General features: G+C 42.0%; 3 protein-coding genes and 1 long non-coding RNA gene across 6 annotated transcripts; all 4 read left to right on the plus strand.

Annotated features, from left to right (window-relative positions):
- The first annotated feature begins 781 nt into the window (after nt 1–781).
- Nucleotides 782–21304, plus strand: LOC119725331 (aldehyde dehydrogenase, dimeric NADP-preferring-like). Of its 3 annotated transcripts, none has more exons than XM_038196724.1 (15): nt 782–868; nt 2244–2307; nt 3904–4047; nt 4968–5063; nt 6117–6252; nt 7958–8043; nt 9975–10138; nt 12016–12193; nt 12451–12503; nt 13197–13323; nt 14216–14286; nt 16924–17039; nt 17560–17689; nt 18402–18537; nt 21066–21304. In XM_038196724.1, the coding sequence occupies exons 2-15, from the start codon at nt 2293–2295 to the stop codon at nt 21090–21092; spliced, it is 1479 nt and encodes a 492-aa protein (XP_038052652.1). In that variant the 5' UTR covers nt 782–868; nt 2244–2292; the 3' UTR covers nt 21093–21304. The 3 variants fall into 3 exon arrangements, with proteins under 3 accessions (XP_038052652.1, XP_038052653.1, XP_038052651.1); XM_038196725.1 differs by lacking the exon at nt 782–868 and adding an exon at nt 882–950; XM_038196723.1 differs by lacking the exon at nt 782–868 and adding an exon at nt 957–1120 and having other exon boundaries at nt 2242–2307.
- Nucleotides 21305–24912: 3608 nt separating this feature from the next.
- LOC119725334 (sodium-dependent glucose transporter 1-like) lies at nt 24913–40152 on the plus strand. The gene is made up of 5 exons (XM_038196728.1): nt 24913–25069; nt 29159–29360; nt 31278–31563; nt 33216–34187; nt 35782–40152. The coding sequence occupies exons 2-5, from the start codon at nt 29190–29192 to the stop codon at nt 36711–36713; spliced, it is 2361 nt and encodes a 786-aa protein (XP_038052656.1). The 5' UTR covers nt 24913–25069; nt 29159–29189; the 3' UTR covers nt 36714–40152.
- A 13466-nt stretch (nt 40153–53618) lies between these two features.
- LOC119726018 lies at nt 53619–67167 on the plus strand. The gene is made up of 13 exons (XM_038197637.1): nt 53619–53854; nt 59041–59239; nt 59435–59537; nt 59702–59962; nt 60159–60296; nt 60481–60741; nt 61011–61170; nt 61428–61605; nt 61964–62063; nt 62488–63303; nt 63941–64201; nt 66264–66490; nt 67072–67167. The coding sequence occupies exons 1-13, from the start codon at nt 53619–53621 to the stop codon at nt 67165–67167; spliced, it is 3036 nt and encodes a 1011-aa protein (XP_038053565.1).
- Nucleotides 67168–79520: 12353 nt separating this feature from the next.
- On the plus strand, nt 79521–81096 carry LOC119725238. Its single transcript, XR_005270694.1, has 4 exons — nt 79521–79667; nt 79907–80084; nt 80441–80540; nt 80972–81096. It is a non-coding gene; the product is annotated as an uncharacterized LOC119725238 (long non-coding RNA).
- The last annotated feature ends 39140 nt before the right edge of the window (nt 81097–120236 follow it).

Below are 120236 nucleotides of genomic sequence, written 5' to 3' on the forward strand. Positions count from 1 at the left end.
TTGCCAAAAATGCCATCCTTTTTTTCTTAATATAGGGCCAGGCAAAATGCTTTTCAATCTGAATACAGGTTTATTTGGTAAATATGAATTTGGTTGTAAAACAAAATTGTGAACTTGTCAATTTTTTCTGTAATTTTTTTCGGAGCATGCTACTTCAGAGTAATTTTGTGAACCACGATGTCCGGTAATTTGTTCCAAATTGTCTACTGTAATACCTGTCAATAAAAGAATTTTCAAAATCAAAAAATATGTGTAGATCTTGTATCATTTGTCAAATGTTATCTATATTAGAGAGTTCCGAGAGCCATAAAATTGGGGAATTGAAGAGATATGGTAATAATTAACCTCTGGCCTGGCTTTCAATTATGCATTTTTGATGCAATTGGCCTTGAAAGTGGCGCTGTTTTGCCATGTTGTGGAGCGATCATTTTTCAAGATGACTACTTTTCCGCTTTGGGTGAAAATGGGGGTCGTCTTTACAGTGAGAATTCTCGAAAAGTCAATGGTCAACCCACTAAAAAGTGAAATGAAAATGAAAGATGACGTGTTGATCATCATTTTTCTGTGCTGCTTAATAAAATACCTGTGAGATTTCGGAGTATTTTAAAATCAACATAATCAAAGCGAGGCTGGAAGGAAAATAGTCTGGTTCCTTTTTGCACAAAAACACATTATTTTGGTACTGTTATTGGATACAGGGAACATGACTGAAATGGTGGCAACATTGTCCTTATCCAAAACGAGCAATGGTGGCGCTCGTGCGCTGCACCGTAAAACATATTTTAGGTAGGTCAAAGTTGACTCACATGACACGCGTCGACGGCCGGGTAGACTGTCAACATCGGCGAGCTCCACCGCAGATTGCAAGGTAACTTTGTCCTACCTTTTCCTTTGATTGTATTATTAAGTACACAATCAATACACAGTAGACGCACAGTACACATTATCAGGTAGGATCAAGATACAGTGTTGCGTAAATTGACGAAAGAAGCGCAGATCTTGGGAGCGATGAACTTTGTACCCGTTCATTGTTGCGCAAACAACCTCCGCAACATTTTGTAGTGGGTCTTTACTGATCCGGCGTAGTGCACGAACGGTCGACTCGGTCTGCGGTGTGTAAGGTAGCGTTCGTCATTTGAAATGTGTGCATTAATTTTCGGTTGAAGCAACAAAAGAGCTCAAAATCTAGCAAACGGTGCTGAACAGCTAACCTGATGAAGTTTCAGCTCGGCTTCAGCTGTGTACTATTTCAAGAAAAACAGCATTTCTAGTACTACTACTAGGATCTCGATTTCAAATCAAAAGTTGCTGAGTCATGTTTTGAATTGGGCCTGAATTCAGCGTCTGAGACACCAGTCCTTTTGATTTGAAAATCACAGGTGTGTGGAAAAAGGCACACCTGGATTTTTTAGGTGTGTGATTTTTCTAGGCGTGTGATTTTCTAGGCGAGTGATTTTCCTAGGTGTGTGATTCTATGGTCCAAGCTGAGAAATTATTTCATGATATTCAATTTCATCTTGGTTCACAGTAAAGCCATTTTTCTCTTCACTGACGTACTTTATTTTTCACAAATTATGAAGTACAATTATGCTGCAAATGTATGCCTAGGTGTGCTGTACTGAGGGATTCAGGCGTGTGATTTTTCGCACTTCTCGGGAAGCTTTAAGGTGTGTGATGGCGTGGGGGTGTGATCGCACGCCTCAAATCAGAAGGACTGAGACACGTTCTCACTGAGCCGATTGCAGCTATACGATGTGGCGCACTGAACCGACCAATTCATAGCAACCGCGCGCGCGTGTGCATTGTGTAAACGCTTGCACGCGCGCGTGCTTGGCCGAATAAATCAACATGTCAACTTGCAGTGCTTTACTTTAATATTATTGGTTTATTTTAGTTTATTTCTGGTTTTCCAAAATAGCTTAACCGACCCGACGCAAAACCGAAAGTGACCCGACCCGACTAAAATGATGGACAAACCAACCCGACCCAAAGTCGGTTTCGGGTCGAGTCGGTTTCGGGTCAGGTTTGCACAACATTATTAGGTGACACTTTACATCATTGTAAGTCTTGAATTATTGTATACCACTCCTTTTTTTCCCCAATTTTGTCTTTGTTCGGACGTACTAGACCGACCAAAGACAAAATTTGAAGAAAAAAAAATAGTTTTAGCACCTCAGTTACTGGGTCTAGGATCATTGTAAGTCTTGGATGATTGTAATTTGTGAACTGGGTTTTTGTTGCAGATTTTTTGGGTGAACCAGAGGTTGCTTGTACATCGTGGAAGATCTAAAGATGAATGCGTCTGCAGTAAGTGTTGACCTAATACTCGGCATGCGGGTTCATTTACCCAAGCATCTCACTTTTTCACCAGAATTAGGACTTTCCCGTAGTTTAAAAAGTGGGGGGACTTTTCTCTCCCTCCCCCCCACCGTCCCCCACCGATTGATGCCCATGGCCATCCCAAGTTAAGAGACAAATTTCACCAAAAGGAACCTAATTTTGCTCAAAAAGCGGGATGCTTGGGTAAGTGAACCCTCACGCTGAGTTTTCAGGCAGAGTGATTCCCAGAAGAAAAAAATGCCATGATTTCCCTAACGTTTTGAGCTTTATGGGTATGGCCTTGACCACGGAGTTTACTCCAGTGTGTGGCCATATAGAACGGGGCATGAGATTATTGCATGATTAGTAAGATTTGAGGCTTTGCATGGTGGAGATACTAAATAATGAAAGGTTTGCGGAAACACCATGTGCGAATAATTTCTCAACTAAGAGAATGGTTCCGAAAAGAACCAGAGGTATAAACTCGACGTTCCGGTCAGTATGCTCTGACCGTCCTCCTGAAGACGGTCAGAGCATACTGACCGGAACGTCGAGTTTATACCTCTGGTTCTTTTCGGAACCATTCTCTTAGTTGAGAAATTATTCGCACATGGTGTTTCCGCAAACCTTTCATTATTTATTGCATGATTGCAAAGCAAGTATTATCAGTATTGTACATAAAAGAAACACAGTTTTTTGTATACAGTTTAAAACAACATTTGCTAAGGTGATTTAAGTTTACACGAAGAACTTGGAAATTTCTTGTGACATCAGTAAAATATACATGTGTTTCTATACATTCGCTGATTACGGGAGGGGCGAACAGCCCGTGAAAAAAACCTTTTGGGAGAAAAACGGGAAAATTCCCATCCGGCTCATTATTAATGATGGCGGCTAATTAAGTTTGTTTACTCCGTAAGTCAGCGCATATGTGTACATGTATGTGTGATGCGATCAAGCTAAATGAGTCGTTTGTCGACCCTGGTCAATTTTTTGTATTACAGATTTGAAAAGAGCACAATCTCAGCATTGCTGCTGTGAAAACCGCATGCTGGTACCATCTTTAGTTCAAAAATTATGGAAGTGGGAACACCAAGAGATGTGATGAAATGGTCGTATTTTGGCCTGAATCTCCAAATGAAAATTCCCGACAAACGATTTAAAAAAAGAGCACAATCTCAGCATTGCTGCTGTGGAAACCGCATGCTGGTACCATCTTTAGTTCAAAAGTTATGGAAGTCAGAACACCAAGAAATGTGATGAAGTGGTCCTATTTTGGCCTGAATCTCCAAATGAAAATTCCAGACAAACGATTTGAAAAGAGCACAATCTCAGCATTGCTGCTGTGGAAACCGCATGCTGGTACCATCTTTAGTTCAAAAATTATGGAAGTCGGAACACCAAGAGATGTGATGAAGTGGTCCTATTTTGGCCTGAATCTCCAAATGAAAATTCCCGACAAACGACTCCTTTAGCATGATTGCATAATCAGTAAAGGCAGCGATAACAATATACTCACACAATTGCAGAAATATTTACTGGCATCTGACATCAAATTCACTTCCGTGTGGTCCTTAATTTCAGATCGTGAAAAGGGCCCGGGATGCCTTCCGAGCCGACAAGACCAGGCCCGTCCCCCGACGCAGGAAGATGCTGCAGGATTTACTCCGCATGGTCACTGAGAGGGAACAGGACTTTGTGGATGCTTTACACAAAGATCTACGCAAGGTTTGTCCTCGTCACTCGGTGGTAAAAGGGTATTTTAGGTCCCCTTCCATGAAGACAAATCCGAATACGAGTACGAGTACTAGTCATATTGGAATTGACGATCATTTGCAAAATATAATTTTTGAACGGACTCGAGGCGTCCAAAACTACACTGTTACTCACTCTGTCTTGGGGCCACTACCATGGCCTGCTGAACCCTAACCATTCTAAATGCAACAGAAAGCAACAGTGGTAAACAGTTGTTGCATACCATTGCCATTTAGCAGTCAACTCAAATCCCATGCTTTGTTGCATCTTGTTGCATTTAGCAGGGTAACTGCTCATAGTGCCAATGATCCCGTGTAACGAGTTCACTGCACCATGCAACATAATCCACTGTTGCATTTGGTTGCATTTAGCATGGTTCTCATTCAGCTGTGTTCTGGACTTTGTTGCATTTAGCAGGGTAACTGCTCAAAGTGCCAAGGATCGACAGAATCCACTTTTGCACTTGGTTGCATTAAGCATGGCTCTTATTCAACTGGGCTGGATTTTGTTGCATTTAGCAGGGTAACTGCTCATAGTGCCAAGGATCTTGTGTGATGAGTTCACTACACAATGTGACATAATCCACTGTTGCATTTGGTTGCACTTGGTTGCATTTAGCATGGCAGTCATTCAGCTGTGTTCTGGATTTTGTTGCATTTACATGTAGCAGGGTAACTGCTCGTCCCAAAAAGCTTAAGGTATTGAAAACATGCAATACAGGAAAAAGACTGGCACTTGAAACAACCAGTCCAACACCGCTTCAGTACTGCTTCAATCAACTGTGCCAAAAGAAACGTGTGGCATGAACTGGGAACTAGTCTCTGTTTACTACACATTTCTCCATAGTCAGCCACCAGACTAATGACACCGAATGATGTATTCTGTTTTTGCAGCATAAATTTGAGGCTATCACCAGCGAGGTTGACTTTTCCAAGAATGAAATCATCAATGTGCTCAACCATTTGGACGATTGGACCAAGCCACAGGCTGTAAGTATAGGAACGGGTTCTTTGCCGAAGTACCCTCTCACAAAAGTCACAAAGAGAGAGTTAAAGGTCTCTCTCAAATGATGTCATTTCCTACAGACCAGCCACGTGCATTGGCATTTTGAGCGTCAACTTGCATAACGCGCATCGGCTGCGTCGGATTTCGAACACATTTTGAGCAACAAGCGCGCGTTTTTGGAACTTTTCAACACTGCGCAATGCGTGCTTGACTGCGTAAAATACGCAGTTGCAGTCCACCTACAGAGTTTGCCGTCTTTAGCTAGACCCGTGAACCCATTGTCTCCGTACGCCTAGCGTCCACAGAACTTGAACAGAACAGAAGATTGAAACGAATCGTCGCGGACACCACAAACTGAACCCAAAATGCCGCTGCAAGTGACAATCTATAGGAAGTGACGTCGTTTGAGAGGGGTGTAATGGTATACAAATATTGAATGCTTCGAGTGGTGTAGTAAAACTAGCCTCCCGAGGTGATCCATGGACATTCGCCTCGGGAAAATAGAATGCTCCATGGATCACCGAGGGAGGCTAGTTTTACTTCACCACAAGATAAAACATTCAATATTTGTTTTATAACACTTCACCCACAGATTCTGCTTGATTTTAATATTTTAAATTATTTAATTTAAACACAGTTGAAATAAACTCCAATTTCAATACAAAATTGGTGGAAAATGTATTTCTCTCTTTGAAACTACCCCTTCACGAAATGTTTGAACCCAACTCTGCTGCGCGCTCTCTTTGGAACAATACGCGCTACGCACAACGCGCAACCCGAACACCAGCATCCATTTGCACACAAATACCGCGCCGTGGAAATAGTACTTTGGTTGCTAATGGTATAGTACTTTGGTTGCTATGGGTATAGTACATTTGGCCGTTCACAGAAAGATAGCAAAATTAGAAAGTAACATGTGACTCGCTCTCGGCCAATCAAGACACAGAATCTGTTGGTGCGGTGTTATAATACCCAGTTAACGAACTTCATTGATATTAATGGCTCTAAAAGTAAACAATTTTGTGCCCTTTGTTCAGGTTGAAAAGGGCTTGGCCATGACTGGGGTTCCGGCATACATTCAGTATCAGCCGTTTGGAACCGTGCTGATCATTGGGGCGTGGAACTACCCCATGCAATTGACCGTACATCCACTTATAGGTGCCATAGCAGCAGGTGAGTAGCCTTTCCAGGTGACAGTACATCCACTGATATGCAGGTGCCATAGTTGGCCATGCATTCACAAATAGGTGCTCTAGCGGCAGGTGTGAACCCCTTCCAGTAGACCATGCAGGTGCCATAGGTTACATGTACCATGCATTCACAAATAGGTGCCATAGCAGCTGAGTAGCCTTTCCAGGTGACAGTACATCCACTGATATGCAGGTGCCATAGGTGACCATACATTCACAAATAAGTGCTCTAGCGGCAGGTGTGAACCCCTTCCAGTAGACCATGCAGGTGCCATAGGTTACATGTACCATGCATTCACAAATAGGTGCCATAGCAGGTGAGAACCCCTTCCAGGTGACAGTACATCCACTGATATGCAGGTGCCATAGTTGGCCATGCATTCACAAATAGGTGCTCTAGCGGCAGGTGAGAACCCCTTCCAGGTGACAGTACATCCACTGATATGCAGGTGCCATAGGTGGCCATGCATTCACAAACAGGTGCTCTAGTGGCAGGTGAGAACCCTTTCCAGGTGACAGTACATCCACTGATATGCAGGTGCCATAGTTGACAATACAGTACATCTAGTCATAATTGCCATAGCATCATTTTAGTAACTTAGTACCCCTTCAAGTTGACCATATATCCACTAATATAGGTGCCATAGCAGCATATTAACATCCCTTCCAGTTGACCAGAACCACTCATAGGTGTTATAGTAGCATATTAGCATCCCTCCAGTTGACCATATATCCACTTTTATAAAGGTAGGTGCCATAGCAGCATATTAACACCCCTCCCAGTTGAACAGATCCACTCATAGGTGCTATAGTAATATATTACCACCCCTCCACTTGACCATACATGTATATCCACTTATAGGTGCTATAGCAGCATGAGCACCCGTCCAGTTGACCTTATATCCACTCATAGGTGCTATAGTTACATATTAGCACCCCTTCCAGTTTACCACCCCGTATCTACTGCCAGGCATGCCAGGGGCCAATTTCACAGCGCTGCTAAGCAAAATAATTTGCTTGGCACAATAAAAGCCTGTCTTAGAAAAGCAGGTTACCAGCCAAAACACCATGTGAAGTGTATTGCTCGTGATTAGTATTCGGCTGTTAATTGCTTAGCATGAAAACCACATGGAGTTTTGGCTGGTAACCTGCTTTTATAAGCCAGACTTTTTTGTGCTAAGCAAAATTTTGTGCTTAGCAGCGCTGTGAAATTGGGCCCTCGTCTTTACATGTTCATCTTCCAGTTGACCACAGTTGCTTTATGTACATATTTTTTTTATCTAAGCACTGTTGTGCAGTGAGTCCTTAACTCTTTCGCTACGGCGAGTCGCTGACAGCGGCACACACAAATTGTAGAGGTCGTACGGAAAGCCGCTGGCAGCAGCTCGGTGACGCCACTGTGAATAAACAGGGTATCCCCATGACGTGTGCCTTATCTACATAATTTATATCGTATAACCTCTGACCCTAGTTTGAGCCGCTGCCAGCGGCTCTCCGTCTGGCCGGGGTCTGCTGCAGGTTATTGTGAGCAGTTTGTTTACAGAGATACATTTAAAGATGGCGGCGCCCACATCGACGCTCGGCGGAATTTCCAGCGATTTATTACGTCCAGTTGGGACAAAATAGGTAAATTAAATTCCATAGCGAAAGAGTTAATGATGTTTGCTTCCTTCTCCGTGATGCTTCAGGTAATACCGTCATCATCAAGCCCTCGGAGCTTGCCCCTGCATTTGCCGAGGCGCTGGCTAAGATCATACCTCAATACCTGGATGCGGTAAGTCCACTTACATTAATTAGTCATAATCAGTTAGATACATTAGTCATACTGCATACAGTATACTACATTTTATAGCATCTCACTTGGCACAGATTCTGTATCTTGATTGGCCGAGAGCAAGTCACATGGCATTCTCTATTTTCACCATCTTGCTGTGCATGGCCAAAAAACTATACAACGGCTGAAAAACTACTACTTTAGCAACCAATGTAGCAACCGGTATTGTGTGCACATGCATACTGGTAAGGCGAGCCCTCAAATTAGAATCCCTCCCCGGACCGTTCGGGGTTGAGCCCGCCCAGTATGATGAAGGGATTGGGACCTTGCATGGAACCGATCGGCCTGGATTAACTCCACCAGGCTTCTGCACCATGGCTCTGGCTCATCACAAAGGAACCAATTTGCGACGCGCTAATCCTCCGTAGGCAACAATGACTGTAATGAGCTTCATAGAAGTTGCCGCTGGTAATCCCCAGTGGGCTGAATAATCCTCCAACAATGGCCAGACTTCAATTTATGTTGCCTATTGTGAAACCCTGAGTCACCAGTTTGGACCGATTGGGGCGTCACGCTTCAGTGACCGGGTGGCTTCTGGCTTCGTACCGATTGGGGTGAAAGAAATTAGCATACCGGACCCGGTACCCGAACGGTCTGTTATCTGATGGCTCGCCTAACACGTTGCGCGTATTGTTTCCTTGTGCTTAAGAGTTACAGAGCTGGGTTCAAACATTTCGTGAAGGGGTAGTTTGGAAAAGTGCAAGTAAATGTTCAAACTAATTTCATATTAAATTTAAGGAACATTTAAACTGAACTTTAAATTAATCAGTTATCGCTTAATATCAAGCAGAATCTGTGGGTGAGGTGTTCTAAAACAAATATTGACTGCTTCAACTTGTGGTGTAGTAAAACTAGCCTCCCTCGGTGATCCATGAAGCATTCCATTTTAAACTCGCCGTGGATCACCTTGGGAGGCCAATTTTTTTTAAAGGGAATGTACAACATTTGCTTTTGCTGGAAATTTCAGAAACAAATGGATTTGGAGGATTAGTATGTTAGAGAAAATATTGTTAAACTGACCTTGACCTGTTTCACGTTTTGGGCTTGTAGATTGTGGAAAAACCAAGAAAACCTACCATGTTCTTGTAGTCTGGTTCTCTGACCCCACTTAAGATGAAACGGAGCAATTAATTCACTTTGGGGAATTGTAAGGTCAGAGAATCAGTCTAGCAGGCTTGTACCCCTTGATAGGTGTGTATTCAATTGCAAAGAAAAGTCAGAATAACTAAATATGAAAAATTAGGAACAGTTGTTGGAAAAAAGCCAGTTTTCTCCAACACTGGTCGGCCGACCAGCGTTGGACAAATACAGTTTTTCTTCAAAATGTCAGCACACCGGGGGCCACGATTTTAAAATTTTAAAGGATGCTTTAGAATGTCAGTCCCTAACAATTCAGTAAGGTATTTCGTGATAATTTGATCATTTCGTTTTGTGATGTTTGCAAATGTTGTATCTTCCCTTTAAGTAGTCGACATTTGTCCATGTAGAAAAACAAACCAACCCACTTCTTGCCTTGTTTTTTTTAATTCATACATTTCCAACATATATATTGTCAATACTTGTATATTGTCTTTTTATTTGTTTCGAAACAAAGTTGTAGCGTAGTAGAAAGGATCGTGGCTCCTAGTCCATTAGATACAAATTTTATAACGGCAACATAGTCGAGAAAATTGAAGAATCCATCTGCTATCTTGGAAAGTCCACCATCTTCGGGGAAAAAGGGGGAGGGGAGTGTCCCCCCCCCTTCTTTTGAAAAAAAATGGCCATATGAGAAATTACTTTTTGATTTTACTTGGCTTAATACATATTAATTTGGAACAGAGGATTTTGCAGTGAAAATAGCTCCCTGGTAATCGCTTTCGAATGTGCAGGATTGTGTTCAAATCGTCAACGGCGGAGTACCAATCACCACTGCCCTTCTGAAGGAGAAGTTTGATCACATCTTGTACACGGGCAGCGCCAACATCGGCCGGATCGTCATGGAAGCCGCGGCCAAACATCTGACTCCCGTGTCCCTTGAGCTCGGGGGCAAAAGGTGCAGATCATAGAGCTATATTAAATTACTAGAGCGCTAGCTTCTCATTCCCCCACACTTTGATACTTTGAAGCCATCCTTAAAGGGAAAATACAACATTTGCAAACATCAAACAACGAAATGATCAAATTATCACGAAATACCTTTCTGAATTGTTAGGGACTGACAGTCTAAAGCATCCTTTAAATCGTGGCTCCTGGTGTGCTGACATTTTCAAGAAAACCTGTATTTTTCCAACGCTGGTCGGCCGACCAGCGTTGGAGAAAACTGGCTTTTTTTTCAAAAGTTGTTCTTAATTTTTCATATTTAGTTATTCTGACTTTTCTTTGCAATTGATTACACACCTCTGAAGGGGTACAAGCCTGCTAGACTGATTATCTGACCTTACAATTCCCCAAAGTGTATTAATTTCTCCGTTTCATCTTAAGTGGGGTCAGGGAACCAGACTACAAGAACATGATAGGTTTTCTTGGTTTTTCCAGCATCTACAAGCCCAAAACGTGAAACAAGTCAGCTTACCAATATTTTTTATTACATATTAATCCTCCAAATCCATTTATTTCTGAAAATTGCAGCAAAAGCAAATGTTGTACATTCCCTCCCTAATCGAACTCAACCCATCAGCGTCCAACAGCAGGTTTTGTTGAAATCTGTTAGAATGGGTCCAGTACCCCTGAACTGATGGTCTTTTACATTTGGTTTGGCATACCTCCAGAAACTAAGTCCAACAGCGTGTGTACGATTTCCCATGTGGGTGTTGGAATTTGCCAGGATGGGTATGGTTCCTAGTAAATTATGCTAGGGAGTTGGGGTTAACGCAGGCATTTCGAAGTCGTGTGCGTGTTTGTACAGGTTGTCCCACAAAAACCCTAACAGTCGTATCAGGCATGTTTTCAGAAAAGTACGGGTAGTATTCAAAATCGTGTCTAAAGTATTGCCGAGTCGAATAATTGGTCTTCCAAATGCTATATATTTGGTTTCATGAGAATGTTTTGTTCAAAAGATACAGTAAGACTTGAAAAATTACTTGGGCCACTTTTTTATTTATCAAGTTTACAGATTGAAGCCGGTAGAATAAGTCATACGTTACTTTTGAACAGAGGAAATAAGTCTGTTGTGTTTCTCTAACTGCGCTTTCTCACTTTCAAGGAAAGTGGTCCAAGACGATTTTCAATCCTTGATTCGACGAAGCATTGCGTTTGTTCCAATGCATCGATTTGAATGAAATAAAGCTTGTATGGTAGATTGGTTATCTGACTTTAAGAGGTAATTTGAAAATATTCCAAAACCCACATGCAATATACCTTTGTTAATTGGTTTTCGACTGTTTGGTTCTTTGTGGGATAACCTGTAGAACTAAAATGAAATTTGATGGAATATTGACTTCCCACCATGAGCATTAATCTTGTAGAGTCCATGTACAGTGGAACGTCGCTATACCAAACACTGCTATACCGAACATTCTGCTATACCAAACATCATCCTTGGCTTCCGGTTTTAATGTACAAAATGTACCGAACATCGTTGTTAAAAAAAGTCAACAGATTAACAAAAAACCTACCGGTTGTACGCGTTTTAAACACTGTTTGGGCCACTTTTAATTCCCGTACATCAAACCACCCGTGGTTACATCGTGCTTGAATGTTGAGAGATAGATGGCTTTTATTTCCCCAAGGAGTAAAAAAGAATAAAACCGCGGGATGTGAGAGATGCCAGTTCAGTGACTTCAATATTTGTCAAAAGAGGGTACCAACGGTTCAAAATCGCTATACCGAACGATCGTTATTACGAACACTTTCTTTGGATCCCACGATGTTCGTTATAGCGGCGTTCCACTGTGCATGATATGTGTCTCATCTATTTTTTTCTGTAATCAGCCCGTGCTTTGTCGATGAGGGTGTGGACATGGAGATCACTGCCAATCGCATCATGTGGGCCAAACTCATGAACAGTGGACAGACTTGCATTGCACCTGACTATGTCATCTGCAAACCCTCCCTCAACGATAAGCTCGTCGCTGCTATGTCCAAGACGATCAAAAAGTTCTACGGCGAGGTGAAACCTTTTTCCTTCCTTCTTGGTCATTTGAACTACTTTTCCTTCTGTACGATATTTTGGTTTAATATTGTGGTTTGTGGCTCATGATCAGAGGGTCAGGGGCTTGAATCGTGCCGCTGGCCATTTTTATTGTGTCCTTGGGCAAGCCACTTTACTGTAAGACCACTGTGCAAGGTAGTGACAAGCCTAGTTGAGGTCAGTTTAAGTCAGTGACGCAACGTAAACAAAATTTCTTTCTTGCAATCCATTCTCAGAATCCAAAGAATTCTCCAGACTACGCACGCATCATTAACGACAGGCATTACCAGTAAGTGTGTCAATTTTTAAAATTTTATTTGGCCTGTGTCAGTGATTTCATCAATTTGTTAAAGGGACACTAGGTCCTGGAACAGCCCAATTGGGCTACAAAATGCGCTTTGAACGAGATGATGTTAATCGGAAAGAACATTTAAAAGTAGGATATAAACATCCACACAACTATCCTTTCAAAACTGGGCGTTTTTGTGCTATTCCTGTATTATGCGTGCGAGAACGATTTTCGGGGTCCACTTTTGCGACCCCATAAATTTGAGCTGTTTGGATGCTAGTTGTGATTTCATTTGTAAGAGGTTCGCCTTTTGCGGACGTTGAAGAAACCATATTTTTTTTGCATTGGTGATTGGTCACCGCTGTTCCCGCGACACACAATGTGTATATCGTACACTGAGAACGACACGAAAAACGTATTCGTACTCCGTCGTGTCCAATGTAAACAATTGTGGTTTTTTTTTCGTCTTTTCTCGGGAACGGTAAGACATTAGGTTGGTTTCCTTTCAACCAGATGTTTGAAATAGGCTAAGTAAACAATCCAAAACATGGAATTTTGGGGGATTTCAGGACCTAGTGCCCCTTTAACAATGCTGATTACTTCACTCCAGGGCACCCTGTATGATGAGATGACTCTAAGATTCATGAGTCACTCAACAATTGTGAATGCTGCTTCTTGTTCTTTTTCTCCCAGGCGCGTGATGAGTCTGACCAAGTCTGGCAAGGTTGCCGTCGGGGGTGACGGTGATGCATCCCAGCTCTACGTGGCTCCCACCATTCTGGTCGACGTCAAGGAAGATGAGCCGGCCATGCAGGAGGAGGTCAGTACTGTAACCATAGCAACGTGGCGTCAACATCAGAGATCTAAGATTTGAGGCTTTGCATGGTGGGGTATCGGTATCGTTTCGGTTTTGCGGTAACACCATGTGGTAATAACTAATGCTTAGAAGATATTAGTTCTGAAAAGAACTTGTCCTGCTTATTATCAACTTTGCTAAGTAGTTTTTAGTTCTGATAAGAACAGTCCTGCTGTAAGTTCAAAGACAAGTTCGTTTAGAACTTACAGCAGGACTGTTCTTATCAGAACAAAAAACTACTTAGCAAAGTTGATAATAAGCAGGACAAGTTCTTTTCAGAACTAATATCTTCTAAGCAGTAGTTATTACCACATGGTGTTACCACAAACCGAAACGATATCAGAGATCTAAATAGCCCATTATGTACTTCATCTACATGAATTGTACTAAAAAGAGATACGTTTTAACAATTGGTTTAACCGTGAAGAAGTATTTTTTGTGTGCTTATTTTTTTCTCAGAGATGAAACTTTTCAGATTTTAATCTGAAATCAGATTTTTTTTTACTTTTCCAATGAAATTTCAGATTGTTTAACGCTCCCACAAAAATGATTATTTAGCGATTTTTCCACAAAATGTTTTTTTTTTTTCATTTTAATTTCCAAAAAAGTCAATGAAAAGTCTATGAAAACGGCACGTAAAAAAATGCACAAGTGTAAAACACCTAGACCAACGCTGATCAGATCCTTTTCCGGCTGGAGAAAAGGTTTAATACTGACTTATGACATGGAAAAATTCACTGGGTCCCACGTTGATGTGCTGCACTGCACTGCACGACGCTGTGGCAGCTCAGACCCAAGGTCCAATTTTTTTGCCAAGGCCAGTTTCATCTCTGTTTTCTTTTTGCACTTTTGACAGATCTTCGGCCCCGTCATGCCAATTTTCAACGTGGAGAGTGTGGACAAAGCCATAGACTTCATCAATAGCAGGTGAGATGCCTGTTCCTTGTACACTATCTGTCACATTTTCAAGTTTCATCCCCCCCCCCTTAAAGCTATAGTCCATCATTTGCAGCCATCCGAAAAGTAACTGGCGTAATTACTGTTGAAAAACAAACTTGGTTGAAAGACAGTAAGGGAACTAAACTCCCTGTGAAATTATTCTTTCTGGGAAGCTGTCATTTTGAAGTAATCAACGAAAGAAGGCATTTCCAACGTGATTCTTAAGAAGCACCGTAGGAAAATTTAAATTAGTAGTTCGTTTTGTTATTCAGTGCAGCGCGCACAAGTATTGGAACAACGCACACACGTGCGAAGTTGTTATAATTCGTCGGATCAGTGCGCGACGTCGCGTATAGTTGCAATTCAAAACAATTCAAAACATGATTCAGTAACTTTTGATTTGAAATTGAGATCTAAGAATGCTGCTTTTCTCGGAATGTACAGCTGAAGCTTAGCTGAAACTTCATCAGGTTAGTTGCTCAGTATCCTTCATTAGATTTTGAACACTTTTGTTGCTTCAAACAAACAAAATGCACTAATTACAAATGATAGACTATAGCTTTAAAGGGAATATACATCATCTGCTTTTGCTGTAATTTTCAGAAATGGGTGGAATTGAGGGGTTGGAAATATATAGCAAATATAGTTACACTGACTTTTTTGAGGTTTTGGGTTCGAAAATGCTATAAAAACCAAGAAAAACAATCGTTTTCCTGTAGTCTGGTTCCCTGACTCCATATAAGAAGAAACAGAGCAGTTTACATACATTGGGGAATTGTAAGGTCAGGGAACCAGTCTAGCTGGCTTGTACCCGTTCATAGGTGTGTAATCGATTGCAAACAAGTGCGATGGTCAATTGGGGCCAGTATTTGAAAAAAAGCCAGTTTTTTTCCAACGCTGGTCGGCCAACCAGCGTTGGAAATTAATACAAAAATACCACTTTTCTTGAAAATGACAGTATACCAGGTGCCATGATTTTACAGGATGCTTTACACTGTCATTCACTAACAGTCCAGCAAGGTATTTCAAAATGATTTGGTAGTTTTATTTTTTGATGTTTGCAAATGTTGTATTTTTCCTTTAACAAAAATTGTCTTCAAATTGTTATTTTCCTAGCAATACAAAATATATTCACTGTTAAATTGAGACGTTGTATGCTTTGAAGGCTTGGCTACTACCTACTGTGCTTTGCACTGTACGATCGTTGTAATACTATTGTATAAAGCACACGTATTCACTAGTATAGACCTTTATCATGCTACCGCCATTTCAGTCATGTACCCTGTATCCAATTACAGTACCGAATGCTTATCTTTTTGTGCAAAAAGGAACCAGAATATTTTTCCTTCCAGCCTCACTTTGGTAACATTGATTTGAATGGGAAAAATCCAAGTGGCCGCAACATGATAATGGTTTATTGGTGCTCAAGTCGCTACATCATTATTACCCGGCTCACTGGACCAATGATCTGAAACATTCCATAGACCATCTCACATGTCTCAGCTCCCTGGGGAGTATACAGCTGGATGCTGCCATTTCGGGGCAAAGCAGCTAAAATCAACCACAATAACCATCTCTGCCCTCACAGGTACCCAATTTGCTCCTGGGTGGGGAGAAGCAATGAGTGCCAAAGTGCCTTGCCCAAGGGCACACGCACCATGACCCCAGGCTGGACTCGAACCCACAACCTGCAGAATTGACCTATCGCCGTTTGCGAGCTAGCCACGCCCCTTAGACTACCCTATTGAGTTTTTGTACACTATAAGTTTTGTTTGTCTCAGATTTTGCGCGTTCCGCGTCCATTTGTATATCATGTAATTGGACAATATTACACAACCTGCGTTGACGTGATTCTCATGAGGTGAACTCTCCTCTTAAGACCAACCCGACCAACCATATAGGCCACTCGGGTTGGGACACACCATTTGGAGAGTTTGCCCTGGGGGATTAAGACTCTTAGCCGCACTTATCCTATAATTGGTTCCATAAAGGAGCGAAGGTCACTCTGCCTGAGAGATTTCATGCATATTATTTCGTTGCTAAATTCAATCTAAAAGTATTATCATGATGATGTACCTGAAATGTCGACATGTTTTATATGTTGAACTGTGAAAATCGGTGAATAAACGGCCGAGAAGGATCTTTTACTGCTATGCTAGCATAAAACACAATCACCAGAAAGTATAGTTGCAGAAAGCAGTGTGGCCAACAGGTGGTAGTTCATTTAACCACAAGTGATTATCTCGCTGGGACTGTGGAGCAGGGAGGGGAGTTTTGTTTACTTCAGGGCTCCCCAGGGGCTCTCCACAGAGGTCCAAAATGGTGCGTGAAATGAGCCACTTTCTTAAGAGGGCCGTTTTCGTCATGCTACCGTGATAGGTCAATTACTCAAAGACGCCAAAAATGCTGATGCATGTTACAATCTGTAGGAAGTGACATCATTTATAGGAGACACCTATTTAACGCTGCAGGACACGAGGCTAGGCACTCCAGGCAGGCTTGTTTAGGTCAGTTTGAGAGCTTTGTTTGGTGTACCAGCGGACCTGGGTTCAAATCCCGCTCCTGTGAATTTCTTTGTTGAATCTATTTTTCTATGTTTTTTTTCCCGATTCTCCTGATTCACAGAGACAAGCCGCTCACCATGTACATCATGTCCAACAGCAAGCAGGTCATTAAGCGGTTCAACGAGGAGACATCCAGCGGCAGCTTTGTGGCGAACGACTTCATGATGCAGGCTGCCTGTGAGTTAAAAAAAAATTCTTTTTTTTTTAATTTTTTAAAATTGTTTTTGCGATTGCCATTGGTTTCAACAGTTCGTGCCAGCTGACGTGTATACATGCAAATGTTTTGTGGTATTTGGAACGGATGACAGATAAACATGCAGGGAGCGAGGCCGGAAATATCAGTCAGCGACCCGCTCGCAGCGAGCGAGGCTGGAAATATGAGTGTGTTGTCCGAGTGTTGAACTTGGCCGTTGTACACGGCCTGTCGTTGTAGCAAATATCGCTCCGTGGCGAGGCCTCGGCCTGTTAAAAAAAAAAATTTAAAGAGAGAAGTATTGTACAAATAGTGTTCAAATGACTCTCAAGAGTCAATATGTGTGGTGTTTGACTTGATCATAAAATGAGGCCAATGTGTTTTCCTTTTTCAAAAATGGCGTGTCTTGTGGCTAAAAATAATCCCGGCATCAAGTGATTAAAAATATACATCTTGAAGGTTTCAATTCGCATCATACAAAGTCATTTGTTTTTCTCTTGCTAGGTGAAACGCTACCGTTTGGAGGTGTAGGAAAGAGCGGCATGGGTTGCTACCACGGTCGTTTCTCCTTTGAGATGTTCTCCCACAGACGGGCCTGCGTGCTGGCGCAGCTGGGAATGGAGAAGCTTCTCAGGTTAGTCAGAGATCAGTTAATAGAAGGGTTTCGCAATCGTTTAGCTATCCGTAACCATTCCATCATTTTGCATCAAGTACGCGTACCAAAACAAAAGTACTAATTCAAAATAGCAGCCTCCAATGAAAGCCTCGGATCTGCATGCTTATCCTGCTTTGAAAATTCAGACAAAAAGCACATACATGTTGAGCAATTCTTGGTAGCATCTACTCGATTATTCCATAATATTTGGTGTTAATATCGAAGATAGCAATCGAAATATCCAAATGTTCGATATTAAGGAATGATATCGAAAATATTGAAAATGCGTCAGATTATCATTAACATAAATCTCCCATGTTTACTGTATAATGAAATAAAACTCAGCGGCAACTTGTGCTTGTGACTCAAAATAAAAACATCGCGAAATGCCAAGCGGCGTCGCACAATCCTGTACTACATTGTAATAGGCAGGGCGATTTCGGGTACTGCATTGACTAAAGGTTTAATAAATCAAACATATAGATTGGACGTTCTTTGAGAAAAAAGATCATATATGTTGAAGAGCATAGAACTGCTCTAGTTCAAAAACATTAACTGAATAAATGTAGAAGTTATGAATGAAATATGGTGCAGTGAACCTGTCTGTGCAGTCAACCAGTTCATTGAGCAATTTTTGAAAAAAAAAAAAATTGGCGTTTTGAAAAATTGATGGTCATTCTTTCCCACACAGCATGAGGTACCCGCCGTACACCGATCGAAACCTGGGCATCATGCGCTGGGTGCTGCGCAAAAGCCCCAAGAAGGGCCACTTCCGTTCTCTGTTCTCCCTGGCGCTGCTCGGCATTATTGCCGGCATTCTCTTCATGGTGAGTATAGCAGGTCGTGCTCGACACAAGTTGTTGAGTTTAGCCATATCTTTTGTATTCCTGCAGTGTTTTAGGCAGGGTTCCCACAAATTGAATTTAAAGGGACAATACAACATTTGCAAACATCAAAAAATAAAACTACCAAATCATTTTGAAATACCTTGCTGGACTGTTAGTGAATGACAGTGTAAAGCATCCTGTAAAATCATGGCACCTGGTATACTGTCATTTTCAAGAAAAGTGGTATTTTTGTATCAATTTCCAATGCTGGTCGGCCGACTAGCGTTGGAAAAAACTGGCTTTTTTTTAAATACTGGCCCCAGTTGACCATCGCACTTGTTTGCAATCGATTACACACCTATGAACGGGTACAAGCCAGCTAAACTGGTTCCCTGACCTTACAATTCCCCAATGTATGTAAACTGCTCTGTTTCTTCTTATATCAGTTCCCCAATGTATGTAAACTGCTCTGTTTCTTCTTATATGGAGTCAGGGAACCAGACTACAGGAAAATAATTGTTTTTCTTGGTTTTTATAGCATTTTCGAACCCAAAACCTCAAAAAAGTCAGTGTAACTATATTTGCTATATATTTCCAACCCCCCAATTCCATCCATTTCTGAAAATTACAGCAAAAGCAAATGATGTATATTCCCTTTAACGAGGCATTACGGCCTGAAATCCCCGAAAATTTCATGGTTTGGATTGTTTACTTATCCTATGTCAAAAGTCTGGTAGATAGGAAACTAACCTTACCGTTCTTGAGAAAAGACCAAAAAAAACCTGGTTGTTTACATCGGAGGTGGCAGACATTTTATGGCATGCGCAGACATATTTCTAGCTGTGCCCATTCAATGTATGCTACATGTTGTGTGTATTACATAATATACACAGCGGTAATACACAAATGTGATGCGATCAAGCTACATGAGTCGTTTGTCGACCCTGGTCAAATGTTTTATCATTACAGATTTGAAAAGAGTATCTCAGCATTAGGCCAAAAAAAAAAATAAGTCGGTCTCTGGTCAGCGCGCTCGTCGATTTTAATCATGCGCGGCAATCTTTTTTTTTTTTTCAAAAATGTTCCGCGGTAGCTCCAACAGCGCCCTCTATTGCCGCACCTCCTCAATTTTTTTTACCAAAGAGCACCAAGGAATGGGAAATTGCACCATGGCAAATGATCGAGAGCACCGAGGCAAATTTTGGAGGACACCAATGTACATGAGGACACCAAAAAAGCAAAATAGTACCCACCTTGTCTGTACAATCCAAGCTTGAAGAAAAGAAAAAAAGAAGAAAAAAAAAAAAAAAGACGCGTCCCCACGTCAATTCCGGAACTTTGGTCTGACCAGAGACCAAATTTTTTTTTTTGGGCCTTACTGCTGTGAAAACCGCATGCTGACACCATCTTTAGTTCAAAACTTATGGAAGTTGGAACACCAAGTGATGTGATGAAGTGGCCCTATTTTGGCCTGTATCTCCAAATCCAAATTCCCGACAAACTATTCAAATAGCTTGATCGCATCACAAATATTTCTGGCACGTCCGCAGAATGCAATGCACTCACTGTGTGGCAGGATTTTACAACTAGCACTCACAGTTCGATTTTTGAGTCAAAATTTTGTCCCCCGAAATTCGCTCTCGCATGACTCCTGATGACGGGCAGAGCATGCTGTCCGAAACGTTGAGTTTCCCTTGGTTCTTTTCAGAGCCTCACAAACTCACGAAAGAGATTTGTCACATAGTGCTACCCAGACTGGGACCTTGAGGGCATAAAAACATGCAAAATTACAACTGACGTTTTTTTACTCACCATTTAGCTAATTAATGCCCACACAACACATACATCAAAATGCTATAGTTGCAAGCATGTCACCTGCGAAATTTGAGACCTTAAATCCAATTTTAAGGCAAGTATTTGGCAGTTCAAAAACCATCCACGTCATTCTCCATGCTCTGGAAATATGTGTGTGATTCCCAATGTATTCTGGGTAGGTGTAGGAAGAGCCTTGCAGCTTACTTGTTTTTTAATCGATGGCCAAATGAACATAGCGCCCTCTGTTAAAAAATGAAACATTTTGCATTCACTCAGATCAACAAGAGGGCGCTGTTTTATCTACACGGTGAAAATGTTATAGCTGAGGAGTCTTTTTGCACAATGCATTGCAGTACATATCAACGTGATGTCTCACGTTTGGATTTCGATAACTCTCTGCAAAATTAGAATTAAAAGCTGAATTTTTTGGTGATGCAATGCTCACAACAGCAACTTTGCTAGGCAGAAGTTTCGGGGATTATTGAAGAAACTGTAGTGAGCAAGAAGCTTGCCAATTTGATTCACACTGGTTTTATTATGCAACACAAACTTTTGCACGATATGGATACCTTAAGTTTTGGGACTCTCATACACAGTATTGAGAGTCCCAAATTTTCGGACTAGGTGCTACCATAAACCTTCATCTCATTGCTACCTTCACCACGCACACCTTCAAATCTTTTCTGTTTTCATTTATCTTCATTTTTGTCTAGGTGTTGGATGGCAAGTTTTCCCAGTAACATTTGGAGTCTGGAAGTATAACGACGCATGGTAGCATTTGACGTCGATTGATATCGCCTTTTATTTTCAAATGATTTAGCTGTCACTGAACAAACTTGAATCAAATCTTCTTAATTTTTAGTTTTGTCAATAAAAATCCTGAGATTATTGTTGGCAAGTCTGGGTAGTTTTAGAGTATGAACATGTGTTTTTGTCCTGTTGTAGAGTAAATTTTAAAAAAAAGTGTTTTCAAAACTTTTAAAAGTGGCTCTTGATTGGACAAATCCAGCAGTAACTGTTTTTTAAAATTCCAGTCGTAATCATGTTTCAGGTAGCGCTGAGAAATAGTTAGACTGATCAAATAACGACTGATCAGTACAGAAATTCCTTAGCAATCCAGCCATACTCTTTATTTGGCCTAAAACAGCGATAATGTGTACGAATTCATGCAATTTATGACAAACGATACTGAAAACAGTTGCACTTTTGTATACGTACAAGTTGTGGTTCACACTCACCTTGCACGTATACAAAAGTGCAACTTTTTTTTAGGTACCATTTGTCATAAATTGCATAATTGTGTACACATTATCAGTGTTTTGGGCCAAACGAAGAGTGTGGCTGGATTGCTAAGGAATTTCTGTACTGATCAGTTGTAATTTGAGCAAGATGTGCCCAGTAGTTTTTGAGTTAGACAAAAAGTATTAAGGGGGACTTTCTTTTTTGGTTAAGTGTAGTTCTTAATTATAGCCGTTGATTGGATCACCTCTGCGCGTGCGCAGCATGATTTTTCATTTTTGAAAATAACGTTTACAGCTTTGCGCATGATCGACAGTTGGATATCAAAAAACTCACAAAAACCAGTAGGCAAAATCGCCAGTGTCTCCATGAAGGCAACTTTCAAGCATTTTAACTGCGTAGGTTTCAAATACTGAAAAGTAGTGCCCCTCTGTTTATTTATAGTGCCAGAGACACTTTCGAATTCAGAGAACATCGCAGCTCATCACCACACATACCGGTAACTGCACATTAGTGGTAGCCTTGTTGCCATTTTGCAATAGGCTGGGTTCCATGCTAACATTATCGTTGTGATTTTGTATCTAGGGGCGGGAATCAGACCTAGGTTAGTCCTGCATGTAATTTGCATACATTAGGATGAAATCCTCCTAATGTATTCCTAATCTTTTACCCGCTACCGGTCCCTACATTGGAAGGACCGGGATCCAGTCTAAGAAATAGTACACGTCGTATCAATCAACTGCTAACATGTTCATTTTTAGGTTGTGAAAAAGACATTTTACAATTTTACGGCGTCACCAAAGTAGTGAGAGATCAGATGGCAAACCACGAGTAGAAGGAGTAGCATAAAATACTTGTGAGTATTCAAGTAATCATGTTACTCGCCCAGAAGTACATCTGTGAGCGAGTGTTTATTCCTGTGAAATACGTACACAAGATACCAAAGACTGTTGTTTCATTGTTACTTAATATTATAAAAGTTGTATTGCTGGTCCTATTTTTAAGTTTTATTGTGAAAAATAGATTTCTTTTTTCGCAAGTGCTATTTTTTTTTCGAGCCGTGCAAAATTGTTCACTTTTGAATAAGACATTGACCAAAGCAAAATCACCCCAGGTTTTAGTTTATATTGAATTTTATTTTTTAACTACTTGAATTATATAACTTTATACTTTGGTCGCTCTAAATGAGGGGACTAATGCTCATTGTGATTTTTGGCAAGGTATGCACCCCTGTAGTTGGAAAATTGTAACAATTTCGAAATTACTGGGTGCCAGACAATAAGGTTGTTATTTGTTTTTGTAATAAGTATAAAGAATTGTATATAGAGATGGTGAATTTTATATCATGATTAAAACGGAAAATGAACTTTGCAATTTGTAAGCAATGTGGAAAGAGCTTTAGTAGGAAATAAAATGCCATGGCGATATGGTATCATGCATGAAACTCGCTATGTCTTAAAGATTGTTGGTTCCAGTCCAGCCTGCTGTTTGTGTACCAGAGTTGCTGACTCGAGTTATGTGACTTGGACTCGAGTCGGACTCGAATCGCTAATTTTGTGACTTGTGACTTGACTTGTAAATACCAGCTTTGACTTGTGACTTGACTTGGACTTGCAAACAATGACTTGTGACTTGACTTGGGACTGCAAAAAATGACTTGTTACCAACCCAAGTCAGACGCTTCTCGAGCGACCCAATACACTTTAATTAAGCTATTATACTTTTAATTAGCTTTTTCATTCCAGAAAATAGACCTCAGTGACTGAATCCAGTAAAATGAATAGTTCCCACTAGTTTCAAAAGTTTTCAATAAGACTGTCACAACAAACTACAGTTTTCAATGACCAATTGTCTCTTGCTTAATGTATTGGTTGAACAAACTTTGAAAGGAACCTTTCATGAAAAGAAAGCAGGCCTTTGTCAATTGCATGTAAAATACCGGATAGCCTAACCCATTGGTAGGCTTTTAGTATACATGAAAATTGAACAATAAAGTGTTGGTATACTACATGTAATCGAGTGAGTGGAGTCTTTTTTTCACGGTCATCTCAACATTTATTTCTACAATGTAAAGTAAATTTATTAAAATATACAAAGGGCTAATATCCGACAGATTTGTGATAAACTACAAGAATAGTAATTGCAACACATTGAAAAAGGGGAATTAAGGAGGCATGTTCAAAATAACCCGTAAGTTGACGCCAGGTTAATTCTTTTAGCTTTTACAGCTGGACAAAATAATGTGCAACTTGACGTGTTCTTGGACAAAGATACTTGTGACTTGACTTGTTTTTAGACCAAATGACTTGTGACTTGACTTGTGACTGGACCTAATGACTTCTGACTTGACTTGTGACTTGCAAACAATGACTTGCTGCCACCTCTGTTGTGTACCAATGGGAAGACTATGCAAAATGATATTGAAATTGGAGGATTGAGGACTGTTAGAGATAATCGCTATTTGTTTCTCTCAAAAAGGGCCCAATTTCATAGCGCTGCTATAAGCACACGAGAGTCTCCATGTATTTCATGGAGACCATAAGCAGTCTAAGGCCAAAAAAAAAAATAAGTCGGTCTCTGGTCAGCGCGCGCGTCGATTTTAATCATGCGCGTCGCGCGGCCGCGTCAATTACGGAACATTGGTCTGACCAGAGACCGAATTTTTTTTTTTTTTTGGCCTAATGCCGGTAAGTTAAGCCACGATGGACTTGGCGAAAGGCTAAGGGGGTCAAACCCCCTCCCCCTCAAATTCCCCCCCCCCCCCAGCTCTGTCGATTTTTTTTTGTTTCATATAAATTCATTAAAAATATAATGTGAATCCTTCCCCCCCCCCCCCTCCGCTCTGACACCCCAAAATATAAAATATAAAAATGGTATTAATGCACAAAATCGGGACAGAGGCTGTTTGGTTTAGGGGGTATTTGTATTCTGCAAAAGTGTTAATAATCGTCAGATTTGAACGCCCCCATTGAAAGTATGATATCAGCTTGTATGTGAAAATTTAAAGAATTAATACATATTGTTGTTCCCAAGTTACAAACTTGTAATGTTTGTGTGTGTGATATGCAAAAATGTCCAGTTATTCACTGAGCTATATAGGGCCTCAAATTGAAAAAGTCAACCTATATGAGGTATAATCCTTTGATTTTGTTTTCTCCATTTCCTTTTCAAACTTTTCAAAACAAATTCTAAGCTCTTTCTGTCTTTTTAAAAATTTTTTTTATTAAGTTAGGGTTATTATAGTGCTGGGGGGGGGGGGGGGGGAAACAACGGCTTTTCAGTGCGCTGCATGCCGACTGAAATAGCGCCCTCTTAATCCTATTTGGAGTTTACGTTCGGGGGGGTCAAAGGGGATTCCCCTTATCTGACCCGCGATCGCTCGACCATCGACGTGTCACGTTACATACTGCGCATTGCATCAGTACCGTGAAACTTTTCAAACGAGGCCTGTGAATTTTGGTAATTTCGTCCTTCGGTCGTAAGTATAACCGACTTGTTTCACATTTTAGATCCTTTTTATCCTTTGGTTTTTTAGTGTGCAACAGGTAGTACCGATCTGTACTTTGATCACCACTGGATCGTGTGCAATGTTTCCGGACATGCTGGATCATAATGAGGGCTTCCGGAATTCGCGGAAAGCAGTTTTTGTTCAAACTGAGGAAAGATTTCCATATATACGAAGTTCACTCAACACCCTGTGTACAAACCCTATGAGATTGGACTGACAAATTCTAAGTGTTTTCTAAGAAAATGCTTGTATTTTCTCACTGCATGCTCAAATTGACTTTGATGACATGAAATTGCTATCTGGGGGCTAGCCCCACTAGTGTGTGGCCGTCGGTTAGCCCCATAATGTGGCCAGTTTACTGGACTGCCTCCGTAAACATAGGCCACACATCCACATGTACAAAAATCGTGTCGACGGAGACAAATTTTGATTTTCACATTTAGGATTAGTTTGTAGGTTTTTTTTGCTTTAGAAGCATACTCGCCCTCTTTATAGGCTAATCAGAAAGTGCTGCCTTTTTCAGATGTATATTTATCGTGAAATTTCCAGATTCATTTTTACACGTTTGCGTATCAAAATTTCAACATGAAATTTCACAAAAATTAGACATCTGAAAAAGGCAGCACTTTCTGATTAGCCTATAAAGAGGGTGAGTATGCTTCTAAAGCAAAAAAATCCTACAAACTAAGCCTAAATGTGAAAATCAAAATTTGGCTCCGTCGACACGATTTGTGTACATGTGGATGTGTGGCCTATGTTTACGGAGGCAGTCCAGTAAATAGGCCACATTTATGGGGCTAGCCGTCGGTATGCTGCGCTGACCTTGGGTTCAGCGCAGCATATTGACGGCCACACTATCTGGGGGCTTGTTAGTCAATACAGAGGAAAATCAGTGAACTTCGTATATGGAAATCTTTCCAAAACGGAGTATGATATGGACTTCATCCCATAACTTTCTTGAATTAGAAGCCTTCTAATTCTAGAAGTATCATCCCCTGTAGCCCTATAAATGTTGCCAATTTAATGGACTACATCCGTAAATAAAGGCCACACTTGACTTGGATGATGTAACCGAACATTGAGTTTGGGAGTAATTGCAGAATACCCCGCCACTCGGAAATACACCCCTAAAATCACTGGCTACACGGTTGGAGTCACTGGAAAAGAAACAATTCAAGTCCATTGCCAGCTACGCGGCCGCGGATACTAAGTGGGGGTCCATTTATTTGAGAGGGGGTCAGACAAGTCGACCGTTGAGACAACTCGACTCGGGACAAGTCGACCGTTGAGACAACTCGACCGTTGAGACAACTCGACCGTATGTGCGATAAATGGAAAGACAAGTCGACTCGCATGTTTTTGGGCCTAGTTTTTGGGATAGAACCAGGGATTTTGACGGCGGCTGATCGCCGTTTTGGGAGCTATGAACGATCGTTTTTGCCGGGCTTGTGCGCCCACTTATCCCATCCCCGGTCGGTCAACGTGGCCGTACCGTGCACGGTGACATCGTTTGTGCCAGGCCTGTGCGCCCACTTGCCGCGCCATTCAACGTGCCCGCGTGCCGGACCGGGCCGGGCCCGGTCCTCGCGGGCGGTGTGCGCCGGCCCGATGCGACGGCCACCGGACCGGTCTTGCCACAGATTTATGCAACTTTTTCCGCTCCACGTGTATCATTTCCATTAAGTTGAGCTGTCTCAACGGTCGAGTTATCCCGAGTCGAGTTGTCTCAACGGTCGACTTGTCTGACATTCATTTGAGAACGAAGCAACACAAAAGGAATGGGAGTTGCTGACAAAATTCTAAGTCCAAACCAACCACCCTGTTGCCGGCTACGCGGATACGGAGTGGGAGTCCCCTTGAATATGCTTGAGAACGAAGCAACACAAAAGGAATGGGAGTTAATGAAAAAAGTCCAAACCAACTGCGGCTACGCGGGTACGGAGTGGGAGTGCAGTGGAGCATGACGCATAGTACAAAGTAGCGCTGAGAAGGCTTATTGAGGGCAATCAACCGTGACTCCGTAGCCGGCTACGAGGTGGATAGATTGAGTGGCTGGGTATTCTGCAATTGTGCCGAACTTTGTACATTTGTAGAACATGTCAAGTTTTTATTTTCACATTCAGGGAAAGATTTCCATATACGAAGTTCACTCAACACCCTGTGTACAAACCCTATGAGATTGGACTGAAAAATTCTAGGTGTTTTCTAAGAAAATGCTTGTATTTTCTCACTGCTCAAATTGACTTTGATGACATGAAATTGCTATCTGGGGGCTTGTTAGTCAATACAGAGGAAAATTAGTGAACTTCGTATGTGAAAATCTTTTCCACATTCAGATTAGTTTATTTACGCTTTCATGGCTGTAGAAGCACACTCACCCTCTTTAAAGCGATTGCAAATTAATCCCATTTTAAATTTATAGGCCACTATAAAGTTATTTTGTGGCTGTTTTTAGGGGGAAATCTGATATTTTTGTTGTGTCATGCGATGGCGGATAATTGGGCGATCGTGAAGTGTAGGGCCCGGTTCCTGTAACTTATAAGGGAACGAAATCCATTTTAAAATTATTGGACCTACCAAACCAGTTGGCGACATTCTCTATAAACAGGTATGTCATAGAAAGGCACAAACCGCGCACGAAAATCGTGATCTCTACCCCAAGAATCTGTTCAAAATTGCAAAAAGGGTGTCATTTGAATTGAGAAAAGTCTGCTTTTGATTGTAAAGGTGATTTTCGAGCAATAAAAAAACATTTTTGACTCTAATTTGATCAAAACAAAACAGGGGCCCTACATGTACACTTCACGATCGCCGATAATTGAGTAACTTGGACCCAACTTATCACCTTTTTACATTCGGACATGGTCTGGCAATAGTAGGGTCCAAGCTAATCCGTATATGCCGAGCAACACAATTCTGTCATTGAGCCAAAAACCCAACATTGCCCAACAAAAACATCAGATTTCACCCTCAAAACGGCCTTCAAATTACTAGATACGCCACCTGAGGTACAAGTACAAATGTAGACATCGATAATTAAGATGGTTGTACTGAAGTTTACTTACAATCCGGATGAAAAGAGAAATTTCCCGTTCAATTCCGAGAGCTCCCCTCGCGATCGTGAACTCGTTAAATTTCTGACTCACGTTTGAATTGTGATGTGGTCATCATGCCCAGCGTACATTCGATGGTCCCCGTATCCCGAGTGCGATTCCGTTACCGAGCGCCCGCGATACATTGATTATTGTTTATGAGTAGACTGGATCACGTTTGTAAACACAAGTGCATTTACAATTTTAAAGCCACTCAATATTTGTCTTATTTTATACATAGGCCTGACTGACATACATCCTTGTAATTTGATATATTTGAACTTTTATATCAATGCACAATTAGTGGACAATGTCTCTTCCAAACCACCCCTTTCTGAAAATGTTTGAACCCAACTCTGTAATGCTGGCTCTCTGGAACAATATGCGCTATGCGCACACCAGCATGCATTTGCACACCAATACCGTGTCATGGAACAAGAATGATCCTAACTGTTGAAGAGTGTTTCCCATTCCCCATAGGCGAATGGGACTTTTTGAGCCCCGGCGTGAATGGGAGCAATAACGAATGTCACATGATGTGAGTTCCACCAATCGAATGACAAGGATCTGTATGTCGCTAAATAAACCCTACTATCGTCAGACAAGAAACCGGTTGATTTTTGTTCACTCAGCCTTAGGCCAAATAATAAAAAAAAAGTTTGGCCGTCCTGCCTTTCGAAAAAAAGGAAGGAGGAGGCTTTTTTTTTTTCAATTTGGCCGCCAGCTTTTGTTTAAAAAGTGGCCGCCACTTGGACTCAGGAAATGACACGCCAGCTTTATATGGGCTAGATGCAACAGACAAAGAGGGTAAAATAATGTCACTGTTTAAAATTTATCAAATTTTTTTTCAATGAAAAAAAAAAGGAGGCGGCCTCCAAAAAGGAAGCGGGCGGGGACACTAAACCCTTTTTTTTTTACTCGGCCTAGGCAATAAAAAGAAATGAAAATTCATTTATCATTTTGACAGGTTCTAATAGGGAAAAATCAGAGAGTAAACCATGGCTGAATCTGATGAAGACGATGTTCTGTTCTCGACGTCCCGGTCCGGCCAGCAAACCAGGGGGCTTCTGGGTAATGGCGTCAAGAACATAGACGACATCATGAATGGTCCCAAGGAAGACAGACGACTGAAGAAGACCCTGGCACTCTGCGCTGCGTTCCTAGGAGCGGTAGGTTGAGACTAATATAGTTGGGCTACGCCACATGTTATTGCATAAAGCCAGACGCAAACCTTTCAGGGGCCATCGTTCAGAGGTGTGTGCTGAAAATTCGGACCGATCTGACCGTTTGGGTCCGTGCACAAGTACCCCTTCAACGGCTTGAAAAGGAGACTAGGGGGAGACCCAGACTGGTTTCCCGGTTCATCCACTGCGTATTTCAAATGATTCAAAGTTATTGGGGGCGGGGATTAGTCTTGGAGACCATCGGAAGTTTTCGCGCCGACTATGCCTGTCATGACGGTCACGCGGAGACGCTGTTGCTATAGCTTTTGCACATTCAGGAAGTCATCCGTACTGTACAGTAAGTACGTGCACGCTGTGTGTCCCATTTAAGGAGCTCTCAAAAGTGGTTAAAATACGCCCTCTTTTGTTGGCGCACGGAGCCCATACAGGGCGACTGGTTAAAATCAATCATGTTTGGTTTTTTTTGCGTCTGATTTTTACCAGATCTGATTTCACCGGACGCAGTGTTATGTTAATAATCAGATTCACGAAGGAAGTCACATGGTTGTCATCACGTGACTGATCATCATGTGACCGATTAAAGGACGGAATCGGGCATGCATGGCATGTCTGTGGGTAACGTAAGGTAGTTTTTATGCAAATGAGAAGTGTGCCAAAGGTTAACCAATCACAACGCAGATTTTGCCTAGTCGCTTCCATTTTTAAAGAAGGGTGAGTAAGGAAAACGTAAGAGCAAATAACTGTAAGTTCAGATGAAAAATAAGTTCATACCCTCAAATAATTTCTTGAAATACCTTTATAAGTAAAGTTAAAACAAGATAATGTACCGTAAGAACAATAACGTGGTCATGATCTCTTTGAAAAGTAGACTCGCATTTTTTTTTTTAAAATTTGTGCAAGCATCCTGGCGCGTCGACGCATCCGGGTAGCAGCCACGCACGCACTAAAAGGCTGATTGGTTGGAATTTTGCTACCCTTTTGGGGTAGCAAAAATCAAGATTATCAAGAAAAACATAAGAATTTCTCGACAAGTTAGCAAAGGCCCTCGGGGCTTCGCCACTCGCATGTGTGGTCTCCATCTCCAGTCGCTTTGCGTTTTCACCGCTTTGAATGCGGGCAAGTTAAACCACGATGGCCTTGGTGAAAGGCTAGATGGAATAGGGTTAAAGGGATCGCACCATACTTTCAATGGGCACTGTTCAAATCCAAAGATTGTTAACAATATATCACAGAATAATGTCCATATACATGTACCCCCTAACCAAGCTGGCTCTGTCCGTACATGTATTTTGTGCACGGCGGACATTATTACCAACAAAAAAGTTTGGTTGTGGAATTTTTCAAAATTTTGGACAGAGTTGGGTTTTTTTTTTTTTTTTAACCCCCAAACCCACCCCACCCCCCTCTGGATCCACGCCTGCCGTGGAATAAGAGAGCCCATTTGGTTTTCCATTTTGTGGCATACAATATTCTTTTAAAATCACACATACTGAAATTTGTATCCTTGTTGAGACAATTCTTTGTTCTCGTGTACATGTAGTAAAGTTTTCGAGTTTGAAAGTGAAGTTTCAAAATGCTCTTATTTTAACCAGAATTAATTTCCTTGGCTGAAATTTGGGCTTAATATCCCTTTTCTAAAACTCTTCCATTTGTGACGGATCAACATAGCTTGGAAATTCCCAGTTTTTGAGTAAAATCCATATATCTATTTCGTGAAAATCTTGTGGAGACGTATTCATCTATAGAAATTGCCCTGTGTGGAGACGTATACAATCTTTTGTTCCCTATTGTGTGCACGTCTCCAGAGGACACGGTGTATCGGATCACACCTACACGTATTGGCCATGGTATCCACTTCCCGCATCTTGATTTCCCTTCACTTGTTTTCCACCATGCCTGCAGGGCCTGGCCATTGCCGTTCTGGGGCCTACACTGACATCGCTCAAGGAACAGCTGGCCGTCACCTACCCCAAGATCTCCTACGTCTTCGTGGGCCGCAGCGTTGGCTACCTAGCGGGGTCTGTAGTGGGAGGGGTCATGTTTGAGTGGTTCCACCCCTCCCTGCTGATGGCCGTCGCGCTGCTGGCGTCCGGGATCGGGCTGATCGCGGCGCCGTTCTGCAGCGCCCTCTGGAGTCTGGCCACTCTCCTCTCGATGGTGGGGCTGGCCATGGGAGCTCTCGACACAGGTGCGTGCCGTAGACTTAATTTTGTGACATCACATTTATAGTAGCATTTCGTGCCAGTACACTTTTTGTATGAAGAGTAGTCCAACAAACAAAAAAATTTACACTTTTTCAGAGGCCGATTTCTCAAAATTGGGGAGACACGTTGAAATTGCTTTAACCCTAACCTAGCCAGATGCAAGACAGTGCATCAGGTGGAAAAGTCTGGTGCACTTTGATGCACTCAGCTACCAACACCAGTACATAAACGGCCAGTACTGAAACAATGAGAGCTAGTCCCATGGAAACAATGCCACAGTTGTATCCTGCAGCATTCAGTGACCACAGACTCTGAGGCAGTTTGGCTATGAGATTTTTTGACCTGATGGATCTTGCTGCACTGGGCAGGCTTGTCACTTAGACAAATGTTGCATGTTGCTGCGTTAGGCAGGGTTTCTAGCCCAAATACCCTGGAGAGTTAGGGTAAAAATAGTCCTAAACTACAATATCCTGGTGGTACAATGTATCTGGGTGAAAACGGCGTTGAAATTAAAGCTCAAGTTAAGAAATGGCGGCCTTTTGAAGAAAAGTGGTCAAAGACTATTTTGTCCACACATAAGTCTACAAATGTATGGCAGTCATGCATGCTTTATTGATCGGTATGTCCACACAGTCTTTGGGATATAATGCAGTTCTTTGTGCACACAGTGCTATTGTGTTGACCATTTTTCATGCGTGGACAAACTGATTTTTGACCGTCATTCTTTAAATCATCCCCATTTCTTAATTTAGGCTTAATTTTTTTGCGACGTTTTCACCATGTACCACGAAGATGCTGTAGTTTATGAATGTCTTCCAAAACAATTTCAACATGTCTTGCCAATTTCTGAGAAATCTACATTTGAAAAAGTGTAAACCTTTTATTGGACCACTCTGTATTAACCCTAACAATCCCCATCCAGTCAACCTCCAGATGTTTTGTTGGAATCTGTTGGAGTGAGTACTGCACTAGTAAACTGATTATGCTTTACATGGGGTTAGGCAGACCACCAATAATCAGAATTAGATTTGGTGTACAGTTTACCATATGGAGTTGGAATTTGCACTGAGGGTTGTTGTGCGGACCTGACCTGAAACCAATACCGACCAAACCCGAAACCGACTTCGGATACAGTCGGGTCGGTTTTTTCATCATTTCAGTCGGGTCAGGTCGGTTTCGGTTTTAGATACGGAATGTAGGCATGCATTTAAAGCCTAACTTCCTCGCTAACCTGTGAAATAAGCTAACTGTAGTGTAAACACATAATTTTTCGTTAGCCGTAACAGTATTCAACTTTCAGAACATCAAAGTTTTATTGTCATTGGTGTCACTATGGGCTCCGTGCACAAGTACCCCCTCAGTGGTCAGGAAGGGAGAATTGGGGCAGACCACTGAGAGAGACATTCGAACGCATTTCCAACGTTGCCTTATGCCCATGCGAAGACAACAATGAGTGGTGCGTATTTCGCCCCATATGCACGTGAACCAGTACGCTCTCGCGGTGTGTCCAGTTCATGGGGAACTCAAAAGAAGTCAAAAGACATTCTCTTGTTCGCACACAGAGCCAATAAACATACAGTCCTCTTCCAGTTACCAGGAACACATCCTAGAATTTATTTTTCATTATTTCATGCAGGTGCCAATGTGGTTTGTCTGCGGCTCTGGGGTAAGCGGTCGTCCCCCTTCCTTCAAGCCCTACATTTCTGCTTTGCAGTGGGTGCATTTTTGGCCCCCCTCCTCGCTGCCCCATTCATTGCGACGGCAGCCGGTACCACAGCAATGCTGCCCGCATCCAATACAACGCTTGCTACAACCCAAGCTCAATTTCTGACATCCTATACCACAACAGTGGCGCCCACATCCAATACAATGCTTGTTACAACCCACACTAAATTTACAACACAGCTGGAACCCAAAGCGGAACCCGAAGCAGAACCCGAAGCAGAACCCGAAGCAAAACCCGAAGCAGAACCCAAAACGGAACCCGAAGCAGAACCCGAAGCGGAACCCGAAGCGGAACCCGAAGCGGAACCCGATGCGGAACCCGAAGCGGAACCCGAAGCGGAACCGGAAGGGGAACCCGCAGCGGAACCCGCAGCGGAACCGGAAGCGGAACCCGCAGCGGAACCCGCAGCGGAACCCGCAGCGGAACCCGCAGCGGAACCCGCAGCGGAACCCGCAGCGGAACCCGCAGCGGAACCAAAAGCGGAACCAAAAGCGGAACCAAAAGCGGAACCAAAAGCGGAACCAAAAGCGGAACCAAAAGCGGAACCAAAAGCGGAACCAAAAGCGGAACCAAAAGCGGAACCAAAAGCGGAACCAAAAGCGGAACCAAAAGCGGAACCAAAAGCGGAACCAAAAGCGGAACCAAAAGCGGAACCAAAAGCGGAACCAAAAGCGGAACCAAAAGCGGAACCAAAAGCGGAACCAAAAGCGGAACCAAAAGCGGAACCAAAAGCGGAACCAAAAGCGGAACCAAATGGCAATAGGAGGAGAAAACGAGAGCAACAAACTAATCCAGAGGGGAAGGCAGAGTCGACACCAGAAGCAGAATACACACCGGATACTACACCAGAACCAGAACCAGACGCGATTGTAGTTTCTAAAGGTGAGTGATGTGCCTACAATTGACCATCAGACCTCCAAATGGGCAGATCGAGTTATCCCCTCATCCCATTGGTGCAAGGTACACAGTGCAGTTGTTCATGTATGATCATGTATGAAAGAATCGATACCCTTACACAAATTAGGGCTATCTTCTTGATGCTTCCAAATTATGCTTACATGTTGTATTTCCGTTGAACTTTCATTAAAGGGAATATACAACATTTGCAAACATCGAAAAACAAAACTACCAAGTTTTTGCGAAATACCTTAATAGGATGTTGGTAAATGACAGTCTAAAGCATCCTGTAAAATTATGGCACCTGGTATACTGTCATTTTCAAGAAAAGTGGTATTTTTGTATCAATTTCCAACGCTGATCGGCCGATCAGCGTTGGAAACAACTGGCTTTTTTTCAAATACCGGCCCCAATTGACCATTGCACTTGTTTGCAATCGATTACAAACCTATGAACGGGTACGAGCCAGCTAGACTGGTTCCCTGACCTTACAATTCCCCAATGTATGTAAACTGCTCTGTTTCTTCTTATATGGAGTCAGGGAACCAGACTACAGGAAAATGATCGTTTTTCTTGGTTTTTATAGCATTTTCGAACCCAAAACCTTCAAAAAGTCAGTGCATCTATATTTGCTTTATATTTCCAACCCCCCCAATTCCATCCATTTCTGAAAATTACAGCAAAAGCAAATGATGTATATTCCCTTTAATACTTTAATGATGACTCGGCAAAGAGCTCTAGAGGTACCGGTAGTACATGTATGATTAAAATGCACAATGTGGCATTACCTTGCTTGAACTGCCAAATGTATACACACCAAGAAGGAAAATCTTTCTTTGTACCACAATTGATGATTATGATAAAAAAGTTAGTAATGCCGTGCATTTTTCGAATAATTTAGTATCGGATTATTGGAACTTGGAATATTTGTCTGTTGACATCGAGGTAAAAACTTTTCATGAACATAATATAAATCGATCTTTGTTTTTGAGAAAGCCGACTACCATTTTTTGACAGACAACTCAACCGTTGAGACAACTTGACTCGGGACAGCTCGATCATTGAGACAACTCGACTTTGTGGAAAAGTATATACGGTACATATAAACACATGGCGCAAAAACGATATCACCGTGCTGGTCCTTGCACGGTACGGCCACGTCGACCGGGGATTTAAAAGTGCGTGTACGCACAGGCCCGGCAAAAACGATGTCACTGTGCACGGTACGGCCATGTCGACTGGCACGTGGGGGCACAGGCCTGGCAACTCATGTAACTTGCAAGCGGCGATCAATTGTATCCCGTTAAGCAGCACCAACCCAATGATCAAAGCCGAACACGGCAAAAAATCCCCGGTACTATCCAAGGCCCAAAAACATGCGAGTTGACTTGTCTCAAAGGGCGACTTGTCTCAACGGACAACTTGTCTTTCATTTAATGCACATACGAGTTGTCTCAACGGTTGAGTTGTCTCAACAGTCGAATTGTCCCGAGTGGAGTTGTCTCAACGGTCGACTTGTCTGATCCCCTTGTGACTGATCCCCTCACAAGGTAGTCTCTGCATTGCACATTTCTTGCAGGTGAACCTGTGCCTTCAGGCCAGTTTCGAAATGTTTACATCATCATCGGCGTCGTCAACATGCTGGTGTCCGGGACTTTCTTCTACTTCTTCTGCACGTCTCCGGTCAAGCCCCCACCGCCGACTTCCGGACAGGCCAGTGACGGGCAGACTAAGAACAAGGACTTCAAGGTCACCGTTCTGGTCCTGATGTTCTTTTTCTACTTCCTGTACGTCGGGGCGGAGGTCAGCTTCGGTGGCTACATCTTCACCTTCGCCACGCAGTGCAGTCTGGAATTCGACGAGGCTGCCGCGTCCTTGTTGAACGCTGCCTTCTGGGGAGCCTTCGCCACGGGCCGGGGGCTGTCCATCTGCCTTGCCAGCGTGGTTTCACCGCTGGTCATGCTGATCCTTGACATGGCGGGATGCCTGCTGTCTTCAGCCGTCTTGTCCTGGTACGGGGACACCAGCGGCACAGTGCTGTGGATCGGAACGATGGTGCTAGGCCTGTCCATGGCGTCCCTGTTCCCAGCCGGCATCTCCTGGTTGGAGTCCTACTACAAGGTGACCGGGAGCATGGCCACTATCCTCGTCGTGGGCTCGGCCTTCGGCGAGATGGTCTTCCCCATGCTGATCGGGCTGATGCTGCGTCAACCGGACGGCGATGGCGAGATCCTGAACTCTGGCTTCCTGCAGACGGGCCCCATCGGCCTGATGTACTTCATGCTCGCAACATCGGGCCTGACTGGGATCATCTTCGCCGTCATGCAGTACCTGGCTATGCAGCACGGGGTGAAGCAGACGTCGCCGGGGATGTCCAACCCGGCCCAAGACATCAAGGAAGGAGTGCATGAAGCCATCGATATGAAGGATCTCTTCCCTAAGGGAAATGCCAAGCAGAGCACCAAGATCATGGTCCCCAAACCTCTACGCGCCAAGAAACATAACGAGTGAACGTGACGCAATTATTAGTTACAAGTTGGGGTGTATCGGCTCAAGGGTCAATTTCGTCACCGTTTTCACGAACTGACACGCGGGCACTTTGCGCGCGCGCACCTCGTGAAGTTGCGAGTTGTGCGTATGATTGTTTACACGAACTGACACGCAAGCACTGTGGTGGAAATAAAAATCACAGAAAATGCTTCCGCGCGATTTTACTCAATCCAAGTACTTGTGCGGTTATAGAAATCATTCAACTTATGAATCTGTTAACCGGTGAAACGCAATCTCGACTTTAATACAGATGCTTAGCTAATTAGAAATTTGCAATAGATAAGTCCGGTTTCAGTTCGTGAAAACAAAAATAACGACTCTAGATAGACTTTAAGTGTCAGTTCACAAAAAGCAATATTGCACAGTACTAACGGTGCACGCGTAACCAAAAAAAACGCGGGAACATTCGGGTGTCAGTTCGTGGAGTCGGTGACAAATTTAAGGGGGCGGTTTGGTTGGCTTGTCCCTCCCCTCCCACCGGAGAATCCAGGGGAATGAGGGGGGAGGTGACGGGGTCATGGCCCCCTCAACATCTGTCACTTTTTTAATAAAATCAGAAGAGGAGGGACGATCCCTTCTTTTTTTTTAAATTGATGCTTCTCAACCCTTTTCCTTCTACGGATTTGTGAAATTTTAATTGAAAAAAAACCAAAGAAATGGGGGAAAAAGAGCAAAAAAGCACCCGTCGTGTGTCAAATGAAATCAACTCCCACCTCCTCCCCACTTTCCCTGTCTGAAATATTTTCATACAATGTTGTCAATCGTTTTATCGCTTGAGGGCCTCACACATAGTTTGAACGCAAGAGGTAGTTATGGCAGCATCATGTGTCCATTTGTTGTATTCATATTGTTTTTCACATGATGTGCAGAGAGCAATTTTAAGGCTCTGCTAACCACAGAATTCCGTTTTTCATTGTAAGCTTTTTTGTACAGGAGCACGCAAAATCTGAGTTTAGCAAAATTTAGTGTACAAAAATTCCATAGGGTTGTCTAAGGGGCGTGGCTAACTCGCAAGCGGCAAGGCCAACTCGCAAGCGGCAATACGTCAGTGGACCAATCCGGTAAGCTCCGCCCAGTGCGCACATGGGCAAATTAACACGTGCGCATTAAATTCCGCGCACATCATACGCGCGTGCACGTATGTCGGACTTTAGTGCACGCACGTTGGTCATAAATCACGGCTGTGATTGGTCAGAACACCATGGGGCGATGCCTACTGGATCGGTCCATTCGGCCCTGAGCTGATGAGCTTGTCATTGCATAAAATAAAATGTGCTAACAAAAATCAAGAACAGAGAAAAATTCTAACATGTCTAAGGCAGCTTATTATTCAGACTACATGTATTATAGCAAATTGATCTGCAATGTATTATGTTTTACTCAGAAATTTTTTTTTCCCAGTTATCTGATCTTTGATTTATCTATATCTAGGTTTAACAGAGAAAAGTGAAAGCCAAGTTAGTATTCTCGATTTTTGTGTAAATATCTATGATATGGCCTTTGTATATATCAGTGATTTTGCCCATATGGTGTGATTTGGCATGGGTCAATGATTGTGGCTCCTGGCAGTGATTTATTGGCCCGTGGATCAGTGATTTGATGATCTGAGCAAGTGATTTGGCTGAAGTCGGTGATTTTGCCCACATGTCATTCATGTTGCCTGTTTGTGATCTGGCATAGATCAGTGATTTGATTCAGTCAGTGATTTGAAAGTGATTTTGCCCATTTATGTAATTGATGCAGCCTATATATAGTTGGCTTAATATGCCATTGAGTTTACCCATAACATTCGTTATTTTGGCCTTGGCATTAGCCAGTGGTTTGGCCTGTAATGGCCATTTGGCATAAGTCGGTGATTTGGCCTGTGTCAGCCATTCGGCATAAACCAGTCAGTGACTTAATTGGCCTGTGCCAGCTAATTTGTTCAAGTTGAAGATTTATGACCTGTGTCGGCCATTTGGCCCATACCAATGATTTCGCCTATGCCATTGAGTTTTACCCATGACACAGTCATTTGGCCTTAGCATTAGCTAGTAATTTGGCCTGTGTCGGCCATTTGTCCTATATCGGTGATTTGGCCTGCGTCAGCCATTTGGCCCATATCAGTGATTTGGCCGGCGTTGGCCATTTTGCCCATAACAGTGATTTGGCCTGCGTCAGCCATTTTGCCCCTATCCGTGATTTGGCCTGTGTCAGCCATTTTGCCCATATCAGTGATTTGGCCTGTGTCTGTCAATGACAAAAAAAGCGAATACATGTACATGTACATTATATATCTGTTGCAACGGCCATTTTCTAACATAAACAAAAACCACACAGCATAGTTTGTACATAACCAGTACCATTACTTCTTTTAAAAAAAAATATTATGAAAGAAAAAGCAAAGAGTTAATTAAGCAGACTAATACGGTAGTCACAATTAGTGCTTGTTATGATGCTGGGAAATTATTTTGGTGCTCATCTTTATATGTAACAATTACGCCACTCAATTCAGTACGCACACATGTGAAATTTGATGTCGCATGAAATCTGGTGTCATATGAAATTTGGTGTCATATGAAATTTGGTGTCATATGAAATCTTGACTCTTATGAAATCTGGACTCTCATGAAATCTGGTCTCTGTTACCTCATGTGGATGCTCACCCTCACAAGTGGGCTATCACTGTTATTATGTTCACGCAAAGACATGTATGCGTAATACAACCAACAAGGCCATATTTCATAGATTCCAAATTTCACATTACACCGGGTCGTGTGTTAAGATATATCCAATGGAAACTCAAAAGAAATTGAATCATGCCAGCTATAAATAGTGCTAGGATTTAAATCTGGGTTTTTAAAAAAATTTAAATCTGGTTTGAATTGGGGTCTACCCGATGTTCCCCAACCCTAACCCTAATCCTAAAGATTTCGGGGAACATTGGTATTGGGGAACACAGGTATTGGGGAACATCGGGTAGACCCCTTGAATAATTTCCTAATAAAAGTCTACTAATTGTTTGTCACAGGCTGGAGAAACAACTGGAACATTCAACAATTTGCTCCATGGTCTCTGATTGTAACTGCATTCACTTGCTAGTGGTCTTCTTGGTATATGAATAGCCTGTCCAATCAACTTATCATAGAATTCCCATCTATTTTTTTTTTACATTTGTACAGCTCTGGAGTGTTTTTGTAAAGGCCCAGTGGGCATTGAATCCTGCAAACTATACCCAGTCATTGGGAGGACATTGCATGTGGCACCTCACTCGTCACTTTTTGTTGACATGACTGTGAGCTGGATGAGAACTTCCAGTGAAATCAGATAACCGTTATTCAGTTTGAAAAAAGTTAGGATAACCGGATTTTGAAATCTCTGATTTCTCTCACCACTACCAACTCATGGCAGAGGGGATAAGTGAAAATCTAAATTACTTGATGAATATTTTCAATAAATGTTAGAATTTTATGATGACACCGTGGCACAATATCACGTGAATGCGAATGGATGCGATCTTTGTTACCGACTTTCAATAATTGAAGTCTTTATTTCCAAAATGCCATAACCGCCATTTTGTTACCTTTCAGAATCCTGCTCTCTCGTGGTAGTCTGAGTATCACCCGTTACCCACAGAGCCAAGTCTCCTGTATAACGTCTGATATGACAAAGCATGCAGATTTATGCGATCTCGCGCCTCAGCCAATCGGAGTCGACTTTACTAAATCCTAATGTCATTTCATTCCCAAATCAGGACTAATGGTTTGATTGGTCAATTCAAATGCAGTATTTTGTAATAACAGCCAGGCGCTTATCACGTAACATGATACAGAGCCCGTGACACAGGGTTTTTTTATCGGGTGAATGACATAGAAAGCGCCCGCTGATTGGTCACAATCCAGAGGTCAAGATGCGGTTGTTTTGCCTAATTAATCGACGAATCTGTTCATATGTACCGTGGTTTTCGCCACGGTCTTTTACATAGACTACTCTCATGGCTGCCCGAAGTAAGTCTCAATGGCTATTGAGGTAAACACAATTTGAGAATACAATATTGCGAAATGTAAAGTTTTTCGCGAAGAAAAAATTAAGACACCGCTGCGACATTGCTGTTATTCTTTAAAGTTTTATAACTCTGCAAATTGTGCACTTTTTTTCAAATGGATATATCGCTGTTTGGAAATAAACTCTTCAATTTTTGGAATATTTTATTGTTTCGATTTGCCCACCCGAACAAGTTTAATGATTTGTATCATGTTTGATAATGGAAAGACGGAACAACTGTTTCTTCACACATCATGTTTCAATGATGTGCGGGCAATTCATTTTGAGATTTTGAGTGTTCTTTTGAAGATTGAAAGAACTATGTATTTGTAGTTGTGTACTGTAGAAAGGATTTAAAAACGCAGTCTAACTGCAGATGCTTGTGATTTATGTAAATTTTTATATTTGGGAGTTGAAGTTTTCTTATAAACAGAGAATATTAAAATGAAAAGCGTGTTATTGTTTCTCTAAAAACGTTGACGTTATAAGTTGGAGCGGTTTCTTTTCCGAGTGTAACAGCAGACATTTTATTTACAAGATTGTGTGAAAATTTCCATTTCTCAAGTACACAGGCTATATATCATTTTGTGTTGTGGCCATCTTTATTTTTTTCCCATTTAAATCAACGTTACCAAAGCGAGGCTGGAGAAAAAATAGTCTGTTTCCTTTTTGCACAAAAAAAAATATTATTCAGTATTGTTATTAGATACAGGGAACATGACTGAAATGGTGGCAGCCTGATAGAGGTCTATTCCCTTACGGAAAAGCAAGCTTGTATTAAGCTGGTAACTAGATTTGAAGCTTGCCGCAAGCTTGCATCACATTGCGCATTTGCAAGCTAGAAATGCTTGCACAGATGTGAGGCAAGCTTGCACAAAATTATATAATGTACGCTTGCAGCAAGCTTGCGCATGTACTTGCAAGCTTGTGCATGTACTTGCAAGCTTGCGCATGTACCTGCAAGCTTGCGCATGTACCTGCAAGCATGCGCATGTACTTGCAAGCTTGAGCATGTACTTGCAAGCTTGAGCATGTACTTGCAAGCTTGAGCATGTACTTGCAAGCTTGAGCATGTACTTGCAAGCTTGAGCATGTACTTGCAAGCTTGAGCATGTACTTGCAAGCTTGAGCATGTACTTGCAAGCATGTTGCATGTACTTGCAAGCTTGAGCATGTACTTGCAAGCATGTGCATGTACTTGCAAGCTTGAGCATGTACTTGCAAGCTTGAGCATATACTTGCAAGCTTGAGCATGTACTTGCAAGCTGCGTTGCGGCAAAATTGTGCATGTACATGTATTTGCAAGCTTGTACATGCTTGTTGCTATTACTTTGAAATATCTGCGTGACAAAAAGAAACATTCAGTTGAACTCGCTCTGCCAGGTACTGTTGTTTGCTTCACTTAGTCTTAAAAGCATGTCTGCTGCGCCTTGGTCCTGTGTATGTGGCGACGGCGCAGCACACCATGGTAACCATGGGCATTGACGGAGGCGGAAACTTTGGTAAATAAAAATCAATTTATAGCGTGCCATGAACTTGATCCTTCATAGCCTTAATTCTTCATAGGCCTAAGGCTTGCGTTACTAATCTTGACCAGTCACTAGGCGGAATTTCAATCGTGTACGACAGATATCGAATAAGTTATTGATCAAGCAACGTTTATGTTCTGCGTGTTCAATAATCATGAAGACTATTATGTAGATTGGGACTTCATTTAGGCTGGTTTTTCTCCGTGATGACAAAAATAATTGACGGTGATGACAACACTTGTCTTAATACGTCATAAGTTGTGCTAATCCTGACCACTAGGCAGAAATTTCAATACTAATACAGCAGGTATTTTTGGAAATTAAGACTCATAATTTGACCTTTTTAAAAAATAAAAAATATAAGGGGTAAGCCGTGCATTTTCATCAAAAAATCGTCCTATTTTGGAAATCAAAAATAGAAGGGGTTAGCCTTGCATTTTCATCAAAATTGGGCAAAATTTGTCCCTTTTTGGAAATCAAAAAATATCAGGAGTTAGCCTTGCATTTTCATCAAAAAATCGTCCTATTTTGGAAATCAAAAATAGAAGGGGTTAGCCTTGCATTTTCATCAAAATTGGGCAAAATTTCTCCTTTTTTGGAAATAAAGAATATAAGGGGTTAGCCTTGCATTTTCATCAAAATTGGGCAAATTTGACCTTTTTCGAAAATAATGAGTATAAGGGGTAAGCCTTGCTATTTTCATCAAAATTGGGCAATTTTATTCAAACTTCAAGTACTTTTCAATTCAAACCCCTAGCTTAAAATGTGACGAATACTAATATTAAAGTTTAAACAACTATATAATAGGCAGAATATAAATGTTTGAGCAAAGAAAAACAAGTTAGCAATTAGCAAAAAGAAATTGTATTTTCCGCTTTATCGCAACTCCAAGAAATTGGGCGCAGGTGGTCATAATAATGCAAGTGCATCGATCTGAGCACAATTAACAATGTATAGAGAATGATACAACATGTGAACGTATTGCAGTCAATTAATTTTACACTTAAACTTAAACCAATCTTTACAATGCTCATGAAACGGCATGAGTTACTTTTAGGACCCTCTATATTTTGGCCATTGGTATTTGTTAACCGAGAATGGTTCTCTGTATGTACTTCAATTTGAAAATGTCCTTCAGAGCCATGGATCAGAAAGAAAAAAAATTAACCCGGTCTTCGCCAGATTTTTAATCGCAAGTAAACGAGGCGTCAATTTCGTGCGTCAAACTTGGCTGCTATAATCAACACACGACCCCTCCCCCTTCAAGTCTTGGAATCGTCCGAGCAATAATGTGTAGTGACCCCCCTCTCCCAACACACACACAGACCAAAAATCAACAAAGATTCTATGAGAGAGCAAATGTTCAAGGCTTGCATAAAATGTCAATTACATGGGCCTTTTAATAATTAACTCGCAATAATGATAGGTTTGATATAAGCATAAACAACAGCCAATATCATACGCGTAACCTATTTCAATGAAGGAACCTACTAAAGGAGACAAAAACTGAGGAAAAAAATATTTTAAAAAAATGCTGAAGTTTGTTTTTTATTTGTTCAACAATTTTACATCTCTGAAGCTGTCCCCTTAAGTTTACCTATTAATAATAAATTAATAATGATAGGTTTGGTAAGCATGACAACAGCCAAACCTCATTTATGCAATACGCAGTAGGATTTGCGAACTATTGGAGATCTAGATTAGGCCCTATGTAGTCCTAGAGAAGTGCGAATATACTTAAATTCCTTCTGCAATAAACCAAAGGCAAGAAAACACTTAAACGGTAGCGTATGTATTTAAATCTCCTGTGTGAATTGTATTTAGTGCACTGTTCACGAATTGGATTTGTGGACGGCTTTATAATTTACCCATTGAAATTATATATTAACTAGACACACCCAATCGGGGGAAAATAGTTCCATCAGACATCTGGTGATTTTTCTAGTATCGCGCGATCATTTCACAATTCGCACAGTAGAGCCAGAGTCTTAACTACCCGTACTGGCACCTATCGACAACGTAGCCATTTGTGAAACTGGACCTTTTTTTGATGAGCATTGGAGGATTTGTGTCTCAATTTGAACGCAGAACTGAAGGAACTGGCCTGTCAATGCAAGACTGTGAAAAGAGGTGCTTTGTAGCTGTTTGTAACAAGCCCGGGGTGATCATAATCAATTCATACAATATCAAGCAAAGGTGGGTACACAGTTGCTTTGGTTTGAACGAAAGTAAATGAAATAACCTGCTTAGTTCCAAAAGAATAGAAGCTTTCAGTGCACGGTATATGAAATTATAGACCATATTTTGGCTTCATAGTCATATTTTCTCCCTTTTTTAGTATAATAAAGTAATTTATTTTGGTTTTCAAATGTCATTATTGTGCTTTTATATAGGAAACATTTAATATTAAACTTCACTCATGAACTTTTAATTTAACAACTAATGTGGCAGTATCTGACCTTGTTAACACCTTTAACACCGGCAATCGTGGACCTATAGGACAAAAGTACGTCAACGATTGACCGATCGTGCACGATTGAAATTCGTATAATGGCTTGATTGCATAAAGTCACGCCATTTGCGTTCTATACAAATTGGTGACGTCAGACATACGGCCTCATTATACGATTTTGAAATAGGCCTTATGCGTTGCGGGGTTGAGGCGAAGTAACGGGGCCGTATCATAAGTCCGACGCCTCATAGGTCCGACGCCTCATAAGTCCGAAATTTCGGACTTATGAGGCATAAAATTTATTTATTCCGCCTCATTGGTCCGACGCCTCAGAAGTCCGACAACGGAAAAACGAGGCATTTAAATTAATAATGATAGGTTTGGTAAGCATGACAACAGCCAAACCTCATTTTCCATCTATACTACAATTCAAGGAATCTCTGTCTGTCTGTCTGTCCGTCTGTCTGTCTGTCTGTCTGTCCGCCGATTATCTCCAGAACCGGGCACCGTATGGAGTTGAAAATCGGCGGGTGTACTGCTCGGGACAACAGAATGTGCAGTGTCGAGTTTGAAGTGGTTTGGACGAGCGGTTCTCGAAAAAGCTGCAAAAAAGCAGTATTTTCTGAAGCCTAGCGCGCCAGAATATAGCCTAGAACCCGGCGCGCACTGCTGTTCTTTTCAATTGTTTACGTCATGTTTGAGCAAGAGCGCGCGTGCTTAATATGACGCAACAATGAAAAAAAGGACGGGCACATTGTAGGGCGATAGCACTGCACACCATGTCTTCGTACGTGAGTGGCATGCACGGGCACGGGCACATGCATTTTGTAGTCAACTGAGCAACCATCACTGCACTGTATGTAGGCGGTCGACTGAGCAACTCTAATACAATATGGTATCGCCCTACAACTACGCCAGGGCTACAGTTGTAGGACGATACTATATTGTCCAGTAGGGGAAAATATCAGTCCCAGGGGGGGGGGGTGACGACATTTTGTGCGTTTAACTTGCGAGTGTGCGTTCACACCATTGAATAATTTGCGTTGTTGCACGAGCTGCAGTTCTCAACTGCCCCTTCCGAACACGCACATTTTCGACTGGCCCTGCACTAGTCTTACTATAATTCCAGGAATCTCTGTCTGTCTGTCTGTCCGTCGATTATCTCCAGAACCGGGCACCGTATGAAGTTGAAAATTGGCGGGTATATTTTTCGGGACAACAGAATGTGCAGTGCAAAGTTTGAAGTTGTTTGGACCAGCGGTTCTCGAAAAAGCTGCAAAAAGCAGTATTTTCTGAGGCAAACGTGGCAGTATATAGCTTAGAACATAACACCCGCACGCCCTGCCGTTCTTTTCAATTGTTTACGTCATGTTTAAGCTAAAGCGCGCGTGCTCAATATGACGCAAACAATGCAAAAAGGACGGGCACGCGCACGTGCATTGCAGGGCGATACATTGTCCAGTATGGGTGAATACTTGGGTGAATAGCACTGCGTACCATGTTTTCGTATGTACACGGGCACATTATTTTTGCCGTCGACTAAGCGACCATTGTAGGTGGTCGAACTCCAAACTTGGCAAAAATGTTGACGTAAGTGTGCGTTCAACCTGTGAAACCAACACCATTGAATCGCGTGCGTTGTTTGCACGAGCAGTTCTCCAAAACTCTGCAATGATGCAACCTATACCAGCGGCAAAGCTATTTGCGTTTCCCGAACATGCGCATTTTAGACGGGCACTGCACTAGTAATATGCAATACGCAGTAGGATTTGCGAACTATTGGAGATCTAGATGATTATGTAGTCCTAGAGAAGTGCGAATATACTTAAATTCCTTCTGCAAACCAAAGGCAAGAAAACACTTAAACGGTAGCGTATGTATTTAAATCTCCTGTATGAATTGTATTTAGTGCACTGTTCACAAATTGGATTTGTGGACGGCTTTATAATTTACCCATTGAAATTATATATTAACTAGTCACACACAATCGGGGAAAAATAGTTCCGTCAGACATCTGGTGATTTTTCTAGTATCGCGCGATCATTTCACAATTCGCACAGTAGAGCCAGAGTCTTAACTGCCCGTACTGGCACCTATCGACAACGTAGCCATTTGTGAAGCTGGACCTTTTTTTGATGAGCATTGGAGGATTTGTGTCTCAATTTGAACGCAGAACTGAAGGAACTGGCCTGTCAATGCAAGACTGTGAAAAGAGGTGCTTTGTAGCTGTTTGTAACAAGCCCGGGGTGATCATAATCAAGTCATACAATCTTACTATAATTCCAGGAATCTCTGTCTGTCTGTCTGTCCGTCGATTATCTCCAGAACCGGGCACCGTATGAAGTTGAAAATCGGCGGGTATATTTTTCGGGACAACAGAATGTGCAGTGCAAAGTTTGAAGTTGTTTGGACCAGCGGTTCTCGAAAAAGCTGCAAAAAGCAGTATTTTCTGAGGCAAACGTGGCAGTATATAGCTTAGAACACCCGCACGCCCTGCTGTTCTTTTCAATTGTTTACGTCATGTTTAAGCTAAAGCGCGCGTGCTCAATATGACGCAAACAATGCAAAAAGGACGGGCACGCGCACGTGCATTGCAGGGCGATACATTGTCCAGTATGGGTGAATACTAATGGATCAATGGGTGAATAGCACTGCGTACCATGTTTTCGTATGTGCACGGGCACATTATTTTTGCCGTCGACTAAGCGACCATTGTAGGTGGTCGAACTTCAAACTTGGCAAAAATGTTGACGTAAGTGTGCGTTCAACCTGTGAAACCAACACCATTGAATCGCGTGCGTTGTTTGCACGAGCAGTTCTCCAAAACTCTGCAATGATGCAACCTATACCAGCGGCAAAGCTATTTGCGTTTCCCGAACATGCGCATTTTAGACGGGCACTGCACTAGTATCAAGCAAAGGTGGGTACACACTACTTCAGGCGCGGTTCTAGAACCAATTTTTTTTTTGGGGGGGGGGGCTAGCACGGTGGATCCAGAATTTTTTCAGGGAGGCGTACTGAAATGTTGACAGGTTATTTTTTCCAGACACTTAGGCCTCCGAAAATCAATAGGTGGTGGTGGGGGGGGGGGGGGGGGGGGGGGGGGGGGCTTACGCCATATTTTCAATGGGGAGCGCCAATAAAATCCTAAAATCATTCACAATATATTAACTAATGCACCCTTGTCACGGCTATTTCTTCTTTAGGGGGAGACCGATCGCATGTACATCACAATCCTTTTTGCTAATGCAATTTTTTTTTCGGAATTTATTTTGGGGGGGGGGGCTAGACAAAATTTGGGGGGGCTACAGCCCCCCCCCCCCAGCCCCCCCCCCCGTAGAACCGCGCCTGAGTTACTTTGGTTTGAACGAAAGTAAATGAAATAACCTGTTAGTTCCAAAAGAATAGAAGCTCTCAGTGTACGGTATATGAAATTATAAACCATATTTAGGCTTCGTAGTCATATTTTCTCCCTTTTTTAATATAATTAAGTAATTTATTTTGGTTTTCAAGTATTGTGCTTTTATATAGGAAACATTTAATATTAAACTTTACTCATGAACTTTTAATCTAACAACTAATGAGGCAGTATCTGACCTTGTTAACACCTTTAACACCGGCAATCGTGGACCTATAGGACAAAAGTACGTCAACGATTGACCGAACGTCCACGATTGCAATTCGTGTACAAAACCAATGAGAGCTGTTGCTAAAAAGTTAGTGTACAAACGGGGTCCACCATTGGCGGTGTTTACGAACATGTACTTTGTGTGTTACTTTTTTGCAAAGATGTCATTTATTTGACATCAAGATTCTTCGCCATTTGATTGCATAAAGTCACGCCATTTGCGTCCTATACAAATCGGTGACGTCAGGCATACGGCCTTATTATACGATTTCGAAATAGGCCTTATGCGTTGCGGGGTTGAGGCGAAGTAACATGGCAATGGTTTTGCATTGGCAGGTTAGGCATGAGAAAAGCTTTAATTGTGCATTCATTGTTACATACATTAAACAGCATCTGCCTCTGAGACACTTGCAAGGAGGATCGGAAGCTTGGTCTATTTCAATGATTTTTTTTCTCTTTGACTCATTTTTACATAAAGGAAATGCATACACTACGTATTGTCTTTATGAAGGGATGGGAATATCTAGAAACCCTTGGGAGCATTTATTGGTCCTTCTATCAATATCATCCATCTGCCTGTTCGTTTGGAAGTTTAAAACTATTTTACTATCGCCCGAACAGCTAAACAGTGGTTTGTTTTAATGAACGATACACGTCTAAATAATACATGTGTAATAGCGATTATATGTGTCCTTTTTCGTAATACACTGCATACTGCATATCTACTTGATCAAAGCACCATATGGCAGGACTCCTTTGCATATTGCGTTCCAAACGTCCATACCAGCGTCAACAACAGTAATAACAGCTAGACAAATAAACCTTTGATCCAACGCATTAACATAGTAGTAGCGATCCAAGACCTGCTTAATGCTAACCTAAAAAAAATTGACGTCAGGTTGCAACATTCACACCCCTGGAAAAACAAAAACAAAAAAAGGAAGGGGAAAAAAAGAGAAAAAAAGAAGAAAAGAAAAGAGACGAGAAGTCATATTGGTGTAAATTTAATGGGGGGGGGGCAAATATCATTACCCCCCTCTCAAACTGAGAAATCGAGAATATGTTGAGAAATACAGGACTTTTTTGGAAAAGTATGTTTTGCCCCCTCTAGAAAAAAATCCTGGCGACGCCCATGTTTCCAGCTCTTGCACGAAACTTTACCCAAAACCGTTCGTTTATTTAACTCCACTGCGCATGTCTGTCATTACGCGAGGAGCCAGGCGCGAGTAAGCCGGGGAAGTAATCGAACGCACTGTTTGCGTTTCATAGTTGCACGACAGATGCATCAGCATCGTGCTATACATACAAATGCTGTTACGTAACTCTTTTCTACAATCATTTTTATGTACCGAGCAGTTGTCTATTCAGAGTCACTACGAGCAATTAACCTTACCAAGCTCGTCCTTATTCTATCTCATCAATTGTTCCGTGTCGCGCTTCTTACGGCCGGCACTAATATGTCGCGCTGACTGAGAGAAATTCTAGCAAGTTTCCCCTACCTCATTATATTTATATCAGACTACTGACCCGTTTATACGAGGGAATTTTGTTTGTCAGATTCTCATTCAGCTCCCTTAGCTAGTTTGCGAAATTCATCTTTTCTTGCACTTACGCTAAGTCTAGGGAATGATGCCATTATAATACAATGTCACATTAACGTCAGCCGGTGGCATGATTAGAATCACTAGTGCAGTGCCCGTCTAAAATGTGCATGTTCGGGAAGCGCAAATTGCTTTGCCGCTGGTATAGGTTGCATACTTGCAGAGTTTTGGAGAACTGCTCGTGCAAACAACGCACGCGATTCAATGGTGTTGTTTTCACAGGTTGAACGCACACTTACGTCAAAGTTTGTGCCAAGTTTGAAGTTCGACCACCTACAATGGTCGCTCAGTCGACTGCAAAAATAATGTGCCCGTGTATATACGAAAACATGGTATGCAGTGCTATTCACCAGTACTGGACAATGTGTCGGCCTACACCACTGCACGTGCGCGTGTCCGTGCATTGTTTGCGTCATATTGAGCGCGCGCGCTTTAGCCTATACATGACGTAAACAATTGAAAAGAACGGCAGTGCGTGGTGTTATGTTCTAAGCTGCCACGTTTGCCTCCGAAAATACTGCTTTTTTGCAGCTTTTTCGAGAACCGAGAACCGCTGTTCCAAACAACTTCAAACTTGGCACTGCACATTCTGTGGCCCCGAGAAATACACCCGCCGATTCTCAACTTCATACGGTGCCCGGTTCTGGAGATAATCGGCGGACAGACAGACAGACAGAGATTCCTTGAATTATAGTAAGATGACCACGCGAGTGCAATATGACGTCCAGTGGGGGAAATCTGAGAGTTTGCCGTGGAGAGTCAGTTTTTCAAAATACGGTCACAAAACAAGGCCCATTTGAATGAGTGTCATTAAACAACTTTAGCTAATTGGCTTTAAATTTGGGTATAGCGTTCTGCCGCCTTACTAAAACACAATATTGATACAAAGAAAAGAAAAAGGCAACTTTATAGGCCTACTCGAATCATACACTTACAAAACTACTTACAGGAAAAAAAACTAACAATTTCAAATGTCCCGCGCTGCGAATTTGTCGACCATCTCCCACAACGCACTAGGAAAATGAACTCTCCGTGGCAAACTCTTAGTGGCACATGAAACGCCTGATTTGCCCGGCCGTGGACATTTGAAAGGGGGGGGGGCGTTGGACACCACATTATACTGGGGGCGTTCTTTATCAATTATGTATACTCGCACTTACATTTTTAAAAGCCTTTGTACTTTGTTTCTCCACTTTCCAGTGCTATTGAATACATTAGTTGCTGGGACGTTCGGAAAATTCCTCAAAATCCTCATTTTTTTTCTCATCACAAAAAATGGGGAATCATTCAAAAGCCCATCCCCGGTCAAAAAGTATGGTGGGTATATACCCCCATCCCAACCCCATTCCGGGAATTACGCCCCTGATGACGGCGCACGCAGCCATCGAGCCCGCCACTCGCATGGTCTTTTTTCGTGTCCGGGTTGCCATACGCCCTTGACTCAAGTCTACGGTCATGAAAAGGCCTTTGAGATGAAACAAAGGAAATCCATGAACCTTATGCGACTGAACGATCTAAACTGGGGTCGTATTGTGTACTTAACAAGCGAGTATAATTTTTACTAACACCTGCACATGTAATACGCCAAAAAGAGGCATTTGCTAAGAAAAAAAGACACCTAGCTTTCGTCGGTGTGAATGAGGAGAACATTTTGGAACTGTTTTCGTTCACGTTGCAAGGAATACATGTTACCCAGAGCAAAATTTACTTCCAACATTGATATACACTTTTTAAAATGTTTGCATTAATTACATTTTAAAAGCATGAGGAGCACTATTATTTCTTTACGGGCCAGTTTTCCATTTTGAGAGGGGCACAATTTTTTGTATTGCGAGAGGGGTCATTCGTGTTTTCGAGGGATAGTTTTCCATCTCGAGGAGGTTCACAATCTTGTTAATGCGCGAGGGGTATTTGTGTTTTTGAGGGGCACTTTTGCATTACAAGAGTGGAGATCATTTTTTTTAACGCGATCATAATGCTTTCATGTGCGTTTGAGGGCAGTTTTATTTTCATATTTTGTGATCTAATGTGACAACATGGAGAATGTCCCCTAAAACCATGTGAGTAATCACCGCCTGAAGTTGGATTCACTAGGAATCATGTAATAGGATCCAGAAATGTCCCTGTCTAAAAAAAACACACACAATAAAAACCTGTGGTTATAGATCAGGGCTATTGGGAGTAGGGGTACAAGGACGGATCCAGATCACACTTTGTTGGGGGGGGGGGGCTGTACAAATCAAGCCAGGCCAAACTGGTTTAGGTCCTAGCCCTAACAGCCTGTTGGCACCAATTCTTGAGGGCGTCATTCGCTTCTTAAAAGTGGGGGTGGTACAAACATGTGTATCTTGATCAGTACTAATTGTGCGAGTGCGAAGTTTAAACGGCGCGGGGTTCGGGGGCACTGTGCTTCAGAACGACAGACTTAACACGTACATTATATACGTAGGGCCAATGCATACATGCTGTACAGCGTCAGTTGGTGAAATCGAAAATTCCGAGAGAGACCCTAAAACTTTTTTAAAAACATTTCTCTGCGCGTATGGGTGTGTGTACAACCACTGCCTTCTGGGGTACCGGAACAATGGGAGGTACCCCACAAGGAATGCCCACCGACTTAAGGGGTACCGTTTTAGTACCCCACAAGTTTTTCACGAAATAGATATATGGATTTTACTCAAAAACTAGGAATTTCCAAGGTGGGTTGATACGTCGCAAATGGAAGAGTTTTAGAAAAGGGATATGAAGTCCGAATTTCAGCCCAGGAAATTAAGTATGGTTAAAATAAGAGCATTTTGACATGAGTGTGCGACGTTGCAAAATTAGTACACGAACAAAGGAAGTACCCCACTTCTATGTCTATGTAAGCGTGGGTGTGTGTGGGTAGGCCTATGTGTTTTATGGCACACTGCGGTATTTTCGTAGGCCCTCCCCCAAGTTTTCGTAGGCCCCCCACATTTTTCGTAGGCCCTAGGCACAGTGTCGTCCATGTTTAATACAACATGTATACGTGCGTTCTGACAATGCCAATACTTTTCATGGCCGCTTATCATTCATGTTCCAAAAGTCCAAAACTGAAGTGTTTACGGCACTTATGTTTACTAATGCACCTTTCTAGATAAAGTCAAATAATCATGGGTTTCCAGTGCACGGCTTCAGTTCTGCTTTGGTTTCGGGAGAGGTTGAGGTCCCTGACTTAGGGGAATCAGCCTCAGTCCGGGCCCTTGTTCTGCTTCAGTAAAATCATAAAATATTATAATGCGAAGCCAAACTTTGAAGAATATCCATTTGCTGTTGACATTAAAAAAAAACCTCCAAAAATGATTCTCAGAGACGAAGCTGGAGCATGAGACGAATTCGTGGTTTGGAAAATCCCCAAAGATAAAGGGCAGGTGTAGTCTGCTTCACCTTTCAATGGTTTATTACCGAAACGAGAAGTAGGCGCATCTTAATAGTTACGGTGAAGTGTGTTTGCTTATGAGGCGTAGGTCCTATAGCTTATTTACATACAATTCGTTGCAGTAGAGCACTGAATGCCAGTACACGGACGGCTTCTGACAACGTCTGGTTGATTTTCATTTCTGTGAGTGAATCTTCACACCTAACTTCATCACCAACACGGTAATTACCAAGATGCCGCAAAAGACCATTCAGGATTTGGATGCCTACATTAAGGCGACAGCCGCCGTGTACGACCACTCCAACACCAAACTCGTCAGCAGGAAGACTAAAGTCAGCAGGCGTAGGAAGGAAGCGTTTCTTTCTGTGCTTCCATACAGGAAACCGTCGTCACATTACCACTCCCAAGAGAGAAAGAAATCATCATCATCGATTACCCGCAAACCAAGAAGTAGACCTGCATCAGAAAGGTAAGAGATTTGGAAAAAAAAGTTGCAACCTGACGCCACTTTCTTCTTCATAATCATATCATGAAGGTCAATCATTGCAAAAATTATGATAAAACATTAATCTTGGACTGAGAGACATTTCCAAATTGTGCAGGTTCAGGTTGCAACATTTTTTCCAGAGATTTCTTTAAAGAAAATTCAAGCTGTCTATACAAATTTGTTCTGTAATCAATTTCCAATGCAGATTCAAGTCGGGTGACTTTTTAAAGAGACCCTAACTTAATGTCTCCGGGACTGGCCCACAGCTAGAGATATCGTTCTTATTTCTTTCCTTATTGTATTTTATATTTTGGGCTCTGTCAGCTTAAAATCCAGTTGTGAGTGAGGGTGAGCATGTATCATCGTCAGTTGTGCACTTAGTGTGTGAAAGTGTAATTGACAAACAAAGAATTGGCCATATAAAGTGTGGCTGACAAATACAAAGAATCGGCCATTTAAAGTGTAGCTGACAAATACAAAGAATCGGCTATTTAAAGTGTAGCTGACAAATACAAAGAATCGGCCAGATAAAGTGTAGTTGACAAATACAAAGAATCGGCCATATAAAGTGTAGCTGACAAATACAAAGAATCAACCATTTAATGTGTAGCTGACAAATACAAAGAATCGGCCAGATAAAGTGTAGTTGACAAATACAAAGAATCGGCCATATAAGGTGTAGCTGACAAATACAAAGAATCGGCCATTTAATGTGTAGCTGACAAATACAAAGAATCGGCCATATAAAGTGTGGCTGACAAATACAAAGAATCGGCCATTTAAAGTGTAGCTGACAAATACCAAGAATCGGCCATATAAGGTGTAGTTGACAAATACAAAAAATCGACCATATAAAGTGTAGCTGACAAATACAAAGAATCAACCATTTAATGTGTAGCTGACAAATACAAAGAATCGGCCATTTAAAGTGTAGCTGACAAATACAAAGAATCGGCCATATAAAGTGTAGTTGACAAATACAAAGAATCGGCCATATAAAGTGTAGCTGACAAATACAAAGAATCGGCCATTTAATGTGTAGCTGACAAATACAAAGAATCGGCCATATAAAGTGTGGCTGACAAATACAAAGAATTGGCCATTTAAAGTGTAGCTGACAAATACAAAGAATCGGCTATATAAAGTGAAGTTGACAAATACAAAGAATCGGCCATTAAAAGTGAAGCTGACAAATACAAAGAATCGACCATTTAATGTGTAGCTGACAAACACAAAGAATCGGCCATATAAAGTGTGGCTGACAAATACAAAGAATCGGCTATTTAAAGTGTAGCTGACAAATACAAAGAATCGGCCATATAAAGTGTGGCTGACAAAATAATACAAAGAATCGGCTATTTAAAGTGTAGCTGACAAATACAAAGAATCGGCCATATAAAGTGTAGTTGACAAATATGAAGATTCGGCCAGATAAAGTGTAGTTCACTAATATAAAAAACGGACATAGAGTGTAGTTGATAAATATAAAGAACGGGTCATATCAAGTATAGATGACAACGAATAGGCCATATTGAGCGAGGGAGGGCGATGCCATGTTCTATGTAAAATAACTTTTACAATACCATTCATTAAAGATGTTGAGTATCGTTACTTATTTTGTAAGGGGGTCCCTGCTCTTGTGTGTTTAAGAGGAACCTTATTTTCTCTTTTGAACGTCTCCAAGCCACTGGAACAAAAATCACAAAACCCGGCTAAATTGTCAAAGTTCGGTAATTATTCCATAACAAAATATCACCTTTTTCTTTCGATGCGCTATATGCAATGCCTCCAACTTGAAACTTCTGTATTGCTCAAACAAAAAAGCAACGAAAACAAAGTACGGGATGGAATACCAAAATAGCAGGGCAGAAGCAACTTTGTTAAAAGGCGTTGAAAGGGTTTTGGAGTTGCTTTATATTGGAATGATTTTCTGCTCTGTTGGCGTTCTACCGTAACCTGAGAGTCTCAAAGATTGTCTCAAAGATTGTACCCAAAAAAGAATATCTGTCCCCAAGAGCTTACTGACTGTTATCTAAAATATCACGCCATGTATCAAAGGTCCAAAAACTGAAGTGTTTACGGCGTTTATGCGAATGTTTACAAAGTCAAATATAAGTGGGTTTCAAGTGCACGGCTTCCGTTCCGTTTTGGCTTTGGGAGAATTTGAGGTCCCTTACTAAGGGGAATCCAGCTCAATCCAAGCACCTTGTTCTGGTTCAATACAACACAATAAAATCAAACTTTATTATCCCATTGTGGGAAAGTTAATGACCTTTTTATAAAACACATGAAAAGCATGAATGTAAAAACTACACAAATACAGACATACATAGTATATCCTACATCAATAAATTAAAACTCATACAAAATTAACTCATACAATATTTAAGCAAGTAAAATATATCTATTTACGGAGTACTTTTTTGTTATTTCTATTTGTTTTGCCAACGTTTGAAGAATATCCACTTGGTTGTGACATTAAAAACGTCAAGAATCATTCTGAAGTCAGAGACGAAGCCGTACCCGGGAATGAATCCGTGGTTTGGTAAATCACTAAAGATAAACTCATGATCTGGTGTCCTGCCTCATAATGTGATAAAAACCAGTTCAAACAAGACCAGGTCAGTTGTACTGTGCTACCTTGCTAGGGTTCATTATCAAAACGAAAATAGTCATGCGCTTCTCGAGTTAATGTCATCTATTGTGTTTACTTGGCCTCCCCGTATAGCTGATTTACATACAATCTATCGCAGTAGAACATTGAACGCCGATACATAAACAACCTCTACCTGATTTTCCTCTCTGTAAGTGAACCTTCACATCTTTATTTAACTCGGCAAATACCACAATGCTGCAAAAGACCTTTCAGGATTTGAATGCATACATTAAGGCAACAGCCGTCGTGTCAACCTCGTACCCAGGGTATTGGATCATTTGCATGTGCAAGATTTTTGAACGCGTATGCAAATGAGGAAAAGTCTGGTGCCTGCGTGTGCGTTACATTAGCGCTTGTTTTTGTATGTGGTATCCGGGGTAAAAACAGCAATTCGTCACAACGCGAGCATGGCGTGAGTTACGAAAACACGATTTATTTAATTAAACTGTTACGATTTTATCGAGACAACATGCAGTATCACATTTCATATTAATACGAACAAATTGGAAAAAAAGAGCATTTTCGAGAAGGCGTGGACGAATGATGAGCGAAAACATGTACTGCACGTTGTGAATATATAGCACCGAGTACACGATAAAAACCCATTTCTAGCCAATTGCGGTATCGAATCAGGATACAGGAAGAAAGTTTCCTATCCAGGGCTTACTATTGAAAACGCGGTTGGAAATAAAGTAAGCACTGGGGACGAGGTTGACGTCGTGTGCAACCACGCCAACTCTTAGCTCGTCAGCAGGGTGACCGTAAGGTCATGGCCAAATTCTGCTAAATACACTACAAAAATCTGTCCGATTGATAAAAAAATATGCCGAATTCCCCAGAATTACCCGAAATACACTATAAACGCTTAAAATCACATGCATATGTTGAACTATTGCCTTAATTAAGGTTCAAATTACATTATAAACAACGTATAGTCAAATAAAGATATTGCGTAAATTTGAGACAAAACGTGGTTGTGTCACGACGAAGTCCGGTTCCCAGTGAACCTCGGCACCCATACCAGGCAACCTGTCCCATTATGCAAGGGTTTGTTTGAAAAGATTGAAGTATTTTAACAAAACGTACAATTTTTTTTCAAATTTGCCATGTTTTTCCGTCAAATAACCATTTTTCAGAATTCTGCCAGAAATCTGCCCGCAAAAAAATCTATTCTGTACACATTTTCCGTCAAACTCGTTTTTAAACACAACATCTGTCAAAGTTAGCCGAAAACCGGTTAACACGGTCGCCCTGCTCGTCAGCAGGAAGATTAAAGTCAACAGGCGTAGGAAGAGGGTGTTTCTCTCTGGTGTGACTCCGTACAATCTTCTCATTACGCGAAAAACCTTTGTAAACCTAAAGTAAAGTAAACCTTTGAAAGAGGAGTTTTTTCCTTAAACATCTTCCTGAAAGAAAACTCCAGCCACGCTGTACACAAATGCAATTTATGACCAATCATCGATCCCATACAAGTTTCAATGGTGTCACATCTACATCGGCGATAATCCACTCCAAATCATTCCAAATTCGTGATGCATTTGAACTCAGTACAGATATTCCTGCAGTGCTGAATAATTTTGGCGAGTCTTAGAAGTCAGTAAGTGCATTCAAATTATTAAATATTCATGCAAATTGATTATGCAATTAAAGATCCAAGGAAAACCCGAATGGCGTGTACCACAGCAATCTTAAATGGTTCAGTAGTTTCTAGAAATGGTTGGGCGTGGTGAGCAAAGGAAAACACCTTCTGTTTCTGTCCGTTTTTTACGTTAAAGGGAAAATACAACATTTGCAAACATCAAAAAATAAATCTACCAAATTATTAGGAAATATCTTGCTGGACTGTTAGTGAATAACAGTCTAAAGCATCCTGTAAAATTATGGCACCTGGTGTACTGTCATTTTCAAGAAAAGTGGTATTTTGTATCAATTTCCAACACAAGTCGGCCGACCAGCGTTGGGAAAAACCTGTTTTTTTCTCAAATACTTGCCCCAATTGACCATATTTAGTTCTTAGTCTGCTTTTGTTTGCAATCGATTACACACCTGTGAATGGGTACAAGCCAGCCAGATTGGTTCCCTGACCTTACAATTCCCCAACGTCTATATTTTGCTCAGTTTCATCTTAAATGGAGTCAGGGAACCAGACTACAGGAAAATGATTGTTTTTATTGGTTGTTATAGCATCTTCGAACCCAAAACGTCAAAAAAAAGTCAGTGTAACAATATTTGCTATAAAATACTAACCTCCCAAATCCATCCATTTCTGAAAATACAACAAAAACAAATGATGTATATTCACTTTAAACCGACCACACAAACGACGATGTCACATTTAATGAATTTTTGTGTGTATTCATTGAAAAAAAAGTTAAAATAAAATCACGCCGTTGCACTTTCTGATTGTGAAAGAGAAAAAAATACTTTCAGTGTATAATTTCGGTATTGCTGGAACCAAATTCCAAAATGTCCCAAGAGAAAGAAAAATATACTCCGGTCCTTTTAATTGCAGTGCCATCAGCAACCCGAAACAGAAGCTGAATATCTCTGTCCAGACTTCCGAAAATGCCAACGATAATAATGATGCACCACAGACGCTTAGCTTCCAACTGGATCTGGAGACATCCGTCCAATCGCTAAAAGAGCTCATTGAAAAGCAGATTGGTGTCGAGGCGCGGTACCAGTGTTTGTACAACCGGCAAAACTTTCAGGTCGGCATGTTTCAATGTACCACACAATTTAATTGAAAGATGCAAAGCTAAAATTTACGCATAGTACAAATGGGATTATTTATTTATTCATTAAAATATATTATTTGTCAATTATTCAATAATTTGGCCTAAATATAAATCTGCTATATAGTCGTTTAAACAAAGTAGTTTACTTTTAACATTATCTACTATCAGCTCTGTGACTTACTCACACTTGAGGAGAATGATGTCGACAAGAATGAAATCATCTCTCTCCGTCTATCTAAAGACGATCGAAACTGCAACGATGTACCAAAAGGTAAACGATATAGTTCGGGAATAAAATATGTTCAAGTGGATAAACTACCTTCTATGGAGGTTTCGCTCTCTTTAGTTGAGCTGTTAATAAAGAACATGAACTTTTTGTTATTGTTGCTGTTGAAAAAGTTTCACTGAAGGCCCAGTTGAAAATTCTTTTTGCAGACAAAACCGGCATTGATCATGAGTACCTAAAGGACTTGTCCTCAAAAGTTGAATCATCAAGGACGGAATTGGCCAAACACCTAGGATATGAAGAAGCGGAAATTGCAGACTTCCAAACCACTAACGAAGGCAGCACTGAAGAGAGCCGTCACATGCTACTCACTTGGTGGAAAAAGACGACAGATCGCGACGAAGCAGCTCAGAAGCTAAGACGAGCATTGGAGGCCATCGGGTTGACTGAGTTGGCCCAAAATGTACCGGGTGAGCTAAAAGTAAAACTAGACTTAGGCATATGCTATGTATTTTCAGGACACAGAAGAGAATTGATGAGGTACTTTTTTTAAAGCAAATAAGCTATAAAACTGCCTTGTTAATTTTTTTAACAAACTAAAAAAAGCAAAATCAGTTAAAAGCCATTCGTAAACAATTCTATGCACTGTTGTTTCCTTCTTATCAGTAACGAGCGAATCGAGAGATGAAACAGCTGAACCCGAGCCAGAAAGGCGTCAAGATGCAGGAGTAGACGAGGAGAGCAAACAAAACGGGGCGGCATCAACCGAGGAAGAGAAACTGAAAAACGACGAGTTACCTAAAGGTAAATGACCTCGTTCGGGAAACGATTTATGTTCAAATGAACAAAGTACCTTCTATGGAGATTTTGCTATCTTTAGTTGAGCTATTTATAAAGAACAAAAGTCTCTTTCTGTAGCGGTTGTATATACCGGAGGGCGCACTAGAAAATGTTTCACTGAAGGCACGCTTCAAATTTTTTTTGGCAGACAAGGCCGCCATTGACGATGAGTACCTCAAGGGCTTGTCCCCGAAAATTGAATCATCGTGGAAGGAACTTGCCAAACACCTAGGATATGAAGAAGCGGAAATTGCAGACATCCAAACCACCAACGAAGGCAGCACTGAAGAGAGCCATCACATGCTACTCACTTGGTGGGAAAAGACGACAGATCGCAACGAAGCAGCTCAGAAGCTGAGACGAGCATTGGAGGCCATAGGGCTGACTGATTTGGCCCAAAGTTTACCGGGTGAGCTAAAATGGGGAAAAGCAGATTTCTTATGATTATGAGTGATATTTCACTACATTTTACATTAGACGATATAATATTGAATGTACATGTATATGGTACCCAGATTTCATACCAAACACATAAGCAGTTTAACTATAATTGTTAAAAACTTTTTATTGTAAAAAAAAACGGAGACAGAAACAAATTATTACGAAGTACATAAAACGATTACAATTATACATTATTCAATACAATTAAGATGCACTCTGTTTTTCTTCTTACATTAGTAACGAGCACATCGAGAGACGAAGCAGCTGGACCCGAGCCAGAAAGGCGTCAAGATGCAGGAGTTGACAAGGAGTGCAAACAAAAGGGGGCGACATCAACCGAGGAAGAAAAACTGAAAAAGGAACAAGTTTTTGATCAAGACAAACCTCAGCTTATCAGGTAAAACATGTTTGAACGCTGGTATTCGTACTGCACCCCGTGTTTGAAGAGGTAGCCAAGCACCAAATTTCCGGTGGTTTATTATTTTTTTTTGATAACTAAACTCCCTTGGAAAGCAAAATATCTTCATTTTAATAATAGTGTAGTGAATGGTCACAGTATTAGTTGATGGTCTTAACCTTTATTCCTTTACTCATATATGTCAATTAAAACAAACATTAAAAGAGCCTTAACAAGCTAAATCTCTTTTCTGACAGTCGCAGATATTTGCAAGTCTTCATCCGAGGTAACTGCTTACAAAAACCAAAGATAACTAGTTTGCGATTGGATCCAGAGACATCTGTCTTGATCTTAAAAGTGATAATAAGCGAGAAAATTGGTGTGCATCCTCAGCAACAGCGACTGTTCATCCGAAGAAACTGTCGTAACTTTGAGGTAAAGACGGTTCCATATTTTAAAAAGCAACCATGTTGCGAAGTACCAATCAAAATTCCATTGAATTAAAGACCATGCATTATTGGTTGTAAGAACAACCTCTTCTGATTCAAGTGACAGTCGTGTACAGATAGTGCTGCTTTTGATGTCGGCACACTGGAGTTTACGCACTTATGTTCAAGAAAGTTAATAGTTGTTGGCTTTACCCCCACCGATTTAGTTTCAAGATGAAAACGCACCATAAAAAGTTACATTTATATTTAGATATTGAACCAGTGTAATGTAATCTGAAACCCTAAACTATCGTTTAAAATGCTTCGAAAAATGTGTTCATTAAGAATCTTATTTCTTTTGCCAGCTCCACAACTTGCTGACACTTCACGACTGTGGAATTCATCAGGACGAGAACATCTCACTCCGTCTGTGTACCGATGGCCTACTGGGCGGGGGACCAAAAGGTACATGCTTATGAAAACAATAACCTTGCAAGATGGAGAACAAAATGCGTTTAGCCCTCACAATTTAGCTGGGAATGCCACATCCGCTCCTCAAACTAGATTAATGTCACGGGAAAAGAGCGGTATAAGCAAACAGAAAAGGAAATGATTAAACACGATTGATGCTCTAACGTTATATATTACTTAGCATTGGTACAAGTATAAGTATGTAAATTAATGTCACCGCCTCCTTCTCTGATGCAATTCAATAAGGACCACTACAGATATAAGCGATTACTTAAGGAAATCAGATTCATTATTAATTTGTTTGCTATTTCCTTGTGTACATTTCTTTTATGAAATTTCAAACGAAAAGGCATCTATTTCAAACGAAAAGACATGTATTGCTTTTTACCGACAAAGAGGTTTCGTTTTTATTTGGCAGACAAACACCCTGTCGGTGATCAGTTCTTTCGAGACATAGCTTCGAAAACTGAATCATTCTGGGAACAGTTGGCCAAATCCCTGGGATACGGAGAAGACGAAATCAAGCAATTCCAAAAAATCTGCCAAGAAAACAAAGAAAGGAGCCTACAGATGCTGCTTTCTTGGTGGATAAAGCAAACAAATCGCGAGGAAGGATTTCAGAATTTGAAGGATGCATTAAATTCAATCGGGCGTGCTGAGCTGGCTTTAATGGTCCCTTCTGAAGAGCAATGGAGGATGAAACAGGAAGAAGTTGCAGAAAGAGAGAAAAGGAGAGCATCATCTGAAGGACGCGGACCAAGACAGGAGGAAACTGCTCATCGACTACATCAGACTACAGGGACTACATCATCTGAGAATCAGAGAACGTGCCAGGAGGACGTTACACATCGAGACAAACACGAATCATCGGTACAAATGAGAGGGGCTCAAGAACAGAGCAGGAAGAGAGGAGCTACATCATCTAAAGGACAGAGAGCGAGACGAGATGAAGTTGCTCATCGAGACAAACCTACACCAAAGGTACTAATTAGAGGGGCTAAAGAACAGAGCAGGAAGAGAAGAGCTACGTCATCTGAGGACCAGAGACCAGAGGAAGTTACTCACAGAGACAATTCTCAATCAGAGGTACAAATGGGAGGGGCTAAAAAAAAAATCAAGCAGAATGAGACTACATCATCTGAGGACCAGAGAAAGGGACGACAGGAAGCTGCTTATCGAGACAAACCTCAACCACTGGTTCATGTGGGAGTGCCAGGGACAGAAAGCAGACCAGGTAAATAATTACGAGAAATCCAATATATGTTTGATCTTTCTCTCGCTTGCTATTTTCATTCTATTGTTTTTAATTTCTATTAAAATCAAATTGTTAAAGATGCACCGTCGTGCTCTTCAACAAATTTGCAATTTTGCTCCCAACAAGTGTTCAACTTAAATGTTATATATTTAAGATAAAAATACTATACTTCTGGTTTTAGGCAGCAGCGAACCTCCGACTCGGGGTTCCTTTTCAGCGCATAGATATCCGGTTAGCGAGTAGACTTGTTCCCGGTTACCTAAAATGTGGAGGGAATCAATGTTTTCTTCTTCAGGCTAGTCAAATAATTGTTGTTGTTGTTGGGTTTTTTTTTGGGGGGGGGGGGGAGCTTAAATCGGTTAGGGTTCAGATTTGGTTTATATATTTAATGTTTTGGATTAGTTTTGGGGTCGGTTTGGCCAGGTCAACCCCACCCGATATAGTAGTACGCACGTTTCTTATGTTGGAACATAACAACCGGAGTATCTTTAGAGATGACCAGAAATACAAATGTACACGCTCTCGCTCCGAATACATTCTAACAATAGTCATTATGACTTCAAATTAAACTGAATGCACTTTGTTCATGTTGCAATGTATTTGTTTTCATTTACAGATGCGCGACCTGACGACAAATCCATTTGGAATGATTCTAAGAATATCGGAACACACTGGGAAGAATTGGCCTTAAACTTGAATTCCTCAAAAGAAGAGGTTGAAATAATTAAGGCTAATCATTCCAACGATGTTGTAAGGCAGTGCTTTGAGATGTTAAGCGCATGGTGGAGAAAGCAGGACAATTACCCAGAAGCATGGCGGACGTTGGAGAAGGCTCTGGTTGATTCGGGCAGGAACGACTTGGTTCAGGGCACATCAGGTATGCTCAGTAGTTGAAGGAAATTTGGCAAACTGTACGGTTACATTTGACGATGCAAACAAATGGAAGTTGGTCAGACAAGATAAATCAAGCCATTAAAGTAGCCAGCGTGTAATCAAGACTACTCACATTTCTATGTTTTATATTGTCCCAGCCACATGGTAGGATATCACTAGATCATATAGTTTGAATTATAGAATATAGTGATCTCTAACTTGGCAAATCTCAACCTTTCAGGAAATAATAAGTGAGCTGGGTGGCGACGAAGGAACGTGGGCGACTAGTTTGCAGACGATGATTCACCTGAAATCGCTCGATTTATTTTGATGTCACATAAATCAACAAGATATACCACATTATTGTATCATCGGTTGGGGAGATGCCACACTTGGCCAAAATTAACCTTTAACCAAGAAATAAGGGCTTGGGTGGTAACGCGGGAAAGTTGGCGGCTAGTTTGCCGTCGATGATTCACCTAAAGACACTTCAAATGACTGATTGTGACTTAAACAGTCAGGATGCAAGATATATCACAGAATCAGTAGGTCGCATGGAGAGTCTGGTGTACTTTTTTCAGTAGTCACATTTACGTGGCCCGTGTACAGCCATGCGATAATGGCAATCGACTGAGCATTAATAGTTTTTTACTGACCGCTCAGGATTTGTTAGATATTGTGCAGTCATTCAGAAATCGGAGAGACTTAGTCAGTTGATCCTTGATGGTATTCATGGTCTAGGTGGTTCTGCGGATTTATGGACCCTACCCTTACAAAACCTAACACAGCTGAGGTGTTTAAGCTTACTTGATTGTTCACTGCAGAGCCCCGACATTGAACACCTTGCTGCAGCAGTAGGTCCAACTTCTACGATTAAAGGGATGGCAAACTTGGTCAATCTGGATCTTTCAGGCAATATAAGGATTAGGTGATAACGTCGGAATATGGGCGGCTAGTCTGCAGAGGATGATTCATCTCAAGAAGTTTTATATGGGACATTGTAACATTTACAGTGGCGATGTGAAATATATCTGTGAATCAGTAAGTCGCATTTAGTTACTGAATAATCGTATAGCAACCTTGAACTTCCTAAGTCAAAACATCGCAGCCCGCCATCCACGGATGAAGTATTTTTGGTAACGGAGTTTTTCGAGTATTTTGTTTTGGAACTCAAATAAAATGGCTGAATGTAGGAAGGGGCTGGGTGCAGTTCGTGAAGAGAATTGATCGCTCCGAACACAGACATGTTTACGTTACATACGTGCATACATAGTGTGAACATTCCTTGGTTTTTGTGTAGTTAAGAAAAACCTGTAAAAAAAACACCCTTGTTTTACTTTCCATGATTCCCTTTTAGTGTTTCTCTTCATTCCGCCATAGATAAACCTAACCCAAAAATGCCTTTTAACCTGTTTTCCAGAGGGGGGGGGGGGGGAACATTGTGTGGACGTGGGCAAGTCCACACAACGTCGCTGCTACATGTACCTGGTTTATGTGGACATCTTTTGTTCGGAAGTCCACACAGTGAACGTAATGCCTACACCCATACAGACATACATACACACGCACGCACAGAAGTAGAATAGGGCCCCGCAGGTTGAGGTTCGAAAGAAAATAGAAATCATCCGCACTTTCAAATGTTGGCTTTGCCCAACCTCTGCACTGGAAACGGTGACATCCGACTTAATGCTACTTTTAATTCAAACGATGTTATGATGGTAAGATTGTTAGTAGTGCAAGTTTTCTAACGGGAAATCTATAGACGTGAAAATCAACCACAATGACAGTCATGTACGCAAAGTTGCAGAAAAGTAAAAGGCTTTCAGCATCTCATTCACATTTCCACGATTACTGCTAACTACGTGACATCTTATGACATCTTAAATATGGATTATTAACCATAGATGTAACCAACGTTGGAAAGATGGCAAATTCCATTTCCTCCGGCTGCAGTTTATGCGCCAGAAAACAACTTGACAGCAAGGCATTTTGCTAAGATGTTTGTTATAAGGCGGGCAATGTGATTGACGTTATTGATTGGATGTCCTTTGTATTTCTCTTCCCAGTAGAAAAGCGCCAATCAAGTGAGGAGCCAGGTCGCAGTCATACGACATCACACGAGACCCAGCTTGCTGCGGATAGGTGTGAGAAGAAACTAAAATATATCTACACTAATAGGGGTAGCTATGTGCAGATGCTTCCATGGGTCGATGACGACCAAATGCATATCATGGACATCTACACAAAGCTACAACTACAGAAGGATGATGATTATGATGATTTGAAGGGAGAGGTAAAATCGTACTCGGACATCTTCAAACTTCAAACAAGAGAGGGTCATCCAATTATACGGGCGATTTTAAGAGGATTGCCTGGGCTAGGGAAAACGACCCTTTTTGACAAAATTGCTTACGATTGGGCTTGTGACTCTGATTCTGTACTAAGAAAGTACAAGCTTGTTTTTGTTCTGAAAATGCATTCTCTCAAACAAGAGTCAGATGTTATTGACGCACTGTTTGATCAGTTACTACATGAAAATAATGTGAATAGGGACGATTTGAAATCCTTCATTAAAGCCCAATCGGACAAAGTGTTGTTTCTGTTGGATGGTTTTGATGAATTCATGACGACCGAACTTGATGATAAAAAGTTCGGTTCTCTCCTCAAAATGCTTAATCCAAAGGGAGAGTACGGAGACTGCAATGTACTTGTTACCACCCGCCCCTCTCATTATGACAGACTGGCAAAGCGTACCTTGATTCAGAGGCCATTTTGCCTTGTGGATGTTTTGGGGTTTAGCAAACACAATATTAAAGTATATACAAACAAATTTTACTCAAAAGAACCATCCAAAGCTAATGGGCTTCTTAATAGGATTACATCCTCAGAGGTCCTGTCCGATTTGGCAAAAAGTCCCATGCTGTTGTTGTTGATGTGTTTATTGTGGAGAGAGAGTTCTACACTGCCTAACACTCTTTCGCGACTGTACGACGAGGCAGTGAAATACATATTTAGACGAAAGACAAACATGTCAGAAGCAGAAATCTCAAGGCTTGTTATTGCAATTGGAAAGGTTGCTTTGAATGGTATACTTTCGTCTGATCAAAAGCTTTCATTTCAAGAGGATGAATTTGACCAGAATGAGCTTGAAATGGCCATACAAGCTGGCATCCTCACCAGCCAGCGAGTCTTTAAGAGGATGGACGCTTGTAAAAGTGTTTATTTCATTCACAAGACATTTCAGGAATTTTGCGCTGCGATGTACTACCGAAGTTTAGATGAACATGATATACATCAATTCGCAACGTTCTTCAAACACACTACATCGGGTTTTGAATATCTTCTGCGTTTTTGTTGCGCTGACAATGACGGGCCTCGGACAGAGTCAATTTTGGACATTTTATTGGACAAAGAAAATACCAAAGGAATTCTTGGGTGTGACGGTAATGAAAATTCGGATGGTTACAGCTTAGAGTTAGCCCTGAATTGCTACTTCGAGAGCCAGTGCCAGACTTTGCCACCAGAACACTTAATAGATTCTATTCTAAGCGATACACTCACGATTAACACTTTGAGCAGCGATACCTTGACATCGTTGATGTACTTTTTAGATCACATTACCAAGGACAGAGAGGATGCTTACCTTAAGAAAGTACACGTGCTGCAGTTAAATGTCGACTTGAAAAGGTTTGGTGAAGAGTTTGCCAATTGTGCAAGTAGGATGACAAATGTTTCGAAATTTAAAGTATATTGGCGTTGCTCATTAACCGAGAAAAACATTGCAACCAGTGTAAGAAATAAAACACATTTGACAGAGCTGAATATCCAATATATAGATTTGGGCAGATGTACAGGTTTATCCTCAAGTATGAAAGGCTTAACGCAGCTGACGAAAGTGAAATTGCACAGTTGCAATTTAACAATGGAAGGGTTAAAGAATATTGCGGCATCAGTTAGTAATCTACCCAACCTTGTTGAATTGGATCTGTCTAGCAATAAGGGTCTTGCTGGCTCCGGTCACTCATGGTCTCACTTGGCGGGAATCCAAACCATCAGGACACTGAGCTTGAAAGACTGCAACCTGGAGGGTAGTGATATAAGGCACATTGCGGAAGAACTGAGTAACATGCCCAACCTTGTTGTATTGGATCTGTCTGTCACTACGATTTTTGGCAGCGCATGCCATAACTTGGCAAGACTCCAGAACCTTAAAAGGTTGCACTTGTCAAGATTCATTTCCAAGGAAGGTAACATGGAGGACATTGCCGAGGCACTGAGCAACATGCCCAACCTTGTTGAATTGGATCTGTCCGGAAATAACAGCATTGCTAGAAAGCCTACATTCCATCATTTGTCGAAAATCAAAAGCCTCAAAAGGTTGGACTTGTCTGTCTGCAATTTAGATGGTGATGACATGGACCACATCATCGTGGTGGTGGGCAGTATGACCAACCTTACTGAATTGGATCTGTCTCACAATCAGTACCTTATACGCTCTGGTGATTGGTCTCGTGTGACAAGATTTAAACATATCCAGAAGCTGCATTTGCGATACAGCTGGTGGATTAGCTATGACTTTGAAAGCATTGTGCTGGCACTAAGTAATACGCACAACATTGTTGAATTGGATTTGACTGACAACCAATACATTGGCTGTGATCGTACAAGTGAATGGTGGTGTCGCCTGATCACGAAACTCCAACATATGCGTAAGCTTTCTTTACACGACTGCGGCTTGACCTCTGATCATAAGTCACATATCAGGGAGGCACTGGCTCAAATGACGACCAACTTGGAAGTGGAGTATTAATTCCTGTGGCGGTTATGAGCACGTCATGAGAGCACATCCTTGCCTGTTGTGTGTACATATCTTCCAAGAACGATATGGCGTCATAACCAATGGGAGGCATTTGAGACGTTTTGTGGCATGAAAGAAGGTGGTTGCGAAGTAAGTGGTTTATAGATTGCTGCTTCCAGCAACTTCCTGATGATTCTTATTGAAGAATTTTGGCGGTACTTTGAGGATCAGCTCTGGAGTATTGACCTCTTGTGTACTGGTGTAACAGAGGCTGTCTTCCGCAGGTTTCAAAACACCCCCCCCCCCAAAAAAAAAAGTTAAAGAGACTGCACAGAGGATCAGCAAGTTTGGCGCTGCATTCCCTCAAGACCAGGCTGGTTGGAATCTGGTCAGGACCGGATGCTTTGTCTTTCTTCAGTTTCTGCATTATCCTCCGGAGGTCCTTGGGCTTGACGATCACTTTCTCAAGCTTGATAGTTGCAGTAGAAGACTGCCTGACACCTGGAGGTTGGTCATGAGCATTTGATAAGTGACACTTTACTGCGGACGCCTGGCAGAAAATATTAGCCGTGTCCAGCCTAGCTGTTGAGTGTTCAAGTTCGTTGTGTTGGATGACAGGAATATCAGATTGACCTCTTTCAGAAAGAGATCTAAGGTAACGTATACTCAACCACTTCTTGCTGCTGCTGTCATAGCAAGTTAGATCTTTCCTTAATACGACGTTGTAATATCTTTTGCAGTTACTCTCTGCCTGATTGTAGGCCTTCGTCTGTCTTCCCTGTGTAAAGTTCTCCCTCAGTATTTCTAACATCTTTAACTCAGTGACGATGAAGGCGAGGCTTCATTGAACCAAGCTTTGTCACTGGTCTTTTAAGTAATTGTTTGGAGGGAATGTGCATGTCCGTGGCCTCACAGAGGGCTTTTGTAACTTTGGTGCAAACCTCCTCATGGTCTTTGTCCTTGAATATTCGATCCAGACCTTGAAGAAAGATGCCCTCGCATATTCTGGAAGTTGGCTCAGCCGTTCGTAGCACCAAACATTCCTTCCATAATAGCTTTCCTGGAAGACTGGAACACCCACCTGTGCTATAGCATGGGGTTATATGATTCTGTTACCAAGGTGTTCAAAGTCTTTGGGGCAGTGGCAGGTAGACTCTGTCTCCATGTTCCTGTCTTCATGTTGGGCCAGCTACAATCGAAATCGGATCCGACTTATTAACCAAGCTTAAGACGGTCGACTAAGTGGAGTGTGCTGCGGCCTAGCCTGCACTGTCTGTTCTGCTGCCTAGCCAGTCTTGGTGATGCACGGAGTTGAAATCTCCTACAAGCATAACAGATTGTCTTAGGGAGGGCGCTTGCATCCAGATATTCAAGTAGGTGGTCTGAAATGGCACACTGGAGAGTCACGGTGTACCGTACGTTCCAGGTCTTGTGGATCTCTCCCTGGGTCATGATGACTGGCAATGCCCCCCAGGAAGTAAACAACAATGCCATCAAGTTCTCGATCTCTGCGGCAACACATGGAGCTAGATATATAGTAGCCAGGTGTGTACTTTTGTTAATTGGGGATACTTACAAAACACACCACAAAACACATCACAAAGATGGCTGCCGAATGCAATGCATGATGCAATCAATTTGAACAGGCGCACAATTATTAATGTGCGCGCATTGTGGCACCGATGTGCATGGCATGTGCGTTTCATGTGTGCTGTGGTGGCGCTTCTGGAAAGATGTGATTACGTAGAATTCAGGGCTGGTTGTGTTGCCAGCGGGTCATTTTTATGGATATCAAGTCAATGGGGACCCGGAAGTCATGCACTCAAGCCATCGTGCAACAAAAAGGAGAAATACATGTATAAAGAAAATGTCTTCTACAATGTGCAGTTTTGGGGCGAACTAAATCAGTATGCTTCCTGGCAATACATGGCCTAAACCATGGACATGCAAAGCCTTCAAAACAATGTCTTTAAGTATGAAAAAGAAAAGCCCAAACCGAATGAAGTTTGTACACGATAATAAAGTAGTAGGTCCTAATGAATTAAATGCCACAATATCGGATCAATAGCGTATAAGAGTTCACGGTTAGTCTATAATGAGTGAATAGTTTGGTCGGTTCTCTCTTTTACAGAATACCGTGAGCAACAACAGTGCTTGCTTTGTAACATGAGAAAACACATCAACAATGTACACTGGGACTTTGTCAACAAAAAAAAACTAAAATTACCCCCCCCCCAAAAAAAAAAATTCACCTATACGTCCGCTTGTAACTATGCATGTACCGCCCGTACCCAATCCTTAATGGTCCTACTTTTTTTCCAGAAATGTAACGAAGGAAACGCAAAGCATATAGCTCATTAAACTGTACGTATCGTGTGCACGTGTAAGAAAGAAAGAATCAACAATCGAGTGTATGGGTGCATGTACGTACACCGTCCTCACTTTTCGATGCCTGTTCTAGATTCTAATAAATGGATGACCCTCTGTTGTGAACACATAAATTGTATATATCACTGTACAGTGTGAATAAAAGACTCGATGTGTACCATTTACATATAGTGATGTGTATAATACTACGACACCATTGCTTTTGTTTTGTTTATACCTGTATAATTGTTTCAGTTCTTGTATATTAATTTAAATATTTGCTAAACTTGAGAAATTTTGTGTATACTGTAGTAATGAATGTTTTTCTTTAAATTTCAGACGATTTTTAGGATTTTATTTCCAGTTACGGCGCTATTCTTGGTGTTAGAATCGTTGACGTGCAAAATAACTGTTACAGTACCTTTATTTTGTTTACCGAAACTTAACTGGAAGGCTTATTCCGCATAAATCCTGTTTTAAATATTGAAATCGTTTTTGTTTACGTCAAACAGGGGCGGATCCAGAAATTTCCGCGGGGAGGGGGTTCATCAGCAAAAAAATCTGAAAATGTAACAAGTTTTTTCTCCAGACACTTGGCCTCTGTAAAATCATAAACTGGGGGAGGTGGGGGGGGGGGTGTTTTTGGTACCATATTTCAATAGGGGGCGCTGTTCAAATTCGACGATTATTAACAATATATTACAGAATGGTGTACCGTATTTTTAACAGGCGGACATTTTACCAGTACATTTTTTTTGGGGGGGGGGGGTGTCACAGTAGGGGGGGGGGGGGGGTGGTTCACTTAATTTTTAGGAATTTGTACGATAATTTTTTTTGACAGAGCTGGGGGGGGGGGGGAGTTGACTCCCCAAACCCCCCTCTAGATCCGCGCCTGAGGCTATAGCCACAGAGTCAAGTCTCCTCATTTTTTTTTATTAACACACCTATGTACAGATTAGTCCCAGTGTTAAATGGTGTCTTAAGGAGAAACAAAACACTCAGAACTGCAATGTTTCCAAAGGCCCCGTGCCTTAAGACCTTGCGCTGAGTGACCTGCTGGCTGCTGCCCTTTGGGCCCCAGGTAACCGAATTTTTTGAAAAAAATACAATTGAGGGCCAATGACGGTCACCTTCCATCTAATCCTCATTCGACCCTTGCCAAATAAGCTGGTTCAATGAACTTTGCAGCCAGGGCTACACCCAGGCCGTGTCAACAAACTTTCGACCAGGCCTCCTGCCAAGTCTCATTGAAACATCAACAAAGACCTGTAACTTGACACAGTCATCTCCCTTCATAACTGCATACCACAGCCGCCAGTCAATTATCTTTCCAGCGCACTGTCTGGCAACTGTCTGGACACTGTCTGGCACGTGGCTTTTTGTTGTATTGCTATGAATAGGGTCTTGCGTAGTGCGGGAAAGTACCTGCTGCCCTTTGGGCAGCAGTTGACGAGTTGTTGCAAAGTTTTTTTGTAAACGCTGCGCAGGGTTAAGACACTTAATTGGTGATACCGTACTTGATGTTAAGGACCACAACCAATTGTTCAGTCCGGATTTAGTTTTGTGTAGAAACCAAGCCTAATGTCAAGAAAAAAAGATGAGTTTTGGACACTCGCGTATGAAAAATGTCGCCATTTTTCCAATTATTGTTCAAATTTTTCCAAAGAATCCTCCAGTTTACCATCAAATGAACGTATTATATAATAGATTGAAAAGAAAATGAATTTCTGTATGTACTACAATTGCCAGTTTGCAATCTTCATATTTCGAGAAAAGTTCACTTTATGTTTAATGAAGAGTATTGAGATAAAGTTTGGTTTTATCAGGATAGAATTTTTTTATCGTGACAGTTGGGATGTGATACCTTTGTAAATTGATATGTAAAACGAATCATTTGGACTTGTCTGAAATAAGTAATTGACAAATAAATGCTGTAATGGAGAAAAAAAAGAACACATTGAACTCATTTGTAATTCTATTAATGTCAGTAAATAAATTGTCATACTAAATGAGAAAAATCCTCTCTTCGAAAATCGGGACACCACATCCTCACATCAAATAAAAACTTGATTTAACCTCTTCCATTTTTTTTGGGGGGGGGGGGGGGCAGGGGTTTAATAAATTAACGAGGGCAGTGCTTTGTTAAGCATGTTTGATATTTTGTAATGTGACGCTGGATGTCAACACAGAAATAGCTACAAATGCATGGTTTAAAATGACTCAATAATTAACAGAATAAACAAATCAGAATATGAGTAATAAAAACAAATAAATAGTTTGAAGCAAAAATAAATGTACTTTTACCCGAAATACAAGATGACAGAAGATTGTTTTGCAACGTTGAATAAGAAAACTGAATGTGTTTGTGCAGATAGATTATCTTGCAACCTCACAGTCAACACAACACATACAAACAACTAATAACGAAATAGAAGTGCTTTTAACACCTGAGCACATCAGCGTCTGTAAATTCTTCATTTAAATTCGATCTCAAAATGGTATAAGACAAGACATCGAAAAGGACAAGACATCGAAAAATAGTTTCCAACAATAAATACACTATTTTACAAAATTAAAAGGAAGAATTAAAGTTGTGTTATTCTGAATCGATTTGGCGTCAAGTTGAATATATTGTACTTACGATCAGAATGATCTTCTGAAGTCAGAGATGAAGCCGTAGCCGGGAACGAATCCGTGCTTTGGAAATACCCCAAAAGATAAGCTCATAATCTGGTTTCCCGTCTCGTCATGTACAAACCCGTCGAAATAAGCAGGTCAGGTGTAGTCTGTGCTACCGTGCCAGGGTTCATTATCAAAACGAAAATAACTATGAGGATCACGAGGGTTAATATTATAATACAGTTATTATCATAATTGTGTTTACTTAGGGGCGTATAGCAGATTTACATACAATCCATCGCAGTAGTGCGTCGAACGCCAGTTGAGTACATGGACAATTACCAGTTGAGTTTACTTTCTGTAAGTGATCGAATCTTCAACTCTTTCTTCCCACGTCGAACCGGCAAATACCAAGATGCCGCAAAAGACCATTCAGGATTTGGATGCCTACATTAAGGCAACAGCGGTCGTGTACGACCACTCCAACACCAAACTCGTCAGCAGGAAGACTAAAGTCAGCAGGCGTAGGAAGGAGGCGTTTCTTTCTGTGCTTCCATACAGGAAACCGTCGTCTCATTACCACTCCCATGAGAGAAAGACATCATCATCATTAAATATCCGCAAACCAAGAAGTAAACCTTCAACAGAAAGGTAAGAGACTTTGTAAAGGATGTTCCTAAAAGAAAACTCCAGCTCTCTAAACATATGTATTAAGTTTTTAGAGACCTAAAATCGATGTCACGTCTCTGGGCTTAGCCCTCCCAAACTGACTGTCCTTCGGCAGTCCCATCAATGCATGAAATGACCAGCATTCGGAAACACAATAGGAGGTAATGCTTCATTTCCCAATATAGTTACAATAATTTACAAAAATGAAAAGCAAAACTAAATGAAATGTATTAAAATTTAAAATGTCTGCTTGTCGACCTCTCGTCAGTGCTGTACATGTTAAAACACCTCCTTTGAAAAACAGCACAGGTTCAACGATGGATTTTTGTTCACCTATTTTTTATTTATTTTATTGGCTACTTCCATTTTCTATTGTCTGTTTATTTTTTGAACTTGTATAACTTAAACATTCATAAAACTTGGCTTTGTTCTCTTCTAATTTACATTTTATTCCATTTCTTTCTTGAATTCCTACATAAATGTATACATATATAAAACTTGGCTCCTTCTCTTCCGATGTTCTGTTTCATTTTTTTTGAACTTATATAAATGTGCATGCATAAAACTTGGCTTCTTTCTCTTCAGATGTTTTGTTCTATTCCTTTCTTGAACGCATATATAATATATACCTAATAAACACTTCCTGAAGAATCTCATGATTAAAATGGATGTGTGTATGATCAGCTAAAAAAAAATATTTTTTTTTTTATCAGAGGAGGAGGTAATGCCTTTGAATAAACATTAATTAACGGTATCAGCATGAATACCGATATTGGATTCGACCACGTTGAGAAGAAATATGTAAATACCTTTTTGGAACCAGAAATATTGCTACGACGTAGCTAGCTTTCGATGTCATGGCGACATCTTCATTCAGCGTAGTGAATCAAACAACTCCGGTCATATGACCACATGGCGATCACAAAGCAGCAGGTACTAGGTCATCGTAGATTGATGGCAGATCGTATCCGGTAACTTTGTTATGGGATGGCTTTTTCCCCCGATTTGGATTGCTTCGCATATCTTCTTTTTCAAGAGCTGGTCCTCCTTGGTAATGATTTGGAAATTGTCCAAGCTGATGGAGTGTTGGTAATCTTGATGTGTTCACCAACCGCTGTTAAGGGGGCTAGCTTCATGTTGGAATGTTCTTTGAACGCGGTGCCCAGCGATCTGCTCGTAACGCCCCCATAATTATGTTGGTGGGGCGATCAGGACATGGAATCTTGTAGATAACACCGCATTTATTTTGATGAGGCGATGCCATGTTCTATGTAAAATAACTTTTAAAATACCATTCATTAAAGATGTTGAGTATCGTTACATATTTTGTATTAAAGGAATTAATATGGTCCCTGCTCGAGCGCTCTTGTGTATTTTAAGAGGAACCTTATTTTCTCTTTTGAACGTCTCCAAGCCGCTGGAACAAAAATCACAAAACGCGGCTAAATTGTCAAAATTTGGTAATTATTCCATAACAAAGTGTCACCTTTTTCTGTCGATGCATTATGCAAAGCCTCAAACTTGAAACTTCTGTATTGCTAAAACAAAAAAGCAATGAAAATAAAATAAGGGGTGGAATACCAAAATAGCACGGGAAAAGCAACTTTGTTAAAAGGCGTTGAAAGGGTTTCGGAGTTGCTGTATATTGGAATGATTTTCTGCTGTTGGCGTGTACCGTAACCTGAGAGTCTCAAAGATTGTACCCAAAAAAGAATATCTGTCCCCAAGAGCATAATGACTATTATCGAAAATATCACGCCATGTATCAAAGGTCCAAAACTGAAGTGTTTACCGCGTTCATGCGAATGTTTACAAAGTCTGATGCCGCTGGCTAGATAAAGCCAAATAAAAGTGGGTTTCCTGTGCACGGCTCCCGTTCTGTTTTGGCTTCGGGAGAGTTGGAGGGGAATCCGGCTCCGTACAGGCCCTTGTTCTGCTTCAATACAATACAATAAAATCAAACTTTATTATCCCATTGTGGACCAGCTAGTGGCCTTTTTACACAAATTTACGAACACATAAAAAGCATGAATGTAAAAACGGCACACATACAGACATACATAGCACATAAATACATCAAAAAATAACTCAAACAAAACAATCTTTAAGTAGGAAAATATATTATTTACTGTGTACCCGTTTGTTATTTCTATATGTTTTGCATACGAAGCCAACGTTTGTAGAATGTCCATTTGGTTGTGACATTACAATCTCCAAGAATGATTCTGTCATTCAGAGACGAAGCCGTATCGGGGATGAAAACCACCAAAGATAAACCCATGATCTGGTGTCCCGCCTCGTCACGTACATTAAACCAGTTAAAACAAGATCAGGTCAGACGTAGCGTGTGTCACCTTGCAAGGGTTCATTATCAAAACGAAAATAGTTATGCCTATCTCAGTTACAGTAAACATTATCTATTGTGTTTACTTAGAGGGGCGTATATCTGATTTACATACAATCCATTGCAGTAGGGCATTGAACGCCAGCACATAGACAACTTCTACCTAGTTTTCCTCTCTGCGAGTGAACTTCATACCTTCCTTCAACTCGGAAAATACCACAATGCTGCAAAAGACCATGCAGGATTGGGGTTCAGGAAGAGGGCGTTTTTCTCTGTGATTCTGTACAGACAACCCGCTTTCTGATTACATGAAAACCAAAAAACCAACCTTTGAAAGAAGGGCTTTTTTTCTTAACAACATCTCCCTGAAAGGAAACTCCAGCCATCACATATGTAATTTAATGTGACCTCGCAGTTGTTGTGGTCGGTTTAACGTACAAACTTGAGCAAAAAAAGGAGATATTTTTCTTTGCTCGCCACGCCAAACCATTTCTAGAAACTACTAAACTATCGACGATTACTGTGGTAAACGCCAGTCGGGTTTTTCTTGGAAAAAGAGGGTCATCGAAACGATGGATCCGAAGACAATCAAAACAGACACATGAAAGTTAGAGATAAACAGCAATGACATTTGTGACTGGCTCCATAAAAAAAGGGTATTATGTCACAAAAAACTGAAATTGAGTTATATACATGGTTGGAAAGCCCACAACGTAAGCTTTCATTTGGTATATAATAGAGTTCCATAGCCCTTCCCGTTCTGGATCGAGATATGACATATTTGCATATTAAGTACTTCCTTGGAGTTCAAATTACACAACTGAGAAAACAGGCTTTGAAATAGCCGGCTTTGTTGTAGAACAACAGAACGATGCACACAAAATGGCTGTTTTTCCACTTTGTTCATCAAAATCAACATTTCTGTGAATGACACCTGAAACTGTAGGTATTAAAGATGTCATTTGTGATAAAAAATTAAAATAACATTTTGACGAAATGTTCACCCTCTCAATGTTGAGCGGGCCATTACACAATGATGCTCAGCACGACTTAATACCCTTTTTTGTGGAGCCGGTCACATTTATTCATTTCAAATGAGGGTTATAATTGTAAGTTAATATCGAAGGATTTTATGAATCATTGACTCTTTCCAGCTACTTGTGTAAAAGCTGAGTGAACTTGTGCAATACTTTTACGAGACTCGTGACAGTGGACGTTACTTTGACTAAAACTATACATAATTTTCCCCTATTTTCACAGTAATGCCAAAGACGTCAAACAGAAACTGCAGGTCTTTGTCCGCACTCCCTCCTCACATAAACCCAAGACACTTTATTTCGAACTCCATCCCGAGACATCCGTCTCATCTCTGAAAGAGATAATCCAGAAAAAGATCGGTGTGGAGGCACGATATCAGCGTCTGTACATCAGGGAAATCTTCCAGGTAGGTATGTTTTCATTAATAATACCGGTACGGATAAGTTGTTCAATTTGAAATATCAAAACCTAGATTTTCGCATTGCGGTATTTTAGAAAAGGTAATGTAGAATGCAAGATCTCATATTATTTTCACGTTTTAAACAGTATTTTCAAAAAAATCACAGTCCCTCCTTTTACACTATGAAAGGCTTCAACGAACGTTAATTGCTGGAAGTTTGAATGATTAACCTTTTATATCCTCCCTGTTTCTCTTGATTATGTAATTTACTTTCATACATTATTCACTTTGTTAGCTCTGTGACTTGCTCACACTTGAGGAGAATGGTGTCGACAAAAAGGAAATCATCTCTCTCCGTCTGTCAGTAGAAGACCCAAAAGGTAAATGATAGAGGTTAATAAGGAATAAATGTTCAAATAAATAAACAATCTGAATGTTATTAATAAAGAACAAGAGTCGCTTTTTGTTGTAGCTGATGTTAATAAGTATTTAAGTTGCAAGTTATAAGTAAAAATGTTTCACAGAAGTTAAAAGATAATGTTTTCGGCAGATAAAGCTAACATTGATGATGAGTACCTCAAGGACTTGTCATCGAAAATTGAATCGTCGTGGAAAGAACTTGCCAAACACCTAGGATTTGAAGACGCGGAAATTGCAGACATCCAAACCACCAACAAAGGCAGCACTAAAGAGAGCCGTCACATGCTACTCACTTGGTGGGAAAAGACGACAAATCGCGACGAAGCAGCTCAGAAGCTGAGACGAGCATTGGAGGCCATGGGGATGACTGACTTGGCCCAAAATGTACCGGGTGAGCTAAAATGGGGAAAAGCGGATTTCTTATGATTATGAGTGATATTTCACTACATTTTACATTAGACGATATAATTTTGAATGTATATGGTACCCAGATTTCATACCAAACACATAAGCAGTTTAACTGAAATTGTTAAAAACGTTTTATTGTTAAAAAAAAAACGGAGACAGCAACAAATTATTAAGAAGTACATAAAACGTTACAATTATACATTATTCAATACAATTATGATACACTCTGTTTTCCTTCTTACATCAGTAACGAGCAAATCTAGAGACGAAGCAGGTGGACCCGAGCCAGAAAGGCGTCAAGATGCAGGAGTTGACGAGGAGAGCAAACAAAACGGGGCGGCATCAACCGAGGAAGAGAAACTGAACGAGGAACAAGTTGGTGATCAAGACAAACCTCGGCTTATCAGGTAAAACATGTTTGAACGCTGGTATTCGTACTGCACCTCGTGTTTGAAGAATTAGCAAATATCCGGTGTTTTTTTTTTAGATAACTAAACTCCATTGGAAAGCAAAATATCTTCACTTTAATAATTAGTGTAGTGAATGGTCACATATAAGTTGATGGTCTTAACCTTTATTCCTTTACTTATATATGTCAATTCAAACATTAAAAGAGCCTTAACAAGCTAAATCTCTTTTCTGACAGTCGCAGATATTTGCAAGTCTTCATCCGAGGTCACTGCTTACAAAAACCAAAGATAATTTGTTTGCGATTGGATCCAGAGACATCTGTCTTGATCTTAAAAGTGATAATAAGCGAGAAAATCGGTGTGCATCCTCAGCAACAACGACTGTTCATCCGAAGAAACTTTCGTAACTTTGAGGTAAAGAAGGCTCCATATTTTAAAAAGCAACCATGTTGCGAAGTACCAATAAAAATTCCAATGAATTAAAGACCATGCATTATTGGTCGTTATGACAACCTTCTGATTCAAGTGACAGTCGTGTACAGATAGTGCTGCTTTTGATGTCGGCACACTGGAGTTTACGCACTTATGTTCAAGAAATTTAATAGTGGTTGGCTTTACCCCCACCGATTTAGTTTCAAGATGAAAACGCACCACAAAAAGTTACATTTATATTTAGATATTGAACCAGTGTAATGTAATCTGAAACCCCAAACTATCGTTTAAAATGCTTCGAAAAATGTGTTCATTAAGAATCTTATTTCTTTTGCCAGCTCCACAACTTGCTGACACTTCACGACTGTGGAATTCATCAGGACGAGAACATCTCACTCCGTCTGTGTACCGATGGCCTACTGGGCGGGGGACCAAAAGGTACATGCTTATGAGAACAATAACCTTGCAAGATGGAGAACAAAATGCGTTTAGCCCTCACAATTTAGCTGGGAATGCCACATCCGCTCCTCAAACTAGATTAATGTCACGGGAAAAGAGCGGTATAAGCAAACAGAAAAGGAAATGATTAAACACGATTGATGCTCTAACGTTATATATTACTTAGCATTGGTACAAGTATAAGTATGTAAATTAATGTCACCGCCTCCTTCTCTGATGCAATTCAATAAGGACCACTACAGATATAAGCGATTACTTAAGGAAATCAGATTCATTATTAATTTGTTTGCTATTTCCTTGTGTACATTGTTCATTTCTTTTATGAAATTTCAAACGAAAAGGCATCTATTTCAAACGAAAAGACATGTATTGCTTTTTACCGACAAAGAGGTTTCGTTTTTATTTGGCAGACAAACACCCTGTCGGTGATCAGTTCTTTCGAGACATAGCTTCGAAAACTGAATCATTCTGGGAACAGTTGGCCAAATCCCTGGGATACGGAGAAGACGAAATCAAGCAATTCCAAAAAATCTGCCAAGAAAACAAAAAAAGGAGCCTACAGATGCTGCTTTCTTGGTGGATAAAGCAAACAAATCGCGAGGAAGGATTTCAGAATTTGAAGGATGCATTAAATTCAATCGAGCGTGCTGAGCTGGCTTTAATGGTCCCTTCTGAAGAGCAATGGAGGATGAAACAGGAAGAAGTTGCAGAAAGAGAGAAAAGGAGAGCATCATCTGAAGGACGCGGACCAAGACAGGAGGAAACTGCTCATCGACTACATCAGACTACAGGGACTACATCATCTGAGAATCAGAGAACGTGCCAGGAGGACGTTACACATCGAGACAAGCACGAATCATCGGTACAAATGAGAGGGGCTCAAGAACAGAGCAGGAAGAGAGGAGCTACATCATCTAAAGGACAGAGAGCGAGACGAGATGAAGTTGCTCATCGAGACAAACCTACACCAAAGGTACTAATTAGAGGGGCTAAAGAACAGAGCAGGAAGAGAAGAGCTACGTCATCTGAGGACCAGAGACCAGAGGAAGTTACTCACAGAGACAATTCTCAATCAGAGGTACAAATGGGAGGGGCTAAAAAAAAAATCAAGCAGAATGAGACTACATCATCTGAGGACCAGAGAAAGGGACGACAGGAAGCTGCTTATCGAGACAAACCTCAACCACTGGTTCATGTGGGAGTGCCAGGGACAGAAAGCAGACCAGGTAAATAATTACGAGAAATCCAATATATGTTTTATCTTTCTCTCGCTTGCTATTTTCATTCTATTGTTTTTAATTTCTATTATCAAAAATCAAATTGTTAAAGATGTACTGTCGTGCTCTTCAACAAATTTGCAATTTTGCTCCCAACAAGTGTTCAACTTAAATGTTATATATTTAAGATAAAAATACTATACTTCTGGTTTTAGGCAGCAGCGAACCTCCGACTCTGGGTTCTTTTTCAGCGCATAGATATCCGGTTAGCGAGTAGACGTTGTTCCCGGTTACCTAAAATGTGGAGGGAATCAATGTTTTCTTCTTCAGGCTAGTCAAATAATTTTTTTCGGGGGGGGGGGGAGCTTAAATCGGTTAGGGTTCAGATTTGGTTTATATATTTAATGTTTTGGATTAGTTTTGGGGTCGGTTTGGCCAGGTCAGCCCCACCCGATATAGTAGTACGCACGTTTCTTATGTTGGAACATAACAACCGGAGTATCTTTAGAGATGACCAGAAATGTACACGCTCTCGTTCCGAATACATTCTAACAATAGTAATTATGACTTCAAATTAAATTGAAAGCACTTTGTTCATGTTGCAATGTATTTGTTTTCATTTACAGATACATTACCCGAAGACAAAGCCATTTGGAATGATTCTAAGAAGATCGGAACACACTGGGTAGAATTGGCCTTAAACTTAAATTCCTCTAAAGAAGATATTGACATAATTAAGGCTAATCATTCCAACGATGTGGTATGGCAATGCTTTGAGATGTTAAGCGCATGGTGGAGAAAGCAGGACAATTACAAAGAAGCAAGACAGACGTTGGAGAAGGCTCTGATTGATTCGGGCAGGAACGACTTGGTTCGGGGCACGTCAGGTATGCTAAGTCATTAAAGAAAATTTGGCAAACTGTACATTTACATTTGACAATGCAAACAAATTGAAGTTGGTCAGACAAGATAAATCAAGCCATTAAAATAGCCAGCGTGTAATCAAGACTACTCACATGTCTATGTTTTATATTGTCCCAGCCACATGGTAGGCATGCCCGAGGTCTAGTCGTCTATCACTAGATTCTATAGTTTGAACTATAGAATCTAGTGATCTCTAACTTGGCCAGTCTTAACCTTTCAGGAAATAATAAGTGAGCTGTTCACTGCAGAGCACTGACATTGAACACCTTGCTGCAGCAGTAGGTCCAACTTCTACGATTAAAGGGTTGGCAAACTTGGTCAATCTGGACCTTTCATGCAATATAAGGATTAGGTGATAACGCCAGAATAATATGGGCGGCTAGTTTGCAGATGATGATTCATTTCAAGAAGTTGTATATGGGACATTGTAACATTTACAGTGGCGATGTGAAATATATCTGTGAGTCAGTAAGTCGCATTTAGTTACTGAATAATCGTAGCAACCTTGAACTTCATAAGTCAAAATATCGCAGCCCGCCATCCACGGATGAAGTATTTTTGGTAACGGAGTTTTTCGAGTTTTTTGTTTTGGAACTCAAATAAAATGGCTGAATGTAGGGAGGGGCTGGGTGCAGTTCGTGAAGAGAATTGATCGCTCCGAACACAGACATGTTTACGTTACATACGTGCATACATAGTGTGGACATTCCTTGGTTTTTGTGTAGTTAAGAAAAACCTGTAAAAAAAACCCCTCGTTTTACTTTCCATGATCCCTTTAGTGTTTCTCTTCATTCTGCCACAGATAAACCTAACCCAAAAATGCCTCTTAACATTTTTTTCGAAAGAGGAGAAAAAATTGTGTGGACGTTGGCAAGTCCAAACAACGTCGCTGCTTTGGTTTATGTGGACCTCTTTTGTTCGGAAGTCCACACAGTGAAAGTAATGCTTGTACACCCATACAGACATACATACTCACGCACGCACAGAAGAAGAATAGGGCCCACGGGTTGAGGTTCATCGGAAAATAGAAATCATCCGCCCTTTCAAATGTTGGCTTTGCCCAACCTCTGCACTGGAAATGGCAATATCCGACTAATTTCAATTCAAACGATGTTATGATGGTAAGATGCTTAGTAGTGCAAGTTTTCTAACGGGAAGTCTTTAGACGTGAAAATCAACCACAATGGCAGTCATGTTCGCAAAATTGCAGAAAAGTAAATGGCTTTCAGCATCTCATTCACATTTCCACGATTACTACTAACTACGTGACATCTTATGACATCTTAAATATGGATTAATAACCATAGATGTAACCAACGTTGGAGAGATGGAAAATTCCATTTCCTCCGGCTGCATATTTAAGGCGCCAGGAAACAACTTGACAGCAACGCATTTTGCTAAGATGGTTGTTGTGTTTGACCCACCCACTTCTAAAAACTTCATTAGAGCTGCGATTTGATATGTTTCAGTGAATGGGCTGACGACTACAGAAAATAATCCGTCAGTCGATATAAGGCAGGCAGTGTAATTGACGTTATTGATTGGATGTCCTTTGTATTTCTCTTCACAGCAGAAATGCGCCAATCAAGTGTGGAGCCAGGTCGCAGTTCTAGGACATCACACGAGACTCAATTTGGTGATCCAGCCCAGCTTGCTGCAGACAAGTGTGAGGAGAAACTAAAAGATACGTATACTAGTACGGGTAGCTATGTGCAGATGCTTCCATGGGTCGATGACGACCAAATGCATATCATGGACATCTACACAAAGCTACAACTACAGAAGGATGATGATTATGATGATTTGAAGGGAGAGGTAAAATCGTACTCGGACATCTTCAAACTTCAAACAAGAGAGGGTCATCCAATTATACGGGCGATTTTAAGAGGATTGCCTGGGCTAGGGAAAACGACCCTTTTTGACAAAATTGCTTACGATTGGGCTTGTGACTCTGATTCTGTACTAAGAAAGTACAAGCTTGTTTTTGTTCTGAAAATGCATTCTCTCAAACAAGAGTCAGATGTTACTGATGCACTGTTTGATCAGTTACTGGATGAAATTAATGTGAATAGGGACGATTTGAAATCCTTCATTAAAGCCCATCCCCACAAAGTGTTGTTTCTGTTGGATGGTTTTGATGAATTCATGACGACCGAACTTGATAAGACAAAGTTCGGGTCTCTCCTCAAAATGCTTAATCGAAAGGGAGAGTACGAAAAATGCTGTGTACTTGTTACCACCCGCCCCTCTCATTATGACAGACTGGTAAAGCATATCTTGATTCAGAGGCCATTTTGCCTTGTGGATGTTTTGGGGTTTAGCAAACACAATATTAAAGTATATACAAACAAATTTTACTCAAAAGAACCATCCAAAGCTAATGGGCTTCTTAATAGGATTACATCCTCAGAGGTCCTGTCCGATTTGGCAAAAAGTCCCATGCTGTTGTTGTTGATGTGTTTATTGTGGAGAGAGAGTTCTACACTGCCTAACACTCTGTCGCGACTGTACGACGAGGCACTGAAATACATATTTAGACGAAAGACAAACATGTCAGAAGCAGAAATCTCAAGGCTTGTTATTGCAATTGGAAAGGTTGCTTTGAATGGTATACTTTCGTCTGATCAAAAGCTTTCATTTCAAGAGGATGAATTTGACCAGAAAGAGCTTGAAATGGCCATACAAGCTGGCATCCTCACCAGCCAGCGAGTCTTTAAGAGGATGGACGCTTGTAAAAGTGTTTATTTCATTCACAAGACATTTCAGGAATTTTGCGCTGCGATGTACTACCGAAGTTTAGATGAACATGATATACATCAATTCGCAACGTTCTTCAAACACACTACATCGGGTTTTGAATATCTTCTGCGTTTTTGTTGCGCTGACAATGACGGGCCTCGCACAGAGTCAATTTTGGACATTTTATTGGACAAAGAAAATACCAAAGGAATTCTTGGGTGTGACGGTAATGAAAATTCGGATGGTTACAGCTTAGAGTTAGCCCTGAATTGCTACTTCGAGAGCCAGTGCCAGACTTTGCCACCAGAACACTTAATAGATTCTATTCTAAGCGATACACTCACGATTAACACTTTGAGCAGCGATACCTTGACATCGTTGATGTACTTTTTAGATCACATTACCAAGGACAGAGAGGATGCTTACCTTAAGAAAGTACACGTGCTGCAGTTAAATGTCGACTTGAAAAGGTTTGGTGAAGAGTTTGCCAATTGTGCAAGTAGGATGACAAATGTTTCGAAATTTAAAGTATATTGGCGTTGCTCATTAACCGAGAAAAACATTGCAACCAGTGTAAGAAATAAAACACATTTGACAGAGCTGAATATCCAATATATAGATTTGGGCAGATGTACAGGTTTATCCTCAAGTATGAAAGGCTTAACGCAGCTGACGAAAGTGAAATTGCACAGTTGCAATTTAACAATGGAAGGGTTGAAGAATATTGCGGCGTCAGTTAGTAATCTACCCAACCTTGTTGAATTGGATCTGTCTAGCAATAAGGGTCTTGCTGGCGCCGGTCACTCATGGTCTCACTTGGCGGGAATCCACACCATCAGGACACTGAGCTTGAAAGACTGCAACCTGGAGGGTAGTGATATAAGGCACATTGCGGAAGAACTGAGTAACATGCCCCACCTTGTAGTATTGGATCTGTCTGTCACTACGATTTTTGGCAGCGCATGCCATAGCTTGGCAAGACTCCAGAACCTTAAAAGGTTGCACTTGTCAAGATTCATTTCCAAGGAAGGTAACATGGAGGACATTGCCGATGCACTGAGCAACATGCCCAACCTTGTTGAATTGGATCTGTCCGGAAATAACAGCATTGCTAGAAAGCCTACATTCCATCATTTGTCGAAAATCAAAAGCCTCAAAAGGTTGGACTTGTCGGTCTGCAATTTAGATGGTGATGACATGGACCACATCATCGTGGTGGTGGGCAGTATGACCAACCTTACTGAATTGGATCTGTCTCACAATCAGTACCTTATACGCTCTGGTGATTGGTCTCGTGTGACAAGATTTAAACATATCCAGAAGCTGCATTTGCGATACAGCTTGTGGATTAGCTATGACTTTGAAAGCATTGTGCTGGCACTAAGTAATACGCACAACATTGTTGAATTGGATTTGACTGACAACCAATACATTGGCTGTGATCGTACAAGTGAATGGTGGTGTCGCCTGATCACGAAACTCAAACATATGCGTAAGCTTTCTTTACACAACTGCGGCTTGACATCTGACCATAAGTCACATATCAGGGAGGCACTGGCTCAAATGAAGACCAACTTTGAAGTGGAGTATTAATTCCTATGGCGGTTATGAGCACGTCATGAGAGCACATCCTTGCCTGTTGTGTGTACATATCTTCCAAGAACAATGGCGTCATAACCAATGGGAGGCATTTGATACGTTTTTTGGCACGAAAGAAGGTGGTTGCGAAGTAAGTGGTTTATAGATTGCTGCTTCCAGCAACTTCCTGATGATTCTTATTGAAGGATTTTGGCGGTACTTTGAGGATCAGCTCTGGAGTATTGACCTCTTGTGTACTGGTGTAACAGAGGATGTCTTCCGCAGGTTTCAAAACACCCCCCCCCCCCAAGGGAAAGAGACCGCACAGAGGAGCAAGTTTGGCGCTGCATTCCCTCAAGACCAGGCTGGTTGGAATCTGGTCAGGACCGGATGCTTTGTCTTTCTTGAGTTTCTGCATTATCCTCCGGAGGTCCTTGGGCTTGACGATCACTTTCTCAAGCTTGGTAGTTGCAGTAGAAGACTGCCTGACACCTGGAGCTTGGTCATGAGCATTTGATAGGTGACACTTTTCTGCGGACGCATGGCAGAAAATATTAGCCGTGTCCAGCCTAGCTGTTGAGTGTTCAAGTTTGTTGTGTTGGATGACAGGAATATCAGATTGACCTCTTTCAGAAAGAGATCTAAGGTAACGTATACTCAACCACTTCTTGCTTCTGCTGTCATAGCAAGTTAGATCTTTCCTTAATACGACGTTGTAATATCTTTTGCAGTTACTCTCTGCCTGATTGTAGGCCTTCGTCTGTCTTCCCTGTGTAAAGTTCTCCCTCAGTATTTCTAACATCTTTAACTGACGATGGAGGCGAGGCTTCATTGAACCAATCTTTGTCACTGGTCTTTTAAGTAATTGTTTGGAGGGAATGTGCATGTCCGTGGCCTCACAGAGGGCTTTTGTAACTTTGGTGCAAACCTCATCATGGTCAAATTTGTCCTTGAATATTCGATCCAGACCTTGAAGAAAGATGCCCTCACATATTCTGGAAGTTGGCTCGTTCGTAGCACCAAACATTCCTTCCATAATAGCTTTCCTGGAAGACTGGAACACCCACCTGTACTATAGCATGGGGTTATGATTCTATTACCAAGGTGTGCAAAGTCTTTGTGGCCGTGGCAGGTAGAATTTCTGTCTCCATGTTCCTGTCTTCGTGTTGGGCCAGCTACAATCGAAATCGAATCTGACTTATTAACCAAGCTTAAGACGGTCGACTGTGTGCTGCGGCCTAGCCTGCACTGTCTGTTCTGCTGCCTAGCCAGTCTTGGTGATGCACGGAAGTTGAAATCTCCTACAAGCATAACAGATTGTCTTAGGGAGGGCGCTTGCATCCAGATTTCAAGGACGTGGTCTGAGATGGCACAAATTAGCAGTTTCTGGAACTGGAGAGTCATTGTTTACCGTACGTTCCAGGTCTTGTGGATCTCTCCTTGGGTCATGATGACTGGCAATGCCCTCCAGGAAGTAAACAACAATGCCATCAAGTTCTCGATCTCTGCGGCAACACATGGAACTAGATATATAGTAGCCAGGTGTGTACTTTTGTTAATGGGGATACTTACAAAACACATCACAAAGATGGCTGCCGAATGCTATCCATGATGCAATCAATTTGAACATGCGCACAATTAATGTGCGCGCATTGTGGCACCGATGTGCATGGCATGTGCGTTTTATGTGTGCTGTGGTAGGGGCCTACTTCTGGCGCTTCTGGAAAGATGTGATGCCGTGGAATTCAGGGATGGTTGTGTTGCCAGCGGGTCACATTTGCAGTTTTGGGGCGAACTCAATCAGCATGCCTTCTGGCAATGCATGGACTAGAACCAGGAACACACAGAGCCTTCAAAACCATGTCTTTGTCAAACCGAATGAAGTTGGTATACGATAAATAAAGGAGTATTGTTGATGTACCCTAACGTGGCGCGGCCCCTAACGTGGCGCACTTTGATTTTTCGCCTGTAGCGCCTAGCTAGAGCAAAAGTTTTAACTGAAATTTCGCAGAAAGTGAAATTTCATCAAGTTCTTAACACTCCCGTTCATAAATCGCGAGTTTATTTACCCGTTACAAAGTTAAAAGAAAAAATTATGTTGGCGTGATTTTCCGATTTTTTTTTCAAGTGCAAAGTGAACCCTTCGAAAATGCCCCGAAAAACAAGAAAATAATTTTCTGACAAACATCTGGCTGGGTTTGTAAGTAAAGATAATGATGAGTTATCAGAATTTATCTAGTTTACAGAAATTCTTAAATGTTAATTTGGAATTTTCCGAGATTTATTCAAGTGCGCCACGTTAGGGAACACTCCTCCAATTTGTGCCCAATTTCCGGACGCGACCGTTTTTGAATTTCGGATTAAATTTTATGAAACCGAAATTGTTCACAGAGGTTAAATAGCAAACATCAAAAAAGGTAAAAGTACCAGTATTTCACTGCATGAATTTGAGGTTTATCAACAAAGAGGTTTGGCAACACTACACGAGGAAAGTTGGGTAAGCTTCGAAGTGCGCCACGTTAGGGAACACGACTAAATGGCCTAATGAATTGAATGCCACAATATCGGATCAATAGCGTATCAGAGTTCACGGTTAGTCTATAATGAGTGAATAGTTTGGTTGGTTCTCTCTTTACCAGAATACCGTGAGCAACAACAGTGCTTGCTTTTTAACATGAGAAAACACATCAACAATGTACACTGGGACTTTGTCAATATAAACAAAGAAAAAATGTAACCTATCCCCCTCCCAAAAAAAAAATGTTACGAAGGAAACGCAAAGCGTCATGCATAGCTAATTAAAATGTACGTATGATGTGCAAAAGAAGAAGAAGAAGAAGAAAAGAACAAGAAAAGAAGAGTTGATATCTGGATCAACACAAATCCATCAAATATATTACCTCCAATAATAGAGTTTTGTGTGCACGTACGTACACCTTTCTATACTCTGTGCAAAAAAACACAAACCTCACTTTCGATGCATGTTGTAGATTTTTTTTTTATTATAAATGGATGACCCCTGTTGTGAACTCGCAAATTGTATATATCACTGTTATACAGTGTGAATCAAAGAATAAAGTAAGACTCGATGTACTTCATTTTATCACTGAAAGGTAAAATACATTATTCTCCACAAACAGTAGTAGTAGTAGTAGTAACATTTAGTAGTAGTAACATTTATTTCAATGATGTCATTCATTACAATTATGTACAAACATGTATACGTTAGAAAAAGTCACTAGTATAATATTTGATAGATATGTACACAGTGATTAATTATAAAGTGTGAAATTAAATGACAACATTTAGGTATAAGGTTGAGCAGAACACACGGCCGGCTGAGTTTCAAACTCTCTGTTCATTAGCGGATGGTTGCTATGGTGTGGGGTTAGTAAACATACCGATTGCCCAAATTGCAGCTGGCCATCCATTGCTGGCATGAAGCCAAAGACGCTGTTCATAGGCAGAAGTTGATGTAACTTCCAAGGAAGATATAAATATTGTTACAAATGTGATAAGTCCACGCGCGCGCACAGACGCACTACGTGCACGCCGTGAATGAAAGGCCAGTTCGGCGTAGCTTTTTGAGACCCCTACATCAAACATTGACCGAGGAGAAATAAATTAGCGGCTCAAAAAATCTATGCCAGAATAGTCAAATCAACTCTCACTGTGTGGTTTTGTGTGTTGTCTGAGAATAATATTTACATATTGTGATGTATAATACTACGAAACCATTTTTTTTTACCTGTAAAAATAATGTTTCAGTTCTTGTATATTAATTTAAATATTTGCTGAAATTTAGACATTTTGTATATACATTATAGTAATGCATGTTTTTCTATGCATAAATAAGTCCAATGTATTCATGGTGTCTTTGTAACAAGTACATGTCCTTGTGGACGGTTCCTCGTTAGTCGCTTAACACACCAACATGACATTTGTGGAAAAACTAAACAAAATGCAAGAAAGACGTGAATGTTGTAAACCACAAACTGTTTATTCAAACTTCAAGTACTTTTCAATTTAAACCCCTCGCTTAAAATGTGATGATCACTAATTTTAAAGTGTGAACAACTATATAATAGGAATTGAATTTGGGTGTTGCAGTCTGTAGTCTGGTTCCGAATAAAAATGCGGTATGTGCACGCTGCAATTCACTGAAATTATTTTTTATTAACAGGAATTTCCTTCCAAAAACTGGATGATTTTTACCGATATCTGCCAAAATTTGGGTGTTTGACTGTTGATCAGCGCTCCACACGTCTCCTGAGGAATTTCTGCGTTGTTTGGAGAAAAGTCAATTTTTGGCCAAATTTGGTTAAAATGTAAGGCTAAGGCCAAAAAAACAAAGTCTCCGGTTTTTTGGTATGGAGCTTGCCCAAAAAGTGGTGCGGCGACGCGGCTTTTTTTTTTTTTACCTGAGTGCAAATATATGGGAGTCCAGAGAGGCCACATAAAGCATAATTCTCGGCCATAACCCAATCTTAAAACACGTTAAAATTGTGCAGCAGCAGGATTCCAGTGAGTTTGGCGGTTTTGAGACATCATCTTTCATTGAAAAAAAAAAAATATTATTTTGCCGACGCGCATGGCTACGGCGACGCGCGTGCATACCAGAAACCGGAGACTTTTTTGGGGGGCCTAACCCTTGCAATTTTGGCCAAAAAATTAAATTTCTTGAAACTTGCTGGAAAGATGCTTAAGGTAACCTCAAACACATTCCAATTCGATTTGGGACCAGATGTGAATTTGAAAAAGAAAATTCGGCGGGAAATTGGGGTAAAAACAGTCAAAATTATAGTTTATTTACTTGTATTTCCTTCCAAAAATTTCATGATTTTTACCCAAACCTGCAAAAATGTGGGTGTTTTACTAATGATCCATGCTCCATACGTCTCTTGATGAATTTCGGCGGTGTTTTGAGAAAAATCCATTTTTGGCCCAATTTGGTTAAAAATGTAAGGCTAACCCCTTGTATTTATTTCAAATTTTGCAAAAAAATGAAATTCCTTGAAACTTACTGGAAAGATGCTTGAGGTAATCTTCAACATATTCCAATTCGATTTGGGATTAGATGTAAATTCGAAAAAGAAAAATTGGCGGGAAATGGCTGGGGTAAAAACAGTCAAAATTATTGTTTATTTACATGTATTTCCTTCCAAAAATTTGATGATTTTTTTACCGATATCTGCCAAAATGTGGGTGTTTGACTATTAATCCATGCTCCACACGTCTCTTGAGGAAATTCTGTGTTGTTTGGAGAAAAGTCATTTTTTGGCCAATTTTGGTTAAAAATGTAAGGCTAACCGCTTGTATTTTTTCAATTGATGCCAAAAAATGCAATTCCTTGAAACTTGCTGGAAAGATGCCTCAGGTAATCCTGAACACATTCCAATTCGGTTCGGGAACAGATGTGCCTTTCAAAAAGAAAATTAGGCCGGAAATTGGGGTAAAAACAGTCAAAATCATTGTTTATTTACATGTATTTCCTTTCAATAATTGGATGATTTTTTACCGATATCTGCCAAAATTTGGGTGTTTGAATATTGATCCATGCTCCACACGTCTCCAGAGCAATTTCTGCGTTGTATGGAGATAAGTCATTTTTTGGCCAAATTTGGTTAAAAATGTAAGGCTAACCCCTTGTATTTTTTCAATTTTGGCCAAAAAATGAAATTTTTTGAAACTTGCTGGAAAGATGCCTAAGGTAACCCTGAACGCATTCCAATTCGATTTGGGAACAGACGGACTTTTGAAAAAGAAAATTCGGCCGGAAATTGGGGCAAAAACAGTCAAAATCATTGTTTATTTACATGTATTTCCTTCCAATACTGGGATGATTTTTTACCGATATCTGCCAATATTTGGGTGTTTGAATATTGATCCATGCTCCATACGTCTCCAGAGCAATTTCTGCGTTCTTTGGAGATAAGTAATTTTTTGGCCAAATCTGGTTACAAATGTAAGGCTAACCCCTTGTATTTTTCCAATTTTGGCCAAAAATGAAATTCCTTGAAACTTGCTGGAAAGATGCCTAAGGTAACCCTGAACACATTTCAATGCGATTTGGGAACAGACGGGCCTTTAAAAAACAAAAGTCGGCCGGAAATTGGGTTTAAAACAGTCAAAATTATTGTTTATTTACATGTATTTCCTTCTAATAATTGGATGATTTTTTACCGATATCTGCGAAAAATTTGGGTGTTTGAATATTGATCCATGCTCCATACGTCTCCAGAGGAATTTCTGCGTTGTTTGGAGAAAACTCAATTTTTCGCCAAATTTGGTTAAAAATGTAAGGCTAACCTCTTGTATTTTTTCAATTTTGGCCAAAAAATGAAATTTTTTGAAACTTGCTGGAAAGATGCCTAAGGTAACCCTGAACACATTCCAATTCGATTTGGGAACAGACGGGCCTTTAAAAAACAAAATTCGGCCGGAAATTTGGGTAAAAACAGTCACAATTATTATTTTTTTACATGACTGTATTTCCTTCCAAAAATTGGATGATTTTTATCGATATCTCCCAAAATGTGAGTATTTGACTATTGATCCATGCTCCACACGTCTCCTGAGGAATTTCCGCGTTGTTTGGAGAAAAGTCATTTTTTTGCCAAATTTGGTTTAAAATGTTAGGCTAACCCCTTGTATTTTTTTCAATTTTGGCCAAAAAATGAAATTTCTTGAAACTTTCTGGAAAGATGCCGAAGGTAACCCTGAACGCATTCCAATTCGATTTGGGAACAGACGGACCTTTGAAAAAGAAAATTCGGCTGGAAATTGGGGCAAAAACAGTCAAAATCATTGTTTATTTACATGTATTTCCTTCCAATAATTTGATGATTTTTTTACGATATCTGCCAATATTTGGGTGTTTGAATATTGATCCATGCTCCAAACGTCTCCATAGCAATTTCCGCGTTGTTTGGAGAAAAGTCATTTTTTTGCCAAATTTGGTTTAAAATGTTAGGCTAACCCCTTGTATTTTTTTCAATTTTGGCAAAAAAATTAAATTCCTTGAAACTTGCCTGAAAGATGCCTAAGGTAACCCTGAACACATTTCAATTCGATTTGGGAACAGACGGGCCTTTAAAAAACAAAAGTCGGCAGGAAATTGGGGTAAAAACAGTCAAAATTATTGTTTATTTACATGTATTTCCTTCCAATAATTGGATGATTTTTTACCGATATCTGCCAATATTTGGGTGTTTGAATATTGATCCATGCTCCATACGTCTCCAGAGGAATTTCTGCGTTGTTTGGAGAAAACTCAATTTTTCGCCAAATTTGGTTAAAAATGTAAGGCTAACCTCTTGTATTTTTTCAATTTTGGCCAAAAAATGAAATTTTTTGAAACTTGCTGGAAAGATGCCTAAGGTAACCCTGAACACATTCCAATTCGATTTGGGAACAGACGGGCCTTTAAAAAACAAAATTCGGCCGGAAATTTGGGTAAATACAGTCACAATTATTATTTTTTTACATGACTGTATTTCCTTCCAAAAATTGGATGATTTTTATCGATATCTCCCAAAATGTGAGTATTTGACTATTGATCCATGCTCCACACGTCTCCTGAGGAATTTCCGCGTTGTTTGGAGAAAAGTCATTTTTTTGCCAAATTTGGTTTAAAATGTTAGGCTAACCCCTTGTATTTTTTTCAATTTTGGCCAAAAAATGAAATTTCTTGAAACTTTCTGGAAAGATGCCGAAGGTAACCCTGAACGCATTCCAATTCGATTTGGGAACAGACGGACCTTTGAAAAAGAAAATTCGGCCGGAAATTGGGGCAAAAACAGTCAAAATCATTGTTTATTTACATGTATTTCCTTCCAATAATTTGATGATTTTTTTACGATATCTGCCAATATTTGGGTGTTTGAATATTGATCCATGCTCCAAACGTCTCCATAGCAATTTCCGCGTTGTTTGGAGAAAAGTCATTTTTTTGCCAAATTTGGTTTAAAATGTTAGGCTAACCCCTTGTATTTTTTTCAATTTTGGCAAAAAAATGAAATTCCTTGAAACTTGCTGGAAAGATGCCTAAGGTAACCCTGAACACATTTCAATTCGATTTGGGAACAGACGGGCCTTTAAAAAACAAAAGTCGGCAGGAAATTGGGGTAAAAACAGTCAAAATTATTGTTTATTTACATGTATTTCCTTCCAATAATTGGATGATTTTTTACCGATATCTGCCAATATTTGGGTGTTTGAATATTGATCCATGCTCCAAACGTCTCCATAGCAATTTCCGCGTTGTTTAGAGAAAAGTCATTTTTTTGTCAAATTTGGTTTAAAATGTAAGGCTAACCCCTTGTATTTTTTTCAATTTTGGCAAAAAAATGAAATTTTTTGAAACTTGCTGGAAAGATGCCTAAGGTAACCCTGAACACATTCCAATTCGATTTGGGAACAGACGGGCCTTTAAAAAACAAAATTCGGCCGGAAATTTGGGTAAATACAGTCACAATTATTATTTTTTTACATGACTGTATTTCCTTCCAAAAATTGGATGATTTTTATCGATATCTCCCAAAATGTGAGTATTTGACTATTGATCCATGCTCCACACGTCTCCTGAGGAATTTCCGCGTTGTTTGGAGAAAAGTCATTTTTTTGCCAAATTTGGTTTAAAATGTTAGGCTAACCCCTTGTATTTTTTTCAATTTTGGCCAAAAAATGAAATTTCTTGAAACTTTCTGGAAAGATGCCGAAGGTAACCCTGAACGCATTCCAATTCGATTTGGGAACAGACGGACCTTTGAAAAAGAAAATTCGGCCGGAAATTGGGGCAAAAACAGTCAAAATCATTGTTTATTTACATGTATTTCCTTCCAATAATTTGATGATTTTTTTACGATATCTGCCAATATTTGGGTGTTTGAATATTGATCCATGCTCCAAACGTCTCCATAGCAATTTCCGCGTTGTTTGGAGAAAAGTCATTTTTTTGCCAAATTTGGTTTAAAATGTTAGGCTAACCCCTTGTATTTTTTTCAATTTTGGCAAAAAAATGAAATTCCTTGAAACTTGCTGGAAAGATGCCTAAGGTAACCCTGAACACATTTCAATTCGATTTGGGAACAGACGGGCCTTTAAAAAACAAAAGTCGGCAGGAAATTGGGGTAAAAACAGTCAAAATTATTGTTTATTTACATGTATTTCCTTCCAATAATTGGATGATTTTTTACCGATATCTGCCAATATTTGGGTGTTTGAATATTGATCCATGCTCCAAACGTCTCCATAGCAATTTCCGCGTTGTTTAGAGAAAAGTCATTTTTTTGTCAAATTTGGTTTAAAATGTAAGGCTAACCCCTTGTATTTTTTTCAATTTTGGCCAAAAAATGAAATTCCTTGAAACTTGCTGGAATGATGCCTAAGGTAACCCTGAACACATTCCAATTCGATTTGGGAACAGACGGGCCTTTGAAAAAGAAAACTCGGCCGGAAATTGGGGTAAAAACAGTCAAAATTATTGTTTATTTACATGAATTTCCTTCCAATAATTGGATGATTTTTTACCGATATCTGCCAAAATTTGGGTGTTTGAATGTTGATCCATGCTCCACACGTCTCCAGAGGAATTTCTGCGTTGTTTGGAGAAAACTCAATTTTTGGCCAAATTTGGTTTAAAATGTAAGGGTTACCCCTTGTATTTTTTTTCAATTCATGCCAAAAAATGAAATTCCTTGAAACTTGCTGGAAAGATGCCTAAGGTAACCCTGAACACATTCCAATTCGATTTGGGAACAGACGGGCCTTTAAAAAAACAAAATTCGGCCGGAACTTGGGGTAAAAACAGTCACAATTATTATTTATTTACATGACTGTATTTCCTTCCAAAAATTGGTTGATTTTTACCGATATCTCCCAAAATGTGAGTTTTTGACTATTGATCCATGCTCCACACGTCTCCTGAGGAATTTCCGCGTTGTTTGGAGAAAAGTCATTTTTTTGCCAAATTTGGTTTAAAATGTAAGGCTAACCCCTTGTATTTTTTTTAATTTTGGCCAAAAAATCAAATTCCTTGAAACTTGCTGGAACGATGCCTAAGGTAACCCTGAACACATTCCAATTCGATTTGGGAACAGACGGGCCTTTAAAAAACAAAATTCGGCCGGAAATTGGGGTAAAAACAGTCAAAATTATTGTTTATTTACATGTATTTCCTTCCAATAATTGGATGATTTTTTACCGATATCTCCCAAAATGTGAGTTTTTGACTATTGATCCATGCTCCACACGTCTCCTGAGGAATTTCCGCGTTGTTTGGAGAAAAGTCATTTTTTTGCCAAATTTGGTTTAAAATGTAAGGCTAACCCCTTGTATTTTTTTAATTTTGGCCAAAAAATGAAATTCCTTGAAACTTGCTGGAACGATGCCTAAGGTAACCCTGAACACATTCCAATTCGATTTGGGAACAGACGGGCCTTTAAAAAACAAAATTCTGCCGGAAATTGGGGTAAAAACAGTCAAAATTATTGTTTATTTACATGTATTTCCTTCCAATAATTGGATGATTTTTTACCGATATCTGCCAAAATTTGGGTGTTTGAATGTTGATCCATGCTCCACACGTCTCCATAGGAATTTCTGCGTTGTTTGGAGAAAATTCAATTTTTGCCAAATTTGGTTTAAAATGTAAGGCTTACCCCTTGTATTTTTTTTCAATTCATGCCCTAAAAATGAAATTCCTTGTAACTTGCTGGAAAGATGCCTAAGGTAATCCTGAACACATTCCAATTCCGTTCGGAAACAAATGTGCCTTTGAAAAAGAATATTTGGCTGTAAATTTTTGTGAAAACTTTCAAAATTATTATTTATTTATATGACTGTATTTCCTTCCAAAAATTGGATGATTTTTTACCGATATCTCCCAATATGTGAGTGTTGGACTATTGATCCATGCTCCACACGTCTCCTGAGGAATTTCTGCGTTGTTTGGAGAAAAGTCATTTTTTTGCCAAATTTGGTTTAAAATGTAAGTCTAACCCCTTGTATTTTTTTTCGATTTTTTCGATTTTGGCCAAAATGAAATTCCTTGAAACTTGCTGGAAAGATGCCTAAGGTAACCCTGAACACGTTTCAATTCGATTTGGGAACAGACGGGCCTTAAAAAAGAAAATTCGGCCAGAAATTGGGGTAAAAACAGTCAAAATTATTGGATGATTTTTTACCGATATCTGCCAAAATTTGGGTGTTTGAATATTGATCCATGCTCCACACGTCTCCAGAGGAATTTCTGCGTTGTTTGGAGAAAAGTCTTTTTTTTTGCCAAATTTGGTTTAAAATGTAAGTCTAACCCCTTGTATTTTTTTCAATTTTGGCCAAAAAATGAAATTCCTTGAAACTTGCTGGAAAGATGCCTATAAAGGTAACCCTGAACACGTTCCAACTCGATTTGGGAACAGACGGGCCTTAAAAAAGAAAATTCGGCCGGAAATTGGGGTAAAAACAGTCAAAATTATCGTTTATTTACATGTATTTCCTTCCAAAAATTGGATGATTTTTACCGATATTTGCCAAAATTTGGGTGTTTGAATTTTGATCCATGCTCCACACGTCTCCAGAGGAATTTCTGCGTTGTTTGGAGAAAATTCAATTTTTCGCCAAATTTGGTTTAAAATGTAAGGCTAACCTCTTGTATTTTTTTTCAATTCATGCCAAAAAATGAAATTCCTTGAAACTTGCTGGAAAGATGCCTAAGGTAATCCTGAACACATTCCAATTCGGTTCGGAAACAGATGTGCCTTTTTGAAAAAGAAAATTCGGCCGGAAATTGGGGTAAAAACAGTCAAAATTATTGTTTATTTACATGTATTTCCTTCCAATAATTGGATGATTATTTACCGATATCTGCCAAAATTTGGGTGTTTCAATATTGATCCATGCTCCACATGTCTCCAGAGGAATTTCTGCGTTGTTTGGAGAAAACTCAATTTTTCGCCAAATTTGGTTAAAAATGTAAGGCTAACCCCTTGTTTTTTTTCAATTTTGGCCAAAAAATGAAATTTTTTTAAAACTTGCTGGAAAGATGCCTAAGGTAACCCTGAACACATTCCAATTCGATTTGGGAACAGACGGGCCCTTAAAAAACAAAATTCGGCCAGAAATTGGGGTAAAAACAGTCACAATTATTGTTTATTTACATGTATTTCCTTCCAATAATTGGATGATTTTTACCGATATCTGCCAAAATTTGGGTGTTTCAATATTGATCCATGCTCCACACGTCTCCAGAGGAATTTCTGCGTTGTTTGGAGAAAACTCAATTTTTCGCCAAATTTGGTTAAAAATGTAAGGCTAAACCCTTGTATTTTTTCAATTTTGGCCAAAAAATGAAATTCCTTGAAACTTGCTGGAAAGATGCCTCAGGTAATCCTGAACACATTCAATTCGGTTTTGGAACAGATGTGCCTTTCAAAAAGAAAATTTGGCGGGAAATTGGGGTAAAAAAAGTCAAAAATATTTTTACTAACATGTATTTCCTTCCAATAATTGGATGATTTTTTACCGATATCTGCCAATTAAAATGTGGCTGTTTGACTATTGATTTAATTTGGCCAAAAATAAAAAAAATTCCTTGAAACTTACCGGAATTTCAATCCTGTACGACAGATATTGAACAAGTTATTGATCAAGCAACGTGTATGTTCTGCGTGTTAAATAATCATGAAGAATATGTAGATTAGGACATCATTTAGGCTGTTTTTTTCTCCGTGATGACAAAAATAACTGACGGTGATTACAACACTCGTTTGTCTTAAGACTTCAGAGGATAGTTGGGCCAAGCCTGACCACTCATCAGGCAGAATATCAATACATTATTACAAGTACGTATTGAAAAATTGCTCAAGCAAGTGTAAGCCACTAAGTCCAGTCTCGTCATCTAAAAAAAAAATCTACATACATGTACCTATGAGTCCTATGAGAATTTGGTGTCTTTATAATCCTTATGGACAGCTCCTCATTGAAGAAAGTTTAGTCTCCCATCACACGAAGATGACATTTGTTAAACCAACAAAATGAAAGAAAGACGTGAATGTTGTAAACCACAAACTGTTTATTCAAACTTCAAGTACTTTTCAATTCAAACCCCTAGCTTAAAATGTGACGAATACTAATTTTAAAGTGTAAACAACTATATATAATAGGCATTGAATTTGGGTGTTGCAGTACGCTGTACAATTCGAAAATAAGATGGAATTTGAATTTAAAGGATGGCCTGACCAAAGTTGTATACCGAACGCTGTACGCAGACATGAAAAGCAGTCGTAGTTAGGACTTAGTTTCATGGAGTTGTCTAGCACAAAAACCTAAAAGAAAATTGCTAAAACACAGATATAACTGCTTGAGCAAAGAAAAACAAGTTAGCAATTAGCAAAAAGAAAATTGTATTTTCTGCTTTTCTGCTTGGGCACAGGCGGTCATAATAATGCAAGTGCATCGATCTGAGCACAATTAATAATGTATAGAGAATGATACAAATGAACGTATGGCTGTAAAAACTACAACCAATCGCTACAATGCTTATGATGCATGAGTATATGAAACGGCATGAGTTACTTTTAGGACCCCTCTATTTTTTTTTTTGGCCATTGGTATAATTTGTTTACCGAGAATGGTTCTCGGTATGTACTTCATTTCGAAAATGTCCTTCCAGAGCCATGGATCAGAAAGAAAATAATAAACCCGGTCTTCGCCAGATTTAAATTAAAGTGAGTTAAAAACAGAGAGGGTCCTAAGAGTAACTTTTGCACAGTGCTTGCCGCCGAAAAATTCAAGCGCACTTCAGTCACATGACTACAGTATGGTGTAGGACACTTGTCTGTAGTCTGGTTCCGAATAAAATGCGGTATGTGCACAATGCAATCCACTGAAGTCAGTGTACCGGACCTCATTCAAATGTCTTGTAAAAAAAAGGATTACTGAAGAAATGACCTTTATTTACACTTATAGAAAAGACACACAACTGGTTAATTAAATGAAGAGTTCTGTACAGCATTGTTTGAAACGTTTGCCTAAATTAATCTGTGTTCACCTTGAAAATTATCAAAATTACGACCCATGGCCCAACTCATTGAGATTATAAGCAGAATACATTGCTTGCCAAATATGCTCGCTGAGCGAAACTCTGCTGAGATCCACGCAGTCAAAAGTAAGCAAACATCGACGCTTTTTGACCAGTAATCTCAGAAAACCTGATTTTGTTCTTCGCAGATTTAGTCAGAATCTTTTGGTCTGGGAACCAGGCTAGATCTCTACAATGCTAAAAATAACTTTGGCAAAACCAGCACCAGTTACTTGGAAAACAACTCCAAGCAAAAATACACACAGGGTCCCAAAGCGTTGATCAGTTCTTTGCTGTCTGCATAAAAGTGGCTTGTCGCGTATCAAACAAAGACCAACTTGATTCAAAGCCTTCAAAATAAACATCCGTAAATTATACATTTTTGTAAATAAATTAACCACAACAACAAAATAAACTTAAATTAAAAATTGCACATGAGAAAAACACTGGTGGATTATTCTGTAGTGTCCAATGAGAGTAACAAAAAAAAAAAAAAAGATAATTCATACAGAACATGTTTTAAAAAGAAACAGAGATAACATTATAATATTTACAAAATATCTTGTACTAAGAGATGAAAGGATTGTACGGCAAAATCAATATATACATTTCAGGTTCAGGTTAATAATTCAGGCAAGGTAGAGTCTGCAATAGTCACTACATTGGTAAAATTTCATGGATGTCTAATACACACGTTTAGGCTAAGCACTGAGCATTTCTAGCAACGTAAAACTGTATATGATGTTAGCTCTGTTCTGCTATACGCACTTTCTAGATTGAAAACAAACTTGGTAAGCAATATGTTTACCGGCTTGATGAATGTGTTACTAAATCCACAGCATCTGCGGCTTAAAACTACCAAGCAAGCTATTTTGTTACAGTGATTGTGGTCATACAATCGACTATATTTCTTCTGCATGTGCAATCTACAACTACGATTTGTGGAAAGAATGTTGCATCCATATATCATCCCAATGAAAGTCAGTCATTGCAAAAACGTTGAAAAGAATCTGGGACCGAGAAACATTTCCAATTTTGTTAGAAAATACTTTAAAAATGCACTCCAATCTCCATAGCCTTTTGTACACAACCAAAGAAGTGGCGTCTGGATACTACATTCTTTCCAGCTTTGTTTTCCATGAGTAGTGCGGTAGGGGTTCGAACCCACGACCGTCCGACTGCAGGAGCAGATTTCTCTACAACTGCAAAAGTCAGGTCATTAAATCAAACTGCAGAGTGAAGGAAAGTCGGATTTCTGTAATTCGACGGGAAAAATCAACAAATATAAATATATGGTACCACAGCCAGGAACAAGAAAAGTTTGACTTAACTTGCCTGGTGAGTTGGACATAACATAAAGATTTCTGTGGCTATGTAATATTGGTGCTTTTTACATACTAACTAAACTGAATACAAAATGCTAACGTAAATTTGTCATTGATGTAGTACTGTCTATTTGGTCCTTTGTACATTTGTTAATCTACAAACTAAAAAGAAAAAATCCTTTGAGTTTCCCTCTCAATTCAAGGAAAGAAATCTTATAAACGAGTTCTCTAAAATATAAAAGCTCACTTTACTTTGATAGCTTGTACAGTACAGAAAGAGGATTTGCAGATGACGTCACTAGACCACGTGATCAAGATTTTACCTGGTTGGCAAGCAGAGAAAATTAATTTCTGCTTCTGTAGATGTCTACTGGTAGTTATCCTGTAATTGTCAGGCAAATTTGCAGTGAGGTCATCCAAAAAAGGTTTGCAGTATTTTTCTCGGTATGGTCTGGTCATGTATACCCTTGACCTGTTATTTTTCTCTGTTAATGTTATTAACCATAGTTAATATCAAGTGAATAAACAAACGTCCCGATTTTGATTACCTCAAAGATAACTTTTCCCCATGCAAAGCCTATCACCAAGGTGCGGCTCACTTACTCAGAGGAAGTCCAGTATTTCGGCCAAAGTTGAAGGGCTAGGTTTTCGATGGCATAACGCATGCGGAGCGTGCATGCTAGCTGTCCGAAACCAATCAAATAAAATTTATTGACAGTATCGTTGCTGTATATCCTCTACGCAAAATGAACATGGCTTTTGTATGAACGGCCTGCATTGTTTGGAGAAAAATCAATTTTTCGCCAAATTTGGTTAAAAATGTAAGGATAACCCCTTGTATTTTTTCAATTTTGGCCAAAAAATGAATTTTTTTAAAACTTGCTTGAAAGATGCCTAAGGTAACCCTGAACACATTCCAATTCTATTTGGGAACAGACGTGCCTTTAAAAAACAAAATTCGGCCGAAAATTGGGTTAAAAAGAATCAAAATTATTGTTTATTTACATGTATTTCCTTCCAATAATTGGATGATTTTTTACCGATATCTGCCAAAATTTGGGTGTTTGAATATTGATCCATGCTCCACATGTCTCCAGAGGAGTTTCTGCGTTGTTTGGAGAAATCTCAATTTTTCGCCAAATTTGGTTTAAAATGTAAGGCTAACCCCTTGTATTGTTTCAATTTTGGCCAAAAAATGAAAAAAATTTAAACTTGCTGGAAAGATGCCTAAGGTAACCCTGAACACATTCCAATTCGATTTGGGAACAAAGATGCCTTTAAAAAAGAAAATTCGGCCGGAAATTGGGGTAAAAACAGTCAAAATTATTATTTATTTACATGTATTTTCTTCCTTTAATTGGATGATTTTTTACCGATATCTGCCAAAATGTGGGTGTTTGAATATTGATCCATGCTCCACACGTCTCCAGAGGAATTTCTGCGTTGTTTGGAAAAAAATTGTATTATTTTTTTCATTTCATGCCAAAAAATGAAATTCCTTGAAATTTGCTGGAAAGATGCCTCAGGTAATCCTGAACACATTCCAATTCGGTTCGGAAACAGATGTGCCTTTCGCTTTTGTGCAGTAAGTCCCATAGGGAGGCCGGTCAGCACCAACCCGCCTAGCTCCCATGTATCGCAGCCTGAAAGTACCTTAACCTGGATGGATCTGGACAAACTCGGTACCATTTTGAAGCGGATGAATGGGCCAACCCGCATGCAAATCGGCAGGTCGATAGACCAGAAACCTTTGGAGAAAATCCCAGATGTAGCAGCGGATGCCCCTTCTTTCGCATTTGTGCAGTAAGTCCCATAGGTAGGCCGGTCAGCGCCAACCCGCCTGGCTCCCATGTATCGCAGCCTGAAGGTACATTAACCTGGATGGATCTGGATAAACTCGGTACCATTTTGAAGCGGATGAATGGGCCAACCCTCATGCAAATCGGCAGATCGATAGACCCGAAACCTTTGGAGAAAATTTCAGAAGTAGTAGCGGATGCCCCTTCTTTCGCATTTGTGCAGTAAGTCCCATAGGGAGGCCTGTCAGCGCCAACCCGCCTTGCTCCCATGTATCGCAGCCTGAAGGTACCTTTCCCTGGATAGATCTGGACAAACTCGGTACCATTTTGAAGCGGATGAATGGGCCAACCCGCATGCAAATCGGCAGGTCGATAGACCCGAAACCTTTGGAGAAAATATCAGAAGTAGCAGCGGATGCCCCTTCTTTCGCTTTTGTGCAGTAAGTCCCATAGGGAGGCCTGTCAGCGCCAACCCGCCTGGCTCCCATGTATCGCAGCCTGAAGGTACATTAACCTGGATGGATCTGGACAAGCTCGGTACCATTTTGAAGCGGATGAATGGCCCAACCCGCATGCAAATCGGCGGGTCGATAGACCTGAAACTTTTGGAGAAAATCCCAGAAGTAGCAGCGGATGCCCCTTCTTTCGCTTTTTTGCAGTAAGTCCCATAGGGAGGCCTGTCAGCGCCAACACGCCAGGCTCCCATGTATCGCAGCCTGAAGGTACCTTAACCTGGATTGATCTGGCCAAACGCGGTACCATTTTAAAGCGGATGAATGGGCCAAACCGCATGCAAATCGGCAGGTCGATAGACCTGAAACCTTAGGAGAAAATTCCAGAAGTAGCAGCGGATGCCCCTTCTTTCGCTTTTGTGCAGTAAGTCCCATAGGGAGGCCTGTCAGCGCCAACCCGCCTGGCTCCCATGTATCGCAGCCTGAAGGTACCTTAACCTGGATGGATTTGGACAAACTCGGTACCATTTTGGAGCGGATGAATGGGCCAACCCGCATGCAAATCGGCAGGTCGATAGACCCGAAACTTTTGGAGAAAATCCAGAAGTAGTAGCGGATGCCCCTTCTTTCGCATTTGTGCAGTAAGTCCCATAGGGAGGCCGGTCAGCGCCAACCCGCCTGGCTCCCATGTATCGCAGCCTGAAGGTACATTAACCTGGATGGATCTGGATAAACTCGGTACCATTTTGAAGCGGATGAATGGGCCAACCCTCATGCAAATCGGCAGATCGATAGACCCGAAACCTTTGGAGAAAATTTCAGAAGTAGTAGCGGATGCCCCTTCTTTCGCATTTGTGCAGTAAGTCCCATAGGGAGGCCTGTCAGCGCCAACCCGCCTTGCTCCCATGTATCGCAGCCTGAAGGTACCTTTCCCTGGATAGATCTGGACAAACTCGGTACCATTTTGAAGCGGATGAATGGGCCAACCCGCATGCAAATCGGCAGGTCGATAGACCCGAAACCTTTGGAGAAAATATCAAAAGTAGCAGCGGATGCCCCTTCTTTCGCTTTTGTGCAGTAAGTCCCATAGGGAGGCCTGTCAGCGCCAACCCGCCTGGCTCCCATGTATCGCAGCCTGAAGGTACATTAACCTGGATGGATCTGGACAAGCTCGGTACCATTTTGAAGCGGATGAATGGCCCAACCCGCATGCAAATCGGCGGGTCGATAGACCTGAAACTTTTGGAGAAAATCCCAGAAGTAGCAGCGGATGCCCCTTCTTTCGCTTTTTTGCAGTAAGTCCCATAGGGAGGCCTGTCAGCGCCAACACGCCAGGCTCCCATGTATCGCAGCCTGAAGGTACCTTAACCTGGATTGATCTGGCCATACGCGGTACCATTTTAAAGCGGATGAATGGGCCAAACCGCATGCAAATCGGCAGGTCGATAGACCTGAAACCTTAGGAGAAAATTCCAGAAGTAGCAGCGGATGCCCCTTCTTTCGCTTTTGTGCAGTAAGTCCCATAGGGAGGCCTGTCAGCGCCAACCCGCCTGGCTCCCATGTATCGCAGCCTGAAGGTACCTTAACCTGGATGGATTTGGACAAACTCGGTACCATTTTGGAGCGGATGAATGGGCCAACCCGCATGCAAATCGGCAGGTCGATAGACCCGAAACTTGTGGAGAAAATCCCAGAAGTAGTAGCGGATGCCCCTTCTTTCGCATTTGTGCAGTAAGTCCCATAGGGAGGCCTGTCAGCGCCAACCCGCCTTGCTCCCATGTATCGCAGCCTGAAGGTACCTTACCCTGGATGGATCTGGACAAACTCGGTACCATTTTGAAGCGGATGAATGGGCCAACCCGCATGTAAATCGGCAGGTCGATAGACCCGAAACTTTTGGAGAAAATCCCAGAGGTAGCAGCGGATGCCCCTTCTTTCACTTTTGTGCAGTAAGTCCCATGGGAGACCTGTCAGCGCCAACACGCCTGGCTCCCATGTATCGCAGCCTGAAGGTACCTTAACCTAGATGGATCTGGACAAACTCGGTACCATTTTGTAGCGGATGAATGGGCCAACCCGCATGCAAATCGGCAAGTCCATAGGCCCGAAACTTTTGGAGAAAATCCTAGAAGTAGTAGCTGATGCCCCTTCTTTCGCTTTTGTGCAGTAAGTCCCATAGGGAGGCCTGTCAGCGTCAACCCGCCTGGCTCCCATGTATCGCAGCCTGAAGGTACCTTAACCTGGATGGATCTGGACAAACTCGGTACCATTTTGAAGCGGATGAATGGGCCGACCCGCATGCAATTCGGCAGGTCGAAAGACCAGAAACTTTTGGAGAAAATCTTAGAAGTAGTAGCGGATGCCCCTTCTTTCGCTTTTGTGCAGTAAGTCCCATAGGGAGGCCTGTCAGCGCCAACCCGCCTAGCTCCCATGTATCGCAGCCTGAAGGTACCTTAAGCTGGGTGGATCTAGACAAACTTGGTACCATTTTGAAGCGGATGAATGGGCCAACCCGCATGCAAATCGGCAGGTCGATAGACCCGAAACCTTTGGAGAAAATCCCAGAAGTAGCAGCGGATGCCCCTTCTTTCGCTTTTGTTTTGTAAGTCCCATAGGGAGGCCTGTCAGCGCCACCCCGCCTGGCTCCCATGTATCGCAGCCTGAAGGTACCTTAACCTGGATGGATCTGGACAAACTCGGTACCATTTTGAAGCGGATGAATGGGCCAACACGCATGCAAATCGGCAGGTCGATAGACCTGAAACTTTTGGAGATAATTCCAGAAGTAGTAGCGGATGCCCCTTCTTTCGATTTTGTGCAGTAAGTCCCATAGGGAGGCCTGTCAGCGCCAAACCGCCTGGCTCCCATGTATCGCAGCCTGAAGGTACCTTAAGCTGGGTGGATCTGGACAAACTCGGTACCATTTTGAAGCGGATGAATGGGCCAATCCGCATGCAAATCGGCAGGTCGATAGACGCGAAACCTTTGGAGAAAATCCCAGAAGTAGCAGCGGATGCACCTTCTTTCGCTTTTGTGCAGTAAGTCCCATAGGGAGGCCTGTCAGCGCCAACCCGCCTGGCTCCCATGTATCGCAGCCTGAAGGTACCTTAACCTGGATGGATCTGGACAAACTCGGTACCATTTTGAAGCGGATGAATGGGCCAACCCGCATGCAAATCGGCAGGTCGATAGACCCGAAACTTGTGGAGAAAATCCCAGAAGTAGTAGCAGATGCCCCTTCTTTCGCTTTTGTTCAGTAAGTCCCATAGGGAGGCCTGTCAGCGCCAACCCGCCTGTCTCTCATGTATCGCAACCTGAAGGTACCTTAACCTAGATGGATCTGGACAAACTCGGTACCATTTTGAAGCGGATGAATGGGCCGACCCGCATGCAAATCGGCAGGTCGAAAGACCCGAAACCTATGGAGAAAATCCCAGAAGTAGTAGCGGATGCCCCTTCTTTCGCTTTTGTGCAGTAAGTCCCATAGGGAGGCCTGTCAGCGCCAACCCGCCTGGCTCCCATGTATCGCAGCCTGAAGGTACATTAACCTGGATGGATCTGGACAAATTCGGTACCATTTTGAAACGGATGAATGGCCCAACCCGCATGCAAATCGGCGGATCGATAGACCTGAAACTTTTGGAGAAAATCCCAGAAGTAGCAGCGGATGCCCCTTCTTTCGCTTTTGTGCAGTAAGTCCCATAGGGAGGCCTGTCAGCGCCAACCCGCCTGGCTCCCATGTATCGCAGCCTGAAGGTACATTAACCTGGATGGATCTGGACAAATTCGGTACCATTTTGAAACGGATGAATGGCCCAACCCGCATGCAAATCGGCAGGTCGAGAGACCCGAAACCTTAGGAGAAAATTCCAGAGGTAGCAGCGGATGCCCCTTCTTTCGCTTTTGTGCAGTAAGTCCCATAGGGAGGCCTGTCAGCGCCAACCCGCCTGGCTCCCATGTATCGCAGCCTGAAGGTACCTTAACCTGGATGGATCTGGACAAACTCGGTACCATTTTGAAGCGGATGAATGGGCCAACCCGCATGCAAATCGGCAGGTCGATAGACCCGAAACCTTTGGAGAAAATCCCAGAAGTAGTAGCGGATGCCCCTTCTTTCGCTTTTGTGCAGTAAGTCCCATAGGGAGGCCTGTCAGCGCCATCCCGCCTGGCTACCATGTATCGCAGCCTGAAGGTACCTTAACCTGGATGGATCTGGACAAACTCGGTACCATTTTGAAGCGGATGAATGGGCCAACCCGCATGCAAATCGGCAGGTCGATAGACCCGAAACTTTTGGAGAAAATCCCAGAAGTAGTAGCGGATGCCCCTTCTTTCGCATTTGTGCAGTAAGTCCCATAGGGAGGCCTGTCAGCGCCACCCCGCCTGGCTCCCATGTATCGCAGCCTGAAGGTACCTTACCCTGGATGGATCTGGACAAACTCGGTACCATTTTGAAGCGGATGAATGGGCCAACCCGCATGTAAATCGGCAGGTCGATAGACCCGAAACTTTTGGAGAAAATCCCAGAGGTAGCAGCGGATGCCCCTTCTTTCACTTTTGTGCAGTAAGACCCATGGGAGGCCTGTCAGCGCCAACACGCCTGGCTCCCATGTATCGCAGCCTGAAGGTACCTTAACCTGGATGGATCTGGACAAACTCGGTACCATTTTGTAGCGGATGAATGGGCCAACCCGCATGCAAATCGGCAGGTCCATAGACCTGAAACTTTTGGAGAAAATCCTAGAAGTAGTAGCTGATGCCCCTTCTTTCGCTTTTGTGCAGTAAGTCCCATAGGGAGGCCTGTCAGCGTCAACCCGCCTGTCTCCCATGTATCGCAGCCTGAAGGTACCTTAACCTGGATGGATCTGGACAAACTCGGTACCATTTTGAAGCGGATGAATGGGCCGACCCGCATGCAAATCGGCAGGTCGAAAGACCTGAAACTTTTGGAGATAATCCCAGAAGTAGTAGCGGATGCCCCTTCTTTCGCTTTTGTGCAGTAAGTCCCATAGGGAGGCCTGTCAGCGCCAACCCGCCTGGCTCCCATGTATCGAAGCCTGAAGGTACCTTAAGCTGGGTGGATCTGGACAAACTCGGTACCATTTTGAAGCGGATGAATGGGCCAACCCGCATGCAAATCGGCAGGTCGATAGACGCGAAACCTTTGGAGAAAATCCCAGAAGTAGCAGCGGATGCCCCTTCTTTCGCTTTTGTGCAGTAAGTCCCATAGGTAGGCCTGTCATTGCCAACCCGCCTGGCTCCCATGTATCGCAGCCTGAAGGTACCTTAACCTGGATGGATCTGGACAAACTCGGTACCATTTTGAAGCGGATGAATGGCCCAACCCGCATGCAAATCGGCAGGTCGATAGACCCGAAACCTTTGGAGAAAATCCCAGAAGTAGCAGCGGATGCCCCTTCTTTCGCTTTTGTGCAGTAAGTCCCATAGGGAAGCCTGTCAGCGCCAACCCGCCTGGCTCCCATATATCGCAGCCTGAAGGTACCTTAACCTGGATGGATCTGGACAAACTCGGTACCATTTTGAAGCAGATGAATGGGCCAACCCGCATGGAAATCGGCGTTCGATAGACCCGAAACCTTTGGAGAAAATCGCAGAAGTAGCAGCGGATGCCCCTTCTTTCGCTTTTGTGCAGTAAGTCCCATAGGGAGGCCTGTCAGCGCCAACCCGCCTGGCTCCCATGTATCGCAGCCTGAAGGTACCTTAACCTGGATGGATCTGGACAAACTCGGTACCATTTTGAAGCGGATGAATGGGCCAACCCGCATGCAAATCGGCAGGACGATAGACCTGAAACCTTTGGAGAAAATCCCAGAAGTAGCAGCGGATGCCCCTTCTTTCGCTTTTGTTTTGTAAGTCCCATATGGAGGCCTGTCAGCGCCAACCAGCCTGGCTCCCATGTATCGCAGCCTGAAGGTACCTTAACCTGGATGGATCTGGACAAACTCGGTACCATTTTGAAGCGGATGAATGGGCCAACCCGCATGCAAATCGGCAGGTCGATAGACCTGAAACTTTTGGAGATAATCCCAGAAGTAGTAGCGGATGCCCCTTCTTTCGCTTTTGTGCAGTAAGTCCCATAGGGAGGCCTGTCAGCGCCAACCCGCCTGGCTCCCATGTATCGCAGCCTGAAGGTACCTTAACCTGGATGGATCTGGACAAACTCGGTACCATTTTGAAGCGGATGAATGGCCCAACCCGCATGCAAATCGGCAGGTCGAGAGACCCGAAACCTTTGGAGAATATCCCAGAAGTAGCAGCGGATGCCCCTTCTTTCGCTTTTGTGCAGTAAGTCCCATAGGGAGGCCTGTCAGCGCCAACCCGCCTGGCTCCCATATATCGCAGCCTGAAGGTACCTTAACCTGGATGGATCTGGACAAACTCGGTACCATTTTGAAGCGGATGAATGGGCCAATCCGCATGCAAATCGGCAGGTCGATAGACCCGAAACCTTTGGAGAAAACCCCAGAAGTAGCAGCGGAAGCCCCTTCTTTCGCTTTTGTGTAGTAAGTCCCCTAGGGAGGCCTGTCAGCGCCAACCCGCCTGGCTCCCATGTATCGCAGCCTGAAGGTACCTTAACCTAGATGGATCTGGACAAACTTGGTACCATTTTGAAGCGGATGAATGGGCCAACCTGCAGGCAAATCGGCAGGTCGATAGACCGGAAACTTTTGGAGAAAATCCCAGAAGTAGTAGCAGATGCCCCTTCTTTCGCTTTTGTGCAGTAAGTCCCATAGGAAGGCCTGTCAGCGCCAACCCGCCTGGCTCCCATGTATCGCAGCCTGAAGGTACCTTAACCTAGATGGATCTGGACAAACTCGGTACCATTTTGAAGCGGATGAATGGGCCAACCAGCATGCAAATCGGCGGGTCGATAGACCCGAAACCTTAGGAGAAAATTCCAGAGGTAGCAGCGGATGCCCCTTCTTTCGCTTTTGTGCAAAAGTCCCATAGGGAGGCCTGTCAGCGCCAACCGCCTGGCTCCCATGTATCGCAGCCTGAAGGTACCTTAACCTGGATGGATCTGGACAAACTCGGTACCATTTTGTAGCGGATGAATGGGCCAACCCGCATGCAAATCGGCAGGTCCATAGACCTGAAACTTTTTGAGAAAATCCTAGAAGTAGTAGCTGATGCCCCTTCTTTCGCTTTTGTGCAGTATGTCCCATAGGGAGGCCTGTCAGCGCCAACCCGCCTGTCTCCCATGTATCGCAGCCTGAAGGTACCTTAACCTGGATGGATCTGGACAAACTCGGTACCATTTTGAAGCGGATGAATGGGCCGACCCGCATGCAAATCGGCAGGTCGAAAGACCTGAAAATTTTGGAGATAATCCCAGAAGTAGTAGCGGATGCCCCTTCTTTCGCTTTTGTGCAGTAAGTCCCATAGGGAGGCCTGTCAGCGCCAACCCGCCTGGCTCCCATTTATCGAAGCCTGAAGGTACCTTAAGCTGGGTGGATCTGGACAAACTCGGTACCATTTTGAAGCGGATGAATGGGCCAACCCGCATGCAAATCGGCAGGTCGATAGACGCGAAACCTTTGGAGAAAATCCCAGAAGTAGCAGCGGATGCCCCTTCTTTCGCTTTTGTGCAGTAAGTCCCATAGGTAGGCCTGTCAGTGCCAACCCGCCTGGCTCCCATGTATCGCAGCCTGAAGGTACCTTAACCTGGATGGATCTGGACAAACTCGGTACCATTTTGAAGCGGATGAATGGCCCAACCCGCATGCAAATCGGCAGGTCGATAGACCCGAAACCTTTGGAGAAAATCTCAGAAGTAGCAGCGGATGCCCCTTTTTTCGCTTTTGTGCAGTAAGTCCCATAGGGAAGCCTGTCAGCGCCAACCCGCCTGGCTCCCATATATCGCAGCCTGAAGGTACCTTAACCTGGATGGATCTGGACAAACTCGGTACCATTTTGAAGCAGATGAATGGGCCAACCCGCATGGAAATCGGCGTTCGATAGACCCGAAACCTTTGGAGAAAATCGCAGAAGTAGCAGCGGATGCCCCTTCTTTCGCTTTTGTGCAGTAAGTCCCATAGGGAGGCCTGTCAGCGCCAACCCGCCTGGCTCCCATGTATCGCAGCCTGAAGGTACCTTAACCTGGATGGATCTGGACAAACTCGGTACCATTTTGAAGCGGATGAATGGGCCAACCCGCATGCAAATCGGCAGGTCGATAGACCTGAAACCTTTGGAGAAAATCCCAGAAGTAGCAGCGGATGCCCCTTCTTTCGCTTTGTTTTGTAAGTCTCATATGGAGGCCTGTCAGCGCCAACCAGCCTGGCTCCCATGTATCGCAGCCTGAAGGTACCTTAACCTGGATGGATCTGGACAACTCGGTACCATTTTGAAGCGGATGAATGGGCCAACCCGCATGCAAATCGGCAGGTCGATAGACCTGAAACTTTTGGAGATAATCCCAGAAGTAGTAGCGGATGCCCCTTCTTTCGCTTTTGTGCAGTAAGTCCCATAGGGAGGCCTGTCAGCGCCAACCCGCCTGGCTCCCATATATCGCAGCCTGAAGGTACCTTAACCTGGATGGATCTGGACAAACTCGGTACCATTTTGAAGCGGATGAATGGCCCAACCCGCATGCAAATCGGCAGGTCGATAGACCCGAAACCTTTGGAGAAAATCCCAGAAGTAGCAGCGGATGCCCCTTCTTTCGCTTTTGTGCAGTAAGTCCCATAGGGAGGCCTGTCAGCGCCAACCCGCCTGGCTCCCATATATCGCAGCCTGAAGGTACCTTAACCTGGATGGATCTGGACAAACTCGGTACCATTTTGAAGCGGATGAATGGGCCAACCCGCATGCAAATCGGCAGGACGATAGACCTGAAACTTTTGGAGAAAATCCCAGAAGTAGTAGCAGATGCCCCTTCTTTCGCTTTTGTGCAGTAAGTCCTATAGGGAGGCCTGTCAGCGCCAACCCGCCTGGCTCCCATGTATCGCAGCCTGAAGGTACCTTAACCTGGATGGATCTGGACAAACTCGTTACCATTTTGAAGCGGATGAATGGGCCAATCCGCATGCAAATCGGCAGGTCGATAGACCCGAAACCTTTGGAGAAAACCCCAGAAGTAGCAGCGGAAGCCCCTTCTTTCGCTTTTGTGCATAAGTCCCATAGGGAGGCCTGTCAGCGCCAACCCGCCTGGCTCCCATGTATCGCAGCCTGAAGGTACCTTAACCTGGATGGATCTGGACAAACTCGGTACCATTTTGAAGCGGATGAATGGGCCAACCCGCATGCAAAACGGCGTTCGATAGACCTGAAACTTTTGGAGAAAATCCCAGAGGTAGTAGCGGATGCCCCTTCTTTCGCTTTTGTGCAGTAAGTCCCATAGGGAGGCCTGTCAGCGCCAACCCGCCTGGCTCCCATGTATCGCAGCCTGAAGGTAACTTAACCTGGATGGATCTTGACAAACTCGGTACCATTTTGAAGCGGATGAATGGGCCAACGAGAATGCAAATCGGCAGGTCGATAGACCCGAAACTCTGGAGAAAATCCCAGAAGTAGCAGCGGATGCCCCTTCTTTCGCTTTTGTGCAGTAAGTCCCATAGGGAGGCCTGTCAGCGCCAACCCGCCTGGCTCCCATGTATCGCAGCCTGAAGGTACCTTAACCTGGGATGGTACCATTTTGAAGCGGATGAATGGGCCAACCAGCATGCAAATCGGCAGGTCGATAGACCTGAAACCTTTGGAGAAAATCCCAGAAGTAGCAGCGGATGCCCCTTCTTTCGCTTTTGTGCAGTTAGTCCCATAGGGAGGCCTGTTAGCGCCAACCCGCCTGGCTCCCATGTATCGCAGCCTGAAGGTACCTTAACCTGGATGGATCTGGACAAACTCGGTACCATTTTGAAGCGGATGAATGGGCCAACCCGCATGCAAAACGGCGTCGATAGACCTGAAACTTTTGGAGAAAATCCCAGAGGTAGTAGAGGATGCCCCTTCTTTCGCTTTTGTGCAGTAAGTCCCATAGGGAGGCCTGTCAGCGCCAACCCGCCTGGCTCCCATGTATCGCAGCCTGAAGGTACCTTAACCTGGATGGATCTGAACAAACTCGGTACCATTTTGAAGCGGATGAATGGGCCAACCCGAATGCAAATCGGCAGGTCGATAGACCCGAAACCTTTGGAGAAAATCCCAGAAGTAGCAGCGGATGCCCCTTCTTTCGCTTTTGTGCAGTAAGTCCCATAGGGAGGCCTGTCAGCGCCAACCCGCCTGGCTCCCATGTATCGCAGCCTGAAGGTACCTTAACCTGGATGGATCTAGACAAACTTGGTACCATTTTGAAGCGGATGATTGGCCAACCCGCATGCAAATCGGCAGGTCGATAGACCGGAAACCTTTGGAGAAAATCCCAGAAGTAGCAGCGGATGCCCCTTCTTTCGCTTTTGTTTTGTAAGTCCCATAGGGAGGCCTGTCAGCGCCACCCCGCCTGGCTCCCATGTATCGCAGCCTGAAGGTACCTTACCTGGATGGATCTGGACAAACTCGGTACCATTTTGAAGCGGATGAATGGGCCAACCCGCATGTAAATCGGCAGGTCGATAGACCCAAAACTTTTGGAGAAAATCCCAGAGGTAGCAGCGGATGCCCCTTCTTTCACTTTTGTGCAGTAAGACCCATGGGAGGCCTGTCAGCGCCAACACGCCTGGCTCCCATGTATCGCAGCCTGAAGGTACCTTAAAGGGAATATACAACATTTGCAAACATCGAAAAATAAACTACCAAGTTTTTGCGAAATACCTTAATAGGACGTTGGTAAATGACAGTCTAAGCATCCTGTAAAATTATGGCACCTGGTATACTGTCATTTTCAAGAAAGTGGTATTTTTGTATCAATTTCCAACGCTGATCGGCCGATCAGCGTTGGAAACCACTGGCTTTTTTCAAATACTGGCCCCAAATTGACTATTGCACTTGTTTGTAATCGATTACAAACCTATGAACGGTACGAGCCAGCTAGACTGGTTCCCTGACCTTACAATTCACCATGTATGTAAACTGCTCTGTTTCTTCTTATATGGAGTCAGGGAACCAGACTACAGGTAATGATCGTTTTTCTTGGTTTTTATAGCATTTTCGAACCCAAAACTCCAAAAAGTCAGTGTAACTATATTTGCTTTATATTTCAAATCCCCCAATTCCATCCATTTCTGAAAATTACAGCAAAAGCAAATGATGTATATTCCCTTTAACCTGGATGGATCTGGACAAACTCGGTACCATTTTGTAGCGGATGAATGGCCAACCCGCATGCAAATCGGCAGGTCCATAGACCTGAAACTTTTGGAGAAAATCCTAGAAGTAGTAGCTGATGCCCCTTCTTTCGCTTTTGTGCAGTAAGTCCCATAGGGAGGCCTGTCAGCGCAACCCGCCTGTCTCCCATGTATCGCAGCCTGAAGGTACCTTAACCTGGATGGATCTGGACAAACTCGTTACCATTTTGAAGCGGATGAATGGGCCAATCCGCATGCAAATCGGCAGGTCGATAGACCCGAAACCTTTGGAGAAAACCCAGAAGTAGCAGCGGAAGCCCCTTCTTTCGCTTTTGTGCAGTAAGTCCCATAGGGAGGCCTGTCAGCGCCAACCCGCCTGGCTCCCATGTATCGCAGCCTGAAGGTACCTTAACCTGGATGGATCTGGACAAACTCGGTACCATTTTGAAGCGATGAATGGGCCAACCCGCATGCAAATCGGCAGGTCGATAGACCCGAAACCTTTGGAGAAAATCCAGAGTAGTAGCGGATGCGCCTTCTTTCGCTTTTGTGCAGTAAGTCCCATAGGAGGGCCTGTCAGCGCCAACCCGCCTGGCTCCCGTATCGCAGCCTGAAGGTACCTTAACCTGGATGGATCTGGACAAACTCGGTACCATTTTGAAGCGGATGAATGGGCCAACCCGCATGCAAATCGGCAGGTCGATAGACCGAAACTTTTGGAGAAAATCCTAGAAGTAGCAGCGGATGCCCCTTCTTTCGCTTTTGTGCAGTAAGTCCCATAGGGAGGCCTGTTAGCGCCAACCCGCATGGCTCCCATGTATCGCAGCCTGAAGGTACCTTAACCTGGATGGATCTGGACAAACTCGGTACCATTTTGAAGCGGATGATGGGCCAACCCGTATGCAAATCGGCAGGTCGATGGACCCGAAACTTTGGAGAAAATTCTAGAAGTAGCAGCGGATGCCCCATCTTTCGCTTTTGTGCAGTAAGTCCCATAGGGAGGCCTGTCAGCGCCAACCCCGCCTGGCTCCCATGTATCGCAGCCTGAAGGTACCTTAACCTGGATGATCTGGACAAACTCGGTACCATTTCTGAAGCGGATGAATGGGCCAACCCGCATGCAAACGGCGTTCGATAGACCTGAAACTTTTGGAGAAAATCCCAGAGGTAGTAGCGGATGCCGCTTCTTTCGCTTTTGTGCAGTAAGTCCATAGGGAGGCCTGTCAGCGCCAACCCGCCTGGCTCCCATGTATCGCAGCCTGAAGGTACCTTAACCTGGATGGATCTGGACAAACTCGATACCATTTTTAAAGCGGATGAATGGGCCAACCCGCATGCAAATCGGCAGGTCGATGGACCCGAAACTTTTGGAGAACATTCTAGAAGTAGCAGCGGATGCCCCTTCTTTCGCTTTGTGCAGTAAGTCCCATAGGGAGGCCTGTCACTGCCAACCCGCCTGGCTCCCATGTATCGCAGCCTGAAGGTACCTTAACCTTGATGGATCTGGACAAACTCGGTACCATTTTGAAGCGGATGAATGGGCCAACCCGCATGCAAACGGCGTTCGATAGACCTGAAACTTTTGGAGAAAATCCCAGAAGTAGTAGCGGATGCCCCTTCTTTCGCTTTTGTGCAGTAAGTCCTATAGGGAGGCCTGTCAGCGCCAACCGCCTGGCTCCCATGTATCGCAGCCTGAAGGTACCTTACCTGGTTGGATCTGGACAAACTCGTTACCATTTTGAAGCGGATGAATGGGCCAATCCGCATGCAAATCGGCAGGTCGATAGACCCGAACTTTGAAGAAAACCCAGAAGTAGCAGCGGAAGCCCCTTCTTTCGCTTTTGTGCAGTAAGTCCCATAGTGAGGCCTGTCACCGCCCAACCCGCCTGGCTCCCATGTATCGCAGCCTGAAGGTACCTTACCTGGATGGATCTGGACAAACTCGGTACCATTTTGAAGCGGATGAATGGGCCAACCCGCATGCAATTCGGCAGGTCGATAGACCGAAACCTTTGGAGAAAATCCCAGAGGTAGTAGCGGATGCCCCTTCTTTCGCTTTTGTGCAGTAAGTCCCATAGGGAGGCCTGTCAGCGCCAACCCGCCTGGCTCCCATGTATCGCAGCCTGAAGGTACCTTAACCTGGATGGATCTGGACAAACTCGGTACCAATTTGAAGCGGATGAATGGGCCAACCCTCATGCAAATCGGCAGGTCGATAGACCGGAACTTTTGGAGAAAATCCTAGAAGTAGCAGCGGATGCCCCTTCTTTCGCTTTTGTGCAGTAAGTCCCATAGGGATGCCTGTTAGCGCCAACCCGCCTGGCTCCCATGTATCGCAGCCTGAAGGTACCTTAACCTGGATGGATCTGGACAAACTCGGTACCATTTTGAAGCGGATGAATGGGCCAACCCGCATGCAAATCGGCAGGTCGATGGACCAGAAACTTTTTGGAGAAATTCTGGAAGTAGCAGCGGATGCCCCTTCTTTCGCTTTTGTGCAGTAAGTCCCATAGGGAGGCCTGTCACTGCCAACCCGCCTGGCTCCCATGTATCGCAGCCTGAAGGTACCTTAACCTGGATGGATCTGGACAAACTCGGTACCATTTTGAAGCGGATGAATGGGCCAACTTGCATGCAAATCGGCAGGTCGATAAACCCTAAACCTTTGGAGAAAATAATAGAAGTAGCAGCGGATGCCCCTTCTTTCGCTTTTGTGCAGTAAGTCCCATAGGGAGGCCTGTCAGCGCCAACCCGCCTTGCTCCCATGTATCGCAGCCTGAACGTACCTTAACCTGAATGGATCTGGACAAACTCGGTACCATTTTGAAGCGGATGAATGGGCCAACCCGCATGCAAATCGGCAGGTCGATAGACCAGAAACCTTTGGAGAAAATCCCAGAGGTAGTAGCGGATGCCCCTTCTTTCGCTTTTGTGCAGTAAGTCCCATAGGGAGGCCTGTCAGCGCCAACCCGCCTGGCTCCCATGTATCGCAGCCTGAAGCTACCTTAACCTGGATGGATCTGGACAAACTCGGTACCATTTGAAGCGGATGAATGGGCCAACCCGCATGCAAATCGGCAGGTCGATAGACCGGAAACTTTTGGAGAAAATCCTAGAAGTAGCAGCGGATGCCCCTTCTTTCGCTTTTGTGCAGTAAGTCCCATAGGGATGCCTGTTAGCGCCAACCCGCCTGGCTCCCATGTATCGCAGCCTGAAGGTACCTTAACCTGGATGGATCTGGAAAAACTCGGTACCTTTTGAAGCGGATGAATGGGCCAACCCGCATGCAAATCGGCAGGTCGATGGACCCGAAACTTTTGGAGAAAATTCTAGAAGTAGCAGCGGATGCCCTTCTTTCGCTTTTGTGCAGTAAGTCCCATAGGGAGGCCTGTCACTGCCACCCGCCTGCCTCCCATGTATCGCAGCCTGAAGGTACCTTAACCTTGATGGATCTGGACAAACTCGGTACCATTTTGAAGCGGATGAATGGACCAACCCGCATGAAAATCGGCAGGTCGATAGACCCGAAACCTTTGGAGAAAAACCCAGAAGTAGCAGCGGATGCCCCTTTATTCCGCTTTTGTGCAGTAAGTCCCATAGGGAGGCCTGTCAGCGCCAACCCGCCTGGCTTCCATGTATCGCAGCTGAACGTACCTTAACCTGGATGGATCTTGACAACTCGGTACCATTTTGAAGCTATTGAATGGGCCAACCCGAATGCAAATCGGCAGTTGATAGACCTAACTTTTGGAGAAAATCCCAGAAGTAGCAGCGGATGCACCTCATTTCGCTTTTGTGCAGTAAGTCCCATAGTGAGGCCTGTCAGCGCCAACACGCCTGGCTCCCATGTATCGCGCAGCCTGAAGGTACCTTAACTGGATGGATCTGGACAAACTCGGTACCATTTTGAAGCGGATGAATGGGCCAACTTGCATGCAAATCGGCAGGTCGATAGACCCGAAACCTTTGGAGAAAATAATAGAAGTAGCAGCGGATGCCCCTTCTTTCGCTTTTGTGCAGTAAGTCCCATAGGGAGGCCTATCAGCGCCAACCGGCCTGGCTCCCATGTATTGCAGCCTGAAGGTACCTTAACCTGGATGGATCTGGACAAATTCGGTACCATTTTGAAGCGGATGAATGGGCCAACCCGCATGCAAATCGGCAGGTCGATAGACCCCAAACCTATGGGAGAAAATCCCAGAATAGCAGCGGATGCCCCTCATTCCGCTTTTGTATAGTAAGTCCCATAGTAGGACTGTCAGCGCCAACCCGCCTGGCTCCCATGTATCGCAGCCTGAAGGTACCTTAACCTGGATGG

The sequence above is a fragment of the Patiria miniata genome, unplaced genomic scaffold (assembly GCF_015706575.1).
Source record: "Patiria miniata isolate m_02_andy unplaced genomic scaffold, ASM1570657v1 HiC_scaffold_19, whole genome shotgun sequence".
Taxonomy (NCBI): Eukaryota; Metazoa; Echinodermata; class Asteroidea; order Valvatida; family Asterinidae; genus Patiria; species Patiria miniata.

Bases quoted from the DNA above. Each gene is read 5' to 3' on its own strand.
- LOC119725331 (XM_038196724.1), top strand. The intron at 8,044-9,974 runs GTAAGTCCACTT...TCGAATGTGCAG, and splicing joins TACCTCAATACCTGGATGCG to GATTGTGTTCAAATCGTCAA. The intron at 13,324-14,215 runs GTCAGTACTGTA...CACTTTTGACAG, and splicing joins AGCCGGCCATGCAGGAGGAG to ATCTTCGGCCCCGTCATGCC.
- LOC119726018 (XM_038197637.1), top strand. From the start codon at position 53,619: ATGCCGCAAAAGACCATTCAGGATTTGGATGCCTACATTAAGGCGACA. The intron at 53,855-59,040 runs GTAAGAGATTTG...TTTTAATTGCAG, and splicing joins AGTAGACCTGCATCAGAAAG to TGCCATCAGCAACCCGAAAC. The intron at 62,064-62,487 runs GTACATGCTTAT...TTTATTTGGCAG, and splicing joins ACTGGGCGGGGGACCAAAAG to ACAAACACCCTGTCGGTGAT.
- LOC119725334 (XM_038196728.1), top strand. From the start codon at position 29,190: ATGGCTGAATCTGATGAAGACGATGTTCTGTTCTCGACGTCCCGGTCC. The intron at 31,564-33,215 runs GTGCGTGCCGTA...TATTTCATGCAG, and splicing joins CATGGGAGCTCTCGACACAG to GTGCCAATGTGGTTTGTCTG. The intron at 34,188-35,781 runs GTGAGTGATGTG...CATTTCTTGCAG, and splicing joins CGCGATTGTAGTTTCTAAAG to GTGAACCTGTGCCTTCAGGC.